The sequence below is a fragment of the Oncorhynchus mykiss genome, chromosome 2 (assembly GCF_057628025.1).
Source record: "Oncorhynchus mykiss isolate SJ-2025 chromosome 2, ASM5762802v1, whole genome shotgun sequence".
NCBI lineage: Eukaryota > Metazoa > Chordata > Actinopteri > Salmoniformes > Salmonidae > Oncorhynchus > Oncorhynchus mykiss.
The window spans coordinates 39,136,700-39,280,878 of NC_143023.1; the positions used below are offsets into that span (position 1 = coordinate 39,136,700).

Below are 144,179 nucleotides of genomic sequence, written 5' to 3' on the forward strand. Positions count from 1 at the left end.
CGTAGGAAGTGCTACCAGATCCATATCTTGTTGGGAAAGGAGGGGGCGATGACGTCAAAGTTGCCAGATCAATGGACATTAGACCAGTGGAAATGGATCCTTTGATCTGGAGTTCAAATTGAAGATTTTTGGTTCCGACTGCCATGTCTTTGTGAGATGCAGTGTGGGTGAACGTATGATCTCTGCATGCCTATTTTCCACCGTAAAGCATGGAGGAGGAGGTGCTATGGTGTGGGGGTGCTTTGCTGGTGACCCTGTCTGTGATTTATTTAGAATTGAAGGTACACTTAAACAGCATGGCTACCACAGCATTCTGTAGCGATACACCATCCCATCTGGTTTGGGATTAGTGGAACAATAATTTGTTTTTCAGCAGGACAATGACCCAACACACTTCCAGGCTATGTAAGGGATATTTTACCAAGAACGAGAGTGATGGAGTGCTGCATCATATGACCTGGCTTCCACAATCCCCTGACCTCAACCAAATTGAGATGGTTTGGAATGTGCTCAGCATATGTGGGAACTCCTTCAAGACTGTTGGAAAAGCATTCCAGGTGAAGCTGGTTGAGAGAATGCCAATAGTGTGCAAAGCTGTCACCAAGGCAAAGGGTGGCTATTTGAAGAATCTCAAATATAAAATGTGTTTGGATTGGTTTAACACTTTTTGGGTTACTACACGATTCCATATGTGTTATTTCATAGTTTTGATGTCTTCACTATTATTCTACAATGAAGAAAATTGTTTAAAAAAATAAAGAAAACCCCTTGAATGAGTAGGTGTTCTTAAACATTTGACCGGTAGTGTACCTCACTGTCTCTCTGTCTCTGTCCTCTCTATATTACTCTCTCTCTCTCTCTCTCTCTCTCTCTCTCTCTCTCTCTCTCTCTCTCTCTCTCTCTCTCTCTCTCTTCCTTTCTCTCTCTCTCTCGCTCTCTGTTAAGGTGTTAGGCAGTAGATTCACTGTCTTGTGTTAATTGAACACAGAGGACATGTTGTTAAATTAACACAATATTTGAGGCCCACTGTTTGTTGGGTTACTTATCGTGGCCCCAGCTGGGAGGGATTTTTCCAATTCCTTATCTAAGACAGAAATTAATAACAGACTTCTTATATCTCCAGTGAATTCCGATATCTCCAAAAAGTTTTTTGAAAATGGGGTCTGGCTGGAATATAATTATTATAATATCAAGTAAAATTGTATTCTAAAGCCTTGTTCATATTGTCAGTTTGAAGTGACTCAAATCAAATTTTTTTGCATATCCGATTCGAATCTGTTATTTTTCCTGCAGTCTGAACACCCACAAGGCACATGGAATCTGATATTTCAAGCAACATTTTAAAGCACCTTCGTAGGTGGATTGAAATCAGATATGTGACTTGTGTCTGAATGGTCAAATCTGATTTATTTGCCCTCAAGTGATTTTTAGACTATCTTGTTGCTTGCTAGCTACTCTGTTGACAGTTTGACAAGAACATGTGGTAGCTAAACTAGCTTGTTAATAGTTTACAAACAAATTAGTGAATGTGGTAGAAAGCTAAACATCTACCTAGCTAGCTAGTTGACTGCTGTGGCTAGCCAAAACGGACTTGTTTTGAAAGTTGGATCATCTTATCCTTTGAGGCTTTAAAGGTGTTCTTACACTATGATTTTGAACATTCAATACGACTGGGAAACATCCATGGCAGGCATTGTTGTCATCTTAGCTTGCTACATAACTTCTGAGGGACAGTAGGCACTAGCACCACCACCACCAATCAGCCTAACACACACTGCCATTACTATGACAACCAGGGTAGCCATGTCAGCTAATAACTGCTGTCTGAACACACACATCCGATTTGGTCACTTGTTTGGACAGTCAGTATTCCAAAACGGATTTGAAAAACATAACTGATTTGAGCATTAAGGCCTGCAGTGTGAACAAGGCTTATGTGTAATGAGCCAAGCCCTGCATAGTGGAGTCACATGCTTCGTTCCCACTGTGTAGCTCCCAGTCTCTTATAGGATTGTAAACACAGTGTATTTCATCACACATCATCAGGTGAACACTTGTAAGGTCTTATTGGTTCCACAGCAAGCAGTGGAGAGACGATGTCAGTGAGGGAGATTAATTACACAAGGTGAGTATTGTATCAGAGGCCAATTACCACCTGAGGAGAGGTGGGCTGCTACCAATTTCCACACGCTTAGAACCATCCACACATGAGCTCTGCGGCTTACAGTGTGCGATGATAAGATATGGAATAGTATTGCTACCCAGAAAGGTGGAGGCAGTGCATCTGGAAATGCTGGAACAAACTCAATCCATCAACAACAACACAGAGGAAAGAGAGCTCCAGTCCAGTTAGGGGCTAACCCAACACGCAACGTACAGCACTCTCAAATATACTAGGATCAGAGAGAGAGACAGAGAGAGAGACAGAGAGAGGGTTTGGTGGGCAATTAATGTAATGTTGATTTCTCTGAACCAAGAATCCCCTCTGCTACGGCAACTGACCTCCCCTGACTCTGATGATCCCGGTTGCCATGGCGACTGGCAAAACAAGTGTGGCAGTCCTGTTTTTTTTCCGAGGGATAGAAACAACCGTCGCCTTGAGCTCCCACGGAACCGTATTGGCAAGAAATCAATAGACTTTTCCCCACATCGCATCGGTCCAGTAGGCTGTAACATATCAATCCATATGTGCACAAACATTTCAGACTAATCCCCTTCTCTGTGCTGAGAGAGACCGGCATATGAAATAAAAGGAGCCCAGTCTTTTTGAACTCCTCTTTTTAAACCAATCTTTGATTTTGATACTTCAAGCTGAACAGTATGTGCCTGCCGTTCTGGAATGGAGTATTTGTGTTCATTTTGTTTAAATTCATTTTCTCATTACTCAGACAAGCCTTTAGCAGTGAGGGGAAGACTGAAGGAACGATGCTCTTGTTCAGCCCAGGGGCCTCAAGAAGCCATAGGGGGTCCCCACTTTGATGGAGGCCTCGGCATCATTAAAGCAGAGACAAGCAATGGGTCAGAAACAGACTACGCTGCAGACGGCTACACTGCATTCACAGAAAGCTGGATGGATAGACAGACGGGCATTCACACACACACACACACACACACACACACACAGAGAGAGAATTTGTATGCTTTCTCCAATATCTCATGAAAGACATGCCAAAAAGCCAGGGTTAAAATTAAGAGTAAGAGAGAAACAGACCGAAATATATAGCTGTGGGTTAACAGAAAGCAGAAATTAATTATGTAACCCATTGGAGTTCGCTTCGAAAGTTCACTGTTCATGAAAAAAATGATGTGAGCTAGCTCTTCCTTTATGGGAATAATAAAAATTATACTGATGTACTTAAGATTTTTAATAGAATGTCTGTGAACATTTAGGGAGACTGGCATATGTTCATATCAGTGAGAAGTGCAGGCTGTCCAAACAGCTGTGTGAAAAACCACCTCTGATCTAAACTACCTCTGGTCCTCAAAGGTCAAACCATATTTCTATAATAGCAGCCTGACGGCCAACTCTAAATCTGGCCATGAAGAAGGGGGAAGATGAGAGGTGGAGAAGATCAAGTTTATAATACGGTATTACACACTAATATTCACGGGTTAGCACCTCCGTCACTCGGGCCGCGTCGTCGCCATTGTTATCAGCGTTCCACAGATGCTGCAGCGTATTGAAGTCTGTCTGATGGTTAAGGCTCAGTCTTTCTGAACGGGAGCTATTGACGGCTTCCTCAACATTACAATAGTGGCCTGGAAATACGATTGACATTGCTAAAGTAGAGGAGTAGAAAACCACTTTGCCCTCGTTATGATGTTGTCACGTTACTTTAGAAAGATGGCAATGTTGCCATGAGTTTGTCAGAAGTAGCTAGCAATGCTAACATTACCGAGCTAAAATGTTGGTGATCTCCCCTCAATCTTATCTAGCTAATTAAAGTTATATTGCATCTAAAGTCATTCTGGCGGCGACTTCACAAAGATGACAACAGCTTGTCCTACTAATTATTTGCCTCCTTTTGAAATGTCATTGTGTTTCCAAGCGACAGTAATGCACTTTAGTCTTCATCAGCACCTATTGAGACGGTATTGATTAGAATGCTCAGATGGGCTAAATAATATTGTGATGAAACGTGCAACCCATGAATAGGGTAGAATATGTGACTTATATTTTGTGTGTGCAAGACTGTGTGTGTGTGTATGTGTGTTTAATTGTGCGTGTGTGTGTGCGTGCGTGCGTGCATCCTGCATGTGTGTTCTGCATGTGTGTTTGAATATGTGTTTGTGTGCCGCCAAGTGTGTGTGGGCGTGCAGTTCTGCGTGTTTGTGTGCGTGTGTGTCCTGAGCGCTCCTGTTGTCAGTAGTGATTTCTGAAGGGTTGTCTGTGTTCCTCGGCCATGATGAGACCGTCTCTCTCTGACATGATCTGTTCTGTTAAGGTCAAGCCCTACAGAATGTCAGAGATGATGACACGCACTCACAGCCTTTATCTAATCCTTCCATTTTCCTTTTTCCTTCTCTGTCTCCCTCTCTCCCTCCCTCCCCTCAGTCACTCAAAGAAACCACAGAAACACACACATCCACCCTCCCCAAGTGTCATGGGTCTTGTGTCTGTGTGCCTGTGTATGTCTGTATTTCTGTCTTGTCTGTCGCTGTGTCTGTCGCTGTGTGTATAACCTATGTTGGGAATCATCCTCATTCAGGGAACCATTTTGTAAGGAAGTTTCCTATCTGTACATTTTTTTTACAAATGAAATGTTTGATGATAATATGGCCATAAAAAGAGTTAAAATGTAAAAAATGACATTTAGTTTTACTTACCCTGTAAGCAGTCTATGGATAAGGTATGACAGCAATCCAAGCATTGGTTAAGTTTCCCTGGCACTTTCCTAGCAGTTTTCAAATGCTAACATTTTAGGATTTATGGCACAAATTGCATACAAATCCTGGTTCCGATATTAGTATTTTAAGCACATCATGTTCAAATCATATGTATCAATCTTTTGAGCTACACAATCAATTTTAGATACTTTTGGATTATTTGGACATGTAGCACGAAAAATTCTAGTATCGGTGCCAGGACATGAATGGGATTTGTGCCACAAATTTAGATTTTTTTCACATTTCACAATAAATTTCACATTTATTTAACCAGGTAGGCAAGTTGAGAACAAGTTCTCATTTACAACTGCGACCTGGCCAAGATAAAGCAAAGCAGTGTGACAAAAACCACAACACAGAGTTATACATGGGATAAACAAACGTACAGTCAATAACGCAATAGAAAAATCTGTATAGCCTCCCGGGTGGAGCAGTGGCTAAGGTGTGCCATCAGAGTTCCTGGGTTCGCGCCCAGACTCTGTCGTAACCGGCCATGACCGGGTGGTCCGTGGGGCGACGCACAATTGGCCTAGCGTCGTCCGGGTTAGGGAGGGTTTGGTCGGTAGGGATGTCCTTATCGCGCACCAGCGACTCCTGTGGCGGGCCGGGCGCAGTGCGCGCTAACCAAGGTTGCCAGGTGCACGGTGTTTCCTCCGACACATTGGTGCGGCTGGCTTCCGGGTTGGATGCGCGCTGTGTTAAGAAGCAGTGCAGCTTGGTTGGGTTGTGTATCGGAGGACGCATGACTTTCAACCTTCGTCTCTCCAGAGCCCGTACGGGAGTTGTAGCGATGAGACAAGATAGTAGCTACTAAAACAATTGGATACCACGAAATTGGGGAGAAAAAGGGGTAAAATTCCAAAGAAAAGAAAAAAAGAAAAGAAAAAAAGAAAAATCTGTATATAGTGTGTGCAAATGAAGTAAAGAGGTAAGGCAATAAATAGGCCATAGTGGCGAAGTAATTACAATTTAGCAATTAACACGAGTGATATATGTGCAGATGAGGATGTGCAAGTAGAAATACTGGTGTGCAAAAGAGCAGAAAAAGCTGATGCTTAAAGTTAGTAAGGGAGATATAAGTCTCCAACTTCAGTGATTTTTGCAATTCGTTCCAGTCATTGGCAGCAGAGAACTGGAAGGTTCTTTGTAAATGACATTGCCAAAGTCAAGGATCGGTAGGATAGTCAGTTTTACGAGGGTATGTTTGGCAGCATGAGTGAAGGAGGCTTTGTTGCGGAATAGGAAGCCGATTCAAGATTTAATTTTGGATTGGAGATGCTTAATATGAGTCTGGAAGGAGAGTTTACAGTCTAGCCAAACACCTAGGTATTTATAGTTGTCCACATATTCTAAGTCAGAACCGTCCAGAGTAGTGATGCTAGTTGGGCGGGCGGGTGCGGGCAGCGATCGGTTGAAGAGCATGCATTTCGTTTTACTAGCATTTAAGAGCAGTTGGAGGACACGGAAGGTGTTCGTTTGGAGGTTTGTTAACACAGTGTCCAAAGAAGGGTCAGATGTATACAGAATGGTGTCGTCTGTGTAGAGGTGGATCAAAAAATCACCCGCAGCAAGAGTGACATCGTTGATATATACAGAGAAAAGAGTCAGCCCGAGAATTGACCCTGTGGCCCCCCCATAGAGACTGCCAGACGTCAGGACAACAGGGCCTCCGATTGTTGTTCGGGGTTGGGGTAGCCAGGTGGAAAGCATGGCCAGCCGTAGAGAAATGCTTGTTGAAATTCTCGATTATCATGGATTTATCGGTGGTGACAGTGTTTCCTAGCCTCAGTGCAGTGGTAAAACAGTGGAAACAGTGCCAAAGCATGGATTACTGTCATACCTTGTCCATAAACTGCTAACAGGTTAAAGAAACCAATGTGTAATTTGGGTAAACTATCCTTTTAAGAGAGTGGGAGACCCGTTTTGGAGGGAACTACTATAGTTTCTCATAGTCAATTTAATTTAGAGGAATTCAGATTCATTGTGATCACTATGTTTGTAAATTAATTAATTGACAAAGAAGCCGTGTATTTTTGTTTCCTTTTCACCTTTTCACAGACGGTATTGGGGATCTTTGAAAGTGAATGTAATTCTATTATTTCTGAACGGAGTCAAATTCATTCAATTAAGCTGCCATAAGAAATAATGTTATTTACACTTCATGAGATTACCAGGACTTAATTTCCAGTTTTTTTTTTAATTGTTTTTTTAAATAATTGACAATCAGCATGTGCGTTTTTAACTAAGCCTTTTATTACGTGCACAGTTGAACATGTCATCAGCTAATCTTTGAGTTTTTTTCCTCCTACGTTTCCCTTTTTTTCCCCACTGTCTCCGTAGTCAACACTTATTAAATTAGAACTTCTCTGCAGCTCAAACGGCAAACCTTTTCAATCAAGCCTTCTGGATGACGGCGAGGTCTCGTCGACATTTGTTGATATCTTGTCCAACAACATGTCATACACACTTCATGAAAGAAATCCTCTGTTTGGAATATTTGACCTGTTTCTTTTGCTAATAAATCTAAACGATGCCTTAAGATGCAAGAAGTCTTCCCTCGTATCTATTCGAGCTGTCATTTTTCTCTCACTTCTGTGACTTGGGCACAGTTTAGCGGGAAAATAACAAAGAAGATGGAGAGATAGTAAGGAACGGAGGAAAATATAAAGAAGAGCAACACTTGACGGTAACTGGTTGAGATTAGCGCCTTAGGGGGTACAGCAGTGGCTGTGATTCGGATACGGCGCCCCCAGCTAAACGCTGAAGGCCGCCTTGCCTAGAGGAACCCACGTTCACCCACAGGCAGTCAAAGATTGTTTTCTTTCTTACCAGCGCTTCCCTCCTTCCTCTCTCCCCCTTTCCCTTCCTCTCTCTCCTCCCCACAGACACCTGTCAAATCCAATGTCAAAACTCCAGAGAAAGGAGAAGACAACGCAAAGAATAAACAAAGGAAACATGCTTTTTAAGACAGCACCCTGCATATAGATCTGTGATGGATCGGATCTTGTAGAAGGCCTATATTTTATATCATCAGCTCTAACCCAATGCATGCCCAATACAAACCCATTGCTCAAGTGCATGTCCCAGCTTTCTCAATGTAGCTTTTATTAATGGGGCTCCGGAGTGGCACAGCGGTCTAAAGCACTGCATCTCAGTGCTAGAGGTGTCACTACAGACCCTGGTTTGATTCCAGGCTGTATCAACACCGGCCGTGATTGGGAGTCCCATAGGGCGGAACACAATTGGCCCAGTGTCGTCCGGATTAGGGTTTGGCCGGGGTAGGCCGTCATTGTAAATAAGAATTTGTTCTTAACTGACTTGTCTAGTTAAATATAGGTAAAAATGGAGACCAATGATGATGGTTTAAAATGATATCACCCTGGATTCTATGCACTTCTTTTCACTTTCTCTCTCTTTCTATCTCTCTCCATCCCTGTCTTTCTCTCTCTCTTTCAGTCTCTATCTCTTTCTCTATTTCACTCACACTCTCTCTCTCTTTCTCTCTCTTTCTTTTTCTCTCTCTCTCTCTTGTCAGGCCATCGCTAACTGAGACTGCTGTTGTACTTTGTCAGAACAATTGCAGGTACACAAACAAAAGTAATGATTCAAATGTATTCATGATTTTTAATCTGTTCTCTAGTTGAAGTCGGACCGCTGGTTTTGACGTGATTGGACGTTTGGACGACCCTTGTGTTAGCCCAGGAGGTGGTGTCGTAGCCAATGGGGGGCAGAGGACAGCACAGAGAGTAATGCCTGTTACACGCCATCAGGTTCAAAATAAACATTTCATCCTTTTCCCCCTTGTTTCACCTGTTATGTTTTTCTCCATTTTAATTCCTTTTATTTGTTTGTTTGTTTGTCGACCTTGCCATGTCAGGTGACCTTCCTGCATCCACAACCGACAAAAAAGAAAACCCTGACGTTTCTGTTGGTCCTTGAGAAAAAAAAAAGCAGAACAAATGCCCTCAGATACATTTACTCAGAAATAAGTGTGCCTTGAACGCCCGTGCCTGTCCAGGTCCTCGGCCACCATTGCCAAAGAAGTGTCAGCGGTGTCTTGACAACTTCAGCGACTGCAGTGTGAGATGTGACCCCTGGCCGGAGAGGGGGGGGCTTTGTCCCCCCAACCACCCTGAATTCTGACAGATGTCATATACCTCCTCCGTGGGCGCCTTCTGTTTCCTGCTCACCTTTCTCCATCCTGCAGCGTTAGGTCTCCTGTCGTCGCCGCGTCAAAGCCTCTCCCAGCACTCGCGCGCGCACACACACACACACACACACACACACACACACATACACACACGTCCCTGCTCAGGTGCTGCAGACACTTAGAGCTACACAAATTAGGGATGGGATGGAAAAACAATAATGGCGAATTAATTTGCCTTGGGTTACAATGACGAGGAAGTCCTGAGGAAAGGGAGGAAAGGCGGGCCTTCGCTGCAGTGCTAGTTCAATTGTTTGCTGTAATAGAGTCCATATTTGTGTCTCTTTTGTCTGACGCTCTGTGTGAATTTCTCTAGAGGCAAGGCTGGCTCACCACGCTCGCTCAAATCTGTTACTCAAAACCTCAGTCTAGGAGAGATGATTATGCTCTTATAGTATTTATTAAAGGATTCCTTTCTGAGGGAGATTGTCTGGTACCTCTCGTACTACCAAGTGTTTGTTCTGATATTGCTCAACTTCCTTGACAGTGACGCCGCTCCTTGACAGACTTGAAGGACTCCCACAGAATGAGATTCTGTCATGTTCCATTGTGTTACACCATTGCCCGAGTACGTCAATGGCCTACCACACGAATAACAGACATGACAAACCATAACGCCTAATGGAATTAGATCTCCATCAGCATGTTGCTTGGCTGCCCCGTAGGGGATTGTGTATCACTGAACCAAATAGACTCTTGGATGGAATATGTACTCTCAATCTGATCATAGGCGGAGATGTTGTTCACTTCTCACTCCAGAACCAAACACTTCTGTGAAAACAGAGGGATTCTGTGAGTGATCCATCAATCAAAGTGACGGCATGGTGGAGTGATGGATATTGTAATTTCCGCGTTATATACAGGAGCAGGGCCGATGGATGGATGGCGATTAACGGACGAGACTGTTTCCGCCGAGCAGTAAGCTCACATCTTTGTCCACAACTTGGCTCCGGTATGGCGAAGAAGGCGAAGAAGAACAAACAAGAAAGAAGAACAAGAAGAACAAGAACAGTAACAAGAAGTAGACAGCTGGTAGCCTATAGAGCACTTTTCATTGGATGTCGCCGTGCTGTGCGCGCTACCTTCTTCAATACCTCATATAAGAAAGTTGAGACAATATGTGAGTCCTGAGGCGATGTAGATGTTGTTAACACAACGACGTCTTCTCTCTTCTGGGACCTACAACAAGTTGTCATTTCTTGACAACCCTCAGCATCCCTGCCTCACCTCATTTTCACACAACCTGTTTGTTTCTCCCATTCTGTCATTGCTATCACCTCCATAATTATCCCTTTGTTTTTACTTCACTTCAAACTTCTTTCACCACGATTTACCACAAAACACCATACACTTCAGGCAACATTTTAGGGCCCATTTTAGCCCCCCCTATTGGTTCCTCAATAGTTTTAAAAGGAACAGGGAGGCAATATCTGAAGAACTTCTGAGTTAGCGTATGATGCTAGCAGCTTTAGCTCCTGCAGTAGCCATCATGCCTGCATGTCCCAGTTCAAAAAAAATAAAAACCTGGTGGTTGTCTGTGCGTTGTTAAATCAACATCTCTCTCTGTCCTTTCACTGTGCCTTCATTCCCCGAAATACTGTAGCTCATGTTAAACGGTTTCACTGTACTAATTGGCTGATGTCAACGCTGACGTGATGGTAAGCAAACAGAAACAGACGCAAGCTCGGTAAACTGATGAGAGGAGAGAGAGAAAAACAAAGAAAAAGAAGAGATGTTAAGAAAAAAAAACATTTCTCTGCTTTGAACGTTCTGCTTTTCTAAATGTAGCTAGCCTACCTGACTCATTGAGTAGGGAGAGACATAATTACTTATGACCTCATCGTTGATGGACTCAGATGGAACCGAGAGAAGGGGTTCCATTGCATTTATGATACAGGCAACGCAGTCCACCTCTTCGCCATTGACCATATAGTTATCATGTGGGGGCTGAATAGTTGTTTTTCATAACGTCCAACACTTTAGCATAAAACCTCTCTTCCTCTCTGTCCTTCTCACTGTCCCGCTTCATCTCTTTCTCCCTCCCTCCCTCCCTCCCTGTCGGAGCTTGTACCCCTGGCCATCTGTCATACCATGTTTATGGTCCCTTTTGCTTTTGTGTCCTGATGACCACTGTCACCGGGAGGTTCCCATTACCGATGCGCCCTGATGAACGATGTCGCCCAGATGCCTCGCTGCTGACACCCCGGTGTCCTTGGCTGCAGTGGCGTTTGGTGGGGACAGAAGGGGGGGGGACAGGGGGACCTGGTGTTTGAGCTAACTGAGGACCTGTCCGTCAATCACAGGGGGCGGGATGGACTGGGTGTTTCGATTTTTACGTCTGCAGTGGAGAGACACCGACCGATGAAATTGTGACGCTGTCGCCCGGCACGGTGTGCTGATAATATCACCCATCCACAGTATGAATACTTACTGCCCTTGACTTTCGCCTGCACACATGACATCTGACACAGTGATCGTAGGCTAGCCTTTCCGGACGGTACAGGTTGCACTGTGTTGTTACCTGGCTCAGGTTTGCTACTTTGTATATTGCCACCAACATCAGATACATTTGTATACGTTTGTTTTCTCTACTACTCGTATCGTATGACCAATATGCATTTGACTGGTGTGTGGTATTGAAATGCAATCTGAACAGTGTTTAATACATATATAGTACGCTTATAGGCACCTGGGTGTTATTCATTCACATTTGAAATAACATGCGGGAGGAATCAATACATTCATTTATAGTATACCGTCACAGGAACATTCGGCCTGTACAAAATGAAACCTCATTTAATCAGTCAGGCCTCCCTTTCCTTTTGGCAACCTCCCCTCCTCTCTCTCTCTCTCTCTCTCTCTCCCGCTCTCGTTTTCTCTCCAACTCTGTGAATGTCTTCACTGGGCAGTGGAGCCGCTGATGAATTCTTAAGCAGATCACACTGATAATTGTATTTCATGACCGTCAGCTGTGCGAAGGCTGTCCTGGAGGGAGGGTGACTGCCAGCGCACTGAGGAGCTATTTGTGTCATCGCCGTGTCTCCCCTGTTACATCCCCCCACTGTAAAACTCCAATCACCAGGGATGTGCTTACTGTCTTCAGCCTCAAATTACTCAATCAGGACACATTTATTGATGACACCTTTATTACAATTAATCAGGGGAACTTGATTAAGAAAGTTATTCCTCCTCCTTAGTGAGACTTGAGTGGCGCGGCCGCACCACTGAGTCATTGTGACCCAGACAGACAGACAGACAGATTGCCAGCAGTACTGATGCATGCACACACACACACTGCTAGCCTACACTCTTCGGAAACAAGGTGCTATCTAGAACCTAAAAGGATTCTTTGGCAGTCCCAATAGAAGAACCCTTTGAAGAACCGTATTGGGTTCCATGTAAAACCCTTTCCTAGAGGGCTCTTCATGGAACCCAAAAAGAGTTCTACCTGGAACCAAAAATGGTTATCCTATGGGGAAACCCTTTTTTTGTAAAAGTGAACCATAAAAAATTTGAGAAGTGCAAAATAATGACATTAGTATGGAAAATGCTCGCAAGAGAAATCTTGAGAAATATAATAATGTGTCCCTGAACAAAGGGGGGGGGGGGTTAAAATCAAAAGTAACAGTCAGTATCTGGTGTGGCCACCAGCTGCAGTAAGTACTGCAGTACTTAATGTACATCTCTTCCTCATGGACTGCACCAGAGTTGCCAGTTATTGCTGTGAGATGTTACCCCACTCTTCCACCAAGGCACCCGCAAGTTCCCGGACATTTCTGGGGGGAATGGCCCTAGCCCTCACCCTCCGATCTAACAGGTCCCAGACATGCTCAATGGGATTGAGATCCGGGCTTTTCGCTGGCCATGGCAGAGCACTGACATTCCTGTCTTGCAGGAAATCATGCACAGAACGCGCAGTATGGCTGGTGGCATTGTCATGCTGGAGGGTCATGTCAGGATGAGCCTGCAGGAAGGGTACCACATGAGGGAGGAGGATGTCTTCCCTGTAACGCACAGCGTTGAGATTGCCTGCAATGACAACAAGCTCAGTCCGATGATGCTGTGACACACCGCCCCAGGCCATGACGGACCCTCCACCTCCAAATCGATCCTGCTCCAGAGTACAGGCCTCAGTGTAATGCTCATTCCTTCGACGATAAACGCGAACCCGACCATCACGCCTGGTGAGACAACCGCGACTTGTCAGTGAAGAGCACTTTTTGCCAGTCCTGTCTGGTCCAGCGACGGTGGGTTTGTGCCCATAGGCGACGTGATGTCTGGTGAGGATCTGCCTTACAACAGGCCTACAAGCCCTCAGTCCAGCCTCTCTCAGCTTATTGCAGACAGTCTGAGCACTGATAGAGGGATTGTGCATTCCTGGTGTAACTTGGGCAGTTGTTGTTGCCATCCTGTACCTGTCCCGCAGGTGTAACGTTCGGATGTACCGATGATGTGCAGGTGTTGTTACACGTGGTCTGCCACTGCGAGGACGGTCAGCTGTCTGTCCTGTCTCTCTGTAGCACTGTCTTAGGTGTCTCACTGTACAGACATGGCAATTTATTGCCCTGGCCACATCTGCAGTCCTCATGCCTCCTTGCAGCACGCCTAAGGCACGTTCACGCAGATGAGCAGGGACCCTGGACATCTTTCTTTTGGTGTTTTTCAGAGTCGGTAGAAAGGCCTCTTTAGTGTCCTAAGTTTTCATAACTGTGACCTTAATTGCCTACCGTCTGTAAGCTGTTAGTGTCTTAACGACCGTTCCGCAGGTGCATGTTCATTAATTGTTTATGGTTCATTGATCAAGCATGGGAAACCGTGTTTAAACCCTTTACAATGAAGATCTGTGAAGTTATTTGGATTTTTACGAATTATCTTTGAAAGACAGGTTCCTGAAAAGGGGCCGTTTCTTTTTTTTGCTGAGTTTATTTCTATGCAATACAACATGAGTAAAAGTAACATATTATTATATATTTTTCATTACATATCGGAAAGTCACCTGTTTTTACCTTAACTTAGTGTTTGGGTGTGCATCGACTAATTAGTTCAGTGAGGTTTTGTAACAGGGGGAGGAGTGATGGTGGTTGAGGGGTCTGAGTGACTCTTAGTAATTGAGAGTGGACCTGAGCCATGACAGAGTCAGTCACTAAGGCACCAGGTTATACCAGACCACACCATCCAAATGATGTCTATGTTAGGTGTGCCAGTATAGGAACATGGATGGCAGAGCCTAAAGTAACACTGAGGTTGATTGAATATATAGAGTACCCAGCTGATCAAATTGATTTGATGTATTACAACACTGGCATTTCACTAAACTGTTGACAGCATTTTCAATTTATTCATTTAATCAACAATTATATGGTTCAATTGAATTGAAAGCAAGGCTGTAAAAAGGTCACAGATCCCATTTTGAGTGTGTATCCGAAATGCACAAAGCACAGATCTCTGGCAAACCAAGTATCACAACTATTCATGACATGCACTTTTGCACATTTATTTTAGATTTGAACTTTTCTCTCACAATTGTTGTGGTTGTTTCACGTTTACCATATAATATTTTCAATCTTACTTTTAGGGTTCAATTAAGGGCTATACTCAGGTTAAAGGTGGATGTAATATACTGTATCTCAAAAAAACATAACTATAGTCTAAGCAATAAAAAAAACAATAACTAATATTCTCAAACTACATTGAGAAACGCGACACTTTTCCAAAACATGTTTGTCACTCCACCAACATTTGTCATGTACCTCAGAAGGTGACTACAACAGGTATGTGTCTATATGGTTTGTTAAGAGCCTGCTAACAGCTACAAGCCAATTAAAGAGAGTGTGTTGTTTTCTCCAGGTTGTCCTGTGCTTTTAATTGGACTGTGAATGCGCACTAATCATGGCTGCTACAGGTGGGCCCCGGAGGACCAGAGTGAGGCCTCGGTTGGTAATTGAAGACAGATACACATTGACAGTCCGTACCTCTATCCAGAGTATGCACGCAATAGTACTCAAGCACGGTAAATTCAAGTGAACATTTGTATCACCTCTCTCACCTTTGTGTGACTAGCGTGTGAGAGCATGCTCTTGCATTACAATGACGCCTTGAACCATACATTTTACGAGCGGTAAGAGCATCTTCCTTAACAATAGCTTTCAGGTTGCTCATAGTCATGTATGCTTGTACAGTGGCACTGTTATGAAACACTTACAATGATGGGTGCAGAGATGGATAATTTCATTTATATATTTAACACGGGTAGAAATCAAAGAGGACCTTAATTTTAAATTTTTATTTTTTACTAAAGATAGTAAGAACCAATCTACAAAAATACACTGTATGCATTACACAGACCACTTCTCTCTTGGAACACATATGGGTGTGTGTGTGTGAGACACACACTGGTGCAGGTTCAAATGGCTTCAGGCTGGTGGGTATGTTTCTGATTTCCTGAGCTGCCTGCCTGGCGAAGGTAGAGGCTTTGCATGCTGGGGTCACACCTGTAACGTATTTCACACCGAGATCTTTTTTGAGTGGCCACCTGGAGGAGGATATTGCATGTTCACAGTGCATGAACACACAGACGTCCCTCCCAGGTGGAAACAGGTGTTTGTTTTTGTGTTCCTAGGCTTGATAGATAACGTATTGTCTTAGAGATGTTTTAATTACCTTTTCTCACTTCTTAAAAAAAGCCACAGAATAACACACCCACATTAACTTGTAAATAGTTTTAGAATTAATATGGAAAATGTAAGATAAGGCATTTCTCCATGATGATTGTATCCCACCTAGTCTCCCATCTACCCTCACCTCTATAGGCGACAACATGATATTTAGCTTAAAAGGGTTCCATATTTAAATGACAAAAAAAAATGAAATTTGTGAATTGGCTTTAAAGAGAATCCAAAACATCAAGTGGAACCTTATCCTCACGGTAACAAACAAAAAAGAAAACTGTAGGCCTACCTCAGAGGGCATTCCACAATACATTCAATATAAGTGGGTTTCTGCTTCTTGTGGGAAAGAGGAATGGTATTTTCAACCCCAAGTTCTGGTTAGCTGGACTAATTTTTTATTATGGTCAGCTTGGGGCATGTGAATGGAAAGATGGATTATATGAACGCTGTTTCGATCAGCTACATACATGCTATAAAATACCAAGCACACCTGATGCTGCATTCAGTTCTGACAAGTATTAACAGATCTTACTAAAACCAAACACAACAAAATGTGATTCTAAAATCAAGAATGTAAGATAAATAATGTAATCTAGATATTAGTGTTAATTACACGTGTTATTACTCCTCAAAATTAGCCATTTTAAAACTTACTCTACACCTACAATACATAGAGAAATGTGCAATATGTTTTGTTGATTTAAGATGACTCATATAATTAATAAATTATCTGTTTATGCATGCTGTACGTACATACGTGTGTGTGGGGGGGGGGGGGGGTGGACTAAACGGGTCAATTGCTCTGGGCATGCTTAGGCCTATATTCCAAAAGAATGACAGAGGTTTAAACTGGTAACACTAAATGTGATCATTATGCAATATTGTCCTCAGCTGTGTAAACAGAGGGTTCAGCTGATATGCTGGTACATTGTCTGGAGTGCTGTAATCATGCGTAAGCTGTGGACAGTCAATGCAGACACGGGTCTAGTTACTGTCAACACAAACGTTAATATGGTTACATTTTAGTTAGCTCTAGTCTTGAGCACAGAGCAAAGAAACAAGTGAGTGTGTGTGTGTGCGAGATAGAATGAGGGAGGCATTTGATCTAGAGGGGTACAGCATTATTTTCTTGAGATAACCTATGTTGTTACACCAGCAATCTTCCCTCTACAAGTATGATCCTCATTTATTGGGACTTTCTATTGAATAAAGTAAAGCTAATCATTAAAACATTAAACAAGGAACTGTTCTCTAACAGAACAACATTTTAGTAACATCTAAATATATTCAGGTGAAATAAAGTGTTCAAAAATATATTAAATTCAGAGTAATGTAGATTGTCACAGTTCGGGTAATTTGCCTTCAACATATTACATTACATTGTTCATTTCAATGTACATACATACATTAGATTCTGTATTTTCATTGTTCCTTTCATTGTACATACATACATTAGATTTGTTTGAGAATTCCAGTGCATTCACATTAAGGCAAATCACAGTTTGCTGTCCAGTGAGGGTGGAGTCACCTCAACCACCACCTTTCCCACGTTTTTCCCAGCATACATGTAGTCCACAGCCCTAAAGACGGACTCCAGTCCCATGAAACGGCCCTCGGGGGCCATGTCGCCACAGTCCACTTCACACACCAGCTTCCCTTTAGCAAACATCTGCATCATGCTTCCCATCGCCTCCTTGTAGTCGGACAGGAAGTGAGGTAGGAAGAACCCCCTCACACTAGCTGACTTCTGGAGCAGCTTCATGGGCAGAGTTCCTCCTTTAACAGTTGGGACTCCTGATGCCGTTTGGTACGCTGAGATGAATCCGATCACGATCAGCCTACCCTCATTGGCCAGATTGTTGACCGCCATGTCAAACATTCTGCCACCTATGGACTCGTAGACTACGTCCAGGCCTTGTGGGTACTCTTTGCGCAGCGTGGTGCTCAGGTCCTCGGACGTGTAGTTGATGGGCCTGTCGCAGCCAATGGTCTTTAAGAAGCCAGCCTTCTCATTGGAGGAGCAGGTGCCCACAACGTGGCAGCCGGCCTGTTTGGCGAACTGCACAGCAAACTGTCCTGTGCCACCAGCAGCGGCCGTCACCAGCACCGTCGCGCCCTTCACCAGGTCGCCAAGCCGCTTCATGGCGATATAGGCCGTGGCACCACTTAACAGCAGGGTGAGGAACTCTGGCTTCACCGCGGGTACGGGTACGGTCTTGATCATGGGTATCACCGTACTCCGCAAAGGCCCCATCGGCAAAGTAGGCCACGGTGTCGCCAATGGTGTAGCGGGCGCTGGCACTCAGGCCGAGTCCGACCACCTCGCCAATGCCCTCAAACCCGGCGTCAAACGGTGGCTTCACCGAAGGGTCGTAGCGGCCTGCTGAGTAGTTGATGTCCGAGGCATTGATTCCAACAAATCTGCATGGAATGGAACAGAGAAGGATAAATATGCGTGAATGACAGTTCAGAATGAGTAACAATTGTTACATAGAATTCAAATCAATTAACGTCGGTATAGGATACTTTAGTGATGTTCTTCCGTCGGAATTCTGATAATAACATGATAATATAGTCGGAATTTTGATAATAATATGATAGTAGCTCATGTTATAATAACATAAGAGGAGCACTTCAGAATGCCTACAGTCATGTCTGCGAAGGTCAAGATTTCACTTCCAATTTCACTTCCATTCTCTAGGAAATATCTGCGACATCGTTCGGGAAGGAAACATTGGTTTGTTTTGGCAATGATTCCATTTGTCTTGGGAATAAACACCCACCTTACACTGACAGGACGAGGTTGGTATCACAAAACACATTGCATGATGTCACGAGTCATTGTCTTGAGAGACACACAAGAACAAACTGCACTTTTAAATCTGGTATATTTCTTTGCAGTGACATGAAAAAATAAATACAACTGTTTTCATCTCAGTTGATGACATGGAGAGAGAAAAAAATCATTGTGTGAAAGAAATGTATAAATAAATAATGTTCTATCCTCCAGAAGAACCCTTGTTGCGACTCATCATTGTGCATGCCATATTTGCATTTTTAGCACTTAAATATAACAGCCCGGTTTAGTTACAAATAAAAGGCTCCAATTAAATATAGGAAAACATCTAGGTTTGACTATACTTTCCAAATTGCTTTTGCAGTCCTTCTGAATTATTCCGTACCAGTAAATATTTGAACCTGAATCTCTCATAATGGACCAACAGTACTGAAACGCCATGCATTAAAGAAGAGCAAGTTCACAGGTCAAAACTCAAATGAACTGGGCTGATATTCTTAAAGATGCTTGATTTAAAAATGTGCAACTTTGAATGCACAATAATCTCGGTCACTGAAACATGATATTAATGCATATCTCAATTTAATCTCAAAATTAGTCAAGCAAATTCAGGTCAATAATGCATAAAAGAAGGCTATATGTGCAATTAAATGACCTTTGACTACAGTAGGCTGTTGTGCAACTGTCTTCCCACCTCAGAGAATTTAACCAAGCAGGCCTTATACAATACAAGGCCGACATTGGCCTAAATGCGGCATCACAGATATTTCTGCTAATTCCCAAGCTCTACATTGAGACCATAGAATTGGCCTTTCTGATGTAGTTATTAACAAATAAATAATAAGCCACATCAAGAAAAAGGGCCTAGTTATTCAGGCACCTAACTTATTTTTTCAGTTGAAGGTGCTTGAGGCCTAGTTGTTAGCTATTCGTCAGCTGTGGTCCTGCTGCTAAATGTTGTAATTTTCCAGGCCAACTCATATGATGGAGATTCATTACAGACAACAAACAAAGAATTGTTAAAAAATAAAGAAAGTATAAGGGCATAGGCCTACATTAAAATATAGAACAATTTGTGATGCCAAACAGTTTCAGGAGGCGGGGGAGGGCAAAGCACATAACCTACCACTGCATCAACAGTTCTTTCATTTTCCCAAGATGAGAGAGATATTATTTCTCCATGGAAAATGGTATTTATAATTCAATGTTCCACATTTTCAAATTATAAATGACATACAAGACAATACAATTGTATTTATTATCTAGGTTACGCATACGAAATTACGCACACAAAACAAACCTGTGAAAAAGTTTTAGGCTACATATGACAATTTCTGCAAATGTTAAAAGCTATTTGATCTTTAGATTATGCTAGTATGTCCTTGGTCTCAACCATAATGCAAGACACTGCCTTTATTTCACTGATCAACTACGCTCTGATAGGCTACACCAGCATTTTAATATCTCTTTGATTTAAATCGTAGTAAATAACCGGTTAGATTAAGTAGCCTACATTCCTCTGTTACAGTAACCTGTTAATGTAATCAACATTTGTATATATCTTGCTTTGAATCAGACAGACATATATTGAGTCTTACGCATTGGTTTTATGCAGCGGAAAATGATGATCCTGCCGCAGCCCCAAATGCCATGCAAAGCTGTTTCTCCATCTCCTCATCTATTCGTGCGAGTCTATCCCCCCCAATGACTTTCTGTTTGCAGGTTCGTGACGTAAGGAGACAGGACAGAGCGAGATGGATTGATAGACAAATGTAGGGGCGGAACTTGGATATATTTCTCACGTATTTTGCTCGCTCCTGAAATGGTCGCAAGTAAGCTACTAATATCGATGGGGATGGATAAGGCTATTCTAACCGAGGTAAGAGACCCTTTCGTAACTTGAAAACAATACCAAATATTTTATCAAAGATATTGGCTCCAAAATGTGCCAAATATTGGAATAGTCTATCCATAGGGTACAGGCTACGCACCCGCGGAAAATGTGAACCTTCTGTATCCAATTTCTAACCAAAACTTACCGATTTCTGACAAGCAAGTCCCCGTCGCCAGGTGTCGGGACTGGAACAGTTTGCAAGGCAACGGCGTCTCTGAAATTCTGGCTGAGCTTCGTTACGACCAGCTTTTTCATGGAGCTCGGTATCGAGGAACCTTTAAAATCCATGAAGTGCGTGGAGTATGACAAATCTATAATGAAGCGGCGCGATACGAAATGAACTCTAGAAAGTGCATCGGTTCCTCTGCACCCCCCGCCGATTACCGAAAACACCCTCTTACCGTTTCTCAACAAGAAAGAGGTGGACATTGCACCAGGGAGGGATTATGTGACAAAGTTCACGGGCACTGGCTGTGCATTGATATCAATATGCTTATCGTTAGCCTATGCTAGGCTTTCTTCACGTAGCAGGGTAGGCCACGCCAATGCAATGATGCATTGCAATTAAAACAATATTACCAGCGCAGTTTTGTCGCATAAGATTGACACGCAATAGCGTGCTTTTGGAATGTTTGCCTTGATGATAACTAGGCTATAGCACGGCGCAATCTTGTAGCAGCTGTCACTGTAGCGGCTTGTATTCTTTGGAGTCCCTCCCCTTCCTGGACATGACACACTTCCTAGTAAAGGTGAAACAAATCAATCGTAGTCTCAAACATATCCTCGACGATTGTACACAAAAATCCAAAGAATTGCCAATACAGCCAGTGCCAACCACAACCATTCAAGGTATTAACAAGCACTGTTAAAAGGCTATTATCTGCAGGATATATTTTCTCCTCAAGCATGCGTAAATTATGGTGCTCTCACATTAGGAAACTTCAGTCCGAATGTTCCAAAAATATGCAAGTCCAAAGCATTGCCATGTTGGGTTTGACATAGGATAGCATATGTCAGGCAAAATAAAGTTGGTGTAAGTTTATTTCATATGATGATGATGATGATGAGCTAATTGTAGTAATATAGCCTAACCTAGTAACAGTTTTGTAATAATTGACTAATTGCCATAACATTCCGCATGAAGTTTGTGGATCAATATTTCAAAGCAACATTTTGATATTAGCCTACTGATGCAAGCATTCCTTTGTCAAGTCATTTCAATTTTAATCAGAGGAAAAACAAGACAATTAAGAAGATTGACAGGTGGGTTCTACTGTCAGGGTGACGCTTGTAGCGCGAGGGGAGGAGTAAAAATGAAGCAGGAAAAGCCACTCGATGCGTCTGTCTATCAGTTGAGACTGTCTGAAACGCTTCTCGATTCCCTGCGTTTTCATTTTTTTCCTCGGAGGAGCAGACGAGACCTCGGTTCACTCCCTGGAGTTTACAGAAGAAAAATTCTCTCCGCGAGGGTGGATGCCTGCACCTTGTTTGTTTCTCTTTAGTCGCAGGCTCCTCACCACTTCAACCACCTGCACATTCCTTGATCGGCGGCTGATAATAATTATTTTCCACGACTAGAAATGTAAGTAGAATCCCTAACTTACCACCCCGGCTCAAACTAGAGAGGGGAGAAAAGTATCCGCTGACGGCGAGGCTTGATCCGACTAGGTGGCGTGGTGACGGACTGACATTAACCATCTAATGCCTGTCTATTTTCTCTCAATTCTGCTTTGTTTCAGATCTGAGCTTGAAGCGCAGCCTTCCACGGAAATACATTTCAAAGGTGTTCGCTCACACTGGACTTATTTGTTTACCATCAGAGTTTATTTATTTTGGAGTGAAGGCGGTACAAAGTAGCCCCAACACCGCCATATAGCCCCCTATGGCAGCAGGGGAGTGACTGAAACTTGGCTTCGATGTCTGCCTCTTTTTCTGACACACAGTGATGAGGAAAGATGTTATTTGATAGACATGTTCTCAGCTGGCGAAATTCGTGCATCGTTTTGATATCACAGAACCCCTTTTTTTTCGTTTGTCCTTTATCTTCAGTCATTTGTTTCTATTCGTAGGCCTAAAGGACATATTTAGTTACATTGTGGCCGTTTCAGGTTGTCTGGCATAAGCCCACAATTACAAAAGAAACAAACCATTCTAATAGAAAAAACTGTTGACAGTTATTTCCCGAAAAAAAAAAAAGGTTCGGGATGGTTTTTCTCCACTGACAGACTAATTGTTTTGATTCCTGCATGAAAAGTACCGTGGAACGTGACGGTCACTATGCCGAGGAGAAAGCAGCAAGAGCCCAGGCGATCAGCAGGTAAGCACCGGCGCGCACACACACATTCATTTTCACCATCGCTTACTAAATGGAGATCAAATGTTGGACTTTTTATTTTTAATTCACTAAAAATGTTTTATTTTTCCCTTTTAAATTTCTCCTGTTATGCATATGTAATAGCCTAAAAATAAGTTTTACCTTCAACACATCTTCATTAGTTGACCATTATTATTTTCTATATTGCCATATGATTTAAGTAGACCACGGTACGTTTGTAGTGACACGATAGGCCTAATGTGTTAACTTGCCAGAAAAGTCGACTACTTTAGGTAGCTAGATAAACGAAACGTTAGAGATAAGAGTTTCTATTGGGGTCCATTGCAGTGTTAAAGAGCGAGTAATAATGAATAATTGACTCCGAAAGAGGGGGAGAAAAAACTGGCCAGAGCCGGTTTTCTTTCTTTTCGGTTTTATTAGAGGATTGCCATCATTGATTTGATGCGTGATTGATCGCCTGTCATGTGGCAGCCTTTGATCTATTCATCCCTGATAAACATCAATACATCTCTCCATGGAGACACGCATGCTCCTTACGAATCTAGCCACTCAAAGGACAACCCCCGGTTGTCTTAAAAAAAGGGAAGGAAAAACGTTTTTAAAAGGAGGGAAATCCTTATCTCTTTATTGTTTTCCAGAGAAAATACTAGAGGGAAGAAAGAGAAAGAAAGGAAATGGAAGAGGGAGGGGGGTGGAAGTGTTTTGAGGATCACAGAAATGACTAAATCCTAATTAATTAGGGTACCTGAACTAGCCTACCAACAGTAGCCCCCCCTGGTCTTGGTTAAAGACACGGAGGTTTGCACTTCTTATCCAAATGCACACCCTCCACTCATCCTACAGAACACTTTACCAATGCAGTCCATGTCTACAGCCACAGGACTGTAGTATTTACTATCTAACAACCACGGATAAACCAGATGTCGAAACACAAGGTTGAGGTCTAGTGATTTGGATTTCGACTCATCTCTTTTTCAAGCCGCTTTAAACAAATGTAAATGAGTGACAGGGATTTCCACCTCTGTGCTAATGAGGTGCAGCCTTTGAAGTTGGGCACTAACAAGTGGAGTGAACAAAAGACAGTTCTAGAATTTTAAAGAGGTTCTGAAATATGAGGTGTAAAGCGGACCGAACAGGAGGGCCCGGGCAGCGAAGACTTTGAACTCGGCAGGTTTATCATTTTAAATAGACGCCAAATGACGGGGAGTCAGTCTGGATTGACTGGGAAGAGTATTCAACTAGTACTTCTCTCTACAGTTCATACGCTTCTGACACACAGTGTTGACTAGCCATCTTATGCTTTATACTCACTGTTGAGTAGCATCTGATTCGTCTCTTGTCTTGTATCACATAAAAAAAGAAAGAAGCTGGGTAGCAGGCTATAGGATCGCATGTAGGCTGTTCCCAACAGAGCAGATCTTACATGAAAACATGCCATCACCTTGACCCCTCAACATGGTCCTATTGATCTGCTTGCCTGTCATTGACCGGCTTATACATTATGGCCTTTAATGGTCAATCACAACTTGGCAGATGGGAGTGTTACCATTCTGTCATGATCATGACCATTTGTTGGAAACAACAGCACCCTCCAACCCTCCCCTTTAACACAAATACAGACACACGCTCAACTAAAGCATGATGGTCCAGTGTTTCAATGCTAGCTAGTAGCTACTGAACCATGCCTGGTACTCTGTAGCCTATAAGGAAATAGAGAGGGAGAGTCGAGGTAGTATCGCCATGGTAGTACCATGGTAATAGAGGTTTAGAGAATGAGCACTCGAGCGATCATCGGGGAAAAGATGTTGTTGTGAGTTATATTTTCACTGAGAGGGTTGACGCCAGGTTCAACCAAAACAAATGTGGCACCCCAGGGGTACAGGACTGGACCTTATAGAGGATGGCTGAACGGAGCACCACGAGGAGACATTTCTGGACACATTTTTTTTGTATTTATTTTTCACTAGTGTCAGGGGTTAGAATAGAGCGACATTTAATATAGGGCCTTTTACGTTCTGTGTGGGTTTGTTTGTGTGTGTGTGAGAACTTTTAACGGTTGTAAATGGGGCCATAGCCGTACAAAAGGCCTTTCCCTGATATACAGTATACGTAGTGTCACGGGAAAACCACAATATCTACTCCTCTGATTTCAGATATCCTGTCATTTAAGGTTAAGATGAGCTACGGTTTGTATCCTACAGAGTATTTAAGGCAGTTGGTAAGAGTGTGTATATGTGTTACTTTATTTGAGGTCTCATTTTGTCCTTGAATATCAGTATCAGTTGATGGTGATGAGGACAGGAGCGATGTAAAAAAAGAAAGAGAGAAGAGTGACGTTGTCTTTCATTAAATTGGAGGGTTGTGTGTCTCAGCCAGTCAGAGCTAGTAGTCTGGGGAGAAAAACATCTCTTTCCCAGGGATAGAGGCTTCTTCATTATCCGAGAGAAAAGATAAGGTTGCTTCTCTGGGCTTCATTAGAGAAGGCCCCTAATTATCTGTAAACCTGATGGATTTGTGACGGGCCCTAACGATTAATGCTGACAAATTCAGTAAGGTGTCAAGTCCGCAGCTGCCTTGATGTAATCAAGTTGATATTATACAGTCCCCATAGCCCCTAGTGCAGTATCAACTCAATTTGCTCGTGCAGGTGACAAATGGACTTTGCTACCTGACTAATCATGTCGGAGGAGACAATGCCTCTTAATGACCTCCCTAATCCTCCGCCTTTAACGACGCAATAAAGGCCAGACGCACCGAACTCAAAATCAGCTGCGTCGTCACATGGAGGCTACACTCCTGTATCAAATGGCGGGGCAATGTTTATGTTTCCCTTTTTATATAGTCTAATAACCGTCATACTCCTGCAATTGTCATTCTTAATATCGCATATGATTGTTACTGTGCGTAAGAAGAAAAAATGGTCGTTTTGAGGGTTTGTGAAGGTTTATAAATGCGGGAAATGTAGCTAAGTTTTCCAGATTTTTTTTGGGGGTGGGGCCTATTTTTATTTTTTTGTACAAAATTTGGTCAGTGTAAAAGGAAATGATAATAGTACGTTAATATGTTTATGCAACAATTCTAGTATGCAAAGTATAGCTTTTATTTGATGGTACATTTGATGGTACATTGTGTAAACGTTTTGAAGCAGCACAGTGAGGGAGAGACACACACACACACACACATACAACACCTTTTCACGTCTTAATGTCTAAACCACGTACAGCCCTAGTCTTAATGTGTGGAAAATGTATCTCTGCCGCTCTTGTGTTTAGGGGCCATTCTAGAAACCTGGTTAAAAAAAAATCTCCCAGTATATTTGGAGTGGGTTAAGAAGACCAGTGCCCTGGGATAAATGGTTTAGCATGCCCCGGGGTCGCTAAGATTACACAACGACCTTTGTGCTCTAACTTGACGATGCTGTTACGTGATATTCTGCCCTCGAAATAATCAGCATGCCGAGATTTATGTGGCCCACTCTTAAATCAACGGCCTGAGGAGGACCGTCTTACACGAGGTGTAATTTTCCATTCTATTTCCCTGTAGTTGTCTGCCAAATATATATTTTGGGAGTAATCTGAAAACGATATTAATCTGGAAGCCCGGAGAACATAAAGATTTGTTTTTGGAGGTGCGTGCAAATGTAGTGGACAATTTAGTCAAGGTCAAGGAAATGTTAAGCGATTTAATGTTTCACACGCTTTCTCTGAAGTCGACCGAGACATCAACGTTTATCGTCGTTAGAATTGTGTGTTTTTGCCCACATCTAACGTTTCTAAGGAAATGTGAATAGGACATTTGTGAGTGCAAAGATATATCTAAATGCCTCTTAATAGGAACGTGTGTGTGCTGTTGTGTGTGTGTTTTGGTGGAATAAATGCTGATGCTAGAGTGCTACAAGAGTAGTCGTTGTAGCACTCTAGTGTCTCCCTTCTGTTGGGCCCTGCATTTAGAGTATGTGAGAGGGCAGTACATTGACACTCTGTTTACCATTTGAGTAACACAAGGACTCCAAGCTAACTAGGACACACAAACGTCACATACTTATCACTAATGTACAGTGATATACAGTAGGGGGGGTTTCTGTGTGTGTGTGTGTGTGTGTGTGTGTGTGTGTGTAACAGTTCCCTGGGTGTGTGTTTGGCGGTCAGGCTCTCTTCTCTCTGCTTCACCAGAGGTTACTTTAATTGGAGCGCCTGTGTCGTTAGCAGGTGGCATCGATTTCTTTCGTCGATAGCCAGTTTTGCTCTTCTGCCACCCTCTGAGACTAATAGTTAAATTTGCATCTGGGAATTGAGCCAGTCAAAGGTCAAACATGCTCAGCTCTTTTTTTTTTTTTTTTTTATGCCTTCAGTCGCCCAACCTCTACTGCCATAGCTGGAGTTGTGTGTGTGTGTGTGTGTGTGTTTAGTAGTCACAGCTATATTTCAGATATAAGGCATATGAGAGTAGGTGACTTTGGGAATAATTTTTGTAAGTGTTTAAGCCATACAACCATACATATATTTTTGTGTACGCATCCAGTACTGTGTGTGTGAAGCTAAGGATACATTTCATATAATGTTTAAGCTCGTCTTATCTTTCTCTTTCTTTCTCATTCTTTCACTAAGCTGCCCTCGGGGCACGAAGCTACCATCAGAAGAGTGTCGCCCTCTCTGCACTGTAGACACACACACACACACACACACACACACACACACACACACACACACACACACACTGTGGCACGGTGGGAGGTCATAATGGGGGTGGCTTAGTATGATGGGAAATCGTATCATTAAAGCAGCCAGATGTGCTTTGTGGCTCGGGAGCAAAATGTCTCTCGGAGTGGTGTTGTGGGACAGAAAAGAAAAGCATGTCAAACATAGAGAAGGCAACCCTCTGGGATTGGATTCACTAGTCCAGTCCTCTCGGTTTGCTTTGTCACCGTCATTATAGTCTAAACTTCTTTTTATTTTATTTTACATGAAAGTGTTGTAGTCATGTTATTTGTATGGACTTTTAACTGGATTGAGAACAAGAGTAAATGCAGCAACAGTAACTGTACTAATAAATATTTAAGTGAGTTTGTGTTTTCTTTTGATGTTAAAGTCACGTTTTGTTACATACGTTTTTCCGTAGATAGTGTTTAATAAGGAGTAGGCTTATTATATTCCGTATAGTAGTTACAGCGGGTCTAGGTGGTTTTTAACAGCAAATTATTGTAAAATTGTTGCCGCTTTTTTCGGTTCATAATTTGAGAGAATAATAACATGAAACTACAATTTTGGATATCAAAAAAATTGTTAAGTAAAGTATTATATTTCCAGTGAGCACATTTGTTATCTTGATCAGTGGTAGTGTTCCTCCTCGAGAGGCTTGGCAGTGCTATGGGATGTCTGTACCAGTCAAATTGAACATGTTTCTGCCATCAATAAAAGATGAGCAATTACAGAATATTTTGTCTAATAAGTATTTGAATTTCTCGGCGCAGAAAAACATGTAGCTTACCCACTCATTACATCAGTTAGCAGGGGACGAGCGCAGAGAACGGGAGGCACGTGCTTTGATGCCAACAAACAAACAGACAAACGAGATGGGCCTACTACAGAGGAGCCGATCCCTACCCAGGGACACCCTCGCGCTCATCCTCCTCCCTCTTTCTGTTTCTCTCACGTCCATCTTATCTCTCTCCCCCTGTCTTTCTTGCTCCCTCCCTCTTCCTAACATGTATCCCTCACACTCCCCCCCCCCCCTATCTTACTAGCTCAAATACCTCTCTCTCATTGTGTCTTCTACTCTTTTCCCAACATCAAAGCTCTCTGAAAACTCTGAATAGGAACATGCGTGTGCTGTTGTGTGTGTGTGTGTGTGTGTGTTTTGATGGAATACATGCTGATACCAAAGGTAGTCGTGTAGCACTGGTGTCTCCCTTCTGTTGGGCCCTGCGTTTAGAGTATGTGAGAGGGCAGTACTCAAACCCCCTTAAGATAGCCTTTAAAAAAATAAAAACTTTTAAAAAAACTTTTTAAACAAAGCAAGTATGTAGATCGGCGGCAAAACGCAGGGGAGCGAAAGAACGAAAGAAAAGGGGGTGAGGAGGAGAGGAAAGAAGAAGAGGGGGTAGCTACTAGCTAGGCGGGCAGCAACAGGGCTGGAGGGGGGCAGTTCCACAGGACAGGAATTAAAGCTGACAGATGAACGGGACGATGGACAAATTCTCCTGCAGCAGATGTGACTGCCGCCATTATCCTGACAGGTGTCAATTAAGAATTACTGCCGGGTGGAGTGGGCCAGGGCGACCCCTCCTCTCTCGCCCAGCTGTCGGCTTGTGAAAGAAATAACACTTTACCCGTGTCACTTTGGTTAGCCCCCCTAGCAGTAGACCCCCGAAAACAAGGGGTGTCGTGGAGTGCGCCAATCGATAAAGTGCTGTATTTGTAATTATTGCGCCCTTCGGTCCGTGGAGGGCTGTGGCGCCCGATGGGTGATGTTAGCCAGAGATAAGGACTTCCCATGATCCTCCTCTTCACCAGACCTCACCAAGGTAGTTGGGAGAGGGGTGTGTTGAGGGATATGTGTCGGGCCGGGTGGCCTCTATCCTGTGTGGAGTACCTGTGAGACCAAAGTCAGTGGCAAACCTTCCCTCTGACAGAGCGACCAAACCTCCTCGCCATCTATTTCATTGACCCCCTCTCCCACTCCACCCCCTCTCTCTATTTCAGGACAGGCTAATCTCACAGTCGCACACATTGTAAAGTGGCTAGCTCTGTTCAATGAGTGAGAAAATGAACACTTGTCATTGGCAGTCGTGGAGGCTTACTTCCTCCCTAAATGATGCTTTAACTCACATCTAACACACACCCCACTGCTCGTCCCAATCCATTTCACTATGGTGTGTGTGTGTGTGTGTGTGTGTGTGTGTGTGTGTGTGTGTGTGTGTGTGTGTGTGTGTGTGTGTGTGTGTGTGTGTGTGTGTGTGTGTGTGTGTGTGTGTGTGTGTGTGTGTGTGTGTGTGTGTGTGTGTGTGTATAGAAAAAAGAAAGTAAAAGAAACAGATTTTCTCCCAACTGTTGGCAGGAGTTTAGTTAGTGAGTGTACAGGAGTTGGATGTTTGAAAGACAGGTAGGGAGGAAGTCATTCTGAGACCCATACTGCTTCCACCACATCATTACTGAGGGCGTTGCTGGGAGTTGTAGGAAATGATGTCATCGGCATGACTGGTAAAATGCCCTCTTCACTGACTATGCTCAGCTCTTGCAGTAGGGGTTGCAGAGAAGTGTGTCGTTTGTCATTGGGATAGTTTAGCTGGAGGTGTGTGTGTGTGCGAAAGAGAGGAGAACATAGATAAAAGTGGGAGCTGAACAGTATGACTGTAGGTACTACATTCTGAATGATTGTTTTTCCAACGGAAATATATTTGATCACATCACAGTCTCATACTCTCATATTGAGAGAGTGAGTATGTATCACATACATATTACATAGTATTATCAAACCAGTTAAACACCTAGTATGGGATATAGAATATTAATATGCTAAAACCATTTATAAACAGCCTTCATGGAATAGACAATCGGTGACAGAAGAGAAGTATTAGAAGAGAGCTGAGAACTCTGGGAATATTCAGTTATGGAGATTTACATGCTCACGTGGGAGTTGTTTCTTAGGAAATTCCTCCCTAGAAATCATTTGCCATTAAAAAAAAATAACTGGGAAAGAGATGATACTATCAGTGTTATTTTTCCATTCTGTTGTATTTGCATATCTCGTTGTTTTAAATAAGGCTTCCCTCCAAGTGAAATGCTAGCTTTTTATAGCCCCTGTGCTTCACCTTTTCCTACTCAGGCCTTCCCCTTCTCTTCCCCCCCCCCCTCTCCCATTTCTCACACTGGCCCCAGACTGCCCCAAGCTATTATCAAACTTGCGTTTTATTCCATATTCCATCCCCATGCAAATCGGATGTGCTCTCCCTTATCACTTCCCCCCCCCCAAACGGTTGTGTGTAATCAAAGTAAGCGGCAGAGCTAAAGGGAAGCAGCGCTTCGCGCCGAGATGGATGGGGGGATTAAATATTAACCGGATGCGGCTGACTTAAGGCAGTGTTTTACATAGCAGCTCACGTCGCGGCGGTCTGCCATGCATTGATCCCCTCGCCCGGCGCCGTTACCCGTTTGGCAGCAGAGTCACATAATTTTTTTTACCATCTTTTCCAGTGGCCAGCCTAGGCAGGGGAGGGTGCGAGGTACAACCCCCCCCCCCCCCCCCCTGCTCTTAAAGGGGTAGGTGAGATGGATGATAGCAATTTGAAATGTTGTTTGTGTATGTGATCATGGAGATTGTTTTATTATTACCACAGTATAACCACTGGGATGATTCATTGAGGCAAACACACAGCGTACGGAGGCTCAGCGAGCAGAGGTACCGGGAACCACAGAAATAGAATTACTAGATGGGATGAAGCCCCTCAAACTAAGGCACTTTGACTCAAATCAGTCTATTTCTATTGCTAGGACTTTCAGCAACGCTGGGCCAATTACAGTGGGGCAAAAAAGTATTTAGTCAGCCACCAATTGTGCAAGTTCTCCCACTTAAAAAGATGAGAGAGGCCGGTAATTTTCATCATAGGTACACTTCAACTATGACAGACAAAATGAGGGAAAGAAATCCGGAAAATCACATTGTAGGATGTTTAATGAATTTATTTGCAAATTATGGTGGAAAATAAGTATTTGGTCATCTACAAACAAGCAAGATTTCTGGCTCTCACAGACCTGTAACTTCTTCTTTAAGAGGCTCCTCTGTCCTCTACTCGTTACCTGTATTAATGGCACCTGTTTGAACTTGTTATCAGTATAAAAGACACCTGTCCACAACCTCAAACAGTCACACTCCAAACTCCACTATGGCCAAGACCAAAGAGCTGTCAAAGGACACCAGAAACAAAATTGTAGACCTGCACCAGGCTGGGAAGACTGAATCTGCAATAGGTAAGCAGTTTGGTTTGAAGAAATCAACTGTGGGAGCAATTATTAGGAAATGGAAGACATACAAGACCACTGATAATCTCCCTCGATCTGGGGCTCCACGCAAGATCTCACCCCGTAGGGTCAAAACGATCACAAGAACGGTGAGCAAAAATCCCAGAACCACACCTAGTGAATGACCTGTAGAGAGCTGGGACCAAAGTAACAAAGCCTACCATCAGTAACACACTACGCCGCCAGGGACTCAAATCCTGCAGTGCCAGACGTGTCCCCCTGCTTAAGCCAGTACATGTCCAGGCCCGTCTGAAGTTTGCTAGAGAGCATTTGGATGATCCAGAAGAAGATTGGGAGAATGTCATATGGTCAGATGAAACCAAAATATAACTTTTTGGTAAAAACTAAACTCGTCGTGTTTGGAGGACAAAGAATGCGTTGCATCCAAATAACACCATACCCACTGAAGCATGGGGGTGGAAACATCATGCTTTGGGGCTGTTTTTCTGCAAAGGGACCAGGACGACTGATCCGTGTAAAGGAAAGAATAAATAGGGCCATGTGTCATGAGATTTTGAGTGAAAACCTCCTTCCATCAGCAAGGGCATTGAAGATGAAACGTGGCTGGGTCTTTCAGCATGACAATGATCCCAAACACACCGCCCGGGCAACGAAGGAGTGGCTTCGTAAGAAGCATTTCAAGGTCCTGGAGTGGCCTAGCCAGTCTCCAGATCTCAACCCCATAGAAAATCTTTACAGGAGGTTGAAAGTCCGTGTTGCCCAGCAACAGCCCCAAAACATCACTGCTCTAGAGGAGATCTGCATGGAGGAATGGGCCAAAATACCAGCAACAGTGTGTGAAAACCTTGTGAAGACTTACAGAAAACGTTTGACCTCTGTCATTGCCAACAAAGGGTATATAACAAAGTATTGAGAAACTTTTGTTATTGACCAAATACTTACTTTCCACCATCATTTGCAAAAAAATTAATTAAAAATTTATTTTGTCTGTCATAGTTGAAGTGTACCTATGATGAAAATTACAGGCCTCTCTCATCTTTTTAAGTGGGAGAACTTGCACAATTGGTGGCTGACTAAATACTTTTTTGCCCCACTGTATGTGTATGAGGTTCTGCTTAGCCTCCCATGATCAACCGAGGAGTCCAACACTGTGGACTGTGTCGTTTCGCGACCTGCCCCTGTACAGTCGCTTATATACGCACTCTGAACTGTGCGACTAGCATACACTGGCCTTTTTGTTTCATTTTTTTCTCTATTTCCTTTCCCCACCACTTCCTCTTCTGTAATTAAAAGTGACCCCCCCCCCCCCCCAAAAAAAAAACTAAACAAAAACAAAATGTTAACAATGGCCTCAGTGTGTTTGTAACCGCAACACACTGGACGTATGAATGACGTTATGCTAGCTAAAGGCAACAGTGTTTGTAGGGTCGGTCAGTGTTGGTGCCTCATGGTAAAACAGACGATATGCGGCGGGTCACACAGGCATGCTATGCTGTTAGCAGTGCTGCTACGGGTGTGTGGGGTCAGTCTCAGTAGCGCGTTGCTCAGGAATTGTGTTTGTGTGCTTAGGCATTGTTTGATGCTCTCTCTTTCTCTCTCTGTGTGTGTGTGTGTGTGTGTCTCTCTCGCTCTCTGTGTGTGTGTGTCTCTCTCGCTCTCTGTGTGTGTGCGCGCGCCTGTGTGTGTGAAGGCCCTCGGGTATTTATAAATGCAGTGTCGGTCATGTGGTGGAGCGTTGCAGCCCCGTAGTCACTGAAGGAGGAGGTCAAACATGGCAAGGGGCTCATCACTCAGCCCTAATGATGCCTTGTTTTTCCGCCCCTCTCCCTGCTAGCACCCAGCCAGAGTGCACATCTGACGGGGTCATCCGTGGGTCACGACCCCCTAGGTGGCCGCCCGGGCCCTCTCACTAGACGACTCTTGTTTTTGTTTGCGCTCTCTCTCTCTGTCTGTCTGTCTGTCTGTCTGTCTGTCTGTCTGTCTGTCTGTCTGTCTGTCTGTCTGTCTGTCTGTCTGTCTGTGTGTGTGTGCTTTAGACTATCTATTCTCTCTCTCTCCCTCCCCCTCAGTCAAAGTAGCTGGTCCCCATAGCAACACATTGTGAACTCTTTTAATGTTGTAGTGGTTCAGTGGACCAATAATGTGTGGAATCCGTGTTGATGAATACCCTGTGTTGGTGCCTGTAATCTGGTCCTCTCCTATTCCTCATTCCTGACATTTCTGACAAGACACTAACTGATCTCTTATCAGTCTCTTCTCACTCTACCTCATCATTCAGGAAGGATGTCAAAGGTTCCCTCTGCATTATCTGGCTGTCTTTTTTTTCAGTAAACCACATGGTTGGATGGAATGTCCTGAACTACTGATCCTGAATCAGTCAATATTTTAAGTTTATTCCCACCCACTTTGTTTTTCTGTACTGGCTTTTGGTCGCATGACGATTGAGAGGGGACACTCAAACATTTCCTCTGTCACAGCTGATTCAAACTATGGGGTTTGTTGGCTGTCAAATGTCCTGAGAACTGATAACAGGTCAGCCGTTAGAGAGGGAGGTAAGTAGGGAAGGAGGGAGGGAGAGAGAGTTGCCTCTCATGCTGCTGTGTGGGCGGCGTACGCAGTCGAAGGGTCAGTGGGGTGCTGTGATAGGCTAATCTAACAGGAAGGGAGGGTCGGCCATGTCTCACAGAGCTCTTAATTGGCTGTGCTCGATTTCTCTACGAAATGTCATCTCATCACCCCCCCCACACACTATTTTGGAGTGTGATCGTCAAACAGATATACAGAGCTATTAGTTATTGCATGCGGTGTATATTCATTCTGTGGGATCATGTTCATCACAGCGTTGTCCTTTTCATAGACAGATGCATGACAGATGACCCAGTAGGGAGACAGTCATCCTGAATAACCGGAATGTGCTCAGGCCCCGCTATGTTCATACCTTGTTTACTTCCTCACTGTCATAAATCTTCCATTCACCTCAGACGCTGCAGTGCCCTTCCTCGAGTTACTAGATTAGTACATCATTATAAGCTGTGTCATTGTGTGAGTGAGAACCAAACCAGGCCCCAAGCTAGCTGTCTCTGAGCATGCCTGTGTCAGGGAAAGAGAGAAGGGAGAAGAGCAGGGGGGGGGGGGGGGGGGGGGGAGGAGGAGAAAAGGAGGCGGCTTACTGGGCTAAAGAACCTAAATCCTCATAAAAAAAAGAACATGCACTCGGCCCAGGACAAGAGAGAGGTAGAGAGAGAGAGAGAGAGAGAGGAGGGAAAGAAGTTGATTTCCTTTTTCAGCAGAGCTATACATCACAGGGCCTCCCAGCTGCAGTGTCACGGGCTGACAGAATGACATGTGTCATTTATCAAAGGGGCCAGGCCGGGGCCTTGGGAAACGTGCACCACAAAGCCTGAGAGAGTTCATTCCAACGCTCCCCCATCCACCCCCCCCCCCCCCCCCCCACCCCACCCTCTACGTCTCCACTCCGCCCCCGCCGTTCTCTCTCTTTCCTCACCCCTTCGCTCTCCTCGCTTCGCCTGGTGCCAAAAAAAGGTCCTGTAATGTTTTCTGTCTTCCCAACACCAACACTGCACTACACACACACACACACACACACACAGGGGTCCTGCCTGTACTCAGCTGTGGAGTGTGTGTGTCTCACTGTAACTCCTCAGGGGGCTGTTGTTGTTCAAGGCTTAGAGCACTGTTACTAGTGCTAAGCATGGTTTGGCCCTGCCTGCGCCCCTTCCTCCCACATCATTCTTCGCTGTAGTCACTAACATACTAGTAACTACTTATGTTACTTTTGGCTTTTTTGTCTCTTGTTCTGGTCTACAACATCGTCTCCCAGTATCTCGTTTTGGTATGTGTTTGTTTATGTCCGTGTGTGTGTGTGTGTGTGTTTCTGTGCGTCCGTGTGTTTACGTCTGTGTGTGTGTTTGTGTGTGTCACTCGTTACCTGCTGTTGCCGGAGTTGTTTGACAGAGTGATTATCTCCTACCCAGGCTGTCATCCCCCAGTGAGGTCCTTGGGGTTAGCAGCACTACCAAACGCCTCACCCCTACCCCCCTTCTACCCCCACCGGACACCCCAACAGGGTTAGAACACCATCACCAGGCGCCTCCTGAATCAATAAACACACTCACCCTGGTGTGGCAGGGACACGGAGCACCAGACAGGGCTTAGGTGTCTCTCTCTCTCTCTCTCTCTCTCTCTCTCTCTCTCTCTCTCTCTCTCTATCTCTATCTCTATCTCTATCTCTATCTCTATCTCTATCTCTATCTCTATCTCTATCTCTATCTCTATCTCTATCTCTATCTCTATCTCTATCTCTATCTCTATCTCTATCTCTATCTCTATCTCTATCTCTCTCTCTCTCTCTCTCTCTCTCTCTCTCGCTCTCTTTCTTTTGTACAGACAGATTGGGGTGTGTGGGAGGGCCTCTGTCAAAATGCTGCACTATATCACAGCGCTACTTTGGTTCTCTGATGCTTTGTTAGTGCAACTTAAGCTATAGCAGATAGTGTTTACAGTAGGGCTAGTACTACATCTGGCCTTGTTGAGTCGCAACCCTCTCTTGTGAGTGATGCTATGGAAGTGTATGGCGACAGGAAGCATATGCTAGGCCAGTTATGTGACAAACCCTTCGCGTAAACGGGCGCACATGCCTTTAAACCGGCGACTGTTCCACATCTTCCAAGTTCTCACACTCGTTGGGTGTCATTTTCAGGGCTTTGATAGTGGCATTTTCTAATCTGTAAAACCCTCCGAAAAAAAAAACTGAAAGCCTAGTTTATGATTCATTGAAGTGTTTGCTCTCACACCGTGGCAAAGCTTGATAACAACCTCAGTCGCGCACCTTATGACTTTGCGTAAATGTAACTTGTGTACCTTTTCATTTTTGGGTGGGAAAGGGAAAGAGATTTTGACTGGTGCAGCTGTAGAAGCAGCGGCTGGGTGGTAGGTGCATCATATTCTATGGTGCTGGAAGGAGGAGAGGAGGAGAGGAGAACCACTAAAAAGGCTGTGTGGACATCTCCGTTTAATAATTAAGTTCAGACTCAGAGCAGCATTAGGTGGCTAACAGACAGAGAGATGGGGGGGGGCTGGCAGCTAGATAGTTAGAACAAGGAATCAATTGGTGGGAGGGGAGAGAAGAAAAGTGAGAGATTCTTTGCTTTTGTCCGTCTGTTAAAAGACGTGCTACATCATCGGGGGGGGAGGGGGGATATTCACTGACGACCCCTCCGACAGGTCAGAGATAGTTCACTCTTGTGATGGGGGAGAAAAAAAATCGATACAGTTATTTATCGGGATATTATTTTTTGACAATATATCGTATCGTTTGGACAATATCACTATTATTTTTGCACTAGTTGGCTGTACAGTACCTGCACCAAAACACCATTATCTTTTTCCTTCATAGCTTGTTCTCCGTCTTTTATTTCCATGACAGTTCAAAACGTTCTCATGGCAGCAGACATTTGTGAGCAATATGTTTGGAACATCCAATTGCAATACAATCTAATTATCGAATCGCAATACGTTTTGAATTGTGAGAATCGTAATACATATCATATTGGCGCCTAAGTGTCGTGATAATATTGCATCGTGAGGTCCCTGGCAATTCCCAGCCCTAGTTCACCGCCCCAATGCATCTTCAGACCCCCCCCCCCCCTGTGTGTACACTTCACAACCACTGAGGTAGAAAGGAAGGAGTCAGTGTCTTGTCTTTGGTCTTCCTCATACTGCGGCCATGTTGCCATCTAGAATGTTCCTGGCTTGCAACTCAAAGACTGAGAACCAGAGAGGAAAAAAATAAGAGCGAGAGAGAAGAGAGAAGGACAAGGTTTTGACTAAGTGAGCTCTGCGTCTTTGCAGCGTGACTACGTTAATGGCTGCTTTGCTTCTCTCCCCCTCGCTCTCTTTTTTTATTTAGTCTCTCTCGCTGCAGATTTGTCTCTCTCTCTCTCTCCTGGTCTCTCTCTCTCTCTCCTGCTCTCTCACTCTCGCCCCCTTGTCTCGGCGGTGGCGGCAGGAACAGCCCTTTTCATTTGTCTTCATAAGCCTAATTTATTTTCCCAGCCAGATGTGAGCTGACAGACATCACTCAGTGGCCCGCCTCCACCGGGGCCCCGCCGTCCCCCCCCCGCCTTAGTCCCCCGCCAGGAGGTCAGGAAAACAGTCACGTCTTCCCTCGGCTCCCCCCTCCCCTCGACACCCCTCGCACTCCCCTGGATCCCCCCCCCATCAGCATTACAGAAGATGGATGTGTCTTTAAAGCAGAGATTGATTGTGGATATCAGAGTTATGGCGCCATTTATCACGACCAATATTATTTAGACGAGAGGGATTGAGCGTGGAGGTGTAACTCGGAGCCCTCCTGGGTAGTAAGAGGGGGGGGGGGGGGGGCAATGTGCGAGGAAGTTGAATAGATTAGAGACAAGCATGTGTCTCAGTTGCTCTGCGCCTTGGTGAGCGAGTATGTGTGTGTATGTTCAAGTGTGTTTATGTGTGTGTGTTTATGAGGCTGTATTTCAGCCTGTGTGTACTTGCAATGTGCTCGTTTGTGTCCATCTAGCTGTGTGTGTGCGTGTGTGCGTGTGTGTGTGTGTGTGTGTGTGTCTTTCCGTGCTGTTGTTGTCTCCTTTAGATGTGTCTCCATTGATCCCCGGCGATGTGATCCTCCTTCGGAGTCTTTTCTCATCGGACGTTTGATTTATGGCTTCATTAGGATCCGTGTGCTGTCTCCCCCTTTTTCCCTTTGTCTGTTTCCTCTCTCCCAGGTCACTCCTCTATGGAAGAGCCAAACCAAAAACCACTCTCTGTGGGGGAGACTGAGAGAAAGAGGCTCGTCAACTAAATCAAGCACCTCAACTCTTATTTTTTTTTACGGCATTAACTTTACCCCAAATGTTTTTGCCTTGTGCCCTGAAAGTACCTACCCCCCCGCCAGAGTTGCACCCGGCATACCCCCCTCTAAGTCCCTCTCGGGTAAAAGCCTTCATTGTGTGTGTCTCGTCTTTTATGGTTCTTGTCTTCTCTCTGGAAAAAGAGGAGGGATGCACTCCACCCGACATTCAAATGCATGCGGTCATGTGGCCAACAGTGCAGGACAAACGCCACAGGGTATAAACCTTGGCACTGAAAAGGAAGTGTGCGTGTTTGTTTGCTCTTGTGCATGTGAGTGTGTGTGTTAGTGTATCTGTGTTAACCTCCACTTTTTGTGTACAGAACATTGGAAACACCTGCTGTTTCCATGAAATAGTGAACCCAGGTGAAAGTTATGATTCCTTATTGATGTCACTTGTTACATCCACTTCAATCAGTGTCGACTTATTTTTTATTTTACCTTTATTTAACTAGGCAAGTCAGTTAAGAACAAATTCTTATTTTCAATGACGGCCTAGGAACAGTGGGTTAACTGCCTGTTCAGGGGCAGAACGACAGATTTGTACCTCGTCAGCTTGGGGTTTTGAACTTGCAACCTTCCAGTTACTCGTGCAGTGCTGTAACCAGTAGGCTACCCTGCCGCCCCAGGGAAGGCGAGGAGCCAGTCAAAGAAGGATTTTTAAGTCATGAGACATGGATTGTGTATGTGTGACATTCGGAGGGTGAATGGGCAAGATAAAATATTTAAATGCCTTTGAACAGGGTATGGTAGTAGGTGCCAGGCGCACCGGTTTGTGTGAAGAACTGCAACGGTGCTGGGTTTTTCACGCTCAACAGTTTCCTGTGTGTATCAAGAATGGTCCACCAGGAGGACATCCAGCCAACTTGACACAACTGTGGGAAGCATTGGAGTCAACATGGGCCAGCATCCCTGTGGAACGCCTGACACCTTGTAGCGTCCACGCCCCGACCAATTGAGGCTGTTCTGAGGGCAAAAGGGGGTGCAACTCAATATTAGGAAGGTGTTCCTAATGTTTTGTGCACTCAGTGTACAGCTCACATTTGAAACATTCCCTTTTCACACTCCTCTCCTATAGCCAGTCGCCTGCCATAACTGACCTTCTTTCCTTCACTAAGAAGGGAACCTAAGTGTATTTTTTTCTCCTGTTTTGAAATCCGCGCAATAATCAGAAGTCAAGTCATGCCGGCATGTAAAAACAGGTAATCACACTTTGTGCGTCTGCTTTTGTCGCCGGCGCGTGATGGAAACGGGTCCAAATACGAGATTAAAAGCTGCCGGTGACTGGCGCTGTTAGCCAGATATGCCATAAACGTGACTATCTCCTATTGCGGATTAGCTCAAATTATACCGGGAGGGAGAGGCAGCCGTGGTTCCTGCCTCGCCTGTTCGTAGGTGGGCATTTGAGGCACTCTTAAGTTGACAGTGTCTGTCTCTGCTTAGTTCACTGAGACAGGTCGTGTGACAGCAGATGCCCGGCACACTGCTTGAAAAATGTGTGTGTGTGAGTGAAAGAGAGAGTTATTAAATGACAGAAAGCATGTGTGTTTCAAAGTGATTGTGTGTGATTGACTGTTTTGTTTCTAGATAACTGCCAAGGAGCGACCCGTTTGAACCTCTGTATCTTTCTGCTGGTCATATTGTTAACTTGTGTAAATCTTATATGATGGGCAACAAGGAAATAAATATAGACTGTTGTTATCAAGTTCTCCTGTGAGTCAGTTCTGGTGAAGTCAGTTAGCCATGGCCTGTGTCTGAAATGGCACCCCATTCCCTATGAAGTAGTGCACTATGTAGGGAATATAGTGCCGTTTGGGATGAGGCAGGACTGGGAGAGATGGAGCAGGTGCTGCATTTGCATGAGCAGGGTCCTGTTCATTAGAGCACTCAGCAGACATTGTTTTGCAACAGAAAATGAGAATGAAAGGTAGTCCCTCCCTGTTTCAGTCCGTTTGCTTCCAGTTGATGCCTTTATGAACAAGACCCAGGTGCTGAATTTTAATATTACAATGCAGTTACAGTGGGAATTCAAACGCTAGGATTTTTCTTTAAAAAACTCCACCAAGTTAAGCCATTTCAAATTGAGGTCCAGCATATTTACCGAATGATTATAATCTCTGCTTTAAAGAGATTCTCAGGTACTTTTGTATGCTTTTTGGCCAGTAGTTCTGAAAGAAGTGCTCACGACCCGAAAGTGACCCCCAAAAAATGGTCTACTATGTCACGTACTGTATGTGCAGATATGTGCACCACGTCATTTCTCCCTCGCTCTCTCGCTCTCTCTCTCTCTCTCTCGCTCTCTCTCGCTCTGCTGTGTGTGCATCTTGCTAGCTGTCACTCAAAGGGCGAGGGGCTGAAGCTCATTGGCTGGAACTCAAATTGCTAGGGGGCTGGTCCACGTGGGGGAAAATGTAGGTGAAATGGCCCTGTACATCTTCCCGTAAAGAGTCACTTTCAAACTAGGGATTTTGTGGCTAATTGAGGTAAGACAGTAATTCTGCTCATAGATTATGCAAGTACTGTATGAACTACAGGCCGAACTATTAAGATTTTTCAAAGCCGATACCGATTATTGGAGGACCAAAAAAAGCCGATACTGATTAATCGGACGATTTATTTTTATTTTATTTATATATATTTGTCATTATTACAATTACAACAATACTGAATTAACACTTTTATTTTAGCTTAATATAATACATAAATAACATCTATTTAGTCTCAAATAAATAATGAAACTTGTTCAATTTGGTTTATATGATGCAAAAACAGTGTTGGAGAAGAAAGTAAAAGTGCAATATGTGCCACGTAAAAAAGCTAACGTTTAAGTTCCTTGCTCAGAACATGAGACCATATGAAAGCTGGTGGTTCCTTTTAACATGACTCTTCAATATTCCCAGTTAAGAAGTTTTAGGTTGTAGTTATTATAGGACCTTTGAGTATTGGATGTACTTATAGGCACTATAGTATTGCCAGCCTAATCTCGGGAGTTGATAGGCTTGAAGTCATAAACAGGGCTGTGCTTCAAGCATTGGGAAGAGCCGCTAGCAAACACAGGAAAGTGCTGTTTGAATGAATGCTTACGAGCCTGCTGCTGCCTACCACCGCTCAGTCAGACTGCTCTATCAAATATCAAATCGTAGACATAATTTTAACATAATAAACACACAGAAATACGAGCCTTAGGTCATTAATATGGTCAAATCCGGTAAATATAATTTCGAAAACAAAACATTTATTCTTTCAGTGAAATACAGAACCGTTCCGTATTTTATCGAACGGGTGGCAACCCTAAGTCTAAATATTGCTTTTACATTGCGCAACCTTCAATGTTATGTTATAATTATGTCAAATTCTGTCAAATTAATGATGGTCTTTGTTAGGAAGAAATGGACTTCACACAGTTCGCAACGAGCCAGGCGGCCCAAACTGCTGCATATACCCTGACTCCGAATGAACTTCTGTTAAATCCTCACCCGTTTGGCGAAGTAGACTGTGATTCAACGCAAAGATTATATGCAACGCAGGACAAGCTAGTTACACTAGTAATATCATCAACCATGTGTAGTGCAATGTAATCAGCCATAATCGGCGTCCAAAAATGCCAATTACCGATTGTTACGAAAACTTGAAATCGGCCCTACTTTAATCGGCCATGCCGATCGGTCAACCTCTAGTGTGAACTACACGTTGAGAAATCCAGCCCAAAGCAAGAGGTTTAAAAAAAGATTTACTACTCGCCAAAGTTCTGGAGCATGTCTTTTAAGTGTTTGTACTTTCAAGTCAATACACCCAAGTCAGAGATGGGTTTTCTTATCCGATATCCACTCCTCCGGAATGTTGGAGCCCCAACATGCAAATACAGCCTGTTTTGAACTCCCTACTTCGCAGAGCCGGAGTGATTTGCGACGGTGACATGTCCTTTAATGTTATGCAGTAAAAGTTGGAGGGGATTTATCAGCGAGACCCCTGTTTCCCTCGCGCTGAACGCTCTCCTGGGGTCACATGGTGGCAGGTAGTTACAGCCTCACCGTAGTTATTTACCGTCACCACACTTTTGATTTATGGCCTGCATCCCCCCTCCTACTTCTCTCTCTCGCTCTCTCTCTCTCTCTCTCTCACTCCTCACACTCCTCTTCGTTTTTCTGTCCCTTCTGTCTTCACTCTCTTCTCTCCTCCTCTCATCCTGTAATAATTGCATTTTGGGACGTACACATGACGTGTTTGGTTCAGTCCAACCAGCAGCGGTGGAGTAGAGGTGAGAGTGAGTTACTCAGTAACGACCTCTTTTGCTCAGTAGTGCTCAGTGTGACACAGTCGCACAGTAGTTTTATGGCTGGGACTGTGGGCTCTTATTGTGTTATCCCCCACCTCCTACTGCACATATGTTTCCCCATGAACGACCGTAGGCCTACATGTCCAACCCTGTCGCTATGTTGATGGATTACATCTCTCAAACAGAGACAGGGAGAGAGGGAGGGAGAGAGGGAGAGAGACGGGTGGTGTAGATGTAGTGAAGGACATGGCAGCTTTGACGCCGGCCAAAAAGACTGTGCTGAACACCTGTTCATGTCTCCTTCGCCCCTTCAACTTCCCCATTACCTGTCAATCTATCACACGCAGAACCAGATCAAATATCTGGAACGGGGGGGGGGGGGGGGTGCAGTGGGAGAGAGGGAGGGATGAGTGAAGTAGGAGGGAGAGAGAAGGGACAGTTTGTACGACTAGTAAAAAAGGCTGAACCTTTTTAGTGAGTAAACTGTGCTTTGGGCAGTTCTCCGTGAAATGTTTATGTTTTTTAAACTTGCTTTGGACTTTTGGTCACCATTTCTCCTCAATCCAGTTGTCTTCTTGTTTTTTTTTCTCAGTGTTCTGGGCTGCTCTGTCTGGCCTTTGATTGGCGCCTGTGTATTGATGTGAATCTCTGACAGACAAGCGCCTCTGCAGGGAGGCGGGGAATGGGGTGTCGGATTACAGCGACAAGGCTGCTGCCTCTGTGTTCCTGTGTTTTGGTGTGTGTGTTTGGGTGGAGGAGGGGGGGGTCTGAGCTCATCAAGGTGCATTAGTGCATGCATGACCAGTTCCACCCCTCCTTTATTATCCTTCTCTCTCTCTCTCTCTCTCTCTCTCTCTCTCTCTCTCTCTCTCTCTCTCTCTCTCTCTCTCTCTCTCTCTCTCTCTCCTTTAGTGTCTGAGCTCTTGTGATTTACGGTAATTATCCATCGTTGGGGTCATCTATCAAGCTCGCCGTTGCTAGGCGATGGAGACAGCTGCGGCTGGCTGGGTCGTTTTCTGGGCCGCGCTGTTGTCTTGTCGAGGTGGAGGGGGGGGGGGGGGGGGGGTTCTCAGGTGAAGTTGGGCTTGCTGGATTGTCGGGCTGGGCCTGACACAGAGATTTAAAGTCACAGGTTCCTTTGTGGCGAGAGAGAGGAAGGGGTATTGATGTTGAAAGGGGGCAGGTGGAATTCGAGGGAAGTGTTCAAGGGGAGGAGGGGGGGGGGGGGACTGGGGCAGCTTAAAAGGCACAGGTGACGTCTGTGCCAGTGTGTGGTGGTGGTGGGAGGGGGGGTACGTTTTAAAAAGGGCAGATGGACGTTTGGGGCCTTGCGAGAGAGCGGATGTTTTAGGGGCCGTGAAAATTAGGGCGGAGGGAGAGAGAAAGGATTTTATAACTGTCGGCAGGTGCGACTCGGAGCCTTATGGCCGTTCGGGCCTGTGAGTTGTGTTAGCCCTCAACCCCAATGTTATTTCGATGGCACTCACTATGCTAATAGGAAGGTACGTAGACTAGGTTAACTGTGGCTGGACCGTTGAACTTTTCATAAAGTGGCAACTACATCATGACAGTGTTGTTGTTAGTTTGACACATAGATGCGGTCCCTTTACCGAAACAGCACATACATGCACACACAATCCTGCCCTCTCCACCCCTCCCTTTACCCAGAACTAATTACAAGTGGTTAGTGTTTGTCATCGCGTTGTGGGGTGGGAGATTAAGAACACCTCTCTGTTCATTTGTAATCAGTTGTTTGTTAATTAGCTAACCTGTTGTAAGTGGCCTTAAGGGCCGCTGTGTAATTAGCTAAGCTGCTGGAAGCGGCGAGTGTGTGTTGACATTGACCTGAAGCGTCCACTCGACCGTCCCAGCCACTGTCATGTCTGTCCCCCTGTCGTCCGTTGTCATGGTCACCCTGGACAAGGAGGCGGGGCCCCCAATCAATTATTATACCCTCAGCCCATTGTGTTTGGTCAGGGAACACACACACACATAATGCACACACTGCCGGGTAATACACACACATATATATACACACACACACACATCAGCCATGTCCGGGCACACACACACACGCACAGGCACTAACACGCCACACCCCTGGTACCTGTACCCACTACCTCACCAGCCTACTACTTTCCAAGCATTCCTGGAGAAGTACCAACAAAAAAAATACAAAACACGCACACACACACCCATTCTTTTGAACATTACATTTTCATATAAAAGAGCATCCCACCTAAAATGAACAGCATCTGTGTTGGAGCGGTTTTTTAACTCACTTCAAAGGCACTTGTTTACTCTCCTGCCTCCTGACATTGTCTCTGGTAATTAAACGGACGTGTTGAAATTGATGGTTTAATTATACAGGGCTTGTTATGCAGAGGAGACGACGGGGGTGAGCTGATATGCCCAATCAAAATAAATACATTCCATATTGTTTTAATGAACCTCTGTGTGCGTGCATCGCTTCAGTTCAGCTACTCAGGTTGGACTGTGTGTGTGTGTGTGTGTGTGTGTTTGCATGCACGCCTATGCGTGCATGAACCCACATGTTTTGCCCCTCTCCTAACAAGCTAGTAACATGCTCAGTGTGTGTGTGTGTGTGTTTGCATGCACGCCTATACGTGCATGAACCCACATGTTTTGCCCCCTCTCCTAACAAGCTAGTAACATGCTCAGTGTGTGTGTGTGGGTGAGAATGAAAATGTTATTTTTTTAAAAGCGAGATGAATTGCGATCGATCCCTGCTGGTTCACTCTATTGATCCCACGGCGCGTTCAGCCCAGCTGTGCTACACCAAGTGCATTCACTCAACTCAGCCGCTCAAAACATCCACTCGTTTTTACACCCCCCACCCCTCTTTACAATCAGACAGGAGAACCAACAAACATGTTGCTAAATACATGTCTGGGTGTGTGGGTTAGTGTACAAGAATGCATGGTGCAGAAATTAGGTGTGTGTGTCTGTGTGTCTGTGTGTGGTGCTTCCGTTTTATTTATAGAGCCAGGTCTATTAATATCCGACTCAAAGATAATTTCAGAGAAACAAGCCAAGAATACACACACACACACACACACACCCTACCTCTTGTATCTACACACATACAGTACATGTACACCTCCCCTTCCTCTCATTCAATATGTCTAAACCTTCATACAGAACAGTGCTACCTGTCTGCCAGGCAGTAGTTTTCTTCTCGATGTCCTCTAGATTTGTCATGTAAGAGCTGTTACGGCCCAACACTATTTCCCATCGTAATCTCACATTTGAATCTCAAGAATAATAATTGTAATTTGTGCTGTATTTTGTGCCGTAGTGAAGTCAGGGAATAGGAAAAGAATCCGGAAGACATTCCGCTGACATGACTTCAGCTAACAAAAATATTAAAGGTTAGAGACCACATTACAGTAACTCTAACTGTGCCTTGCGAGTTGTGTGTAGATCAGCTGTCAACCCCCACCAACTTTGTGGACACACACAATCGATACCCATTCAAAATCCCATTTTCATTAACCCCTAACCTTAGCCCTAACCTTAACCTCAAAACCCTAACTCCTAACCTTTAACCCCTAACCCTAATTTTAACAGCTCCCCGCACCTCTCTGATTCAGATGGGTTTGATTTAAATGCAGAAGACACGTTTCAGTTGAATGCATTCAGTTGTGCAACAGACTAGGTATCCCCTTTACCTAACCCTAACACTAATTCTAACCCAACCCTAAATCCCTGACAAATGGCCTTTTTCCTTGTGGGGACTGGTCCACTCTGCTCCGGTCTGAGGTTTTCTCAAATGAGTGGAGATAAATCGGTACGGTGAGCTGGAATGGCGCAGCAGTTATTTAAGGCTCTGTAGGTGCTTGGCCATATGCTGTATTCTTCCACTCGGGAGGGGCTGACGTCGGTGGTTGGACCAGTGTGGGGAGGGAGGGAGGGATGGAGGGGGGGGGGGCTGACGTCGGTGGTTGGACCAGTGTGGGGAGGGAGGGGGGGGGGGGGGGGGGGGGGGGCTGGCGTCGGTGGTTGGACCAGTGTGGGTGGGGAGGGAGGGGGGGGGGGGGCTGGCGTCGGTGGTTGGACCAGTGTGGGGAGGGAGGGAGGGGTTGACGTCGGTGGTTGGACCAGTGTGGGGAGGGAGGGAGGGGCTGACGTTGGTGGTTGGACCAGTGTGGGGAGGGAGGGAGGGGTTGACGTCGGTGGTTGGACCAGTGTGGGGAGGGAGGGGGGGGGGGGGGGGGGCTGGCGTCGGTGGTTGGACCAGTGTGGGGAGGGAGGGGGGGGGGGCTGGCGTCGGTGGTTGGACCAGTGTGGGGAGGGAGGGAGGGGTTGACGTCGGTGGTTGGACCAGTGTGGGGAGGGAGGGAGGGGCTGACGTTGGTGGTTGGACCAGTGTGGGGAGGGAGGGAGGGGTTGACGTCGGTGGTTGGACCAGTGTGGGGAGGGAGGGAGGGGCTGACGTCGGTGGTTGGACCAGTGTGGGGAGGGAGGGAGGGGCTGACGTCGGTGGTTGGACCAGTGTAGGGAGGGAGGGAGGGGCTGACGTCGGTGGTTGGACCAGTGTGGGGAGGGAGGGAGAGGCTGACGTCGGTGGTTGGACCAGTGTGGGGAGGGAGAGCAGGGAAGGGAGGATAGGGTAGGGAAAGGAAAGGAGGAGGTGGAAAGTGGTGGGGGTGGCAGTGAGGGGAATTATTTGAGGACCTATATCACTCACATCTCCAGACTAGATATTAGGACTTAGGAAGATGATGCAAGGGAAACAAATCATGTATTACAGAAATTGATAATTATCCTATATATTTCGATTTCTCTATATTTTGCAAAAACTTTTTACCTCTTAATTTAGGTGAGATGGTCCGTCTGGTGGTGCTAAACCCCAGACACTTACAGTAGGTATCCATTTTTTTCTTACACATCTATAGTGCATGTAGCCTACTCTATACGGTCCTGTAAACAATCAACTGTATCATGGAGAGTGGGAAGTGGAGGGTGGCAGGCCCAGATTCCGGTCTGCTGTTGTGTACCTCTGTGCCTACAAAAAGGTGCACTCTAAAGAGTGTACCGTCCGGTGACGGAGATGAGGGGAGGGCCTCGGTGGGCAGACCGACACGCAGGCAGGCCACTGCTCTCTCACATGAGTTGCTCCAGAGGAATCCACAACCCAGCATGCTCTCCGTCTGCTCTCCATCTCTCTGACACGGCGGGCCGGCAGCAGACATTACCATAATTGGGTTTTCTACATGACGGGACAGAATAAATAATAATGTCATTTTATTTACAACCGCCTCCCCTCTTGTCCCGATCCGAGGAGCTATCTCCCCCCCCCCCTCCTCATCCCCTACACACACACTCATCCCTCTCTCTCTGGCTGGCGCGAGTCGTCTCGTCGGGCCGCCACGGCGCGTAGGTCAAGCGATGGCTTTTTGATCAGCTCCTGTCCAAAGCTATCAGGGCTGAGAGGACCGTAATGGAGGAGCGGGGTGACAAACAGAATGTAGGGGAAGGAATAAGACTGCCAGTTTCCCATTAGAGCGTGGGCTAAATGGCCCCTGGCCCCCACCTCCCTCCCAGCTCCCCATACCCCCACTAGCCCACTCCAACACCAGCCTAAATCACATGAGTGAAGGGGGCCAGGATTGGACATTAGTGGTGCAAATGACTGCAGTGATTGCACCCCTCTTCCCAAAATCACATCAGATAAATAGAGAAATGTGTGTAAGGAAATAGGAGGGGTGTTGGGGAATGGGGGTCGGATGGCAGAGTAACCGACTGGTCTCCTCCCCCGTTCTCTCCCTCCCTCTCTCCCTCCCTCCCTCTCTCTCCCTCCCTCTCTCCCTCCCTCTCTCCCTCCCTCTCTCCCTCTCTCTCTCCCTCTCTCTCTCCCTCTCTCTCTCCCTCTCTCTCTCCCTCCCTCTCTCTCTCCCTCTCTCTCTCCCTCTCTCTCTCCCCCTCCCTCTCTCCCTCCCTCTCTCCCTCTCTCTCTCTCTCCCTCTCTCTCTCCCTCCCTCTCTCTCTCTCTCCCTCTCTCCCTCTCGTTTCATCGCCTTTCTGCTTTTCTTATCTGTTTTGTTTGACACAGAGATCAATTAATTTAACAACTAGCAGATTTCGGAAAGACAACAAAAACACAAAATGGAAGGGCCAGACCAAGATGCCAAAGCTTGAGAAGAAATGATATGACGCTGAGCCTACTCTCTGCTAAAGCGCTGATACACATGTGATTCCATTTCAGTTGTTATCATTCCCCAAATCAAATGAAACAGACGTGTGTGTGTGTGTGTGTGTGTGTGTGTGTGTGTGTGTGTGTTACACCTCCAGCCCTAACATTATGTTGAGACAGTACAGAGTGAAAAGGAACACAGTCATCCCAGACCCATTAATCATAACACCATCTAGACCCCCGTGTCTCTCTGTCGGTCTACTCTCCAACAAGACTACACTCATCTGAAACCCCCTAACGTGAGATGAAACTAGGGTTTACTTTGTTTGGTAACAATTAAACAGAAACTAGGGTTTACTTTGTCTGGTAACAGTTAAACAGAAACTAGGGTTTACTTTGTTTGGTAACAGTTAAACAGAAACTAGGGTTTGGTAACAGTTAAACAGAAACAAGGGTTTACTTTGTTTGGTAACAGTTAAACAGAAACTAGGGTTTACTTTGTTTGGTAACAGTTAAACAGAAACTAGGGTTTACTTTGTTTGGTAACAGTTAAACAGAAACTAGGGTTTGGTAACAGTTAAACAGAAACTAGGGTTTACTTTGTTTGGTAACAGTTAAACAGAAACTAGGGTTTACTTTGTTTGGTAACAGTTAAACAGAAACTAGGGTTTGGTAACAGTTAAACAGAAACTAGGGTTTACTTTGTTTGGTAACAATTAAACAGAAACTAGGGTTTACTTTGTTTGGTAACAGTTAAACAGAAACTAGGGTTTACTTTGTTTGGTAACAGTTAAACAGAAACAAGGGTTTACTTTGTTTGGTAACAGTTAAACAGAAACTAGGGTTTACTTTGTCTGGTAACAGTTAAACAGAAACTAGGGTTTACTTTGTCTGGTAACAGTTAAACAGAAACTAGGGTTTACTTTGTTTGGTAACAGTTAAACAGAAACTAGGGTTTACTTTGTTTGGTAACAGTTAAACAGAAACTAGGGTTTACTTTGTTTGGTAACAGTTAAACAGAAACTAGGGTTTACTTTGTCTGGTAACAGTTAAACAGAAACTAGGGTTTACTTTGTTTGGTAACAGTTAAACAGAAACTAGGGTTTACTTTGTTTGGTAACAGTTAAACAGAAACTAGGGTTTACTTTGTCTGGTAACAGTTAAACAGAAACTAGGGTTTACTTTGTCTGGTAACAGTTAAACAGAAACTAGGGTTTACTTTGTTTGGTAACAGTTAAACAGAAACTAGGGTTTACTTTGTTTGGTAACAGTTAAACAGAAACTAGGGTTTACTTTGTCTGGTAACAGTTAAACAGAAACTAGGGTTTACTTTGTTTTGGTAACAGTTAAACAGAAACTAGGGTTTGGTAACAGTTAAACAGAAACTAGGGTTTGGTAACAGTTAAACAGAAACAAGGGTTTACTTTGTTTGGTAACAGTTAAACAGAAACTAGGGTTTACTTTGTTTGGTAACAGTTAAACAGAAACAAGGGTTTACTTTGTCTGGTAACAGTTAAACAGAAACTAGGGTTTACTTTGTTTGGTAACAGTTAAACAGAAACAAGGGTTTACTTTGTTTGGTAACAGTTAAACAGAAACTAGGGTTTACTTTGTTTGGTAACAGTTAAACAGAAACTAGGGTTTACTTTGTTTGGTAACAGTTAAACAGAAACTAGGGTTTACTTTGTTTGGTAACAGTTAAACAGAAACAAGGGTTTACTTTGTTTGGTAACAGTTAAACAGAAACTAGGGTTTACTTTGTCTGGTAACAGTTAAACAGAAACTAGGGTTTACTTTGTTTGGTAACAGTTAAACAGAAACTAGGGTTTACTTTGTTTGGTAACAGTTAAACAGAAACTAGGGTTTACTTTGTTTGGTAACAGTTAAACAGAAACTAGGGTTTACTTTGTTTGGTAACAGTTAAACAGAAACTAGGGTTTACTTTGTTTTGGTAACAGTTAAACAGAAACTAGGGTTTACTTTGTTTTGGTAACAGTTAAACAGAAACAAGGGTTTACTTTGTTTGGTAACAGTTAAACAGAAACTAGGGTTTACTTTGTTTGGTAACAGTTAAACAGAAACTAGGGTTTACTTTGTTTTGGTAACAGTTAAACAGAAACTAGGGTTTACTTTGTTTTGGTAACAGTTAAACAGAAACTAGGGTTTACTTTGTTTGGTAACAGTTAAACAGAAACTAGGGTTTACTTTGTTTTGGTAACAGTTAAACAGAAACTAGGGTTTACTTTGTCTGGTAACAGTTAAACAGAAACTAGGGTTTACTTTGTTTGGTAACAGTTAAACAGAAACTAGGGTTTACTTTGTCTGGTAACAGTTAAACAGAAACTAGGGTTTACTTTGTTTGGTAACAGTTAAACAGAAACTAGGGTTTACTTTGTTTTGGTAACAGTTAAACAGAAACTAGGGTTTACTTTGTCTGGTAACAGTTAAACAGAAACTAGGGTTTACTTTGTTTGGTAACAGTTAAACAGAAACTAGGGTTTACTTTGTTTTGGTAACAGTTAAACAGAAACTAGGGTTTACTTTGTTTTGGTAACAGTTAAACAGAAACTAGGGTTTACTTTGTCTGGTAACAGTTAAACAGAAACTAGGGTTTACTTTGTTTTGGTAACAGTTAAACAGAAACTAGGGTTTACTTTGTTTTGGTAACAGTTAAACAGAAACTAGGGTTTACTTTGTTTTGGTAACAGTTAAACAGAAACTAGGGTTTACTTTGTTTGGTAACAATTAAACAGAAACTAGGGTTTACTTTGTTTGGTAACAGTTAAACAGAAACTAGGGTTTACTTTGTTTTGGTAACAGTTAAACAGAAACTAGGGTTTACTTTGTTTGGTAACAGTTAAACAGAAACTAGGGTTTACTTTGTCTGGTAACAGTTAAACAGAAACTAGGGTTTACTTTGTTTGGTAACAGTTAAACAGAAACTAGGGTTTACTTTGTCTGGTAACAGTTAAACAGAAACTAGGGTTTACTTTGTCTGGTAACAGTTAAACAGAAACTAGGGTTTACTTTGTCTGGTAACAGTTAAACAGAAACTAGGGTTTACTTTGTCTGGTAACAGTTAAACAGAAACTAGGGTTTACTTTGTTTTGGTAACAGTTAAACAGAAACTAGGGTTTACTTTGTTTTGGTAACAGTTAAACAGAAACTAGGGTTTACTTTGTTTTGGTAACAGTTAAACAGAAACTAGGGTTTACTTTGTCTGGTAACAGTTAAACAGAAACTAGGGTTTACTTTGTTTGGTAACAGTTAAACAGAAACTAGGGTTTACTTTGTTTGGTAACAGTTAAACAGAAACTAGGGTTTACTTTGTTTGGTAACAGTTAAACAGAAACTAGGGTTTACTTTGTTTTGGTAACAGTTACTGATAGTGTAGTTTGTTGCACATAATATAGATGGACTGTCCACTAACACCTTTTTTTCAAAAACATTGTAGATCGTCCATGGTGTTGCTAATGTTTAGTATGTATGCGTGTGTGGTGCCCAGAAATGGCGTGGCGTTTAGTGTGTGTGTGTGTGTGTTGCGGTGACATGGCGTGGCTTGATCCCGGACGTTTGTGACAGCACAGGACTCGGGACACATCCTGGCCGCGCCACCACCTGTCCCTTTGACGGCGAGGCGTCCTGGAGCAGAAGTGACAGGCGCCTTTACGGCCGTGCAGATGGCCCCGCTCACAGCCATCACCCGCTCGGCAAGCTAAACCACCGGGGACAGCACGCCAAACCCCTCCCCTTCGCTCCCGTCTCCCCTCATATGTGTGTCTAGGTTTAGGACACTTTGAGTCGTTGTGTTCGATCGGGTTTCATGAATGACTGAACGGATATGGCTGTCCTATTTCCGTTTAGTTGTTTTTTTTAGGGAGGAGGAGGAGTTGTTGTCTGATTGCGATTTAATCACACAGTCAAAATATATAGATTTTTTTCGCAATTCTCTACCTAGGCCTAATTTTTAGATGGGTTTCATCATAAGATCCCATATTTATGGTTTCTGAAGCCTTCCACTTTCCAACCTGTGATTTTACAGATGTTTTAAGCCGTTCTTTTGTCGGCAGGCTTTGATTTCCCTCTCTTTGTTGTTTCCATGACAACACGAGGGGATAAGCATTGATTGACAGTTATCGTCAAAGGGTTTCCTTCACGTCCTGTCGTTCACCATTCCCTGCCCCTCCCCCTCCCTGCCTTCGGCCTGTACTTTGCCATTCACTCACAGATATTGTTCCTCCGTTCCATTCCCCCTTTCGTTCCGTAGATTTGCGGGGCTGCCAAAATGCCGTTTTTGGCGCCGATGTTGTGGACATAGTTCTTCACATGGGTTCACTGGAACTGATCAGAGGCTAGTGACGACTGAATCGCCTGTTTTACTGTATGATTTCATCGTCCTCTTTCTTTTCAAGCACAAGTTGGCCGTTGGCGAGGGGAAGGCTGGCATAATACCGGGGAAACGTCTTACAGTTAGAGTTTGTACAGTAGATAGCTAATGCTAATCTGCTGTGTTAGGGATTTTCAGAGTTTTAGGAACTGTCTCAGCTTCTGTCTGTCAGTGGGATTGAAACACAGCCAGGCTCTCCTGTGCTGCGCTCACTTCCCTCCAAATCCTGTCAGGAATCAAGAGAATGAGCAGAATACAGTCTGTGGCTCGTTTTGGAGAGAAGGGCATATCAGTCATAGACAGAAAATGCAAACCTATAGACAACGGTAGGTCCTTTATGTTCGAAAGCTACCGCGTTAAAACGTACATGTATGAGAACAGACACACACCAATGCAGGCACACACACACAAACACGCACGTGCACACGCGCACGCACACACTTCCGTATGCAGCTGCTCGCCTTTTTTCCCCCTCCCATCTCCTCTCAGGCAGCAGTAAATGGTGCCAGTGTACATATATCAGGTATTATGTCCACTTAGATTATGATATGACAGGTTAGCGTGCTGTTTGAAGCTGACAGCACATCTGTTTCATCAGGAGAGACTGATGCTGGCATCTAGGACACACATCTCACCACGGAGGAAGGAGATAAAGGGAAAACTGAGGGGGCCGTCTTTCCTGTCTCCCCTCCCTTGCTCCGTCTCTCCCTCTCTCCACCTCTTATTTACTCTGCCCCCCCCCACCTCTCCCTGGCTTTAATGCTCACCAACTCTCTCCTGCCTCTCCTACGTTCTATTTTCTCACCGACACACTCACAATATTTCCCATATTCTTTCCCTCGCTCTCTCTCCCTTGCTCTCTCTCTCTCTTTCCCTTGCTCTCTCTCTCTCTTTCCCTTGCTCTCTCTCTCTCTCTCCCTTGCTCTCTCTCTCTTTCCCTTGCTCGCTCTCTCTCTCTCTTTCTCTCTCCCTTGCTCTCTCTCTTTCTCTCTCCCTTGCTCTCTCTCTCCATCTCTCTCTTTCCCTTGCTCTCTCTGTCTCTCTTGTACCTGTTACATTATGCTGTCTATCCTGTACGTTCTTTAGTTTCATCCCGTGTTTTTGATGCTAAGTTGTTTACACACGGTATGTGTCGAGGAAAAGAATACAGAACACAATGTATAGTATGACTCATATCCACTTCCACCTCTCAATAAGCTGTCTAACATAACAGAGACAGTCAAGGAGTGTCACTCCCCTATTTGACATTGTAGAGATGACTTGACAGTACTGTCTGGTATTTAATATCATTTTATTTATTAACTCCGCGAGAGTGGCCTTTGGCACATGAGTGTGGGTGAAGGAGATGCTGCAACATCCCAGAATGATTGTTTTGTTTCCCTCCCTCCTGATCGGTTGCGTAAGCTCACCACGTGAATGACTAAATAAAGTGAAGTTCACTGTCTGTGTGGGGGGGGGGGGGGTAGAGATAAGGCATGGGGGAGAAGGAAAGGAGGAGAGTCAAGCAGCTGGCTAACAAGGCCAAGCAGTTAGCGATATCCTAGGGAACAGCAGGCATGGGCAACGAAATAGGGAGTTAAGAAAGACTCACTGACACTCAAAGACATACACGTGAGCACACACACACACACACAGATAAAAGCCGATATTTCCTGCCACAGACTATTCATCACTCTGTTTTGTCAGTGGTCCTGTTAGTGAATTGTAAGTCTTTTATTTCACTTTGCTGACCTCCTTTTTCCCTTTTCTCTACCGCTCTCTCTTCCAGCTTACTCACCAGAGGACGAGTTTAAGGCTGGAGCAGTCGATGAGGAACACCTGCAGGATGACGGGCTGTCACTGAACGGGGAGGACACTGCGTACCTTTGCAACGAGGAAGAGGATGGAGGACAGCCGCCCAGCTACCGGGCCTCTCCACTCAGTAATGGCACCAACCCAGACGCTGGCTACGGCTCCCCGCTCAGCGATGCCAGTGACCGGCTCACAGACTACAAGAGCACCTCCTCCAGGGATGGCCATGAGAGGGAGGAAGCCCCCCTCCCTTCTGGACTGAACAATGGCCTCTCACTGAGGGACAGCCTGGCTCAGATGAAAGCTGTCTATGCAAACCTGATCTCAGATGCCTCCTGGTCCAGCATTGCCATGGACATCATGAAAGCCACGCCTGCTACTGCTGGCGCCATCCCCACCGCCACCAGCCCCACCACTACCACCACACACAACAACAACCACAGTGAGAACAGCAATGCTAGCAGCCACCACCACAATGGGAGAAGAAGTACGGCCACCGCCAACCACCAAACAAGCAGTGGCAGTGGCAGCTCTAACGGCACCGTGGCTACCTCCATCAGTAGCAACAGTGGCACCAGCAGTGGCGGTGGCAGTGCTAGTAACGGTGGGGCTGTGGCCTATGACTGGCACCAGGCAGCCTTGGCTAAGACCTTCCAGCATACCCCTTACCAACTGCTGCCTGAGCCCAGCCTGTTCAGCACGGTACAGCTCTACCGCCAGAACAACAAGCTCTACGGCTCAGTCTTCACCGGCGCCAGCAAGTTCCGCTGCAAAGACTGCAGCGGCGCCTACGACACGCTGGTGGGGCTCACGGTCCACATGAACGAGTCGGGCCACTACCGTGACGACAACAAGGACAAGGAGGAAGAGCGGGGCAAGCGCTGGTCCAAGCCCCGCAAGCGCTCCCTGATGGAGATGGAGGGCAAAGAGGACGCTCAGAAGGTGCTCAAGTGCATGTACTGCGGCCACTCCTTTGAGTCTCTGCAGGACCTGAGCGTCCACATGATCAAGACCAAGCATTACCAGAAAGTGCCCCTCAAAGAACCAGTGCCAGCCCTGGTCACTAAACCGATGCCCTCTGCCAAAAAAAGAGCCCTCCAGGACGCCCTAGTATCCCCATGCTCCCCAGACTCTGTCCATGGTAGCGGTGGCCACATGCCCCAAGGGGACGTTGGGAAAGACCCCAAGTCCACGACAAACCCCTATGTCACACCCAACAACCGCTACGGCTATCAGAACGGTGCCAGCTACACTTGGCAGTTTGAGGCTCGCAAGGCCCAGATCCTGAAGTGTATGGAGTGCGGGAGCTCCCACGATACACTGCAGCAGCTGACTGCCCACATGATGGTCACAGGCCACTTCCTCAAGGTCACCAACTCCGCCTCAAAAAAGGGCAAGCAGCTAGTGTTTGACTCAGTGGTGGAGGAGAAGATCCAATCCATCCCTCTGCCACCCACCACCACCAGGCTTCCCGTCCCCAGCGTCAAATCTCAGCCTGTCTCCCCTGCACTCTCCTGCGGCTCTGACGAAAAGAGAGAACCGGAAGACGAGAGGATGGAGGCAAGTGAACCCAGGGAGAAAAAGATCAAAGAGGAGAAGGAAGAGCCAGGTGAGAAGACTGAGGTGAACGCTGGGTCGTATAAATATCTGACAGAGGAGGACCTGGAGGAGGCTCCTAAAGGAGGTTTGGACATCCTCAAGTCCCTGGAGAACACTGTGTCCAGTGCCATCAGCAAGGCCCAGACGGGCACGCCCCAGTGGGGTGGTGGCTACCCCAGCATCCACGCTGCTTACCAGCTCCAGGGCCACATGAAACATGCAGCACTGCACTCCTCGGTCCAGAGTGTGCAGATCCAGCCGGTGTTCAACAGCGGGCTCCGCGGCCTGGTGAACCAGGACTCAGGCTCAGTGAGCCACTCCCCCAGGAGCCCTGCATCTCCGCCCTCTCTCAGGAGCAATGTTACTGCCATGGAAGAGCTGGTGGAGAAGGTCACAAGGAAAGCTGTTGCTGCTGCTGTGAAGAAAGAGAAAGAGGAGAAGATGGTCAGCTTGGACCGCCACAGGCATTCATCCTCCATCAAGTCGCCGTCTCCTGTACTGAAAGAGCAGAGGGACCACCAATCAGGGCCCAATGACCTCACTGTCGGGAAGCCCCTCGTGAGGAACAGCAGCCCTGGAAATTTAGAGTCGGAGCTGGTCTGCAAAAAGGAGCCCAAAGAGAGCCTGGTAGACAACCACCACAGCCATTCAAAGAACGGCCCAGAGACTCGCCAGTCACCCATCACCAACGGCACCAACAGCTTGGGCATCATCACCGATCACTCACCAGAGAGGCCTTTCATCAACCCCCTCAGCGCACTTCAGTCAATCATGAACAACCACCTGGGCAAGGCATCCAAGCCCGTCAGCCCCGCGGGCGACCCGCTGGCCATGCTCTACAAGATCAGCAACAGCGTGATGGAGAAACCGGCCTTCAACCAGACTCAAGCCAAGCAAGCCGAGCCCATCAACCGCTACTATCAGTACGAGAACAACGACCAGCCTATGGACCTGAGGAAGTCCAAAAACAGCAACAGCAACAACAGCAACAGCAACAGCAGCACTGGCATCAACAGTAACAGCAGCATAAATGGTAACAAACCCATAATGTCAAGCCTGTCTCTGTCTGACATTTCTTCTCCTCTGAGAGAGAATGCTTTGATGGACATCTCAGACATGGTGAAGAACCTTACAGGCAGGCTGACACCCAAGTCCTCCGCCCCGTCATCCATCTCCGAGAAGTCGGACGCAGACGGCAGTGCGTTCGAGGATGCTCTGGAGGACCTCTCCCCGGTCCAGAAGAGGAAAGGGCGGCAGTCCAACTGGAACCCCCAGCACCTCCTCATCCTCCAGGCTCAGTTCTGCTCTAGCCTGCGGGAGACCCCGGAGGGCCGCTACGCCATGACGGACCTCGGCCCCCAAGAGCGGGTTCACATCTGCAAGTTCACAGGCCTCTCCATGACCACCATCTCTCACTGGCTGGCCAACGTCAAGTACCAGCTCCGGCGGACTGGCGGGACCAAGTTCCTGAAGAACATGGACTCCTGCCAGCCTGTGTTCCTCTGCGGTGACTGTGCCTCGCAGTTCAGGACTGCGTCCGCCTACATCGGCCACCTGGAGTCTCACCTGGGCTTCAGCTTGAAGGACCTGTCCAAGCTGTCCAATGAGCACCTACGGGAGCAGCAGGCTGCCTCCAAGGTGATCACAGACAAAATTACTTTTGGCAGCACCCTGGCATCCCTGACCTCACCAGACGACGACACTGGCTCAGTTTACCAGTGCAGGCTTTGCAATCGGACATTCGTCAGCAAGCACGCAGTCAAACTGCACCTCAGCAAGACCCATGGCAAGTCACCAGAAGATCACCTGGTGTTCGTCACTGCTCTTGAGAAACTGGAGAAGTAGTAGAGAGGTCTGGAGCTGAGGGAAGAGACAGATAAACAGACAGAAAGACGGCTGTGTAACTGACCAGAATTTCATTGCACTAAGATAACATTGTTCACAGTTACTGCACTGGGCCGAACTGAGCCGCCAGAAATCAGTCTTATTTTATGTTGTGATACTGCCTGACTGGACCATGTTTTATTTGATTTTCTTTTGCCAAGCTTTTTTTAACACTTATTTTGTAATGTATTTATATGCTATTTGTCTGATCTGTGCATGTATTTTAGTGAACCAAGGTTAAATACAAGTTTTTTTTAAAAAATCTTTTCATGACAAAAAAAAACTACTACTGTTTCAATGGTGACTAAAGTGGCGACCAGAAAATGAATTAGGGGGAAAAGAAAACTGTACAATACTTGATATGAAGAAGTTGAAAATTCATTGTTCACACCAAAAGAATGGAAGAACCCCTTGAAAGACTGACGTAGCACCTTATAGACGTTTTAACATTTTATTTGTAAAGAGAACATGTTTTAAGATATTCTGCATTTTGTCCAAAATCTGTTTTAATTTGAAAGATCAATTATTTTCTTCTCTCGGTTCTTGTCACACTGCAACATCTTTGCTAAAGAATGGCCTGCTCAGAAATCTGTCAGTGTATGACAAAACGAAACAGATAATGTAAACATTCAGAGTAATTGAAATGCTGCTTCTGGTTACATATCAGTCAGTGAAAATGAATGGCCGTACAGTATGCAAGTTTGCTCAAACTTTTTTTTTTTTAATGTGAAGTATCACTTATAGTAATTTTCCAATTGTATGGTTTGTTACAAGCTCCTTTAAAAAATAAAAAAATTGGCGCTTTGAATTCAAGCATTTTAAAAGAACAGTCCTTTACATGTAAATGACTCACAGTGAAATGTCATACTCCATAAGACATATCTTGCCATTTGCAATAGCTCAACATTCTTTGTACTTAAAAGGTGTGTGCATTCTTTAACTTTTATATCGTCATTTTATATAAAATAAAATAAAAAAAATAAAAAAAATGTGTATATAGATATATACTGTAGATTCACAAAAATGTCATTTTTTAAGAAATAAGAATATAGCTTCTTTGGCTTGGTTTACAGAAATGATTTGAATTATACTTGCATCCAATTTGATGCATGATATGGTGTGAAAAAGAATTAAGCGATGCACAATGACTATACATTTCAATGTTTTATCGATGATATTGTAAAAAAAAAAAAGAATTATTTCTAGCACCGATTAGTTTGTTTTCATTTAGTTTTTTTTTCTCAATTGTAAAATAAATCTCAACGCAGTTCTTGTTAACAGTCATGGATTTGTGATTGTGTGTTTGTTATGCATGGAAGTACATAGACACAGTGAAAAGACTGGGGCTCACTTCGATAATTCTCTGTGGTTACTGTTCTCTGGTGAAGAAAATAAATAACACACTTATAAGTTCTCCGATGAAATACTGTAACTAAATACTCACCGTGCACAACATTTCTGTGTTTTACAAGGTTATATAAGGTGCAACATTATATTATAACATATGATATATTACGTGTAGGGTACACACAAAAGAACATTAGCTTTCCTTCTTCATTGATACACATAAAGATGTAAAAAAAGATAAAAGTCTATAAAGAAAACCTAGTGTCATGCCACGGACTGATGACTGCGAATCATCATATAATGATGATGATGAGGGTGATGATAAGCTGTAAGGGGGTTTATTGTGCTGTGAGCCCCATGCTAGGCTTGTGACTGGCCTTTGGAGTGTCTGCACTGAAAGAATCAGTGTTGTCTTCATGATGGGAATGAATGTGCTTGTGCCTGTCTTCCTGGAAACGAGTCCGATGGGTGTCTGTTCCATTTGATCCAGACTGCTGACGGTCGACACAATAAATAACAACAATTAAGATGTCACGCAATGAGTATTTTGGACTGAAACGATACTATTATATGAGTTTCTCTTGATAATGTCACCCAGCCAACTTTTACAAGAGTTAAGACAATAGATCAGGGACAGAAAGATGAATCATAGTATTAACCCACTGGGCACACACTGGTTGAATCGACGTTGTCTCCATGTAATTTCAATGAAACGTTCCCAGTGGGAGGTGACCTTTGTTTGACCTTTGCTGTAGATTAACAGTCTCACATAAGATGCGTTCCTCAAGCAGCTGTAGAGAAATGGCACCATCAACAATTTGGTCTCAGATTTCCGACTGGGTACTAACTAACAGTGTAATGACTTGCAGTCCTCATTCTCAAAACGTGTTGTATTGGCAGAGTGCGCTGTGCCTGTCACACACACACACACACACACACACACACACACACACACATTAGTAAGTAGTCTTTGTGAAAATTATACACATTTTTTTATCCAGCTGCACCTTAGTATGTGCTACATGGATTCGTTGACAAAGGAAACACAGAGAGTGAAGATTAACCGGAATGAGGATGCAGTTTCTCCAGGAAGGGGTGTTGGGGAGTTGGGTTATAAAACAAACAGAGCAGATAAACAAGGAACACTTTGAGGAGATACTGTTCAATGCACACAAGAAATGAAAAAAGGGGGAAACCTTGTAGGTTTGTCGGTTTAATACCCTACAGCTAAACCTGTCATTCTGCTCTGCCGTCAGATCGCTGTCTGTTGAGCAGATAGAGACTCTATCCCTGCTTTGTTAGAGATCAGCACACTGTTTCCTGTACGCATTCTATGTAAATTACATGCGATAATCGCAGTTCAGGACACAATGCTGGTTCCCGAGGTGCAAACGGAAACCGAGGGTAGATAAACACAGTCTGGGCAGATTTGCATAGCTTTTGTGTTTTGGGCGCGCAGAAACGTGCGCCCTGAGGATTCGTAGGGATTTCCTCTAGGTTTTGTATTAGTAAATGCCGAATTCCTCCCAGGGATCGGACCATTATGTGCAGGAGCAGCAGACAGAGGTGGGTGTCGAGGAGGGGCACAGACAGAATAACTAAGTATTACCTGGGCTTGTGACAGTATGTGGAGGTGAGCATATCAACTTCTCTGCCGCTCCTACTGTAACAAAATTATGAAAGAAGAACAATCGCTACACACAATAACCTAATATAGCCCACAGAATAGGGAAATGCTCCCTAATTGCGAAGGTGTATGTGACATTAGTCACTCCTAAGCTCTATCAGATCTCAATAGGTCAAATGGTTGAGGAAGTGTGTGTGTTGCCATGTTTTCGTATCCAGTAGGACTTTGCATCTGATCCCTCACAGGAGCATTAAATCCCCTTCAAGGTGTATTATAAAACTAAGCTCTGCCTCTGGGTTTGTATTCTGCACATTGCATACACACACACACACACACACACACACACACACACTCATACTCACACCTCTATGCCTACAGTTGTAGGATAAGAAAACAAGTGCCTTTTTGGTCCTTGTGTCTATGGACTGTCTTACCTGTGAAAATGTTGCGGTTACCGGCAGGCAGAAAGATCAGAGTTACTCCCCCTTAAACAAAGACAAGCTGTAGCAGAGGATCCTACCACCGGTCGATTAAAGCCTTGAACTCTGTGTGCTCCAACATACGTTTTAATACCCCCCCCCCAAAATACCACAAATCCAGCAAAACAATGCCTGACAGTATCAGCACAACAAAACCAACACAGACAAAAGGCAACTTTGTATCACATCTGAAAGCAACACGGGACAATCTGTTTGTCTCCTGATATGAGCAGCTATTGTCAACGCTGCATTTGGAAGTTATCCACGTGTGTTTGTGTAATGTGCAAGATGGCTAAACAATGTGGTTTCCTTTTCTCGTTCCACTGTCAAATTTTATGTTGATCTGACATTTGCTTCACCTGCTTCAATTTGAATAGAGCGCACCACAGAAATAGTTTGTTCAAGATGATGATATTCAATTTCACTCTGTAATTTCACTCTTTAAGTTTCCGTGTAGAGCCCATGTTTTCTGTGCTGCTGATCAGTCTTCTGCATCATTGATTCACCCTGAACACTCTCCCTGGAGTTTCATGGTGTTGTAACTCAATGGAGTCCGTCATGTTGCAGTCACACTGCTTCCTTCAGCTGGATGTAATTGATATCTGCAGGTTGCCACTGAGGCGCCCTTGTAAAATTCCATATTAGTGTCAGAAATAGTGCAGTTGTTTTAGATGGCCGGCCAGGGGCCTTTTATCAAAGCAAGGTTATGTTGGCGTCGGAGGGAGATGTGACAAAGTTGTCTTTGCAGGATGATGGTGGCTGACAAATGCAGCTATAACGGATGTTGGAGATAATCTTTGTCTGCCACGTCTTTAGTTATGATCTCTTAGGCTGCCTGGATGAGGACTGCAGGTGTATATCGCCAAGCCCCTTCATCCATCACATGCCCAGACAAAATGCTGAAGATTAAATGTTTCTCCATCTTGGGGATGAGGGATGTGGTTTTATTAAACATCCTCCCCTCCTCTAAAATCTCTCCATACTGCCCGACTGCAGGTTACTTTCTCCTAAGAAGGGAAGTTGTTGTGTTGTTTTCTTCTCAATGGCTTACAAGCAATTTCTGGATCCATGTTGAAACGCACAGTGTGTCTATAGCAGAACACTAAATGATCAAATGCTCAAATACGTTTGATAATTTTCTTGCCTTAGACCACTTTTTGCAACATTCGAAATACAAATGTCATCAGCGAATACAATATTCACTGTCACGTGTTTGTTTCACAAAATATGTACATGTTGTTTTCATCAGAAGAGAAATGGGTGCAATTGTGTTAATTCTTTCTGGCAATCAGTAAATACTAACTGCACAAAATTCTAAATCGCCCCATCAGTGGTCGGTACCATTTACTAAGATGAGGGAGGGGGATTTCTTTTGAATGAGCATGGCCTTATTCCTAGCACAGCATATTGGACAACTGTCTTTCATATTCCATTCACCCAGTTCAATGTAACATCGATAGGTTTAGGCTACTACATGACACTCAGATTTCCACCGTACCCATCATGAGGTTCCTACAACCTAGACAAAGATGAAAGTTTACAAAGTAGATGCAAAGATCGAGAGAAATTTGAGTAGTCAAGGTGACCGACATTGACGTGTTCAGTACCGCCTTGCACACTCTTGCCTGCATCTAGCTAGTTGATCTAGGGTGTAATCATTAGCTCAACTGTTGCAAACGAGAGTTTCTATTGGACAAATTCAGGTACACTATAAGGTACCAGTCAAAAGTTTGGACACACCTACTTGGACACACCTAACTACTTTTTCTTTATTTTTACTATTTTCTACATTGTAGAATAATAGTGAAGACATCAAAACTATAACATAACACATATGGAATCAAGTAGTAACCATAAAAGTGTTAAACAAATCAAAATATATTTTTGAAATTAGATTCTTCAAAGTAGCCACCCTTTGCCTTGATTACAGCTTTGCACACTCTTGGCATTCTCTCAACCAGCTTCGCCTGGAATGCTTTTCCAAAGGTCTTGAAGGAGTTCCCACATATGGTGAGAACTTGTTGGCTGCTTTCCCTTCACTCTGCAATCCAACTCATCCCAAACCATCTCAATTGGGTTGAGGTCGGGTGGTTGTGGAGGCCAGGTCATTTGATGCAGCATTCCATGACTCTTCTTTTTGGTCAAATAGCTTTTACACAGCCTGGAGGTGTGTTGGCTCATTGTCCTGCTGAAAAACAAATGATAGTCCCACTAAGCGCAAACCAGGTGGGATAGCATATCGCTGCAGAATGCTGTGGTAGCCATGCTGGTGAAGTATGCCTTGGATTCTAAATAAATCACAGTGTCACCAACAAAGCACCCCACTCCATCACACCTCCTCCTCCATGCTTCATGGTGGGAACCACAAGTGCAGAGATCATCCGTTCATCTACTCTGCGTCTCACAAAGACAGGGCAGTTGGATCCAAAAATCACAAATTTGGACTCATCAGACGGAAGGCCTGATTTCCACTGGTCTAATGTCCATTGCTTGTGTATCTTGGCCCAAGCAAGTCTCTTCTTCTTATTGGTGTCCTTTAGTAGTAGTTTCTTTGCAGCAATTCGACAATGAAGGCCGGATTCATGCTGTCTCCTCTCAACATTTGATGTTGAGATGTGTCTGTTACTTGAACTCTGTGAAGCATTTATTTGGGCTGTAATTTCTGGTAAATCTAATGAATTTATTATCCTCTGCAGCAGAGGTAATGCTGGGTCTTCCTTTTCTGTGGTGGTCCTCATGAGAGCCAGTTTCATCAATTTTCCGAATTGACTGACCTTCATGTCTTAAAGTAATGATTGACTGTCATTTCTCTTTGCTTATTTGAGCTGTTTTTGCTATAATATGGACTTGGTATTTTACCAAATAGGGCTATCTTCTGTATACCACCCCAACCTTGTAACAACAAAACTGATTGGCTCAAATGCATTAAGAAGGAAAGAAATTACACAAATTCACTTTTAACATGGCACACCTGTTAATTGAAATGATTTCCAGGTGACTACCTCATGAAGCTAGTTGAGAGAATGCCAAGAGTGTGCAAAATTGTCATCAAGGCAAAGGGTGATTTTTTTTTGTGTGTATTTTCACCCCTTTTTTTCTCCCCAATTTCGTGGTATCCAATTGGTAGTTACAGTCTTGTCTCATCCTGCAACTCCCGTACGGACTCGGGAGAGGCGAAGGTCGAGAGCCATGCGTCCTCCGAAACACAACCCAACCGAGCCGCACTGCTTCTTGACACAATGCCCATCAAAACCGGAAGCCAGCCGCACCAATATGTAGGAGGAATCACTGTACATCTGGCGACTGTATCAGTGTGCACTGCGCCCATGCCCGCCACAGGAGTTGCTAGCGCGCGATGAGACAAGGATATCCCTGCCGGCCAAACCCTCCCCTAACCCGGACGACGCTGGGCCAATTGTGCGCTGCCCCATGGGCCTCCCGGTCACCGCCGGCTGCGACAGAGCCTGGACTCGAACCCAGAATCTCTAGTGGCACAGCTAGCACTGCGATGCAGTGCCTTAGACCACTGTGTAAAGGGTGGCTACTTTGAAGAATCTCAAATATAAAATATATTTTGATTTGTTTAACACTTTTTTGGTTACTACAGGATTCCATGTGTTATTTCATAGTTTTGATGTTTTCACTATTATTCTACAATGTAGAAAATAGTAAAAGAAATAAAGGAAAACCCTGGAATGAGTAGCTGTGTCCAAACTTTTGACTGCTACTGTATATACAAATGTATGTGGACACGCCTTCAAATTGTGGATTCGGCTATTTCAGCCGCACCCGTTGCTGACAGGTGTTTAAAATGGAGCACACAGCCACGCAATCTCCATAGAGAAACATTGGCAATAGAATAGCCTTACTGAAGAGATCAGTGACTTTCAACATGGCACTGTCATAGGATGCCACTCTTCCAACTGTAAGTGCTGTTGTGAAGTAGAACGTCTAGGAGCAACAATGGCTCAGCTGCGAAGTGGTAGGCCACACAAGCTAACAGAATAGTGAAGAGCGTAGCGCGTAAAAATCATCTGTCCTCGGTTGCAACACTCACTACCGAGTTCCAAACTGTCTCTGGAAGCAACGTCAGCACAATAACTGTTCGTCGGGAGCTTAATGAAATGGGTTTCCATGGCCGAGCAGCCATACACAAGCCTAAGGTCACCATGCGCAATGCCAAGTGTCGGCTGGAGTTGTGTAAGGCTCGCTGCCATTGGACTCTGGAGTAGTGGAAACACGTTCTCTGGAGTGATGAATCATGCTTCACCATCTGGAAGTCCGACGGACAAATCTGGGTTTGGCGGATGCCAGGAGAATTCTACCTGCCCCAATGCATAGTGCCAACTGTAAAGTTTGGTGGAGGAGGAATAATGGTCTGGGGCTATTTTTCATGGTTCTTGCTAGGCCCCTTAGTTCGTGTGAATGGAAATATTAACGCTACAGCATGCAATGACATTCTAGACAATTCTGTGCTTCCAACTTTGTTGCAACATTTTGGGGAAGGCCCATTCCTGTTTCAGGATGACAATGCCCCTGTGCACAAAGCGAGGTTCATACAGAAATGGTTTATCGAGATCGGTGTGGAAAAACTTGATTGGCCGGCACAGAGCCCTGACCACCACCCCATAGAACTCCTAATCGCCCAACAACAGTGCCGACCTCACTAATGCTTTTGTGGCTGAATGGAAGCAAGCCCCCGCAGCAATGTTCTAACATATAGTGAAAAGCTTTCCCCGAAGAGTGGAGGCTGTTATATCAGCAAACAGGAGACTTTGAAGTGTTGGATAACCATAACCAGCTATATAACATAGCATCCCTTTCTGTTTTACCCAGGTGTTTGAGTAGGCTAAACTAGCTAGCTGTGTTCGCTAGCTAAGTATGTGAAGGGAAAGTGGTAGTAAAAATACAATGAAATATATCTCTCTCTTTCTCTCTCACTCTCCCACTTCACCTTCCTTTAAAAAAAAAAAAATTCAAAACTTTCTCTTAGAGTCAACTACTCACTACATGTTATGCACTGCTAGATAGCCGTAGGTCATGCTTTCAGTACTAGATTAATTATCTAATCCTTTGATTGGGTGGACAATATGTCAGTTCATGCTGCAAGAGCTCTGATAGGTTGGAGGACGTCCTCTGGAAGTTATCATAATTACTGTGGAAGTTTGTGGAAGGTGGAGAGAACCACAAGCCTTCTAGGTTTTGTATTGAAGTCAATGTACCCAGAGGAGGATGGAAAGTATCTGTTCTCAGGCTATACCATGGTGCTACCCTACAGAGAGCTGTTGAGGCTACTGTAGACCTTTGCAAAATTGTGTGTTTTAATCAATTATTTGATGATGTGAATACATTTAGAATGGTTTTATCTAAAAAGGATAACTTTTTTCATGTTTAACTATTTTTATTTTTAGTGTCATACTATGTACAATATATGGAACGATCTAAGCAATAGGGACTGTCTAATTGTTATGCTTTTTCACAATTTTGTAGAAATGCAGAGATGCAGTGTTCATTTCACCAACAAAAATAGTGACTCAAATATTCGTCAAACACCTATTTTTCAGTGGCAATTGAGGAGACTATAACTGACTAAATAATAGACCCAGAAAAAAACTATAACTAAACGTTGTAGTTGACTAAAACGCGAAGATACAAAATGATCTCACTAACCACGTTTCCATCCACACGTTTTATGAGTAAAGTCATACCCTATATATATATATGACAGCTGTGATGGAAACAGGTAGTTTCGGGACAATTGTATAAATGCCGACAGATACTGTAATTTGTTCATTCAACATGGTGGGATATTTTGCTGTGGGTAAAATGAATTGGTATGATATGGTGTGTGGACTCGAAAACCATGCAGTTTATTAGGCTATCGATGGTTTAACTTCACAGGGAGGTTTATTAAGTGCATGGTGACATTGATGCTCCATTCCAATAAATATCGAGGTTCTTATTCTGGTGACATGATTATCGATGCCTGACTGCGGTTTGACAAATACAAATATTCTCAATACTTATCCATAATAATCTCATCATGTAGACTAGCCTATCAACACAGTCTACCCGTACTGTATCTGCGAGCTGTTGGCTAGTGCGCATGTGCCAAGATCAGTACATTATTTTTTTTTAAACACGTTGTGTGTACTATGTTATCACACATTTATTTTTATCAGCAACAAGTCCGTTGGGTGGAAAAACACCACTGGTGGGAAAATGTGCATATTTTCTATATTCGGAATGTAGAATATTCGCATGGAACTCATGGATTGGATGGAAACCTAGTTTGTGACTAAAATCTGACTAGTAACTGGACTGGACAAGAGTTTTTGGAGAGTGGAGAGATTGAGAGCTTTTCAGCGACAAGCACGATTCATCTGAGCAGTACAAATGCACAGCGCAGTTGTATTCAGCAGTGGGAAGGACTCGCCACATACAGCCTGCATTAGCTGGTGAGCTGCCGGGAGGAAGGCTTCGCTCCAACTCCGCCTTGATTATACACATTGCACAGGGGACTCTCTTTCTTCCCTGTAGCTAACCAGTCACCACCGACCATATAGTTGGCTACCCTTCTCGCAGGCAACTCTCTTGAGTACCTGTAGCTAACCAGTCACCACCAGCCTTCTACAGTAGTGAACTATCCATTGCCTGGATAAGAAACAACAGCTGCTTGACGAAATGAAAACAACAGCAGCATTGAGTGTAATAGTAAAACAACAGTCTAGCTCTGTTTCTCTCTCCCTTGAGAGTATAAAAGGTAGGCTGTCTTTGAATGTGTAGTCTCCCTCCCACTTTTCCCAATGCATTTCATAGCCAGGTTGTAGTCAAGTCTCCCTGCCCTTTTTTCAGAAAAATGGCTTGATTCTAACCCTTAGTTCAAATGATGTGACCCACAACACCAGCGCTACATTTATTTCTTTCTATGGCTAACAACCGGGGGTGCATTCAGCAGGATGCAACGTTTTGGAACGTTCAGATATAAATATGCTAGGTAGAACCAACATGCCTCTCTGACATGTTGAATAAGGAATAGCGTTGGATCTGTTCACTGGAATTTCTATCAGCAACGTTTGAGAACGTTTTGCAATTGAATGTGGCCTTTGTAACATTACCAGTAGCCTATATGCAAACATTTGGTGGCACAGAAAGAATGGAAAAGGGATAGCAAACAATTTATTGATTAAATTCCTCTTGCAACTACACTATATCTGACTAAGTGAAGAACTTTATTTTGAGTTAATGTGGACCCATTGACTCAGACTTGGACCAGGACTTGAGCACTGGGACTCGTGACTTGACTCGGACTTGAGCCAGGGGACTTGGGACTCGATTCGGACTGGAGGTTTAGTGACTCGACTACATCACTGGGCGAAACAGTCATTAGCTCCCGCTCAAAGTCATTAGCCCCTGTTCCGCAGCATCTGTGGAACTTTGATAACAATGGCAATGACACGACCGAGTGACGGAGGGTGGAACCTCTACTACTTTTCCAACACTTTGTAGCACCATCTGGTGATTGTGCTATGCTCTCTCTCTCTCTCAATCTCTCTCTCTCTGTGCTTGTGTGTGTCTTGTTTGTATTTAATTACCAATATCTATTTATTCTGATTTAGGAACTTCCATGGTCAGATAATTATTCTATATGTTTGTCATATTTCTGCTGTTGGGAAGAGAATAGAGTGTTATGCAGAAAAGTGTTGGTAGGACAAAGCTATGTATGTTTGTAAGTCAGTGATTTATATTTACTATAGGTTAATGAGGCAATACAAATGTGATGTTGTCACGTTCTCTGGAATAATTATCGGACCAAGCTGCAGCGTGATATGGTTTCCACATATTATTTATTAGAAACGCACAAAACAACAAGGAAAGAACGAAACAAACAACGAACCGTAACTAAGAGGTGTAATATACACTAACTCAAAACAATATCCCACAAAACACAGGTGGTAGAAAAATGCTACTTAAATATGATCCCCAATTAGAGACAACGATAGCCAGTTGCCTCTAATTGGGAATCATACAAAACACCAGCATAGAAAAACTAAACTAGAACCCCACGTAGAAAATAATAACTAGAAAACCCCCCCAGTCATGCCCTGACCTACTCTACCATAGAAAATAAGGGCTCTCTATGGTAAGGACGTGACAGATGGGACTCAAATGGGACTAAAATGAAAGGGCATTTAGTTGACTAAAATCATTATTCAAAAATCATTATTCAAATGACAAAAATGTGATTAAGACCTAATTATATTTTAGTCAAAATCACTAGACTAAATCTAAAAAGAGATGCAGCGAATAATGTTTGGTTACTTCTAAGTAACTTTTTGGTTACTCCAAACAGTAAATTATCTCAAACATTGTGACCTTTCATTATAGAGAACATGATCTACTGGGACTACCTTTCTGTTTTTAAATGTTTTAATTTCACCTTTATTTAACCAGGTAAGCGAGTTGAGAACAAGTTCTCATTTACAACTGCAACCTGGCCAAGATAAAGCAAAGCAGTGCGACAAAAACAACAACGCAGAGTTACACATGGGATAAACAAACGTACAGTCAATAACACAATAGAAAAATCTGTATACAATGTGTGTAAATAAAGTAAGGAGGTAAGGCAATAAATAGGCCAATAGTGACAAAATAATTACAATTTAACAATTTACACTAGAGTGATAGATTTGCTGAAGATGAATGTGCAAGTAGAAAAACTGGTGTGCAAAAGAGCAGAATAACAAAAACAAATATGGGGATGAGGAAGGTAGTTGGTTGGATGGGCTATTTACAGATGGGCTGTGTACAGCTGCAGCATCGGTAAGCTGCTCTGACAGCTGACACTTAAAGTTAGTGAGGGAGAAATGTCTCCAACTTCAGTGATTTTTGCAGTCATTCCAGTCATTCCAGTCATTGGCAGCAGAGAACTGGAAGGAAAGGCGGCCAAATAAGTGTTGGCTTTGGGGATGACCAGTGAAATATACCTGCTGGAGCGCGTGCTACAGGTGGGCGTTGCTATGGTGACCAGTGAGCTGAGATAAGGCAGAGCTTTACCTAGCAAAGACTTATAGATGACCTGGAGCCAGTGACTTTGGCGTCAAATATGTAGCGAGGACCAGCCAACGAAAGCATACAGATCGCAGTGGTGGGTAGTATAGGGGGCTTTGGTGACAAAACGGATGGCACTGTGATAGACTGCATCCAATTTGCTGAGTAGAGTGTTGGAGGCTATTTTGTAAATGACATCGCTGAAGTCAAGGATCAGTAGGATAGTCAGTTTTACAAGGGTATGTTTGGCAGCATGAGTGAAGGAGGCTTTGTTGCGAAATAGGAAGCCGATTCTAGATTTAACTTTGGGTTGGAGATGCTTACCGTAATGTGAGTTTGGAGAGTTTACAGTCTAGCCAGGTATTTATAGTTGTCCACATATTCTAAGTCAGAACCATCCAGAGTAATGATGCTAGTCGGGCGGGTGGGTGTGGGCAGCGGTCGGTTGAAGAGCATGCATTTCGTTTTACTAGCATTTAAGAGCAGTTGGAGGCCATGGAAGGAGTGTTGTCTGCTTAGACTCAAGAGATAAGTATGGTTGCATTAATATTTCTGTAGGCAGTCGTGTTCTTGTGATGACTGTATTTAGTCTAGGTAGCCATTTGATGAGATGTTCATGAGTCTTATGGCTTGGGGGTAGAAACTGTTTAGTAGCCTCTTGGACCTACACTTGGTGCTCCGGTACTGCTTGCCGTGTGGTAGCGGAGAGAATAGTTTATGACTCGGGTGGCTGGAGTCTTGGACAATTTTTAGGGCTTTCCTCTGACACCGCCTGATATAGAGGTCCTGGATGGCAGGAAGCTTAGCTTCGGTGATGTACTGGGCCGTACGCACTACACTCTGTAGTACCTTGCGGTCGGAAGCCGAGCAGTTGTCATACAAGGCAATGATGCAACCCATCAGGATGCTCTCGATGGTGAAGCTGTAGAACCTTTTGAGGATCTGAGGACCCATGCCAAATCTTTTCAGTATCCTGAGGGGGAATAGGTTTTGTCGTGCCCTCTTCATGACTGTCTTGGTGTGCGTGGACCATGTTAGTTTGTTGGTGATGTGGATGCCAAGGAACTTGAAGCTCTCAACTTGATCCACTACAGCCCCGTCGATGAGAATAGGGGCATGCTCGATCCTCCTTTTCCTGTAGTCCACAATCATATCCTTTGTCTTGATCACGTTGAGGGAGAGGTTGTTGTTCTTGCACCACATGGTCAGGTCTCTGACCTCCTCCCTATAGGCTGTCTCGTCATTGTCGGTGATACCACTGTTGTGTCATCGGCAAACTTAATGATGGTGTTAGAGTCGTACCTGGCCATGCAGTCATGAGTGAACAGGGAGTACAGGAGGGGAATGAGCACGCACCCCTGAGGGGCCCTCGTGTTGAGGATCAGCATGGCGGATGTGTTGTTACCTACCCTTATCACCTGGGGGCGGCCTGTCTGGTATTCCATGATCCAGTTGCAGAGGGATTGGTGTGGGTCTAGGGTTTCTGGGATAATGGTGTTGATGTGAGCCATGACCAGCCTTTCAAAGCACTTCATGGCTACAGAGGTGAGTGCTACGGGTCGGTAGTCATTTAGGCATGTTCCTTAGTGTTCTTGGGCACAGGGACTATGGTGGTCTGCTTGAAACATGTTGGTATAACAGACTCAGACAGGGAGAGGTTGAAAATGTCAGTGAAGACACTTGCCAGTTAGTCAGTGCATGATCCGAGTACACGTCCTGGTAATCCATCTGGCCCTGCGGCCTTGTGAATGTTAAACTGTTTAAAGGTCTTACTCACATCGGCTGCGGAGAGCATGATCACACATTCGTCTGGAACAGCTGATGCTCTCATGTATGTTTCAGAGTTACTTGCCTCGAAGCGAGCATAGAAGCTATTTAGCTCGTCTGGTAGGCTCGTGTCACTGGGCAGCTCTCGGCTGTGCTTCCCTTTGTAGTCTGTAATAGTTTGCAAGCCCTGCCACATCCAATGAGTGTCGGAGCCGTTGTAGTCCTGTATTGGTTAGAGTCCTGCTCCTTGAAAGCGGCAGCTCTACCTGTTAGCTCAGTGCGGATGTTGCCTGTAATCCATGGCATCTGGTTGTGGTATGTATGTACAGTCACTGTGGGGACGACGTCATCGATGCACTAATTCTTGAAGCCAGTGACTGATGTGATGTAGTCCTCAATGCCATCGGAAGAATCCCAGAACATAGTCTGTGCTAGCAAAACAGACCTGTAGTTTAGCACCTGCTTCATCTGACCACTTTTTTATTGACCAAGTCTCTGGTGCTTCCTGCTTTAGTTTTTGCTTGTAAACAGGAATCAGGAGGATTGAATTATGGTCAGATTTGCCAAATGGAGGGTGAGTGAGAGCTTTGTAAGCGTCTCTGTGTGTGGAGTAAAGGTGGTCCCAAGTTTTTTTCCCTCTGGTTGCACATTTAACATGCTGATAGAAATTAGTTAAACTGATTTAAGTTTCTCTGCATTGAAGTCCCCGGTGAGCGTTTGGATGAGCGTTTTCCTGTTTGCTTTAGGCGGTATACAGCTCATTGAGTGTGGTCTTAGTGCCAGCATCGGTTTGTGGTGGTATGTAGACAGCTAAGAAAAATACAGATGAAAACTCTGTAGTGTGGTCTATAGCTTATCATGATATACTCTACCTCAGGCAAGCAAAACCGTGAGACTTCCTTAGATATTGTGCACCAACTGTTGTTTTCTAATACACATTGACCCTTGTCTTACCAGAGGCTGCTGTTCTATCCTGCCGATAGAGTGTTTAACCCACCAGCTGTATGTTATTAATGTCATCATTCATTCATGACTCGGTGAAACATAAGATACTACAGTTTTTAATGTCCCGTTTGTTTGTTATACGTGCTTTTAGTTCATCCCGTTTATTCTCCAGCGATTGTACGTTGGCTAACAGTAGGGATGGCAAAGGCAGATTAGCAGCACATCGTCTGATTCTCATAAGGCTCCCCGATCTCCTTCCGTGAAATCTCTTTCTCCTCTCTCCAAACAATGCGACAAACAAACAAAATAGCACGGTTGATTAAGAGCCAATGAAACAGCAGCCATCCCCCCATAATTTTGACCGTTTTGATTTAGTTAAATGTGACCTCAATTCGGATTTATGTAGCAACATTTGAAATTGTTTTTTACATTGGATAAAAGTAGAGTCTCAGAGCTACAAAATGGTCTATCATACACTGCAGTTGATGAACAATGGGAAAGTAATTCTTCTTTGGAAGTTGATAAACGTGTAACCCCACTTTTGAGAAAAGGGCCCTTGAATGTTTTGGTACACCTACTGGATAGCTCTTCTTTGTTTACACATATTCTGCATCTCATCTCATCTCTTTAAGGATTCACATGTGAGGCCATGTGTTGAACACAATAAGTAAGGTAGTGTAGTAAACAACCAAAGATTTCAAGACTAAAAGTGGTAAAAGTAGTAGCCTCCAGATAAAAAATAAACTTAATCTAGTCCTTGGCCTATATCTTAATCTGACTTTGAAAGTGTCTAGATACAAATGTTGTATAAATATTATTTATATTTATTAGATGATGCTTACCCAGACAATACTATAAACACCCCCCATCCAAATCTAGCTAAGTGGAGGGGTCACTATTGTCTAGACATGTACGCATGTTCATGAAGTACAATAGATGGCTGTAATCACCCCCAGACACACCTAGCTAACTTGATGGGTCATGTAATCATTCTCTTACAAGTGGAGTCTTTTGTTTAGACATGCAGCTAGCTAGCAATGAACCATAATCCCAAACCTTAGCTACAGTACAAACAGATTGTCATAGTTAGTTACCATGCAGGAAATGCTGGAGTATGAATCTGAAGGTAGCTAATGCTAACCAACTAGGTCCAATGTTAGATAGTTAGCTAACATTAGGCTACAACTAGCAATGCAAATGGATTTCTGAGATACGAATAATGTTGCTACACAGATCATACACGTAATGTTAGCTAGCAAGTCAGCAACAATAGCTAACGTTTGCTAGCTAGCGAACAGTATGCATTAACTTGCAATGAAAATGACTTTCTGACAAAATTAGAAACATATGATATCTGAAAATGTTGCTAGTCTCTTACCCATATGCATGGATGAACGCTTCATGGCAGCTGGTCTTTTCCATTTGGTTTGTAGCTAATTACAGCTTGTTTGGCCCGTTGTTGTGTCAAATCACTACGGTTTACACTGCCGTGTGCAGAAAGTCGTCCATCACAACTTTTTCCCACTGCTAAATTCTGGGCAGCAATGTTGTTGAGAGCAGTAGCAGCACTTTTGCAGATCTCCTTGGCTAATGGTATATCTTTTTTTTTAAAAGCTGCGGTAGCAAGGATTATTTACTCATACTGAGCAGCTCATGTTATAGACAGAAGTGTGCTATATGGCAGACCAATCCAAACTGATCTCTCAGCATTTCCAGCCCAGCCATTATCTCAGCCAATTAAGCTCGTAATTTAACAATTTTATTCATATTTACAGATGGCATATCATTTTTCTATGAAGTCACATTAAAGTTCACATGTTCCAGAAGGCTTTTCTGCCTCAAAAAATACAAATGCTGATTTAAAAAAAGTAGTGTTAAGTAGTGACATGGGGCACACACCTAGCTTCTTGAAACGGGTCACAAATATAGAATAAATAACCAAATATAATTTCAGTGATCTTTTTATGGTAATAAATAGGGGACACATTGTCAAAACCCAAATGTATAAAACATATACAGTAAATCTTTAATTATGTTTTTCCCATTATCTGTTGTGGGTGTATGATTTAGTCATTGACCTCTTGAGAGGTCTCTGAATATGAGATACACCATGTCCCTGTCGCTTCCTATTTTATATCAGAGAGGTCAATGTAGAAAATGACTCGAAACCAATTTGTGTTACCAAAAATACCATTGAGAAAACACTACGCTTGCTGTTATGTTTGATATGCACAGAGACACTTATCCATCCATTCACTCCGCCACCCCGCGAATAGAGAAGTGCTCCAGGAATATCCACTGCTGCCGCTGCATCAGTGAGATATGATGCTGGTTAATTTTGATCATTGACATTTCCTTTTTCATGCATTCCCGAAAACAACGGCTTCCCTTCCATTAAGGAATTATTCAAATGACCTTCAACAATGCATGTTTTCCTGCAGTTTGTTGTGGGAATATGAGAACGCATACTGACATCTCAATTACTTATGCAAGGCTCAGACTAGGCCCAGTGGAGGCAATCACCATGTGTACAGTCCTCAGTCACTCCGAATCAAAGAGGAGCCCGGACAGACACACATAATTCAGACAAGTCAGACAGGATTTGCATACAAAGACAAAAAGCAAAAAATGAGAGACAGAGCATTAATAAAAAATGCAGCCATCTTGAGTGGGAAGTCAAGGTAGAGTGTGTGTGTGTGTGTGTGTGTATGTGTGTGTGTGTGTGTGTGTGCGCGTGCGTGCGTGCACATGCACGTGTGTCTGTGTGTACACACGTCTGTGTGTGAGAGAGAAGGTTTGAATTGTTCAAAAAAGGGGATAATGTGTCATGTTGTATATGTGGAGTTCCTCAGCCATCACTAGCCCCTAGCTCGCAGTGGACCAGACAGTCCGTCTTTATCCCCCAAAACAGAGGGTCCTTCCCGCCTGGAAGTGACACGTTGTCTAACGTGTGCTGATGGGGGTGGAGGGATCGGGTGGGGTGTGGTGGGAGGCTACCCGGAGTCACGTCATTAGCCCGTTCGGAGGGAGACGCAGGGCCTCCCTGACACATGTCACGGACAGCAAGCCCAAGCCCACGTATGAACCTGACACGCTGCACATAATTTATCCTGTGACACGATCTGCATGCCGAGTTGTTGATCTGTTGTGTTTGGTTTGGACATGGGCGCTGGCAGGGAAGACAGAGGGGGTTATTATGCAGGTGGCGGTGGGGGGGAGTGGGGGTGAGGTCGGTGGTGGAGGTTAGAGGGGGGTGAGGTGGAGGAGGTGGCAGGAGGGCATCTCCGTACTGTAGCTACACCACACTGAAGGGGCGACACATTTGTCATGTCCAGTAAAAAGCGACATACACAAACAAGCACAGCCACATATAATACACACACACACACACACACACACACACACACACATGTACAGACAAACACACATGGGAATATACAGTCACCTTCAAAATGATTGGCACCCATGATAAAGATTAGCAAAAAAACACAGGATAAAATAAATAACACAAATGAAATTATCGTGTTGTATACTAATACAACAACATACTCAGATATAGAGCTCTTGTTTAACAAGTAAAATACAATTCTGAAAAAGATAGGTATCAAAATTCTTGGCACCCTAAAGATTCTTATAAATAAAATCAAACAAAATAAAATCTGCATTAACATTCAACTTTTTAAAGTTATTCTCAGTTTAAAAAATGTATTGTGGCCTTCCATGGCTTCCTGTTTCATTGAGGTATAAAAATTAAGTAATGTGCATATAAATTCATTTTGTCATCAATCACCATGGGGAAAGGCAAAGAACTCACAAATTAAAGAAACAAATGGTTGTTGACCTACGTATATCAGGCAAAGGGTACAAATCATTTTGTTACTGCATGTATATATATATATACTACATGACCAAAAGTATGTGGACACGTGCTCTTTGAACATCTCATTCCAAAATCATGGGCATTAAAACGAAGTAGGTCCTTCCTTTGCTGCTATAACAGCCTCCACACTTCTGGGAAGGCTTTCCACTAGATGTTGGAACATTGCTGCGGGGACTTGATTCCATTCAGCCCTGATGTTGGGCGATTAGGCTTGGCTCACAGTCGGCGTTCCAATTCATCCCAAAGGTGTTTGATGAGGTTGAGGTCAGGGCTCTGTGCAGGCCAGTCAAGTTATATAACTGAGACAAGCCTGGGTCTCAAAATGTAATCCCTGCAAATTATGAGGGCCTACGATTAAAATGATAGCCTTCTACAGTACATGTCATGTTTATGTGACAGCAGGTTCATTCGACCTTATTCATGGTTTCATCGTGCGTAAAGGTGGTGGAATTGTACGGGAATTAAGTCAAGAATACGTCTTTCTGTAGACTCACCTCTGCCACACCTTCTTAAATCTCCACGCCAAACAAATAGTGGGTGAATAGCATGCTATTCTCAAGCCCACATTTAAGGTTAGAATACTTGTAGAGAGAAAAGTGCATAAAAATGGAAGTTAAGCGCGCTTAACTTGGGTCAGAATTACCCCATAGAGCACTGCATTTCAATGGTCATCATCTGCTTTGAGCACCTTCTGAATGTCTTGATATAAAATGAATACACCCCTTGCTGTAATAACACCTCAGTCTATTCCATTCCATTCCCCTCCAAATCTATTTCACTCTATTTCATCTCTGCTCCAGTGACTGACTGAAGTGTTTATTCAGACATCACTGTGTGTATGTAAGCATTTTTTCCATTATGGCTGTACTCAACAACCCCCCCCCCCCTTCAAGTCCCCCCTCCCGCACCATCATGTTTACATGAATTATGCATATGAGCAGTCTCGTTAGAGAAACCCCTCCCATGTCACACGGCTAATCCTTGTCGTTGCCCCAATAACCAGATTAGAGGGAGTGGGGAGGGGAGGTTGGGTTAGATAGGGACCCCGGGGCCGGTTTGGTCAGACCCAGGCCCTGGATGTATAGAGATGTGGGGATGTGGGGGCCTCGAGGCCTAGAATAAGAAGGCCACAGTCCTAGCACCTGTCCACTGCTGTTAGCATGTTAGCATAGATTATAGCAGCTAATAGGAAATGTGACCCTCCATTTGCTGGTCTGAACTAACAGTATGGAGGGTATTTTATAAGCCTTAACACTTCGGTCTGTTTTAAGGCTTAACTATAATTTGCGGTCAATTTCAATGATAAGGACATTGTTTGGAATTCGACTTGTAATTTCAGGTTACTTCCTGAATCGACTGAATTGAAATGGGATTGAGCCCAACCCTGGTAGCTACAGACATAACATAAAGAAATAACTCACGTTACCAAGATGTTTTTACAAACATAACTTTGGACAGTATTTTTTGGAACAGAAAGTACATTAAAACAGTTTCCACAGGTGGGGAGACGACGACACATTGGGAAAGTGACGACTGTGACAGGAATGGTCAGTTTCGTGAGCGCAACCATGGTGGTTTAGAGTCTATTAATTTTATAGCGCCACTTGGGATTATCCATCTGTTTAAAGGTTGACTGCCTTCTCACTTGTGAAACGCGCGTTTTTAACACAGTGGCACTGTTCCATGACAAGCCGTCTTGTCCCTGACGCGTCGATAAAGTTTGTATTTGTCTGAACAAACAAGGAACAGAGTTTAAACGGCATCGGAGCAAATTAGACGATTCTGATGGTCCCTATAAGGCCATCGCTCTCTTCAGAGCCATGTTGATATCCTACTCCTCACGGCGACATTATAAATAACCATGCCTGGTAACAGATCTGCTGCCTGTCTGTGCATGGCCAGACAATCCACTTAATGGCCACGTTGATGGGGGCCTCATCACCAGAGTGATGGAAGGAGGGGAGCTGCTAGCGTCTGGAGTTTGATTTAATGGACTGCTTGTCACATCCCTGTCACTTTTACTGGATAATTCTACTTCACCCTGTCAGGTGTGTGTGTGTGTGTGTATGTGTGTGTGTGTGAGGGTGGGGGTAGCTAGCAATGATGAAAGTAACCCTACCTAGCTTTACTGGAATGGCAGAATCTTGTAATACACTGTAATTAATTGAACAGACACATTTTTACCAGTATTATCACCTGACAATTCCCAGAGAGGCAGAGACAATGGTTCCCATGGTGAGTACGCCTGACCACAAAACTCGCCTTCGGCCCAGTAAGTCTGCGGGAACTCAGAGAAGCGCACTATTTAAGGAATACTGGGGCATTCCGGACGCAGCCAATGTGACTGCTCCAACATTATACTTGTTTCTCCTCCCTCCCTATGTACAGCCAGCCACAGAGTGCCACAGAGAGCCACAGAGTGCCACAGAGAGCCACAGAGAGCCACAGAGTGCCACAGACACCGATGAAGGTGTTTAGAAACACATGCCAAAAAGGCCCTTCTGCCACCCTCACTCTCACGTCGCGACAATGATAGGCTGTCATCACACAGCGATCAGCAATGTCACCCACAACATGAGCACACACACACATGTACACACATCCACACACACCAACGACCCACGGCTGTGAAAATCCGCACCAGCCTGACAACAGTGACAACCAAGACAACCCTGTCACTTCAGTTATTTTTACACCAGGCCTGACAACACATCAAAAATCCCTCTCGTAAGGGAAACAATATGAGACCACTGCATCAAGCATCAGGCCCATTAAACGCTATGTACGTGTCACACAGAGTATCTTATTGTGCATTATCTGACATACCCAATTAAGTTAGATGTGTGGTCTTACTTATGTTACTGTAATGGTACTGGTAGAGTACTGAGTGTGGGAATATGGCAATAATACTGTGGTCCAGGTGGAAACAACAACATCACTACACCCTGGAAAGCGATCCCTGTGGGATGATCAGTTTGCATGGTTTGGGATGGACTATTGATTCATCCATGCTCAGACTGTGTGTCTGTCTGTGTGTGTGTGCATGCGCGTGTGTGTGTGAATGCGTGCCCTGCATGTTTGTGTGTGTGTGGTGTGGTCTCAGGCTTGGCAGGCGAGGGGTTAAGTCTCTGGCCGCTGTCAGCGCTTTGTGATGTGCTTGATTGGCGGCCTCCGGCACTGAGATCAGTGGCCGCGTGCCGTGTGATGTGTGCCGTCTCGGCCAGCATGTGATGTGCAGTGCAGTTTGTCCTTGGCGTCACACTAGGAAGCCTTGGAAAGATTGTTGGCTGTCACTCAAAGGGGACGTGGCAGCTCAAACATCGACACCTGGGTTTTTCTCTTCATAGATCTCCCATCTTCTTCATTTGATGCTGTCCTCTTCTTCAGAAAAATAAGATATTAAAATGAGACATGAACATACAAAGCCTAAAAACATCTGCAGTGCTTTCAGAAAGTATTCACACCCTTTGACATTTTCCACATTTTGTTGCGTTACAGCCTGAATTTAAGTTCGATTAAATTGAGTTGTTTTAATCACTGGCTCACACATTACCCCATAATGTCAATGTGGAGTTATTTAAAAAAATATATATTTACAAATTTATTAAAAATTAAAAGCTGAAGTGTCTTGAGTCAATAAATATTCAACCCCTTCGTTATGGCAAGCCTAAGTAAGTTCAGGAGTAAAAATGATAAGTTGCATGGATTCACTCTGTGAAATAATAGTTTAACATGATTTTCTAATGACTACCTCATCTCTGTACCCCACACACACACAATTATCTGTACGGTCCCCCAGTTGAGCAGTGAATTTCAAACGCAGATTCTGTCACACCCTGATTTGGTTCACCTGTCCTTGTGATTGTCTCCACCCCCTCCAGGTGTCGCGTATTATCCCTGGTGTATATATCCTTGTGTTTCCTGTCTCTCTGTGCCAGTTTGTCTTGTTTGCCAAGTCAACCAGCGGTTTTCCTTGCTCCTATTTTTTTTTTCCCCCCCCCAGTCTCTGTTTGTTTCTTGTCCTCCCGGTTTCGACCCTTGCCTGTCCTGACTCCGAACCCGCCTGTCTGACTGCTACCAGCCTACCTATCCCCTTGTACTGTTTTGAACTCGAATCTGGTTTCTGACCCCTGCCTGCCCTGACCTCGAGACTGCCTATTGTCTGGTACTGTTTGGACTCAGACCTGGTTTATGAACTCTCGCCTGTCCCCGACCTGCCTTTGCCTGCTCCCTTTGTTATAATAAATATCGGAGCTCTATATATCTGAGCTATATCGGAGCTCTACCTATCTGCCTCCTGTGTCTGCATTTGGGTCTTGTTTTTGTGCCCTTATATATTGTGAGAAAAGGGTAGATGGATAAAAATAATTTTTAAAAGACATTGAATATCCCTTTGAGCATGGTTGAAGTTATTAATTACACTTCGGATGGTGCATCAATACACCCAGTCACTACAAAGATACAGGCGTCCTTCTTAACTCAGTTGCCTGAGAGGAAGCAAACCACTCAGGGATTTCACCATGAGGCCAATTGTAAGGGATCAGAGGACCAATATGCGGCGTGGTAAGTGTCCATGGTTCTTTTAATACGTAAATGTACACATGAACAACTGAATACAAGAAACGTGAAAACCCAAAACAGTCCTATCTGGTGCAAACACACAGTGAAACCCAGGCTACCTAAGTATGATTCTCAATCAGAGACAACTAATGACACCTGCCTCTGATTGAGAACCATACTAGGCCGAAACATAGAAATACCCAAAACCTAGAAAAACAAACATAGACTGCCCACCCAACTCACGCCCTGACCATACTAAATAAATACAAAACAAAGGAAATAAAGGTCAGAACGTGACACCAATGGTGACTTTAAAACAGTTACAGAGTTTAATGGCTGTGATAGGAGAAAACTAAGGATGGATAAACAACATTGTAGTTACTCCACAATACTAACCTAAACGACAGAGTTAAAATACAGAATCCTGTACAGAATAAAACTTTTCCAAAACATGCATCCTGTTTGCAACAAGGCACTAAAGTAATGCTGCAAAAAATGTGGCAAAGCAATTCAGTTTTTGTCCTGAATACAAAGTGTTATGTTTGGGGCAAATCCAATACAACACATTACTGATTACCACTCTCCATATTTTTAATCACAGTGGTGGCTGCATCATGTTATAGGTATGCTTGTAATCATTAAGGACTGGGGAGTTTTTCAGGATACAAAAGGAATGGAACTAAGCACAGGCAAAATCGTAGAGGAATACCTGGTTCGGTCTGCTCTCCTCTGTACACTGGGAGATTAATTTACCTTTCAGCAGGACAATAACCTAAAACACAAGGCAAAATCTACACTGGAGTTGCTTACCAAGAAGACAGTGAATGTTTCTGAGTGGCCGAGTTACAGTTTTGATTTAAATCTCCTTGAAAATCCATGGCAAGACTTTAAAATAGTGGTCTAGCAATAATCAACAACCAATTTGATAGAGCTTGAAAGATTTTGAAAATAATATTGGGCAAATATTGTACAATCCAGGTGTTCAAAGCTCCTAGAGACTTACCCAGAAAGACTCACAGCTCTATTTGCAGCCAAAGGTTATTCTAACACGTATTGTCTCGGGGGTGTGAATACTCACAGTATGTACATTACATATGTCTGTTTTCATTTTCAATACATCTTTCAAACATTTCTAAAAACCTGTTTTTATTTTGTCATTATGGAGTGCTGTGTGTAGATGGATGAGAACAAAAAGGATTCAGTCTATTTAGAATCCAGGCTGTAACACAACAACGTGGAACAAGTCAAGGGGTGTGAATACTTTCTGAAGGCGCTGTCCAACTCAACGATTTACATCATATGTTTTCTACACCAGGTCCAATTTTGTGAGAGGAAAGTCAGTGCTCAGTCAGTCTAATGGCTAAAACGGAGAGAACGTAACGTTGTCAAGAAACATGTTGACAATAAACATATTGTTGACAATAAACACATTATTGTCAATAAACATATTGATTCACCACACATAAAGACGAGTGTAGGCCGTATGCAAGGTGAGAAAACAGAAATGCTAATCGCTAGCTACTGGGCCACACTCCAGGGAAAACGATGCCCTTGCTGTTAGCCTCTTGTTAGCCATGACAGAATGGGATTAAACACAGTGTGTAAAATGTTACAGTTCAGAACAGCCCTTTGTACATTTTGTGACAAAATAGTCAAATTAAGTCTTTGCCCCATGCAACTCTCCCTCTTCCCCCGCCTCTTCCCTCTTTGTTTTTAGCCTGGAGCTAGTTAGCGGGGAGAGGCGTCACAGGCAGCCAGCGGAGGTCAGCTACGCCTGCAGGCATGACGGCCTTCACATCTGCGGCCTCTCATCTGGCCATTTAACACAACATAGAGGGACTGGATGGATACAGCGACAAGGAAGTAACACTACAACAACACACTAAACCACAATTAGCAGAACAAAATCTCACAAGAATAATGGCATTGCTTAGTATTAAGCTATTGACCCCTACATGGTTGAATGCCTGCTTGGGAGAAATGTAAATTGAAGTGATGTATGTACAAAATTATAGGAATAGACATATATTCATATTTTTATGGTCATAGCTCTTTAAGCAACTGCTCAATACAGTATTCAATCTATGTGGCTTGCTTCTATAACTGAAAACAAAGGAAGATCCTAATCAACATCATTTTTTTCTTGGAGATTGTCACCATTGTCATCTTTAACTAAAATGTTTCAACGGAGGATATTTCCATATCATCATGGTGGCATCTATTCTCTGTCTAACTGTCTCTAGAGGTTCTTGAAGTGTTTATCCAGCAGAACTGACAGAGAGAAGGCTTTAATTAGCAAGCCTTTATATTGCATAACATACTGTACTGTCTGTCTGAACGCTAGTTAGTTATATTCATTCCCTGATGTTTTTGAAGGACCAGTTCGAGAGAGAGCAGCTCCTCATTTACGCCACATAAATAAAAACACTTTAGATAAAGCACACACACACACACACACACACACACACACACATGCAATAGGATACAAGTGTCTACCTAATTGTTATTATTGTTATGAACACACACACACGCACGCATGCTCGCACACACACGCACGCACGCACACACACACGCACGCACACACACACACACACACACGCAATAGGATACAAGTGTCTACCTAATTATTGTTATTATTATTATTATTATTATTATGAACACACACACACACACACAAATATGTCAACCACGAGGGTCATTTAACCACGTAATATTTCAACTTGTATCTTAATGACTTTGATATTATTCATAGGGTAAACCCGGGCCTCGTCTCGCTCCATTTTGACGTCAGTCAACTTGACATCATGTAAATACTCTTTCAAGCTTGGATTTCAATATTTTTTCCCCTCCAATAATTTGCGAGTTCTCCTCAGTGTTAATGATGAAGGGTTTAATTCATCATAACAGTATTCACACAACCTCTAATTAGCGCCAACACTCGTACAACAATGGTGCTGTTATCTCAACATGCAAATGAGCTCTCAGTCTGTTGCGTGTGCTAATTTTATGAAATGGGCGATAACTAACGGCTGAGTTAATCTCCTCTGCATTTAACCCCGGTTTACTTTTTAATCCGCCATCCATAACAAACAAACAACAACCAATAATCCTATTACCAGCTTGATGATTCTCTTTTTATTTTTTGTATTTTTTTGTATTTTTCATTGAATTTAATCTCAATTAGAGGCAGAAAAACCTAGACAGACTGACTGCACTTGACAGGAAGTACTTTTCCCTCTCTTTCTCAGTTAGATGGATAAGCTGTGGATAAGTCTCAGTCTCTTTTGTACCCTCTGAGTGGGTACACATGGCTGTTCCTGTTGCGATTCAGTGTGAGTGAAGCAGCAACACATGTACACACACATACAAGGACACACATGCACCCACACACGCACAGACATGGCTGCGCGCACGCACACACACCAACATGTACATGTGCATGTGCATTCAGTGTGAGTGAAGCAGCAACACATGTACACACACATACAAGGACACACATGCACCCACACACGCACAGACATGGCTGCGCGCACGCACACACACCTCCCTCCCTGTGCTGAGGGAGTCTGACACGCTGGCCTAGGTTCACTGACCTTGTCTGTATTGACAGCTCCTGCTATTAAGGGTCAAGGCGGTTAGGGGTCCCTGTGGTTAAATTACTGAGAGATGAATGCTGCATGCTTCACTGTGTGTCACTCTCTGTCTCTCTCTGTGTGCATCTCTCTGGATCACTCTACCTATTTATGGGCTTGTGTGTGTGACTGAGTAAATGTGTTAGGGTTTATCACAGTGTAATTTGACAATGTGGCTGTGGCAATTTTTCTTCATGTTTGACATTATAACCCGTTACAGTTGATGAGAGTTAGTTTGACTGTTTGACTGTTTTTATTTGATTTTACTGTTTGTCTAAGAGATTACATTTTATATTAGTGCATGTTTACAACAGATTCAAGTGAGAAAAACGAACAACGACAAAGCATCTTCAATACAATTGAGATTGACTGCTTAGTGTGTGGTCATGTGTTCCCTTTCAAAAAAATAAAAATAAACACGTCAAATCTCATTTTCACATCTGAAATCGCTATTTTCTTTTCACATGTTGAGTTTCAATTTCACATGTGAAACCAGATTTTCACATGATTTCAATTTTGAGTTCACACGTAAACACCACCTTTTCACATGGTAGTGGCATAGCATGTTTTGACCTCACATGTGAATTGCAGTTTCACATATTAAAAACGTTCACGTGTGAAACTGCATACAGTATCTAATTTTCACATGTGAAGCCACGTATTTCACATGTGAAACTGCAATTCACATCACGTGAAAATCTCATGTTCTATTCCCTATAGAAAGATGGTGTTAACATGTTGCAGTTACAATGTTTCCAGTGGTGGAATTAGGGTGACCACATCTAAAAAGCCCGAATGCAGGACAAGGGAACGATTTTGCGGGACATTTGCGTAACAGTGGGTAGAATAGGTTTTTGCGGGGCAAGTTTATTGAATCACGTTAAAATGGCAGCATCGTTCTGCTGTAGGAAGGTCACTGCCTGTTAAAGGGGCAATCCTTAGTTTCTACATCCATATCAATTAATGATATGTACCCATTGATTCTTGAAGAATATAACGTATACAGTGCATTGCGAAAGTATTCGGCCCCCTTGAACTTTGAGACTTTTGCCACATTTCAGGCTTCAAACATAAAGATATAAAACTGTATTTTTTTGTGAAGAATCAACAACAAGTGGGACACAATCATGAAGTGGAACGACATTTATTGGATATTTCAAACTTTTTTAACAAATCAAAAACTGAAAAATTGGGCGTGCAAAATTATTCAGCCCCTTTACTTTCAGTGCAGCAAACTCTCTCCAGAAGTTCAGTGACGATCTCTGAATTATCCAATGTTGACCTAAATGACTAATGATGATAAATACAATCCACCTGTGTGTAATCAAGTCTCCGTATAAATGCACCTGCACTGTGATAGTCTCAGAGGTCCGTTAAAAGCGCAGAGAGCATCATGAAGAACAAGGAACACACCAGGCAGGTCCGAGATACTGTTGTGAAGAAGTTTAAAGCCGGATTTGGATACAAAAAGATTTCCCAAGCTTTAAACATCCCAAGGAGCACTGTGCAAGCGATAATATTGAAATGGAAGGAGTAAAAGACCACTGCAAATCTACCAAGACCTGGCCGTCCCTCTAAACTTTCAGCTCATACAAGGAGAAGACTGATCAGAGATGCAGCCAAGAGGCCCATGATCACTCTGGATGAACTGCAGAGATCTACAGCTGAGGTGGGAGACTCTGTCCATAGGACAACAATCAGTCGTATATTGCACAAATCTGGCCTTTATGGAAGAGTGGCAAGAAGAAAGCCATTTCTTAAAGATATCCATAAAAAGTGTCGTTTAAAGTTTGCCACAAGCCACCTGGGAGACACACCAAACATGTGGAAGAAGGTGCTCTGGTCAGATGAAACCAAAATTGAACTTTTTTGGCAACAATGCAAAACGTTATGTTTGGTGTAAAAGCGACACAGCTGAACACACCATCCCCACTGTCAAACATGATGGTGGCAGCATCATGGTTTGGGCCTGCTTTTCTTCAGCAGGGACAGGGAAGATGGTTAAAATTGATGGGAAGATGGATGGAGCCAAATACAGGACCATTCTGGAAGAAAATATGATGGAGTCTGCAAAAGACCTGAGACTGGGATGGAGATTTGTCTTCCAACAAGACAATGATCCAAAACATAAAGCTAAATCTACAATGGAATGGTTCAAAAATAAACATATCCAGGTGTTAGAATGGCCAAGTCAAAGTCCAGACCTGAATCCAATCGAGAATCTGTGGAAAGAACTGAAAACTGCTGTTCACAAATGCTCTCCATCCAACCTCACTGAGCTCGAGCTGTTTTGCAAGGAGGAATGGGAAAAAATTTCAGTCTCTCGACGTGCAAAACTGATAGAGACATACCCCAAGCGACTTACAGCTGTAATCGCAGCAAAAGGTGGCGCTACAAAGTATTAACTTAAGGGGGCTGAATAATTTTGCACGTCCAATTTTTCAGTTTTTGATTTGTTAAAAAAGTTTGAAATATCCAATAAATGTCGTTCCACTTCATGATTGTGTCCCACTTGTTGTTGATTCTTCACAAAAAAAATACAGTTTTATATCTTTATGTTTGAAGCCTGAAATGTGGCAAAAGGTCGCAAAGTTCAAGGGGGCCGAATACTTTCGCAAGGCACTGTAAATGTCTCATGATTTTGGTTCAACTGTCACCCCATCAGAACACCAAATATAAGCTTGTTTAACTCCACTGTTTGTGAACAAATGAAATGCAAATAACCACTGCATAGCCTAAAAACATGGTTAAAACCATCCTTTTGATATCAGGGAGGGTCAGTCCTTGCATCCACAGCGTTTCACTTGAGAGTGGTTGCATGTCTCCTGCCCCATCCCTCAGCCTTTTACTGAAACTGTGGCAGGGAGAACACTTTGTTAATAATTCAATGAAGGTCTGCCGCTTTAAGCGCCTTAAAGAGAGTAATAGTGTTATTATATGATGCAATCCTCTAGTGAGTGAGTTACTTTTGTGCCATTAATATCAACCAAAAGTTTTGAAGTCAAGAGCAACATTCTAAGTATTGCCTACAAATATGATGTTGAAAGCAAAACATAAACCCCAAAGTATTGATAGCAAAACAGAATATTGCAAGGAAATCATTTTGAAATGCAAGAACAAATGAATTGTAAATGGATGCAAAAAAAAATTTTTTCATTTTATTTATGCAATTTTCCCTAGCTTTGGTTATGTTACCCTGGCCTTTGCTGCCTCATTTTATGTTGCAAGTTGTGGCACATTCATTCCAGCAAAATACCACCCTGCATCCCACTGCTGGTTTGTCTCTGAAGCTAAGCAGGGTCTGTCCTGTTTGGTCCCTGGATGGAAGACCAGGATGTAGCTAGAAGTGGTGAAAAAATAAGCATGTGAAACAAGTGTCTGAAAGCCATGTGATTTCTTTGTACGGGTGGGGTTGTCTCAGAGTATCGCTGACTGTGAGTGTGTGTTGTGACAAGTCATTTTCATTGACCCCATCCGAAAGTACACTAGCCCTCTTTTACGTACACACACCCCCACCCCATACACCAGATCTGCCACCACAATTAAGGTCTGAATTAGCGTCACTGAGCATCGTTACCTGTTGAGATGATACGACATGCTGCTAGTCTGTCTGGCTAACTAGGTCAGACTGCACAATTACCGGGCATTTGGAGGGCTCGGGGGGGGGGGGGGGGGGGGGGTTGTGGCGTTTTCAGGGAATGGTGGTGAGTGGGGGGCTTATAGGGGGGGATATGGTGGATTTAGGGTGTGTGATATGGCTTTAGACACATCTCCTATCAAGCCCAGGAGCCATTCTCCTAAAGATGAAATGACGTCTCACAATTAGCATCATGTCCCAACTTGTCTGCTGCTTTTAGCTGTCACACTGTATTTGTGGTGAGGCTGGCCAATTACAGAAGAGATGGGGGAGGGGCTTTACAATGAAATGAATAGACACTCATGTAGTCTGTCACATCCCATCAGTTATTACTTAGTGTCTGGAGGAATGTAGCTAACAAACTGTTGATGACATGGCACTCAAAGTCATCTGGACGAACCACAGGAAACAATTTCAGATGTAGGTAATATCAGTTGTTGGTTAAATTAATTCCACATATTGGTTTAATGTCACTTTAGGTATATGTAAACCTGACGTTTTATTTGATTTAACTAAGCAAGTCAGAACAAATTCTTATTTACAATGACGGCCTACCCCGGCCCTACCCTAACCCGGATGACGCTTGGCCAATTGTGTGCCGCCCTATGGGACTCCCAATCGCGGCTGGTTGTGATACAGCCTGGAATTGAACAAGGGTCTGTGGCGACGCCTCTAGCGCTGAGATGCAGTTCCTTAGACCACTGTGCCACTTGGGAGCCCTCGCCTCTCTTCGTTTTGTTTTTGAATTCTCGATCCCAGCACAATATGATGATACATTATGTCAAAGATGAACCACATCAACAGTTTTACTTTTGTTACCCTTCAAAATATAACCTGAAAACTAATTTGTTGTCTCTTTGTTGCCATACAATTTCACAATTGTACACATTTCTCTGCCTTTGTAATTCAACATTCAACATTTCAAATAGTTGTAATTCAACATTTCAAATAGCTTCCACCTATGCCTGCACCTACACTTCTCCTACTCGTGTTATCCTTATTTGTGTGTCAAACCATCTCTCCCTCTCCATCACTTTTCCGTCCCATATTCAAGTAAGCAATCTGCCTGTCAAAGCACCAAATAAACCCCAAATGTAGGTCTTTGGGTTGGAGGTCTATCTATCTATCCAACATGGCTTTTAATCCATCACTATACGATTCCTCTGCTCTCTATCATAAATCTCTTGCTGTCCTGCCTTATATATAATGTATTTGCAAAGAGAAGAAATAGAGGTGACAGAGTCAGTAGTTACTATGATCAAACATCGTACCTGGAGGCTAACTGGGAATCAGGGCCCCTCTGACAGGGCCTACAGGGAACGAGTGTATGAGAGGGAGGGATAGAGGGCGGGAGGGAGGTATGGCGCGGGGAGGGAAAGGGGGATGGATAGAGGGAGTGGGGGGGGGGAGGGGAGAGAGAGAGGGAGAGACAGAGGGCGGTAGAGGGTGGCTATAAGGGGTAATGGATTGCTGGGTGTGTGTATAAATCACTATTGTACAGGCTAATCTCTCTCACTCACTGGCAGGGTAAATACTTTGCTTATAGATCCAACACGCCTCACTCTCTGCAGCTTGTTGGGCACGCTCAGTAGGCACAAGGCCTCTCCGAGACACTACACCTGCTCCTTTAAATCATCCCTCATTCATTCTCTCATTTTTTTTCACTCCATCCTTTCCACAGAGAAGTGGATGAGGCTCTTGGTAACAGATAGGGCTGAGACAGACTGTGTACTTTCCCTCCCTCTCTCTCTCTCTCTCTCTCTCTCTCTCTCTCTCTCTCGCTGTCTGTATATTGATGGATACCCTGTCCATCACTAAATATTTTTCATTGTGCATATTACTATAGAGAGGTCCCTGGCAGTATATTTCAAATACCTGCTTTTCCTGTAACTTGGCTCCAGCTTGGCTGCATTTGGATGTCCCTCTCCCCACCCCATCATTGTAACAAGACATCCCTCTCCTCTTCCCTCCCTCCCTCCCTCCCTCCCTCCCTCCCTCCCTCCCTCCCTCCCTCCCTCCCTCCCTCCCTCCCTCCCTCCCTCCCTCCCTCCCTCCCTCCCTCCCTCCCTCCCTCCCTCCCTCCCTCCCTCTGTAATCTGGCCCTGTCTCTAAATGTGGAGGTGCTGCTGCTCGTGCTTGATTGAAACAAACGGCTGCTGATTGCTGATCAGCCAGCTGTAAAGCCTGGCAAGGATATGAGCTAATGAAAAAAATGGACCTGATTTGAGAGGCACAGAGCGTCGCTCGCCCCTGCTGCCCCCCCCCCCCCCCCCCCCCCCCACACACACACACACACTGCCCATCATTGTCAGTCTGCCTTCCCCAAGAGCGAAGGGAAGGGAGGCAGTGTGACTGTGTTGCTAGTGCTGGCTAGACTCGACACATGGAGACAGAGCGAGGGAAGCTACCACTGTCTAGCTGGTTGTAATGGCAGTGTCTGTGTAAGGGCTGACTGGGGACGTGGCATGGAGGAATGAGCCCATGAGGACATTATAGGGTCAATCATTGTGGCTGTGAGGCCTTTCTATCCTGCCTGTAGAACTCTGGGTGAAAGAGGCCCTATGAATAAACTGTCAAGTCATTCACTTAGCTTAGCTGTAGTGGTTTATCAAACAACTATTTGGCAGAGATAACATTATACGTTGCTTTTATTAATTGGTTGGTGTCAGACCTACTGTGTTGTATATTATCCTTGTTACAGCTCATTGCTGGCATTACCATATTGCAATTGTCGCTCTATTGCTAATTAAATGTTTAGCAGGATATTTAACCAAAATGTGAGTCCTCGTAACGTCTTCACATGTTGTAGAGGCTTTGATAGTCTTGCCGATGCTCCCTTTCAGTTCCACTACACATACACACAGATGCCCACTGGCCCCTCATCTAGCAGGGTCAGCACTAAGGTGGGCATAGGCAGCAAATCATAATCCAATGGCCGTGTGTGCACACAATTAGCTATGAGATAGCCACGCGGATAACATGGCTGCATTAGGCTAGTGCATAATAATACAAAAACACTTTTTAAAAATGAGCCTCATTATTAGAGCAGAGAGAGGAGCGCGAAGAAGCCGATGATTCTCCTTTTACCTCCACTCTTCCCTCTTTTAATTTGACAGCCGCAGTAAATGAAGAAAGTGGTGATATTTAAGACCTTAATATCTTTCTGATCATTTATGAGAGCCCGGCTATAATTGTTAGCCTGGTTAATGAGTCTACAAGTGAGAGTGGTGCGCCAGCCGGCCCCTAAGACGAAGGCCTGAGTGCAATTACCTTAAACCCCTCAAGTGTACTGGTGTCTGGAGAGGACATTAGAGGGAGAGAGAGAGAGAGAGAGAGAGAGGATACTAAATAATACTGAATGCGTGCATAAATGTGTTTGGATATTTATGTGCTTATACTGTTTATCCACTTTGCATCTTTACCAAATGTCTCTGTGTGTGTATATATGTCTATGTGAACAGTGTGTGTGCACATCCGTGTGTGAAACAGGGTAATAGTGGAATGACACCTCTTCCGTTCCTTTATTGAACAGCTCATGTGGGTGTCCCTCCATGCCTGCCTCGTGTGTATATCTAAGCCAGGCAATTTAAGAACACATTAGACTTTGTGAAACCGCGGGCCGGGGCCTGACAACCCTCCAAACACTAAATAAATCACCTTTTTATTGTGTAGGAAGCTGGGTAGCTCTGCTGCACATGAGAGCTCTCACATTTTTTTTTAAAGAGAACACATTTCAACACCCGCTTTCACTGTCGCCCTCCTCGTGTGTGGCTGGAGAAAACATGTTTCCAGACACATTTGGAATCTTAAACGGACATTTTAACACCGAACCCCTCAGACTGTGGTCTCCACAGGGTCAGAGGCATATATATATCTGTGCGAGGGTTTGGCATTCTTTCTGTAGATTGCGAAACCATTGACGATATGATAACTACTATACTGTCTTGCCTATTGAGAGAGATTTGAGTGCGGTATAAGATGTGTTAGAATATAAAAGAAAATTGTTTTTTTTTTCATTTTATTTTGCCTTATAAAAGTAAGAGTAACAGTTGGTGGTGTTGAATGGCTGTAGGACCTGCCGCCCACCACCGACACAGAGGAGTGTGACACAGCCTGACCTCCTGTCCGCATGTCTGTCCGTGTGGAGGCTGGCTGAAGGCAGAGGAGAAAACAAGGAGGCAAAGACCAAGCGTTGTTTATAATACACCAAGAACCATCTGCTTTGGCCAGTGAACCACGCAAATGTAAAGCACAAGGCATCTAACTCGTTTCTGCTGATATGGGAATCAAACCCAAATACTGAGTGTACAAAACCATTTCCATGACATTGACTGACCGGGTGAATCCAGGCAAACGCTATGATCTCTTAATGATGTAATTTGTCAAATCCACTTCAATCAGTGTAGTTGTAGGGGAGACAGGTTAAAGAAGGATTTTTAAGCCTTGAGACAATTGAGACATGGATTGTGTATGTGTGAAATTCGGAAGTTGAATGGGACTAGACAAAAGGTAAGTGCCTATGAACAGGGTATGGTAGTAGCCAGGCGCACCGGTTTGAGTGTGTCAAGAACTGCAACGCTGCTGTGTTTTTCACACTCAACAGTTTCCTGTGTATCAAGAATGGTCCACCTACCCAATGGACATCCAGCCAACTTGACACAACTGCAAGGAGCATTGGAGTCAACATGGGCCAGCAACCCTGTGGAACACTTTCAACACCTTGTTTTTTTAAAATTAGCTAGGCAAGTCAGTTAAGAACAACTTCTTATGAATAATGACGACCTAAGAATAGTGGGTTAACTGCCTTGTTCAGGGGCAGAACGACAGATTTTTACCTTGTCAGCTCGGGGATTCAATCTAGCAACCTTTCGGTTACTGGTCCAATGCTCTTAACCACTGGGCTACCTGCCACCCCTTGTAGAGTCCATACCCAGACGAATTGAGGCTGTTCTGTGTGCAAAAGGGGGTGCAACTCAACTTTGTACAACTCAGTATATAGTGGGGCAAAAAAGTATTCAGTCAGCCACCAATTGTGCAAGTTCTCCCACTTAAAAAGATGAGAGAGGCCTGTAATTTTCATCATAGGTACACTTCAACTATGACAGACAAAATGAGAAAAAAAATCCAGAAAATCACATTGTAGGATTTTTTATGATTTTTTTGCAAATTATGGTGGAAAATAAGAATTTGGTCAATAACAAAAGTTTATCTCGATACTTTGTTATATACCCTTTGTTGGCAATGACAGAGGTCAAACGTGTTCTGTAAGTCTTCACAAGGTTTTCAGACACTGTTGCTGGTATTTTGGCCCATTCCTCCATGCAGATCTCCTCTAGAGCAGTGATGTTTTGGGGCTGTTGCTGGGCAACACGGACTTTCAACTCCCTCCAAAGATTTTCTATGGGGTTGAGATCTGGAGTCTGGCTAGGCCACTCCAGGACCTTGAAATGCTTCTTACGAAGCCACTCCTTTGTTGCCTGGGCAGTGTGTTTGGGATCATTGTCATGCTGAAAGACCCAGCCACGTTTCATCTTCAATGCCCTTGCTGATGGAAGGAGGTTTTCACTCAAAATCTCACGATACAGGGCCCCATTCATTCTTTCCTTTACACGGATCAGTCGTCCTGGTCCCTTTGCAGAAAAACAGCCCCAAAGCATGATGTTTCCAGCCCCATTCTTCACAGTAGGTATGGTGTTCTTTGGATGCAACTCAGCATTCTTTGTCCTCCAAACACGACGAGTTGAGTTTTTACCAAAAAGTTATATTTTGGTTTCATCTGACCATATGACATTCTCCCAATCTTCTTCTGGATCATCCAAATGCTCTCTAGCAAACTTCAGACGGGCCTGGACATGTACTGGCTTAAGCAGGGGGACACGTCTGGCACTGCAGGATTTGAGTCCCTGGCGGCGTAGTGTGTTACTGATGGTAGGCTTTGTTACTTTGGTCTCAGCTCTCTGCAGGTCATTCACTAGGTCCCCCCGTGTGGTTCTGGGATTTTTGCTCACCGTTCTTGTGATCATTTTGACCATACGGGGTGAGATCTTGCGTGAAGCCCCAGATCGAGGGAGATTATCAGTGGTCTTGTATGTCTTCCATTTCCCAATAATTGCTCCCACAGTTGATTTCTTCAAACCAAGTTGCTTACCTATTGCAGATTCAGTCTTCCCAGCCTGGTGCAGGTCTACAATTTTGTTTCTGGTGTCCTTTGACAGCTCATTGGTCTTGGCCATAGTGGAGTTTGGAGTGTGACTGTTTGAGGTTGTGGACAGGTGTCTTTTATACTGATAACAAGTTCAAACAGGTGCCATTAATACAGGTAACGAGTGGAGGACAGAGGAGCGTCTTAAAGAAGACGTTACAGGTCTGTGAGAGCCAGAAATCTTGCTTGTTTGTAGGTGACCAAATACTTATTTTCCACCATAATTTGCAAATAAATTCATTAAAAATCCTACAATGTGATTTTCTGGATTTTTTTTCTAATTTTGTCTGTCATAGTTGAAGTGTACCTATGATGAAAATTACAGGCCTCTCATCTTTTTAAGTGGGAGAACATGCCCAATTGGTGGCTGACTAAATACTTTTTTGCCCCATTGTATATTTGTTCTGGTTAATTTACTACGACACAATTGGAATCGAGGCGTGGAGAGTATAAAATAAAATAAAAATGAAGCAGATGTAACATGAAATTAAACATTTAAAATATATGGAACGATGAAACTATTATAAATGTGTTAATGTATGCACTTGACCAAGGATACGTTTAACACACTTTATTGTGAGACGATAATTACCCATTAAACTGCAGGCCTTTAAGGCTGCAGGTATGGTGGTTGGAGGCGTGTCCATCCCTCAATTAGGCCCATTGTTGGAGGAGAACCCAGCGTTGTTTGCTCCTTTCCCCCCTCCATATACCAAACTGCTTTAGTGGAAAATAGACATGGAATAGTTTAGAGCCATCTGTTGGATTATCGACTGTATACCTGGGATTTCATTGGGATTACCTTTTTTAGTATTTTTATGCAAGTTTTTTTCCTTCAGATTATAGAGCCATATTTTGTTAACAAGCAAACGGCACGTTCGAGTGATGCGAGCGCATCCCGGTACCAACGAGCTCTGTAGCAGGATAGCTAACGCTAAAGTGGGGACCTTGACAAACTCAACAGTGAGTGAGTGATGACCGTGAAAACACACAAGACTGATGCCTATAGCTATGTTCAACAGGTCGATTATTCTTCTGCCTTTATCTAGCTCTATTTGTGATATTTTATCTTTGCCTCACTGGCTTGCTAGCTAACCAATCCTCTGATCTGCGATGTTGGAGACACTAACCATCTGATCCACTGCTATGTAAACAAAGGCTTTCAGGTCCTAAACGTTTCATGACGTGGCCCGGGAAATGGGTCTATACTTCCTTGGATTTGAACATGGGACTTCCTTTCAAAGACTGAACTAGAGGTTCTGGAAGGACTACGGTGTTCATTTTACATGTTGGATTTGATGTATTGTATCATTCTTTTGGTGCTTATGTTGAACCCCTCTCTTTTATTCCAGGTAAGGTTGTGGGTTATGCAAGCTTGTCACAAAGAGGAATAGTAGGGTGAAAAGAGAGAAAAATCAGCACAGATGAGGATGAGAGGAGGAAGACACAACTTGACTTTGTCTGCCTGGACCGGTGGTCCTCCACTATTCTCCCTCTCATCCCTCTGTCGTCGTGGAAGAGCCCAAACTAGACGAGCCATGATTTACCATCTGAGGGAGGAGGTGATCTGCACAGCAGATGTTTTAGACGTTCTGACCATTTTTCTCTTGAGCTGGGAGGGCAGAAAGGGGGTTCTAATTAGAATTTAGGGAGTGAATTTGCAGAGTTGCGTTTAAGCCACCGTTGATCCTTCCTGAGGCCTGTGTTTGTTAGGAATGTGTTGGCAAGGACAAGCAAATATATGTAACCTAATTAATTTAGTACACACTGAGACACGGACGTATGCGCACACACATACACACACACACAGAACAATGCCTTCCATCTCCCCTTGCCCCACCCTCTCTGAGCAGGACCGTTTCTACTTCCTGTTTACTAATAGAAAATTAGCAACATTAATTTCCCTCTTTCCCCTCTGGCCTGTTTATCATTAACTTGGTCATTTGGTCATTTAAACATATTTCGACCCGAACAACAACCTTTTTCCCTCACCCTTAAACACCAATTCATACACCATACAGCTTAACAGAGCAAGTGGTCAATTGGTCTTCTACTTTGTGCTCAGTCCTTTTCGATGGCTGTGGAGTGGGGCTTTTGTTTGTCGAAATGTGAGGAGAGAGCACTTTGGAGCAACTCCACAGACGGTTGTAGCTAGCTGTGTCACAACGGAGGTTTTAGAGGAGGCACTACACACACACACACACACACACACACACACACACACACACACACACACTGACAGGCAGCCATGTTGAGCTGGCAGCTCTACAACACAAAGCATTTATCTGTCAGTGGTCAAGCCTGACTGAACCCCCTCTACATTAGAGTCACACACACAAACACATGCGCAAGTGAACACGCACGCACACACAAAACACACACACACTGAAAAATAGCTAAAATCTGCTTTTTTCCAGAAATTAGCCATCTGTGCTACCCATGAGTGACAATGTTCATATTCCAGGAGATGATGAGCATCCCGTCTGCACACGCAAGCACGCACACAAACACACAAGAATGTGCAGGTAGGGTAATGGTAGGGTAATGGTGTTAAGTGAACCACAAGCAGATTCATTTTGTACTGACTATGACTAGCCACACACACACACACACATTTAAACTCACCACAAATACACACACATATGCAACATTCCTTTAGGACAAAGATGGCTGGTGGTTAATGAATCCTTTTTTTTAACCACCATTAGATTGAAAAATGAGCTGTGTTAGACCATGCATACCCCCCCCCCCCCTTTTTTAAGTTTAAATTTCGATGAATGGCTTTCATCAACAAACTGCATCTCATTAGGAGGGATGATGTGCCGTATGTTGATCATCATCATCTGCGAGTGGACTGATGAGCGATGAATGTCATCACTAATGGAGCCGCGACATCCCCCTTATCCTCAACCAGCTAGCGCTACGCTAACGCTAATTACACAATATGCAGCAGCTAGCCAGCCACCCGCCCCCAACATACGGACCGCATCCACCAAGTCAACGGCAGAGCCCAGACAGCCAATGAATATTCACCACTCGCTCTCAGATCACGCCGCCACTCAGCGCACGGCGTCGCAGGTGCCTCTTTTTCACAGGTGACAGAAGGACGCCGAGGTGGCTTCTTTTTTTCTCTTTTTTTTCTCTCGGCGAGATCGCACCTCATGCTAACCCGCAAATTACGTTGAGGCGGGGTAACAATAGTAAACGACTCCTTTGTCCTCGCACCGCGTTGGCTGGGGCTGCTGATGCTGTGCTTTGCCTGGAGTTCTCTTGGCAAGTACACAAAAAAGGGAACACTCTAAGGAAAATGCCCATTACTTCAAAAACATGCTCCAGAATTCAGGGTCACTTGCCATTACTTTTGGTTAAGTAAACCAGGTGTATGGTGTCCATTTTAGGACATCATTCATGTGTGTTTTTTTTTTTTTTAAATGTGCAGTTAACCATTTTCATGTTCATGAGCAATTAATGGCATGTTTTTCAGAGTATTCTGTAAAATATATCATACGGTATCTTCTCCAAGGCTACAAGAAATCGTAGCCCGTCCCTGTCCCTGTCCCTGTCTTCTCTGACGTGAGGCAGCTGGCTACTCTAGTGGTGTTTTCCCCCTCTGAAGACGCCAACTCTGGAGAGTGTAAAGAGTCTGTGTACTTCTCTCTGAGTTTTTCAGAGATTTATGAGTAGGTCAAACCGAAGAGAGTATACTCAGGGAGAGTTTGGGCTGAGATTTTACAATGTGCTGGTTGGGTCATAATTCAAAGTCCATGCTCACATATATCACATTTGGAATTACACAGATTATGAGAGAGAACAGATTTATCATATACAGGTAGAATACACACACACACACACACACACACACACACACACACACACACACACACACACACACACACACATATATATATAGGAGTGCACACGCAAACAACACACACACACACACACACTGCATTCCATATGGTTTTTCAGATAGATGTAGCCTTTTCACCCTTTTTGTTACACACACTGTACTACATTATATACTGTGTGTTCGTGGTTTAGTCTACGGCAACCTATTCCTCCATTTTATAGGAGAGTGCACCGAGTGCGATGAGGAGGAGGAGGAGGAGGATGATGATGTACAGTATACATCATGTCAGCAGAACAGGGAACGAGATTGAGATCTTCCATCGCCAAAATAACACATCAATAATCATTTGTATTCTGTTCATTGGGATTATTCAGCATTTGTTGACAAAAAAAAACATTTGGACAAATCATGAATTATTATTAGTTTGAAATAAGTTGATGTGGAGGGTGATGCAGAATTGAACGAGCCATACAGTACGTTCAGATGTGATCCAGTCCACTGACATCCCTTTTATGAGTCTATCTTGGTTTGAACTTTACTTTTCTATTTTCTATGATTTACTCTTTGGAGTGTGTTAAATGTTTCATGGGCCATGGTGGAGGCCACTCTCCTGCAGCTTATTCGCCTCTGAACACACAAACCCATCTATTTCTGTTCCTGTTTGTTAAATATTAATCACACATTCCCACTGTCTCATCCACTGTGTGTGTGTGTATACTGTACATGTACTTTTCATAGTGTGTGCGTGTGTGCACGTGTAATTAAGTGTGTGTGTGTGTTCCCTGGGTGTATTGGTAAGGGTAATGGTGTGGAACTCCCCACTAAGACCCCACTCATTCTTGGACATTTTTCCTACCTTCGGTCCCTCTTATGGTGGTGACCACATTTTATATTGCATGCAGTCTTCACCAAACTACTCAACTCATACAGGCACACATATCGGTCAAATAGATTCATCCACTCGCGTGGATCAACCCTTTTACCAAATTCCGCCCTCAAGAAAAGTGCTAGAGTAGGTGCCCTTTACGTTGAAACTTCTCCCACACAAAAGACACGAGGGAGGGAGCGAAATAATCCAAAGGAGAGAAGGGAACCTCTGGGTGATTTGTAGTGCTGTTTTGTGTCTGAATTCTTAAACAACACACAAGACAGTTACTGAGAGCATGTGTCCTAAGGCAAAGACAGTCTTGTATTTAATCTTGACCCTGTTGGATCACTCCACCACCCTTCAAGATTAATATTCAAAGCCTTTAATTAAAAGCCCCCCCCCCCTCCCCATCCTCTCTAGAAGAGGGATAAACAAATCTAGCTCGTGTTTGTTCCCTCCTGGCCTATCGTATACCATTTTTTAATTTTTATGATTTCACTTAAACTTAGAAAAGTGCAAGATGGCAAGACGACACAGCGGAACATGACACAAAAAGAGGAACACAAGTCCTAGCTGAAGGGTTGCGAGGGGTCTGCCCTGTATCTCTGAGTCGCAGTTAATTACAAAAAGCATGAATGTTTTATTAACCCCTTATCAGTAATTAATCACGCGCTTTGATGTGAAGTTCAGCTTACAAAAGCACAGAGGGAAAATGATCTTGCAGTCATTAGCCGCCGCCGACGCGTGCAGACCTTCCTTACTGTAGTTAGTACACGGGACAGCCCCTTCAGCCACTAAACATTTGTTATGACAGCACTGTTTGCGTTCTACTCCCAAATGCCACTGTACTGCACCTTCCAAGTCCCACAAGAGTCTCTTTGCCACAAGAGGCGGTTTGCGTTTCCAAACATGAGAGCTATAGCGTATTGTGCACAAGTGTCCTTTGCCATTTCATTCTGACAATTCACTGGAAAGGCCCAAGTTGGTGAGCTTGTGATTTTATGTATGTTTTAACATTGCTGTAAACCTTCTATCCCAGGTCGCAGGTACTTTACATTCTACGGTCTTGCTCCAGCACTGTGTCTATTGCCAGTTTTGTGTACAGTTTCCCGAGCTGAGATGTGATTATGGGTAAAAAATAAGCCCCTAGCCACCAGTTTGACCAACCGCTCTGTCCTCTCTTTGTCTGTCGGAGGTGAGTTAGGTGTCAGGGGGTGAGGGAGAGGTCAGGGAGAGGGTGTTGTGGGCAGGGTTTGAGGGTGACTGTTAGGTCAGTATACTCTGTAGACTGTAGAGTGTGTTCTGTAGGGGGTTGTGGGGTGAGAGGCAGGTCAGGTTGGCTGTGTACACTGTGGAGGGTGTGGGGATGGGGTCATTACATGGATGAGGTCATTACATTCGGACTCAGGACCACCTCCATTGGACAGCCTTATAGTCTACTCTTTGAATATGACAACAGAGTGGCATTGTTAGCATATGGGCATTTCCATGTAAAAGGACCCATGAGAGCCAACATGTGAAGTTCATAGGAGCATATCAAGTTGGATGTAAAAAAATAAAATAAAATAAAATTGGATGTCAAATGAAAGCTAAGAGTCTACATTGTCGGGAAATGAAAGCATATATATATTTTTCAACCATTTTCCATCTTAAAAATGAGGTAAATTAACAGATTTCATAGCTGACACACCATTCTTTCACCATTCTTTCTGCAGACATCTTTAAATCTTAATTCAGAGTCGATATTTAACAACATTTTTGGAAAATGTGGTTGCATAAAAACCTGAGGGAGATTTTACCGTAATTCTGTTACCAAAGTTTGCATCTGCACAGTTCTTCCACTAAATTAGTTTTTGTAAGTCCTTGGGCATAAAGTTGTATGGTTGGTTAAAATATGAAATCAATGGTTTTTCTTTGACTCATTTTTTCCCCTTTAAAAATGTATGCCAAAGTGGAATTCTATTATCATGGAATTGCCCCTATGTAATGCTAACTACTTTTCTTAACCAACCACACACACACACACACACACACACGCACGCACGCACACGCACACACAGACACAACATGTCCCTTCACCTCTGTTAATCAGTAAGTGCTTGATGGATTGCCATACATTATTAGCACAGAGAGACACTGAACCCTCAGTCAACCTCCCCTCTTCTCCTCTCCTTCCTCAATTCCTCCCTCCTCTCCCACCCAACCAACCCTGTCCTCCATTCCTCAGAACATTCCGACTGGAGGCCGTGTTACCATTGTTGATGTTTTTGTTGTTATTGTTCCTGCCTCTGTTGATTTAAATGAGGAAATCCTTTAACTCGGCAGAAAAAAATGTTGTGCATGTTGTTTTATTATTAAAGAGGTAGAAGAGACACCCCAGCAATCTTGTGCTAGTTAATGAGAAGTAGAGTATAGTGCTTCAGGGAGTTCAATAACACAACACACAGAACCCCCTCCTGTGTGGAACACAATACATTAGTGCTCTCCATTCTAATCTGAGGACATTTTATATTTCCCTTTTTCTTGTTGTCACCATAGGAGTCTTTTCTGAGAAGTTACTGTATATTTATAGGGTGTGAAGGGTTTTAGGTTAAAGAGAGTCGTGTGTGTGTGTGTGTGTGTGTCAGAATATGATCTACAGTGCCTTCAGAAAGTATTCTTATCCCTTATTCCACATTTTGTTGTTACAGCCTGAATTCACTACATCTTGATTGGAGAGCACCTGTGGCACATTCAATTGTTTGGACATGATTTCTAAAGAAACAGACCTGTCTTTATAAGGTCCCACAGTTGACAGTGCATGTCAGAGTGGAAACTATACCATGAAGTCTGAGGAACTGTCCGTAGATCTCAGAGAGAACTGTGATGAGGTATATGTGGAAGGGTATAAAACAATTTCTGGAGTGTTGAAAGTTTCCAAGAGCACAGTGGTCTCCATCATTGGGAAATTGAAAAATGATGGAACTACCTTGACTCTGCCTAGAGCTGTCCGTCTGACCAAACTAAGCAACCTGGCAAGAAGGACCTTGGTCAAGGAAGTGACCAAGAACCCAATGACCGCTCTGACAGAACTACAAAGTTCTTTGGCTGAGATGGGAGAACCTGTCAGAAGGACAACAGTCTCTACAGCACTTCACCAATCTGGGCTTTATGGGAGAGCGGCCAGATGGAAGCCACTCTTGAGAAAAAGGCACATGACAGCACGCCTGGAGTTTGAAAAAAGCATGTGTAAGACTCTGAGATCATAAAATGTTCTGTGGTCTGATGGTCTGTATGCCAATTACTATGTCTAGAGAAAACCAGGCACATCTCATCACATGAAGCATGGTGGTGGCGGCATCATGCTATGGGGATGTGTTTGTCTGGGAGACTGGTAAGAATAGAAGAAACAATGAATGGAGCCAAATCCTTGATGAGAACCTGCTTCAGAGTGCAAACAACCTCAGACTGGGGCAAAGATGTATGTTTCAACAGGGCAATGATCCCAAGCATGCAGCCAAAAACAATGCTGGAATGGCTTCAGAACAAAAATGGGAAAGTCCTTCAGTGACGCAGCGGTCTAATGTGCTGCATCTCAGTGCAAGAGGCTTCACTACAGTCCCTGGTTTGTATCCAGGCTGTATCACAACCGGCTGTGATTGGGAGTCCCATAGGCACACAGTTGGCCCAGCGTCGTCTGGGTTTGGCCGGGGTAGGCTGTCATTGTAAATAAGAATTTGTTCTTAACTGACTTGCCTAGTTAAATAAAGGTTAAAAAAAGAAACAAAAAAGATTGCTGTTCATCACCGCTGCCCATCTAACTTAACAGCACTTAAGAAAATCCCCATATCCAGATGTAAAAAGCTGATACAGACATACCCAAGACAACTCAAAGCTGATACAGACATAGCCAAGACGACTCAAAGCTGATACAGACATAGCCAAGACGACTCAAAGCTGATACAGACATACCCAAGACGACTCAAAGCTGATACAGACATACATACCAAGACGACTCAAAGCTGATACAGACATAGCCAAGACGACTCAAAGCTGATACAGACATAGCCAAGACGACTCAAAGCTGATACAGACATACCCAAGACTACTCAAAGCTGATACAGACATACCCAAGACGACTCAAAGCTGATACAGACATACCCAAGACGAATCAAAGCTGATACAGACATAGCCAAGATGACTCAAAGCTGTAATCGCCGCTAAAGGTGCCACTACAAAGTATTGAGTGTGAATACTTATGTCAATTAGATACTTCTGTATTTCATTTTCAACAAATTTGCAAAAATGTCTAAACACCTTTTCACTTTGTCATTATAAGGTATTGTGTGTAGATGGGTGAGATTTGAAAAAAAAAAGATATGATCCATTTTGAATTCAGGCTGTAACACAACCAAATGTGGAACAAGTCAAGAGGTATGAATACTTTCTGAAGGTACTGCATCACTGTACATTTACCTAGTAGGTTTGGATCGTCTAAAACTATTCATTTAATGCAACCGTATACAAGTATATTACTACTGTATGATTGTCATAATTTCCCATCATTGAAAGAGCCCCATACTTCTCAAACAGATTCTATCATTTGAGCCTGATATCCATGGTGTGCAAGATGTTTTTGTACAGTACGCAGCGTCTGTGGGTCTCATGGTCGGGACACTGTCAGTGTGTGTGTGTGTGTGTCACGTGTGTGTGTGTGTTATTCAGAGCGACATGTCTGTGTGTACCTCCTCCTACACTCATACTGTTTCCCTATATAGACACGTGCCGAATGGAGAATCACATATTATGCATGCGCACACAGCAGAGTTAGGCCTATTAGCTATCAATGGGCAAATGAACAGACAACAAGAAGGGTGTATTTGTTTCTGTTGATATGCTGTAGTTAACCAGACACAACACAGTATCGGAATCTATTGTAAGGTAGATCCAAATTGTCGTGAGTAATAGAATATTGATCAAGGAAGAATGTCAGCTTCTCCCTCTCTCTGTGTCTCTTTCTTCCTTTGTGAACACACACACACACACACACACACACACACACACACACATGCACACACACACGCACACTTTCTCTCGCACCAAGCATCATTCTCGTTCCACTGGAACATTATCAGTGGTTCACAGAGGCAAGGGTCAGACACAAGGCCTCTCTCTCACCCTTGACCCTGCCATGACCTCCTGACCTCAGATTCGTCAAAGCTGTGCTGCTGTTGGGTTCATGGGGTCAGCCGCTGTTCAAAGTCACACAGAAGCACTGGGAATGCACCCTCTGTACTAAACCCTTCTTCCCCTGCCTAGATAGTGTGTATTAGCCTGCATCTAATAAGGACTGCATTTTTAAAAAACCTTTTACAGGTCACCTGATCACATGATCTCTGTACTGGAATATTTAAAGAGGTACCAGGGAATCTGAGAGTAGCTGTCGTTTATCTATGAACTGTACATTTGAATGTGAACATGCAATCGTAGTAATGATGAGCAGTTGTTTTGCCCTGCTGCTCTCTTGTTTGGAGGGATGTCTGTTGTTTTGGAGAAGCATCTCTCTATCTCTTTATCATTCATTACAGTAATCGTAAACACACACACACTCAAACACACTCACACACAATTGGTATTTCCCCCCGTGTTTCAGGGTGACAAATCAACTGATATCCCCCCTCGACCCTTTGACCGCTCAGGCCTTCTGGGTAATGATGATACTGATGAGAGCCATGTTGCCCAGCAGCCATCTGGACTTCCTGTCATAGCTCTGTGATTGAGAAGGAGACCGACCACCGGCCATGCATTGATTTCCACAACAAGTCTCCCCTACAGGGCTCCATCCAGTATGGCCATTCAGCACTGTTCACAGTGACCTCTGAACTCTCTCAGGGAGGCTTCGGGAGGTCACTGGGTTCACTGTCATCGCCCCCCCCCCCTCTCCCTTAGCCTAACCCTAAAGTTCCCCATCACCCTCAGAGCTGATACTGTCTGGGATGTGATGAATCCACTATAGACACCTGATAGTCAGAGCTTTGAGGTTACGTAAGGAGAATGATGTAGATCTACGTCCCTGTTGCTCAATGCATAGAGTTGTGTCCTCTACTCTTCTGTGACACTCCGGACCATCCAGTCACACCAGCACAGTTATGGCCATACGGTGATCCATTTCATCCGGTGGGCTCCCCGTGTGATTGATAGCTATTGTAGAGTTAAATACCTGCTGTCACCTGCAAGAGAGCAGTGGCTTTGAGTCTCATCCCATCAGGTCCTCATTATCCTCGGGGACACAGAGGACTCTCAAAAACACACCATCGCGATGAATGAAAGCTCAGGGGTGGAGAGTGAGAGTAGAGTCAGTCACTCCAGACTGAAAACATATTTAGGGCCCCACATTGGGCCTAAAACAGTGTTAGACATACAGTAGGGGTGTAGTAGAAAATCTGTACTGTCATATGGATGAGTTGAAAGAAAGTCATCAAATCTCCATTGAGAATTCCAGCCAGCTGTCTTGATTAACACGTTCAGCACTGAATCAACTCCATGGAGAGGGAGAGGCACATCCAGCCACGGGCTGGATCTGCAGCTTTGACACTTTTTTATTTTTGCTAATTTCACTTGTTTATTGTCATGGTAATGAAGTCGCAGTGTCGGTGGCATCTGGAGCGATCAAGATTTTTTGGCCTGGATCCATCACAAATGTATGTAAGAGCTACTACTCACCCCCTCCCCCCACCCCCCTCATCACTGTCAGTGATCATGACACCCCAAATGTTTATTTTATTTTTATTGAGCAATTATTGTGCATTGCTCGAATTCGTGACGGAGAAGGAAACATTTTCATCAACTTCCCTTCAGACATGTGGTCCTGTGATCAATAAATCCGTAAAGATGATCTAAGGATTCTGCCTGTTCTAAGTGAAGTGATTTCAACGCTGCGCGTGAGAGTCAGTCTGCACCAGAGACGAGCTTAAATCGTCAACGTGTTGAGGAAAAAAACGAATTAACAAAGTAAATACCAAATCGCTTGTTAGAGGAACTTTTCTGTTCTTTTCTCTTGCTCACTTGCTTTTGAGCCAATCCATCACAGAACACCTATCTCCATGGGGCTCTGTGGGAATAGCAGGAGTGCTCCTACCATGTGTGAGACAGAGGTCTGTTTCGACACAATCAATCCCACACAACACCGATATGAGGGAGATGCACCATCTGTGGATGTATTGCTCTTCACATTGCCTAAAAGTTCAAATGTACCCAACAAGCAAACAGACTGAAGTGTGAATGCTGAAGTGGCACCTAAGTATGGACTGTGTCTGTATGTTATTCTTCATCTCTCTGCCTCTCTCTCTCTGTCCCTATCTCTTTCTCCATCCCTCTTTCCGTGTCCCCTCCCTCCCTCCCTCCCTCCCTCATCGTCTCTCTCTTTCTCCATCCCTCTCTCCATATCCCTCCCGCTCTCACTCTCTCTCTCTCCATATCTATCCTTCCCTTCCCTCTCTCCATATCCACACCCGCCCCCCTTCTCTCTCTCTCTCTCTGGATCTGGCTGTAGCTCAGCAGCCATTAGCTTTACAAATCCAGCCTTTGATCTGTTTTTGGGTTGGTGCCTGTGTGTGTGTGTGTGGGGTGGGTGGGGGGGTGGGGGGTGGGGGGGGGGGTGGAGTTTCAGGGTAGTGTGAAGATGGTAAAGAGGTGTGTATGTGGCGTGCGGTGAGTGAGAGCACCTGGGTGTAGACGAGTGTGTCTGTGGAGTAGCAGGGTGTACTGCAGGGCGTTGGTAGCCACTGCAGCAGATGAGAGCAGTGAGAGTGTCCGTCCACGCTCACCAAGGTACAAAGAGGGAGTCCGTCAGATTTCAGGGAGAAGCAGATATGATTATGTCAGTTCATTTGCATTTGTACTGAGTGAATAAGCTGCCTAATGGTTTAAATATAACTCACTTACTTCTCACTCAAAACTCCCATCTCTGCCCTGTTCGTCGCCCGCCCATCAACCCCCATCCACTTATCTCACCCTCCACAGCCTCTCTCTCTTCCACTCACTCTTCCTCGCTCCATAACATCACCCAATATTTCCCCTCTTCCCTGTCCCAGCAAGCGCTGAGATTACTACATTATTGAATGAATCCCTTTCACTTCTCACTTAGCCCTTGTTTGATTCCAAATAGCTGCTTGTGATGACTGTTGTCGTACGAGTTCAGATTGTACAAAGCTCATTATTAGATGACAGAGGATGAGACTACAGACTAAAACAGACTGGTGGCAGTCCCCCCCCCCCCCCCCCCCCCCCAGACCGCCCAGCCTGTCTCTTCTCCTGAGTCTCTCCTTTTCCTCCTCCCAGTTTTATCCGTTTTATGTCTCTTCTATTCTTCACTCCTCCCCCTACATCTTTCCTCTCCTTTCTCCTTTCTCCTTTTCTCTATCTCCCTCTTCTGTCCTTCTCCCTGTTTTCTCCTGAGGGATAATGATAAGGTTTTCCTTTTCCACTGTGGAGCTGCTGGGAGAATTCACCTGTTTCTGCTTCATCCTTCCTCCACTGCATTGCGTGGGGATTTATGGAGCCGGCTTCCCATTGAACCAAACCATTTTTCTTCCAGTTTAGTTTACCAGCATTCTTTATTCCCCGCAGATTTAAGGAAACTGGGAAAAAAAGGCAACATTTTAAGGGCTATGGCCTCCTAATTTCTCTTACGGTGGAAGCCAAACAGCCGAAATCGGTCCCGTTCTGCAAAAGGCTGCTGGTGTGTAGATGGATAGACGTGATGTAAATGCAGGGTAATTGTAGTAGTTTGTCTTGTTTCCCGGGTCTTTCACTCGAGTATATTTGAAGTTTCAAACGGGTCTCTACGTCAAATCTGGAAATAATTGAATGTCTAAATGTAGAATCATAGAAATGTAATTGTATCAGAGATACAAGATAATAAGTGTTCTTGTTAATTCTGTGGGTCTACTAGATATACGTGGGCCCAGATATATGTGGACAGTTGTCCCTTACGTAGGGCAGTAAATGGAGATTGAAATCTAGATGGAAAGGGAGAGCCCAATTTTTCCCCTCTCTTCCCTTCCTTAAGATTCCTTTAGAGACTCCCTGATCATACAACTCTAGTATCAGCAAGTGTGTTCAAGCTGTACTGGTACTCACTGACGAGAATCATGCAGTGGGGAAACTGATTTTTCTCAGGACAAGTGCATCTCATTGAAAGTTGTTGCAAATGTCAACGAATGGGTTAGTGCGTGTTGTAATGTCTCGTTATAGGTACAACTGAAAAGACGACGTGATCCAACTGCACCGTTTGTTGCAAATCAACGTGATCATTGGTGTTTCTCATGGATCTGTCGTTCTCTTGACATTTTGGCTGACGTTCTTGTCCTGAGCGACAAAGTGTATACGTTTTCATTCACCCTAGACCCCCTCCAATTCCCATACCGTCCCAACAGATCCACAGACGACGCAATCACACTGCACACTGCCCTAACCCATCTGGACGAGAGGAATATCTATGTAAGAATGCTGTTCATCGACTACAGCTCAACATTTGACACCATAGTACCCTCCAAACTCGTCATTAAGCTTGAGACCCTGGGTCTCGACCTCGCCCTGTGCAACTGGGTCCTTGACTTTCAGACGGGCCGCCCCCAGGTGGTGAGGGTAGGAAACAACATCTCCACCCCGCTGATCCTCAACACTGGGGCCCCACAAGGGTGCGTTCTCAGCCCTCTCCTGTACTCCCTGTTCACCCATGACTGCGTGGCCCTGCACGCCTCCAACTCAATCATCAAGTTTGCAGACGACACTACAGTGGTAGGCTTGATTACCAACAACGACGGGACGGCCTACAGGGAGGAGGTGAGGGCCCTCGGAGTGTGGTGTCAGAAAAATAACCTCACACTCAACGTCAACAAAACAAAGGACGTGATCGTGGACTTCAGGAAACAGCAGAGGGTGCACCCCCCTATCCACATCGACGGGACAGTAGTGGAGAAGGTGGAAAGTTTTAAGTTCCTCGGCGTACACATCACAGACAAACTGAAATGGTCCACCCACACAGACAGCGTGGTGAAGAAGGCTCAATAACGCCTCTTCAACCTCAGGAGGCTGAAGTAAATTCGGCTTGTCACCACAAACACTCACAAACTTTTGCAGATGCACAATCGAGAACATCTAGTCGGGCTGTATCACCGCCTGGTACGGCAACTGCTCCGCCCACAACCGCAAGGCTCTCCAGAAGGTAGTGAGGTCTGGACAACAACCACCAAGCCACTGCCTGTTCACCCCGCTATCATCCAGAAGTCGAGGTCAGTACAGGTGCATCAAAGCTGGGACCGAGAGACTGAAAAACAGCTTCTATCTCAAGGCCATCAGACTGTTAAACAGCCACCACTAACATTGAGTGGCTGCTGCCAACATACCGACTCAAATCTCTAGCCACTTAAATAATTAGAAATTGGATGTAATAAATGTATCACTAGTCACTTTAAACAATGCCACTTTATATCATGTTTACATACCCTACATTACTCATTTCATATGTACATACTGTGCTCTATACCATCTACTGCATTTTGCCTATGCCGCTCGGCCATCGCTCATCCATATATTTATATGTACATATTCTCATTCATTCCTTTACACTTGTGTGTATAAGGTAGTTGTTGTGAAATTGTTAGATTACTTGTTAGATATTACTGCATGGTTGGAACTAGAAGCACAAGCATTTCGCTACACTCGCATTAACATCTGCTAACAATGTGTATGTGACAAATACATTTGATTTGATTTGAACTCTTTTCAGTTCCATGCAGAACACTCTGGGGAAAGGGTTCTACATGGAACCCAATAGGATTCTACCTGGAGCCAAAAGGGTTCTACTGGGAATCAGAATTGTTTCTTCAAAGGGTTCTCCTCTGGAGACAGCCGAAGAATCCTTTTTGGTTCTAGGTAGCAACTTTTCTTTTTCTAAGAGTGTAGAACCTAGTGGGTGCCAAGTTGTTATGACCAAACTTCTCAACAGATAACCTGTGAAATGAGCTCAGCCTCAACCATCTTCCATCTCTGGTGCTCAGAGGTAGAACATGCATTAAAGTACAACCCCCCCCCCCCCCCCCCCCATCTCTCTGACCGCATGTGTGTATTTAGTATTTCCGTACTCTGAAACATTCCCTAAAGGCTGTCATCGTAGAGTCTACATCCCGCCTCCCTTGCTGCGCGACCTAACAAGGATCCACATCTGCATGTAGGGGGGGCGGCAGTTGTGGAGAGGAGAGGGGTTCTTGTTGGTTTTTTGTTTTTTGAAAATCTTTTGAGATCTTCCCGCGGTGGGATAAGATATGAAAGGCTGGCGAGAGGTTTTCCTGCGTAGCCGTTAGCATCTCACCACCTCTCTCGGCTCCGACTGTGACCCCAGCCCCGGGTGTGTGTGTTTTGATTCCCTTTGTACATGCTCTCACTTTCTCTTCTCTCCTTCTTCTCTGAAATGAACGAAAGCAGCCCCAGAAATATATCGCCCCTGGTTTGTTGTTGCACATCGATGTCTTTATTCATTTTTTTCTCGCTCTTTTTATTTCTTCCTTCATTTTTTTATTTTTTTTTCCCAAGTCCCTTTACGATCAATATCGGTTTGGTGTGTTTTGAAGCCTCGCGGGCCAATGAAAACTGAGCTACTGGATTTTGAAGTTGGAATTCTGAAGTTGTTTAGCAGTGAAGATAATGGTTGAAAATAGGATCGTTTGGGAAATGTTATGTAAAAGTCTAAATATGTTTCCCCAATTTCAGTTAAATATTAAATAAAACAACACAGGTTCATTTGAAGTAACTGAGATTTTTGTTGGGTCTGTCTGGTTGTGGGAGTCTGTTTGTTTTCATACATATTCAATGCCAGACATGACAATCACAGAGAATCTATTTCGATCATCCTAAATGTCTTTCAAGAGAATCATGGTGAATCATAAAACAATTGAAATTGAAATGAGCCTCTTCTAAGCTCCACGATGCCCTCTTCCACCACTCCTCCCCCCAAAACTAAGATGTCCTCCACTAAGGGTAGGTCAGTTCAGAGCATGAAGGCAGTACTACTGTCCAGTTCTACTGGCGACCTATGACCTACATGTCTGGCTAAGACCGCTGGCGTCACGACTGGATGTCAATCACACCATCAGCTGTTGTTGAAACGGCGTGACTCCTGGTTGGAGTGGGTTGATAAAAAGAACAGTGAGCCTCACTCCACCTCTATTCTCCCCTCCCTCCCTCTTTCTCCCTCCATCCTCTCCTCCCAAATACCTGCACCTGCTCCGCTGCTTTTACTATCAGCTGGTCGGGTCCTACCACGCCTGACGAGCACCATCTTTGTCTGTCTGTCTGTCTGTCTGCAAACTGGCAGGCAGGCGGGCGGGCGGGCGGGCGGGCGGGCGGGCGGGCGTTGTGTGAACAAGGGGATGTAAAGAGCAGAGCAGGGCGAACTGAGCCGACTGTTTAATCTTTTATCCCCTCCGTCCTCTGTCCGACTGGCCATAAAGAAGCAAACAGGCCGCATCAGAGAGGGCACATATAAGCGTGTGTGTATCTGTGTCCGTGTGTGACAATGCTTTACGCCCCTCTTTCTATTCATTACAATGCTGTTTACAGCCCTTTGACAAACTGCTATAGCACACTAGTGGGGAAATGGAAAGTGAAGTTTACTTACAAGATCGTTCCAGTGTCATACAGTAGTAATACATTATCAATTTAGTCTGTCGGCTTCATTATCTTGTTATCATACAGTAGATACTTGTAATTATATAATCAATTGATTTTAGAGGAGCCTAAAAATGACATTTTAGAGTGTGTGACGTTTTGCTAAGACGTGACTGATGAGGGGTAATGCGAGAACGAGAGAGGGAGGGGGAAGAGAGAGAGGGAAAAATAGGGAGCGAGAGATATTTAGGCATCATTGCTTTCCCTCCAGGTGTCTTTGGCCTGCATGATTTCATCTGCGGGCCATAATAAACTTCCTTAATGAAATAAGTAATTAACATATTATAATTGTGCTGTGGATGATTTTGACAGAGATCATTTTCCATATCTAATGCTATGCTAATTTAATCTGTTCCCCTCCTCTGCCCGACACGACCCTTCTGTGATTAAGTTTCATGGCATCTCACTTTCTGTTTCCTCACCTCTCCATAGCTTTCTCCTCTCAGTCTCACCCCCCCTCCTTCTCTCTTTCTCTCCCACTGTCGCTCTCTCTCTCTCCCTCCAACCCTCCTCCCTCCCTCTGGTTGTGATGGATTGACTCTTCGTCTGTAGTTCAGGGCCTTGTTGTCGTCGTTTTGCTTGGAGGAGAGACGTGCACAGATGGCAAGGGACTGGAGGCCAGGGTGGAGGCTCTCCTCTCCTCTGTCTGTATGTGTGGTCTGTGCTCGTCTGCATGGGAAATTAGTACAGGGAGGAAGGGAGGGAGGGGAATCACGGCACTGATTGAAATATAGCTGTGCTGGGCCCAGTCATCATGAAGAAATAGAAGAGGCCCCACTTCTGGCCCAGTGTCTCAGCACAGCAACTATCCCTCAGTGGATTGGGCAGAGGAAAGGGAGAGGGAGGGGGTCGAATGATATCATTCAGCTGTGGCTTGATCGCTCCGATGTGGGACCAGCCCTATCTCTCTCCTTCTTACCCACCCTGCCCCTCTCACAGTGGAGGGAGACAAACACTGGGGTCTCTCTTTCTCCCTCTCCCCCTTTCCCTCATCCACCTCTCTCCCCCTTCTGCCTCTAATTTTCTCTCTCTCTCTCCTGTAACCCCCGTTCCTTCTTTCCCTCTTCCCTCTCTCTCTCTCTCTCTCTCTCTCTCTCTCTCTCTGTCACCCATGAAACGATTCGCATGGTGTTCCCGTCATAACCTGCTGCTCCAGCCCCAGCGTTCCTCCCTCCTGGGAATACCGCCAGGGGAATATCCCACCCCACACCCCCTGTGCATCGACCGAGCACCAGGCTGAGACTGGGAGATGGGACGGAAGACAATACAAATAGACAGGGCTTCTCCCAGATACTAACACTGCTAAAGTACCTCCCTGTTGTTCACAGACAGAGACAGTGTGGGAACAGTCTAGTCTGTCTACTGTTCTTCCTGTGGGTTTCTCTAGATTACTGTAATAAACAAGCTAGCTTTGCACGGTCACTTCCAAAGATAATATTAGCACTCTGGTGAAACCACAATGCGTGTACAGCAAAGTTAACTACATGATATATTGAGTATTTATTCCAATTGCTCGATTGGAATAAGATTTGAATAAATGAATGCACTTTTCTGTGAATTACATTCTTCAGCACATCGGTCTTAGACAGTCCAGTGACTGAAGGCTTCTTTTTGATACTATAGTTCAGTTGCGTGTGAGAAAAATGTATGATCCAAAAGTATTTTAGGTGTTGTGTGTTTGAATACATGGAACTATATAGGAAAGAAAAACACAAAACAGAGCGAAGGAGCGGTGAATTATACATAACCAGTATTTTGTAAAACAATTTCCACTATTTTAAGTAGAGCACACAGAACAACTGAGCTGTATAAATATTGTAGGATGGAGAGGCTTCATCATCCCTGGCAGGTTTGTGTGTGTGTGTGTGTGTGTGTGTGTGTGTGTGTGTGTGTGTGTGTGCGCATTTGGATAATTGAATTAAAGACTTTGTGTCCATTTCACCTTAGATAAAATCCAATGTATCCCCCTTTAACTGTTGCTTAGAAATCAATGGCTTTTGACTTCACCGTGTTTAAAAGGGCATTGTTAATTCCGTAGTAAAATACCCGTTCGCATATGCAGTCATAATTGATAATGAATGAATCATTTCTACGCTAAATGGAGTGTTAAAATATATATTTTTTTTATAATATCGACTGTATGTACAGTGAGGGAAAAAAGTATTTGATCCCCTGCTGATTTTGTACGTTTGCCCACTGACAAAGAAATGATCAGTCTATAATTTTAATGGTAGATTTATTTGAACAGTGAGAGACAAAATAACAACAACAAAAATCCAGAAAAACGCATTTCAAAAATGTTATAAATTGATTTGCATTTTAATGAGGGAAATACGTATTTGACCCCCTCTCAATCAGAAAGATTTCTGGCTCCCAGGTGTCTTTTATACAGGTAACGAGCTGAGATTAGGAGCACACTCTTAAAGGGAGTGCTCCTAATCTCAGTTTGTTACCTGTATAAAAGACACCTGTCCACAGAAGCAATCAGTTAGATTCCAAACTCTCCACCATGGCCAAGACCAAAGAGCTCTCCAAGGATGTCAGGGACAAGATTGTAGACCAACACAAGGCTGGAATGGGCTACAAGACCATCGCCAAGCAGCTTGGTGAGAAGGTGACAACAGTTGGTGCGATTATTCGCAAGTGGAAGAAATACAAAAGAACTGTCAATCTCCCTTGGCTTGGGGCTCCATGCAAGATCTCACCTCGTGGAATTGCAATGATCATGAGAATGGTGAGGAATCAGCCCAGAACTACACGGGAGGATCTTGTCAATGATCTCAAGGCAGCTGGGACCATTGTCACCAAGAAAACAATTGGTGACACTAAAGTATCTCATGTTACTGTGGGTTCACAACACACAAGAGTTAACAAGAGAGAGAGAGAGCCTCAATGGATGAGGGACGTGAAGGTCTGAAATCCTGCAGCGCCCGCAAGGTCCCCCTGCTCAAGAAAGCACATATACATGCCCGTCTGAAGTTTGCCAATGAACATTTGAATGATTCAGAGGACAACTGGGTGAAAGTGTTGTGGTCAGATGAGACCAAAATGGAGCTCTTTGGCATCAACTCAACTTTCCGTGTTTGGAGGTGAAGGAATGCTGCCTATGACCCCAAGAACACCATCCACACCGTCAAACATGGAGGTGGAAACATTATGCTTTGGGGGTGTTTTTCTGCTAAGGGGACAGGACAACTTCACCGCATCAAAGGGACGATGGACGAGGCCATGTACCGTCAAATCTTGGGTGAGAACCTCCTTCACTCAGCCAGGGCATTGAAAATGGGTCGTGGATGGGTATTCCAGCATGACAATGACCCAAAACACACGGCCAAGGCAATAAAGGAGTGGCTCAAGAAGAAGCACATTAAGGTCCTGGAGTGGCCTAGCCAAGGTCATTGTCATGACCTTAATGTGCAAACCTGGTGGCCAACTACAAGAAACGTCTGACCTCTGTGATTGCCAACAAGGGTTTTGCCACCAAGTACTAAGTCATGTTTTGCAGAGGGGTCAAATACTTATTGCCCTCATTAAAATGCAAATCAATTTATAACATTTTTGAAATGCGTTTTTCTGGATTGTTTTGTTGTTATTCTGTCTCTCACTGTTCAAATAAACCTACCATTACAATTATAGACGGAACATTTCTTTGTCAGTGGGCAAACGTACAAAATCAGCAGGGGATCAAATCATTTTTTCCCTCACTGTATCTGTTTCATCGAAATGGTGCTTTTATTTATCTTTCAGAATCATACGACAGGTGAGATGCAATGATGCGCTCCTGTGCCTCTGTGTGTAGAAGAGAAAGGTTAGGGTGAGTCAAACAAGAGGATGGGTAGTATGAAACAGCAGAGATGTTGAACGTACAGGACGTCTAGTACCGTAGGATGAGTGGCAGGACACATGCCACCACATAATGAGATGTCACCCCTCCAAGTCTCTCTGCTCTGGAGTTCAGTGGATGCTAAAGGGTACAGTACACACACACACACACACACACACACACACACAATCTAGTGACACACTCCCATTACAACTACAGCCAATAGATGCATGTGGAGGCCAGAGAGTCACTGTATGATGGGTACAGTCGTGTTATGCCGTTTGAAACATGGAAGTTGTGTCACGCGTCCGTTGCCCATATTAGGACAAACGCGTGTCCTTCAGCAGTTGACCGTACCTCATTACGAATGTCTTCTAATTATTCTCGGTGGGATGTTTCAAGAACGTAGACTTGTTGCGAGCGCAGAAATAGCCTGTCTAGTTGAAGGACCATTTTTCTTTTCTATGGATGGTTCACGTGGAGCACATATTATCCCCCTTTTGAAATATCTGTCTGACCCATGGGTGACCTTTTGCGAATAGCAAAGTGCAGGAATAAAAACAGTTGCGGCGAGGCTGGATCGATCGGGCCCTCTCTACAGCTCCCTCTCCCCCGTTCTCAGACAGACACGGGAGTCATTGGGAGCAGACGGTAATCGAAGGCTGTCACCGCAGTGTCTAGCAGGAGAAGATTATCCAGCATGTCACTAACGCTCCTGCTTTCTTTCCCTTTTTTCCCCCTCCTATTCTCCATTCCTTTTTCCTTTTTCTCTCTGTTTCTCTCTCTCTCTCTCTCTCTCCTCTCTTCCCCCCCCTCTTTCTTTCACCAGGTTGTAAAGATAGGAGAAATCTCAAGGCCCAATCAGCAGAATAAGACAGAGTCCCAAGGCTAATGGAATGCATGTAGATATGTTGTCTTTGTGTCTGAATGTATGAGCAAAGGAAATTAATGTGAGGCTCACCCAGTCAGATTTAATTTCTTGCCCTGGCTTTTGCCCTGCAGAAAAACTAACTGACTGCTGCAGACTCAGCTGGCTGAATGGCTGACACACAAATACACAAACACATGAATGCACACACACACACATATGCACACACACATATGCACACACGCACGCACGCACACACACACGCACGCACGCATACACATACAGTACCAGTCAAAAGTTTGGGCACACCTACTCATTCAAGGGTTTTTCTTTTTTAAGTGTTCTACTTTGCAGAATAGTAGTGAAGACATCAAAACTATGAAATAGCACATATGGAATCATGTAGTAACCAAAGAAGTGTTAAATCAAAACATATTTTATATTTGAAATTCTTCAAAGTAGCACCCTTTGCCTTGATGACAGCTTTGCACACTCTTGGCATTCTCTCAACCAGCTTCATGAGGTAGTCACTTGGAATGAATGAACAGGTGTGCCATGTTAAAAGTTCATTTGTGTAATTTCTTTCCTTCTTAATGCATTTGAGCCAATCAGTTGTGTTGTAACAAGGTACGGTTGATATACAGAAGATAGCCCTATTTGGTAAAAGACCAAGTCCATCTTATGGCAAGAACAGCTCAAATAAGCAAAGAGAAATGACAGTCCATCATTACTTTAAGACATGAAGGTCAGTCGCATAAACCATCAAGCGCTATGATGAAACTGGCTCTGATGAGAACTGCTACAGGAAAGGAAGACCCAGAGTTACCTCTGCTGCAGAGGATAAGTTTATTACAGTTACCAGCCTCAGAAATTGCATCCCAAATAAATGCTTCACAGAGTTCAAGTAACAGTCACATCTCAACATCAACTGTTTGGAGGAGACTGTGTGAATCAGGCCTTCATGGTCAAATTGATGCAAAGAAACCACTACTAAAGGACATGAATAATAAGAAGAGACTTGTTTGGGCCAAGAAACACGAGCAATGAACATTATACCGGTGGAAATCTGTCCTTTGGTCTAATTTGAGATTTTTGGTTCCAACCGCCGTGTCTTTGTTAGACCCAGAGTAGGTGAATGGATGATTTCCACATGTGTGGTTCCCACTATGAAGCATGGAGGAGGAGGTGTGATGGTGTGGGGGTGCTTTGCTGGTGATACTCTGAGTGATATATTTAGAATTCAAGGCACACTTGACCAGCATGGCTACCACAGCATTCTGCAGCGATAAGCCATGCCATCTGGTTTGTGCTTAGTGGGACTATCATGTTTTTCAACAGGACAATGACCCAAAACCCACCTCCACGCTGTGTAAGGGCTTTTTGACCAAGAATGAAAGTGAGTGCTGCATCAGATGACCTGGCCTCCACAATCACTCGACCTTCCAGGTGAAGCTGGTTGAGAGAATGCCAAGCATGTGCAAAGCTGTCATCTGGGAAAAAGTTGGCTACTTTGAAGAATCTAAAATCTAAAATAAGTTATTGTATATATTATTCTACAATGTAGAAAATAGTAAAAATAAAGTAGAACCCTTGAATGAGTAATGGTGTCCAAACCTTTGACTGGTAGTGTACATATGAATACACACACACACTTACGCACACGCAAACACAGGCACATGCAAACAGAGGCACACGCACAAGAATGCACACATACACACACACACACACACACACACACACACACACACACACATACGCATACACACGTATGAACCCAGGCCCACACGCGCGCAAGCCCTCACAAAAACACATCCGCGAGCATCAAACACATACACACACACACACGCTTCGAGAGGCCTCTCTCGCTGAGTGACAGGTGTACATGGACGGTACAATGGTTGCCAATATGACTAGAGACCATGGTAACAATGGCTCGTCTCCAGGGAAACGCTTAGCCTTGCGCGCGTCCGTCAGACATGAAAGAGACAATTTCAGGTGGTAGAAAATGGAACTGGGATAAAAAAGGAAACATTTGGGGTTCTGTGGCACTCAACATCGCCGGCGGCAACAGCTTTGATGGGAAAATGGATTCTGATCCTTGATTATATACACCACAATCTGAAACAGCCAGAACATGGAAGGGACTCAAATTAAATGGTGAGCAGTGAAGATACACTCACCAGGACCATTAAGGATGCCATTTTCATCGCTCCTCTCAGCACGAGACCAATTTGTCCTATCTGGTGACGACTTCTCCCAAAACCAGGCAATGTAGAATATATCTAAAACAATTCAGTGATCAAGGTCTCTCACAGTAAGCAGGTGCTAGGATCAGCCCTTTTATGGTACAGCCCAGTACTGACTCTGTAACAGCAAACATACCCTGCCAATATAACTGCAGTATTTTGTTGTTGGTGTATTTTCACCATCCAGACTCCATTGTTTGTGAGTGTGTGTGTGTGTGTGTGTACAGCGCTCCATTGTGTGCGCGTGTGTGCATGTGTGTATGTGTGTGTTATCCTTGGGCCCTGGCCATGTCAATCAGCCCCCTGCAGAGCAACTGCCCTTCACACTTCTGTTTATCTACTGCTGCTGAGGACTGGGACACCAGATAAGAGTACATCACACACACAGACACACAGACAGAGACACACACACACACACACACACACACACACACACACAAAAAAAACAGAGCTGTAATGCCATTTTATCCTGCAGTTTAATTGACATGCATGTCTCATCTCTCTAAGAGGTCTGATCCTCTCCCTTCTCATGTTCTGATGGAACTCTGCCATCATTTAAGCTTGTGAGTGCAGTGGTTGTACTGTACCTGTTTCACTTCAATTAGTCACCCATTTGAATTCAAATGTCACATCCTAACACCAACTGAATGGCTCTGTCACAACCTGCAAGCTAATCGAGGAAGAGAATGAGGAAGTGAAAGAGAGGAGCAGCAGTGTACCTGTGAGCTGCACATGTCCAGGAGGGTCTTGGGGACAATTGAAATGGCTGAATGAAGCGTTGTGATAAGTCAGCCAGCTAGCCCACCTCGCCTGTGTGTGTGTCCTGTATGATGGGAATATATTCAGCAGCCTTGCCCCCTGGCACCACACGACGCTCAGCACAAACACAAATAACTCGCTACTGACAAAGCCATGGATGCACAGATATGCATGCATTATCACACACACGTTTCGGAGAGTGTGTGTGTGTGTGTGTGTGTGTGCGTGTGCATGTGTGTGTTTGTGCGCGAAGGCGTGTGTGGTCTTGCAGTATACTACAAAGATGCCAATCTCTTTTGCTTGTCTTTTCCCCTAAGTCCCAATTTCTCTACTGCCTGCAGTCAGAGATGGAGAGGTGGAGGGAGAGAGGTAGAGAGAGATAGGTAGAGAGAGAGAGAGAGGAAAAGGTTGACACTATCAGCGTTATAAGGGCCACCAGGTCATTGTCACGTGTCACTCAGAGTAACACTACCTCTGATAAACCCAAGTAATCCCCTCCGTCACCACGGCGATAGGTGTGTGGGCCCTGGATGCCAGCATCCTGACGAGGCACGAAATGAACCCCCCCTACACTCGCCCCGATAAACATCTAAAACGGTTTCTGGTCCCCAGGGGCTAATGGAGAGACTGGGAGCTATCGAAATATCAAATGCACGTGACAGCTTACAAGGACCCAGGTCTGTCAAACACTCGCCTTCAGAGTGTGATTTAACTTCCCGTGCCTAGCCCGCCCTGGCGGCTGAGAAATTGATGTTTTGGGTCCCCCCCGTCTTTTGCACTGAAGTAATACTTTAATGGACATATTTATTTAGACAAACAGAGACACCGGGCACAGGTTTTAATTAGGTAAACAGCTCGTTGGGTGGAATTGATGGCGATCCACTAATGAAGGTCGTCGCAGGCTAATAGCTCTGCTTCCCTATGTCTTATGGAGCTGAAATCTCATGAAATAGAGTGAATTCAGCCATCTTTCCTCTCCCCCTTCTGTCATTTTTTTCCTTTATCACTGTTTTCTCTCTCTTTTACCCCATCCTCTCTCTCGCTTGCTGCCTTCTCAACCTCTCTCTCTCTCTCTCTCTCTCTCTCTCTCTCTCTCTCTCTCTCTCTCTCTCTCTCTCTCTCTAACACATCCACGCGCGCGCATTGACGGACATACAGGCACACACACTCACACAAACAAATTCAGTTTCGCTCTGTTTTCTGTCTCCTGAGTGTGGGTTAATGTGTGGATGTGTACCAATTCCCTCCCCCACATCCCCTCTTCCCATGGGCCTCCAGATAGCCTGTTTCACTGCATCCCAACATACAGTGACAGGGGCTGGCGCAGGATTTGAGGATATTTTCCAAATATCCCCTATGTCCCTCTGTTTGGCATTAAGACTGTACAATACTTTGGGTAGTAGGCTACAGTAAGTCTAACCAGACATGTTATCTTGGGTATCTGTTGTGTGCTTTATGCCATGACTAATAGTGTTTCTGGATGGACATTGAAGCACTCCTGTATCCTCACACACACACACACACACATACATACATACATACATACATACATACCCTACACTGCACTCAGTCTGAGAGGAACACAACAGCAGTAGGTATCATAAATCATAGTGATAAATCATAATCATAACTCAGGCCTGTGCCACTGACAGCAGCCAGAAGACATGGCCCCCTTAGACGACAGACGGGCAGCTAGTTACAAACGTCCCCTTCACGTGTCTCCCGGAGAAGACACCTGACACGGTGCCACGACCGCTCCTCTGTCCTTCTGTCCTTCAGACGCACGGGCAAGGACTCCCAACACACACCGTCCATGACAGAGAGAGAGAGCAACTGAGACGTCGACAGGCCCGGCCCAGGATAGAGTCATCTGTTAGAGAGAGGGGGAGTGAGAGGAAGGAAGGAAGGAAGGAAGGGAGGGAGGGAGGGAGGGAGGGAGGGAGGGAGAGGGAGGGAGGGAGGGAGGGAGGGAGAGGGAGGGGAGAGAGAGAGAGAGAGAGAGAGAGAGAGAGAGAGAGAGAGAGAGAGAGAGAGAGAGAGAGAGAGAGAGAGAGAGAGAGAGAGAGAGAGAGAGAGAGAGAGAGAGAGAGAGAGAGAGAGAGAGAGAGAGAGAGAGAGAGAGAGAGAGAGAGAGAGAGAGAGAGAGAGAGAGAGAGAGAGAGACATCCTCGTCCCGATTCTCAGCGTGTGGCAGAAAGCAGCCCATTTCATGTTTCCAATGCAGTGGACATGACTAGAAACAACATACCCTTCAAATACCTCATCTACCTCCCCTCGCCCCCTTAGCAACCACCTCTAATCTTCCACCACATTGCCAAAATAAAGGGAGAGGAAGGGGGGTGTCGTCACACAACAAAACCACAACACCTCTCCCAGTGGACAGACAGACAGACAGATTTCTTTCATCACATTCCCAGTGGGTCAGAAGTTTACATACACTCAATTAGTATTTGGTAGAGATGCCTTTAAATTGTTTAACTTGGGTCAAACGTTTTGCGTAGCCTTCCACAAGCTTCCCACAATAAGTTGGGTGAATTCTGGCCCATTCCTCCTGACAGAGCTAGTGTAACTGAGTCAGGTTTGTAGGCCTCCTTTTTTGCACACACTTTTTCAGTTCTGCCCACAAAGTTTCTGTAGGATTGAGGTTAGGGCTTTGTGATGGCCACTCCAATACCTCGACTTTGTTGTCCTTAAGCCATTTTCCCACAATTTTGGAAGTATGTTTGGGGTCAACGTCCATTTGAAAGCCACATTTGCGACCAAGCTTTAACTTCCTGACTGATGTCTTGAGATGTTGCTTCAAATATCCACATAATTTTCTATCTATTTTGTGAAGTGCACCAGTCCCTCCAGCAGCAAAGCACCCCCACAACATGATGCTGCCACCCCCGTGCTTCATGGTTGGGATGGTGTACTTTGGCTTGCAAGCCTCCACAGACAGACAGACAGACATTGTCTCTGTGTGAAGATCGTGGATGCTGGAAGCACCATAGAAATAGATTCTGTAGCCACCCGGACTCAAGCACGAGAGGCCTGCTGCGCTTCACCAGTGCTGAATGATCCTAATCAGTGAGAGGAGAGGACTATTTGAATATATTTCTGGTACAGAGGAATACGGTGTAGAACAGGACAACAGAGGCACATGTCTACAACACAGAGCCATTGGGATCAGAAGTGAGTGAGTAGTGCGGCTTTTGACAGGAACCTCTTACCTTCTGTCTCACACACCTCAGATAGACAGAGAGAAACAGAGTGGGATGGGATATGGAGGGAGATAACAAAACAGGGAGTGTAACACCCAGAGAGAGAGACTGTGTGAGGTGAGGAAAGAAAGACCTCGGGGAAAGCATGGAATAGAAAAAAAGAGAGTGAGAGTATTCAAGAGGGGCTGCTATAAGGATGGAGAAAGAGCCAATTTAGGAAGAGAGGGAGGGGAAAGAGGGAGAGATAAGGAGGGAGGGAGCTTGGCACTGAGCTGGTTAGTGGAGGGTTTATCATTCTCAGTAGCCAATCAAACGTTGGCCCTCCTGAACAGAGAGAGAAGAAGAGCTGGCGAATCATCCTGGGGGGTTTTCTCTCTCCCTTTCCCTCTCTCCCTCGCTCCCTCTCTCTTTCCCCCTCTGGCTCCTACCCTCCCTCTTTCCTTCCTGCGGTGTATGAGTGCTATCCATCTGTCAGCTGTCAGTGCCAGTGAGAGATATACAGATCTGTCACTTCTCGTCAGGCCGCGTTTTGGGAGGCCCTTTTGCAGCTGCCGCGCTGCAAATACTCTCCCTATGGCAGCCAGGACCCGAGTGAAGCTATTAGAACACACGCACTAGGGCGCGCACCAACTCACCCGGGTATGACGAACGCACCCGGGTACGCACGGACAGACACACACACAAGCATACACACTGTGGATAAGCTGACAAAATGGACAGGAAGTGCCAATAAAACCGTGTGTGTATTTTGGGCCCAGTGCAGATTGTGCGTTTATGTTCTAGCGCAATGGCATCTCATCAAAGTCGGTGGGTTTTTTTTGTGGGGGGGGGGGGGGGGGCAGACGGGTATAGACAGGAGGGGTGCGGTGTGAAGGGGTGCAGCGAAGAGCGAAGCAGAGGGGGGGCTTCAGGAGCAATTAGACGATTGCAGGCCTCGGATGACACTGCTCACAGACTGAGTAGCGCACAAGTAGACTCCTATTACAGAACAAGAGAAAGGGGAGGTCTACACGTGTCTTTACGTCTATCTGTATGTCCATATGTATAATGTTTACTAGATTTGATAGTTTGCCTGCTGGATCTATGTGGGTTTTGGCTCATGGTCATGGACGCTGTTTCTGGGCGGAAAGAAACACGACCCGGGCCAATTAACGCAACATCGTGTCAGCCTGTTTGGTAATCCTGATACGGTGTCGATCCCACGCGTGCAGCTCGGGAGAGAGAGAAAGGGCTACTGTGTATCTATAAAGAGAGACTTATAAAGAGAGAGACAGAGGCAGTGTCGAGATCGAGAGCAAGAGATACGTAGGGAGAGAGAGAGAGAAGAGTAGAGAGAGTGAGAGAGAGAGAGATACGTAGGAGAGAGATGAGTAGGGAGAGTGAGAGAGAGAGATACGTAGGAGAGAGACGAGTAGGGAGAGTGAGAGGAATTGCTGAGATCTCTGGAGAGACAGATAAATCCATGTCATCCAGCAGAGGACATTGTGTATGCGACGTGTGAGATGTTAACATTCCCCGCAATCCCAGGCACTCCGCGGGGACAAGAGAGGAGCAAGGCATGCTGGGGGATCTGTTGAGATGATCAAACGTGCCAGGAACTCACTAGGCTGGCCTCGGTATTCTCTAGCACACAGAGAGGGGCAGACCACCAGATGCGTTACATTCACTTTACACCATACCTCTGTAGACAAAGGCCTAGATTCATAAAATGGTTATCCACTGCTTATGAATTTGGTGGGTATGTGTTTAATGAACGTGTCCTTATTGGTACCCTTCACATAAAGTGTTACCAATAAAGTGTTACTTTATTTGTGTCTCACTTTCCCGTGTTAATGCGTCTTTTCTTACGGTGTTGCATTAGCACGCTTACAGTAAACTGAGAAACATACACGCGTGCCTGCACAGACAGACACACCCCTCCTCCACCTCTCCAAGCCATCACTGGCAGCAATTCAGTGACGCCTGTGACTGCCAGTACTGCGGATCTGCTCCTGGAGCGAGCACAGGGTTGATTACCCTGATGTATGCATACCGAGACACTTGACAATCTCTCAGCATTTACATATGCAGCCTCAGCACTCCGCGCTACTTCTGATCTGAGGGGTGTGTGTGTGTGTGTGTGTGTGTGTGTCTGATCTTTTCAAGAGTGTGTGTGAGTCTGCATAAGGCGAGTGGGAGAAGAAGAGGAGAGAAATGGCAGCTCTCGCTCGCTAAACGTAAAACAAACAAACTTTAATCCGAGGCTGAGCCCTGCTCTTCAAAGCCGAGACGAAAGTAGAGACAGAAGCTCCTCACCTAGGGGCGCGTAGCGCAGTAAACACACAAACATGAGCATTTACAGAGATCATCTTATTCACTCTTTTGTCAACACATACCACTCACAACCAACATACGTCTGGGGATACGGCGACAGAGCTGTTCAAAACTTACAAAAGCAGCAGTTTGACTGATGTTGTCCTTTTCAAATAAAAATCATCATACCGACAAAAACTCTGATTCAAAGCCGAGGCATCTTTTTGTTTTCCGTTCGACAACATGAGGGAGACGATCACGAGATGAGAAGACAAGACAACGAGACAGCAGGTCTGGGGAGTTGTGCGGTGTGTCGATCCTTTGGCTTCTTCTTCACAGGGAAAGTAGGCCTGGCTGATCATCGTTAGAGCTAAAAAGACACTCACAACTTGACATGTTTATTTAATGGCTGCTCGCGGCACCGACAGCAAGCTGCTCCTATCTCTCACCGTAACGTGTTGATCTACCGTGTGTTTACATTCCTTTGTGCGTGCGCGTGTGTGTGTGTGTGTGTGTGTGTGTTTTTTTTAAAGTATGTGCAGGGTTGTCTGATTGTAGTCTGATTACCAAAAAACTGTAAGTGTAATCAGTTATGTTACTTGCAAAAATATTGCAATCGTATTAAAGATACTTTTGAAAAACGAGATGATTACTTTTTGGATTACTTTTACATTCAGAAAGAATGTTTGCGAAAAATACATTAGGACACCTTTCTATTTGTTCCACCGGAGTGAGAGACCATTATGATAACACACCAACTGCATTTGAAATATCATTTTTGTCTTTGTCTAATGCCTCTTAAGGGGATAGTAATCCAAAAGTAACTGAAAGTAATTTGATTACCTTACTGAGGTTGGGTAATCTAAAAGTGACTGATTACAATTTTAAACAGGTAACTAGTAACTGTAATGGATTACATTTAGAAACTAACCCACCCAAACCTGTGTATGTGTGTAGAAGTGTCCGGGGTACGGGTTCTTGTGAGTGTGCACAGTGTATCCATGTGTGTGTACCACCCATGTCGGTTCATATGATTTTATGCAGAGCCATGCATGAAAATATGCATGTTTAGATTCCATTGTCGTCCAACCTCAGTAATCTCTTTATTCATACTGGGCATTGAGCGCCCTCGTAAATACTTATAATAGTCAGCATCACACAGCACAACAATACAAGATATGCCAGTCATTCTGGAATGAGCAACGCCACAGAGTTTGTTAGTAACTCAGTGAAGCGAGAGAAGAATTCACACAGAGAGAGAGATGTTGAGAGAGAGAGAGAGAGAGAGAACGAGCAGAAGAGTGAGTGAGAGAATGATAGAAAAGAAGAGAACAGAAGAGTGAGAGACTGCAGGGCGGATTCACCAACGCATTTCATTTTTTGTTTGTTTGCGCGTGTAAACGCAGTTTTAATGAAATATTAATGTCTCCCATCCAAAATGCTTGGTAAAGGATCCACTGTCTTTGATTTTTCCATCTGTAGCACCTGAGGTAGGCATTTAGTATGCTGCGCTGTCAGGAGAGAGGTACCAGCAGAGAGCTCCATGTGTCGAGCTGTCACTAGCCTGACACACCTTTGCTTCTGCTGCAGTCTGGAAACTTGTCTCTCTGTCTCTTTCCCTCCCTCTCCTTCCCTCTCTCTCTCGATCTCCCTCCTCTGACACTAACTAAAATGATTCTAAAAACCATTCTATTCATTTTATTAGCAATACAGTGACATAAATGTTGAAAGTGGTCGAAAAAAAGAGTGAAGGAGAGAAAATGCTACGTGTAGATACGCATGCGTATTGTTTTCTCGGACCACGGTAGCACAATTTGCAGGAACATAAGGTTGAAGACTTGGCATTGATCATACTGTACATGTCTGTGCTCTGCTGTAGGCTTCGATTGACATTGAGCTGAGGTCTTGTATCCCATGTAGGCCCACTGACAAATCAGATCCTCTGATCCAGTCCCTATCTCACTATCCATGCTAATCCAACCTGACTACGACCTGGAAAAGGATAGCGAGTGCTCGACGAGTTTGCGGTTTGGTTTTGAAGGCCTCACGTGGCTCGCGGCGAGAAGCAGCATTGACTTTGACACACATCATGGTCCGTCTCGGCGCCGTAATGGCAGATCTGGCTCGTAGTGGGAAGGTGTCAATCAAACGTCTTCTCATTACAAGGTAATGTATCCCACAGTGCTATTTGAGTGGTCAGCTGGACATCCACAATGCATCCTGTCAGAAAGACTAGTTAATTATAGCGTCTTGTTCTATGTTAGGCTTGGGCGTGTCAGCGGGAATAGAAACTCATGATGTATAACACTCATTTATAATAAGGAGATGCACATTTCAATCTTGTGACTCCACCGTGAGGCAAGGAACAAACAACCCACGGGGAAATTGTGTGTGTGTGTGTATACTGTGTATATATATGCGTGTGTGTGCGCACACATTTGTGTTTGCACTCTCTCTAATATGTTTGTGTGTTCGCAACGGGGGAACAGACTATTTCCCAAACCCCACCCCTACCTTTCCGACCATACAAAGGGAGCATTAGAAAATAGAAGGAAAAACAGCAGAGTCTGTTTGCCTGTGAAAGTATGGGATGTCATAAAAGAGCAGGGTTGGGATTTGTTGGTGTCACTCAATAAATCAGTGGGAGTTTAATTACCGGGCCGGTGTGGAGGAGCCGTGACAGGAACTAGGTCTGTGAGTTAGCGTTCCTCCTGGGCCGGACCCTACCAAAAACCTGACAGGGCAGGGTTTCACTCACACTCACACACACAGGAATGTACCAATATTCAGCCGGGGGTGGGTGCTCACAGGACTGCAGCTCCCTCACAGGCCCCCCCCCCCCCCCCCCCCTTTATGAACTCTGGTTGGGAGAATTTTCGAAGCTAATCTCTGCCACATAGTCCACTGCACACTGACTCTGTTAACCCCATGCCCCATAATCCTGTAACGAGAGAGAGGAGGGAGAGGAGGGAAGAGTGGGGAGAGAGAACAGAGAGAGAGAGAGGAGGGAGGGGAGGGAAGAGTGGGGAGAGAGAACAGAGAGAGAGAGATAGAGAGAAGATGGAGCAGACAGACAGAGAGAGAAGGGGGTAGAGAGAACAGAGAGAGAGAGAGAGAGATAGATAGAGAGAGAGAGAGGGGGGAGGGAAGAGTGGGGAGAGAGAACAGAGAGAGAGAGATGGAGAGAAGATGGAGCAGACAGACAGAGAGAGAGAAGGGGGTAGAGAGAACAGACAGAGAGAGAGAGAGAGAGAGAGAGAGGATGGAGCAGACAGACAGAGAGAGAAGGGGGTAGAGAGAACAGAGAGAGAGAGAGAGATAGAGAGAGAAGATGGAGCAGAGAGAGAGAGAGAGAGAGAGAAGATGGAGCAGACAGACAGCGAGAGAGAAGGGGGTAGACGGGAGAGAGGAAAAGAGCGTGACAGAGTGAGAGAACAGAGGAAAGGGGCAGCAGAAAGAGAGATGCCGTGAGAGTGAAATGGAGACTAAGAGAAATTTAAAGACACAGAGCGAGCAGGGAAGTGCATGTAATACTAGGTAGGTGGCTGGGCTCCACTTTGGAGTAACAACGTTTCATTTTCAGGGCTCTACAGCCATGACTGAGTCATAGTTGAGGCTCAAGCACGGCCTTGTGTTTTACATGTTGTGTCTCAGAGGAGGCTGGTGGGAGGAGCTATTGGAGGATGGGCTCATTGTAATGGCTGGAATGGAATTAAATGTACAAAGTCAAATGTGTGGTTTCAATATGTTGAATGTGTTTGACACCGTTCCATGTATTCCATTCCAGCCAATACAGTGAGCCCGTCCTCCTGTAGCTCCTCCCACCAGCCTCCTCCGGCGTGTTTATCGTGGCCCTCTCCAGGCGGGTTGCTGACTGACTGAGAGGCACTTCACTCATAGACAGGCAGCGCTATGTGGTGTTTTACGTTCTCCGTTTAGGCCCCAAAATGGATGAAGAGGGTCAGAGTCCCAGCCGCCAGTTCACATGGAAATCAGGTGATCTATTTCAAACAGAAGAAAGCAGATCATTCACGCACATGCACACACTTCCATACTGCCCATACCATGCACATTTATGCACGAACGCATGCATGCACACACATGCACAAGAACACTTCTACGTGCACACATGTACAGTTGGAAGTCGGAAGTTTACATGCACTTAGGTTGGAGTCATTAAAACTCGTTTTTCAACCACCACAAATTTCTTGTGAACAAACTATAGTTTTGGCAAGTCGATTAGGACATCTACTTTGTGCATGACACAAGTCATTTTTCCAACAAGTGTTTACAGACAGATTATTTCACTTATAATTCACTGTATCACAATTCCAGTGGGTCAGAAGTTTACATACACTAAGTTCACTGTGCCTTTAAACAGCTTGGAAAATTCCAGAAAACGATGTCATGGCTTTAGAAGCTTCTGATAGGCGAATTGACATCATTTGAGTCAATTGGAGGTGTACCTGTGGATATATTTCAAGGCCTACCTTCAAACTCAGTGCTCTTTGCTTGACATCATGGGAAAATCAAAAGAAATCAGCCAAGACCTCAGAAAAAGAATTGTAGACGTCCACAAGTCGTTTTTCTCCCAGAACAAGAGCAAAGGATATTGTGAAGATGCTGGAGGAAACAGGTACAAAAGTATCTATATCCACAGTAAAATGAGTCCTATATCGACAACCTGAAAGGTCGCTCTGCAAGGAAGAAGCCACTGCTCCAAAACCACCATAAAAAAACAGACTACGCTTTGCAACTAGACATGGGGACAAATATCGTACTTTTTGGAGGATTGTTATGTTTGGAGGAAAAAGGGGGAGGCTTGCAAGCCAAAGAACACCATCCCAACCGTGAAGCACGGGATTGGCAGCATCATGTTGTGGGGGATGCTTTGCTGCAGGAGGGACTGGTGCACTTCACAAAATAGATGGCATCATGCGGGAGGGAAATTATGTGGATATATTGAAGCAACATGTCAAGACATCAGTTAGGAAGTTAAAGCTTGGTCGCAAATAGGTCTTCCAAATGGACAATGACCCCAAGCATACTTCCAAAGTTGTGGCAAAATGGCTTAAGGACAACAAAGTCATGGTATTGGAGTGGCCATCACAAAGCCCTGACCTCAATCCTATAGAAAATGTGTGGGCAGAACTGAAAAAGCGTGTGCGAGCAAGGAGGCCTACAAATCTAACCCCAGCTCTGTCAGGAGGAATGGGCCAAATTTCACCCAACATTTTGTGGGACGCTTGTGGATGGCTACCCAAAACCTTTGACCCAAGTTAAACAATTTAAAGGCAATGCTACCAAATACTAATTGAGTGTTTGTAAACTTCTGACCCACTGGGAATATGATGAAATAAATCACTCTCTACTATTATTCTGACATTTCACATTCTTAAAATAAAGTGGTGATCCTAACTGACCTAAGACAGGGAATTTTTACTAGGATTAAATGTCAGGAATTGTGAAAAACTGAGTTTAAATGTGTTTGGCTAACATGTATGTAAACTTCCAACCTCAACTGTATATGCACGCACACACTAACACACATTTACATGCTAGCATTATGTTCCCTCCAAGAGATCATAACAATAGATGTGTTTATGTTCATACACATTTGTCCTAGGAAATGTAAATAAATAGATACCAATTCCTCTTGTACCTCTCCTTTTTACATTCTCTTACAACTGTTCAAAACTTTTCCGAAGAGAGTAATTAATTCCTGGCACTCCACTTTGTGAGCTTGTAAGGCCACCGAAATAACGAGCGAAAAACTAAATTCAAAATCCCTTGCAGAAAAAGAAAGACATATGCCAATCTGTTCCTGCATTCTGCTAGACATGTGCACTATCTCATTGGCTGAGAGAATATATATATATTTTTATAGCCCCATCCCTTGTGCTGCTGCAGCCCGAGGCACAACACAACACAGTCAAAGGAGAGACCACCCCCTCTCATCTCCTCTGTGTGTGTGTGTGTGTGTGTGTGTGTGTGTGTGTGTGTGTGTGTGTGTGTGTGCGTGTGTGTGTGTGCATGCGTACGTGCGCGCGCGCGTGTGCTTGTGATGTATGTGTGTGTGCTTGTGATGTATGTGTGTGTGAGCGTGTGTGTGTTAGAGCGCCCCCTAACCCTCCACCCTCACTACTCCACACGTGCCCTACATAGCAGTCCCAAGGAGGGTATAATAAACACCACGCAGGTCCTCTCACTAAAGACTACGCTGTTCCCCGAAGAGCTCTCGTTACGAATGGTGCCGCAAACACAACCGCTCTTCTTTCCACTGCTATCGTTTTTTTCACCAGCGAGCAGTTGTTCTGCAAACAACCCCAGAATGACAGCATGTTGATGCTATATTAGTAAAAGATGAAGAGAAATCGGGAACGAGAGGGAGAGCGGAGGAGAAAGCGAGAGGGAGAGAGGATAGAGAAAGGGACAGAAGAGTGTAAAAATGAGCCAGATGGTAGATTTGGCTAGGCCGCTGTCATTCAGTTTATGTAAAGCCTGTCTGGAGAGAGTACAGACCCCGAAGCATCTCTCACATATTGAATAGTCACTTCACGCTTAAGAAGCAAAGTGAGAGGCTCTGAGGCTCTGATCAATACTGGAAACCTATTGTTATCATTTTGGAATGATTGATTTCTGATGTTATTTCCATGAAAACATTATGGTGGGGAACAGTGGAAAACGCCTGTGAGGCACAGAAAAAAGGACACACTGACGACCAAGGTTATTATAGTTTTGTGTGTTTGTATTTGTTTTTATTTCTATTCGGTTAGTTTTCAGACTTGATTTGCTAGTTTTTGTTTAGTTTTAGTTGTATAAAAAGATGTATATTTTGTTTTAGTATCATTCAGTTCCAGTTGTAGTTTTAGTGTCAGGGACAGAAAGCATGCATTGGAGGCTAGGAACAATTCATGTTGTATTGGTTTTCTCTGGGGGGGGGGGGGGGGGGGGGGGGGGATTTGTTGCTTCTTGCAACTGGGTGGCACCACTGAAAAATAATAAGAACTGGAGACTGCGTCTCTAAAATGTCCTACCGTTGTTTTCAAGGCAATCTACTCACTTTCACAAGCACCGATTCATGAATCGTCTATATCCAGGTTGCATCCGGGTTTATACGGACCAACATCAACATCAGCAAAACTGTAGGAGCAGTCAAAACCGTGCTTCTAGACTGGAGCCCTGGCCCATTGGGTGGCAGTGGTCATGTGTCAGGTCATAGGTTAAGTTAGGTTTAAATTATAAACTCAACCTTAATGTGACTTGGAAATGGAATAGCTCTGATACAAAAGATACGGTGGAAGGAAACTCTCTCTCGCCCATGTTTACACCAATCCAATGCTTTTTAACTTTAGTAGTACACGTAAGAAGAATTAAGTTAGCATCCTATATGTTTTTTCCCCTGTTAGTTAGTGATAGATATTTAAAGTAATGCACAAGCTAGGCCTATTTTAAACAGTGCCATCTCCTGGCTGCATTTACTCTCCAGATTCAGATTCTAGTTTCTTTATTTCTATGTTGGTGTGGTTCCCAATCAGAGGCAGTTGTCTATCGTTGTCTCTGATTGGGGATCATATATAAGTTGTCCTTTTTCTTTTGGGTTTTGTGGGTAGTTGTTTTCTGTTTAGTGCCTGCACCTGACAGGACTGTTTTGGTTTCCCCTCTTTGTTATTTTGTTAGTGTTTGAGTAATACAGTTATCATGAACACTTACCACGCTGCGCTTTGGTCCACTCATTCCGACAAGAGCCGTGACAAAAAGCTTGGAAACCCAATGTTTAGGTTTTCATTTTAGTTCTGTCAGTTTTGGAATCAAAGATAATAGTTTCAGTATAGTTTTTGTTTTTCAATCGGGTTTGTTAATTATTTTATTTCAGTTTACTAAATAGTTTTTTTAATGATTAGTTTCAGTTTTAGTTTACTTAACCTTGCTGACGACACACGCATGCTTACACGCGTCATGCACACACGCACACGTACACACACACACACGTACACACGCACAGGTACACACGCACACGTACACACACACGCCCACGCACACAGTGCCCCCAAACGGACCTATTTGTGAGCGATTGTGACCTGCGATTGCCGATCAGTGCAAATTTGTAAAGCGATGAAGCGTGCAGGAGATGCCTGTCAAAGAGGAGGTTAGGAGATTACACACCCTACAGTAGAAAAAGGGGGAGGGGGGAGAGTAGGGGGAATGGGAGGGGGAGTGAGAGACTGTTCATTTCTGATTGTTATTTCACTTTTGTTGATTTCATTCATTCTACTAACATGTTTCCCATACCGATAAATCCCTTTGACGTGAATTGAATTGAGAGAGAGAGAGAGAGAGATGGAGAAAGTGAGAGAGAGAGAGAGAGAGAGAGAGAGAGAGAGAGAGAGAGAACTGTAGGGAGGGAGGAAAGGACAGCGGGACATTGGTAGAGCTCTGCCATGGAAGGTGAACCTCACCAGAGAGTTTGATTTAACGTTGTATGCCTGCTTACTAAACTCAGAGATTTAAAAATGGACCTCTATTCAACAATTCATGTTTTTATTCCTCCTTCACTCTCACTTCTCTCTCATTTCACACAGGCTGCTGGAGATGCCTTAATTGTGCAGCCTTTCACTTGCTCTTGATAAGTCTTTGATATTTCATGCTTCACTAATTGTAGTCGCTGCAGTACATCTATCTTTTTTTCAATTTCCCGATAATTAGCCTCTAACTCTTTCATCTGTCTTTTCAAGTGCACTAAATCCCGTTCTTTAATGAAAGTTACACTGCGCCTAACAAGGTCGAAGGGTGGGGGGGAAAACATGCTGCGGCTATCGCCCGTGGGCTTCCTGGCCGTGTCCTTGGGTTTCTGAACGTGAAAATATTCAACCACAAGAACACAGGAGCCGCTTAATAAGAACATGCTTCAGAACGACTCCTGGTTAGTAGATGGGGGGGGGGAAATGCGAGGCGAGTTAGCGATGATGCTTGAACCTGCAGCTATGTAATAAAAAGATCAAAACCTCATATGTCTTCCAGCTACTGTACTGCAACTGTGACAACCCCAACAGACTGCAGTCATATCAGATGGGGGTTAGATTTAAACATCACTGAGAACGATGACTATTGAAAACCACGACAGCATCATCCGTATGTGGAGGCTTATTCTCTACCTCTGCTGACATTGAGATATTTTGCACACACTGTGGGTTTCCTGAAGGTAGAACAAGCCCTAGTAAAAGAGAATTGGGTAACACTTCCAATGAGTTAACTCCTATGCTGTACATGCATAGATGATGAGCTGTTATATCTAGTAGGGTATTCTTTGTTACTGATAATTGTTTGTTGAGAAGCCATTACAACACTATGGGATGTTACTGTACAAAGGTGTCATGTTATAGATGTGCGCCCCCCCCCTCCCCCCCCCAAAGAAAAAAACAACAACATGAAAAAAAAAACACAAAGACAGTGAGAGGAGAAAGGGAGAAAAGCACAGTTTCAAGAGGGCGTCACGTCTTAATGACCTCATTGCTCTTGCAGTGATGTGAGTTATTTCACACTAGGACATTTTCAAGTGAATGGGAGGGGGGTGAGGTAGGGGGGTAGTGGAACTGCTAACTGGGGTTCAAAGCAGTGAGATTTGGGGTGGGAGGGGCCATGGTTAACGGGGTCATTTAGATTGGATGGGAGATCGATACAGAGAGGTGGAGAGGAGCTGGGATGTGTGATTGTTCTGCAGATTAGGGGGAGAGAGAGAAACAGACAGACAGACAGCGGAGGGTGGACCATAGTGGCACATACCCCAGAGTTCAAGCAAATTCCAAGGAAGTATTTAAGATTTTTAAACTCTGCCACGTTTCAGCATCATAACCTTCACCGTGGATTACACGGTATTTCATGTTCGTATTCCCGTGAAAGTGGAAGCAAAGCAAACTACACTACATGACCAACAGTATGCTCGACCTGCTCGTCGAACATTTCATTCCAAAATAATGGGCATTAATATGGAGTTGATCCTCCTTTGCTGCTATAACAGCCTCCACTCTTCTGGGAAGGCTTTGCACTAGTTGGAACATTGTTGCGGGGACTTGCTTCCATTCAGCCACAAGAGCATTAGTACCCAGAGGAGGACGGAAAATAGCTGTCCTCCAGCTACACCATGGTCCTACCCTAGAGAGTGCTGTTGAGGCTACTTTAGACCTTCATGGCATTGCAAGACAGTGTGCTTACGATATGTGTATATATGTAGTATAGTTGAATCTAAAAAGGATAACTTTTTAAACGTTTCCCTATGTTTATGAAATTAACTGAGTAGGATGGTTCTCCCTTCATCTTCTGAGGAGCGTGTGTGTGTGTGTGTGTGTGTGTGTGAACTTGGGGGTGTATTTGGTGCTGTTTCTGAGGCCTTGTCTGTAGTAAGTCCAGGATGAGCAGAGGGATTTGATTCTCATCCTTGCTCTCCTTCTCTCTGTGTGTGTGTGTGTGGAGGGGGGCCGGTGCGTGTGGGTGCGTGTGCAGGCCCAGTCTTGGCCGATGTGCCACCCTAGTAGGGCCCCCTCAAAAATGCTGCTGTTATTGTGCGTGTGCGTGTGTCTATATACTGTATGCATGTTTGTGTGTGTGCACGCCTGCCTGCAAATGTCTGTGCGTGTGCGCTCGTACATGGTTGAGTGTGTATATACTGTATTTAGTTTCGTTGTCCTTATGGCTGTGCTGGGATGTGGGAAGCGTATCAGATAGCGAGCCTTTTGGGCTGCGGCCAGCGCCGCTTGTTCATCACGTCTCCGGGGCATCTGGGAAGGCAGGCTGGGGAGGACAGGTGTTACGCCTATGAGCAAATCAAACGCCAATCAGCTGCTCAGATCTAAAGCCAATCAGATTCCTCAGTGATCCAAAATTGCTTATTGCTACTCATAAGCCAATCACAGAGTCTGTAGTTGTCTGCATGTCTTTCAGTCGTCCATTTTTTTTTGTGAACCGTGGTATTTTGTTTTATTATTTTGTTGTCACATATGTTGTTTTTACGCTGAACATAAATATGAACCCAACGTGCAACAAAGTTACAGTTCATGTAAGAAAATCCATCAATTTTAAAAAGATGACTTAGGCCCTAACATATGGATTTCACATGACTGGGAATACAGATACTGTGGCTTGCGAAAGTATTCACCACCCTTGGCATTTTGTAGCCTTACTACCTGGAATTAAAATGTATTTTTGGGGGGGTTTGTATCACTTGATTTACACAACATGCCTACCACTTTGAAGATGCTAAATGTTTTTTTGTGTGTGAAACAAACAAGAAATAAGACAGAACAACCTGAAAACTTGAGCGTGCATAACTATTCACCCCCCCAAAGTCAATACTTTGCAGAGCGACCTTTTGCAGAAATTACAGCTGCAAGTCTCTTGGGGTATGTCTCTATAAGCTTGGCACATCTAGCCACTGAGATTTTTGCCCATTCTTCAAGGCAAAACTACTCCAGCTCCTTCAAGTTGGATGGGTTCCGCTGGTGTACAGCAATCTTTAAGTCATACCACAGATCCTCAATTGGATTGAGGTCTGGGCTTTGACTAGGCCATTCCAAGACATTTAAATGTTTCCCCTTAATCCACTCGAGTGTTGCTTTAGCAGTATGCTTTAGCGTCATTGTCCTGCTGGAAGGTGAACCTCCGTCCCAGTCTCAAATCTCTGGAAGACTGAAACAGGTTTCCCTTAAGAATTTCCCTGTATTTAGCGCCATCCGTCATTCTTTCAATTCTGATGAGTTTCCCCAGTCCCTGCCGATGAAAAACATCCCACAGCATGTTGCTGCCACCACCATGCTTCACTGTGGATGGTGTTCTCAGGTGATGGGAGGTGATGGGTTTGTTCCAGACATAGCATTTTCCTTGATGGCCAAAAAGCTCCAATTTAGTCCAGAGTACCATGTTTGGGGAGTCTCCCACATGCCTCTTGGCGAACACCAAACGTGTTTGCTTATTTTGTTCTTTAAGCAATGGCTTTTTTCTGGCCACTCTTCAGTAAAGCCCAGCTCTGTGGAGTGCACGGCTGTGGAGTGTACGGCCTATGGACAGATACTCCAATCACCACTGTGGAGCTTTGCAGCTCCTTCAGGGTTATCTTTGGTCTCTTTGTTGCCTTTGATTAATGCCCTCCTTGCCTGGTCCATGAGTTTTGGTGGGAGGCCCTCTCTTGGCAGGTTTGTTGTGGTGCCATATTCTTTCCATTTTTTAATAATGGATTTTATGGTGCTCTGTGGGATGTTCAAAGTTTTGGATATTTTTTTATAACCCAACCCTGATCTGTACTTCTCCATAACTTTGTCGCTGACTTGTTTGGAGAGCTCCTTGGTCTACATGGTGCCGCTTGCTTGGTGGTTCCCCTTGCTTAGTGGTGTTGCAGACCCTGGGGCCTTTCAGAACAGGTGAATATATACTCAGATCATGTGACAGATCATGTGACAGTTAGATTGCACAGAGGCAGACTTTATTTAACTAATTATGTGACTTCTGAAGGTAATTGGTTGCACCAGATCTAATTTAGGGACTCCATAGCAAAGGGGGTGAATGCATATGCACGCACAACTTTTCAGAGATATTATTGTTTGAATTTTTTGAAACAAGTTATTTTTCTTCATTTCAGTTCACCAATTTGGACTATTTTGTGTATGTCCATTACATGAAATCCAAATAAAAATTCATTTAAATGACAGGTTGTAATGCAACAAAATAGGAAAAAATGGCAAGGGGGATGAATACTTATGCATGGCACTGTATGCATGGATCAGAAAACCAGTCAGTATCTGGTGTGACCACCATTTACCTCATGCAGCGCGACACATCTCTTTCGCATAGAGTTGATCAGGCTGTTGATTGTGGCCTGCGGAATGTTGTTCCATTCCTCTTCAATGGCTGTGTGGAGTTGCTGGATATTTGCGGGAACTGGAACACGCTGTCGTACATGTTGATCCAGAGCATCCCAAGCGTGCTCAACGAGTGACATGTCTGATGAGTATCCAGGCCATGGAAGAGCTGGGACATTTTCAGCTTTCAGGAATTGTGTACAGATCCTTGCAACATGGGAGAGCTGGGACATTTTCAGCTTTCAGGAATTGTGTACAGATCCTTGCGACATGGGAGAGCTGGGACATTTTCAGCTTTCAGGAATTGTGTACAGATCCTTGCGACATGGGTCTGTGCATTATCATGGTGAAACATGAAGTGATGGCGGTGGATGAATGGCACGACAATGGGCCTCAGGATCTCTTCACGGTATCTCTGTGCATTCAAATTGACATTGATAAAAGTTAATTGTGTTCGTTGTCCGTAACTTATGCCTGCCCATACCATAACTCCTCCACCACCATGGGGCCCTCTGTTCACAACGTTGACATCAGCAAACCGCTCGCCCACTCGACGCAATACATGCTGTCTGCCATCTGCCCGGTACAGTTGAAACCGGGATTCAGCCGTGAAGAGCACAATTCTCCAGCATGCCAGTTGCCCTCTGAAGTCGGTTACGACAAGAAACTACCATTAGGCCAAGACCCTGGTGAGGACGATGAGCACACAGATGAGCTTGCCTGAGACGATTTCTGACAGAAAACATCAGCTGTCTGGGTGGCTGGTCTCGGACGATCCCTCAAGTGAAGAAGCCGGATGTGGAGGTCCTGGGCTGGCGTGGTTACACGGTTGTGTTGTGTGACAGAGCTGCACATTTTAGTGGCCTTTTATTGTCCCCAGCACAAGGTGCAGCTGTGTAATGATCATGCTGGTTAATCAGTTTCTTGATATGCCAAACCTGTCAGGTGGATGTATTATCTTGGCAAGGGAGAAAGGCTCACTAACAGGGATGTAAAATACATTTGTGCACAAAACTTGAGAGAAATAAGCTTTTTGTGCTTCTTTTATTTCAGCTCATGAAACAATGGGACCTACACTTTACATGTTACGTTTATCATTTTGTTCAGTTTACATACCTTGTCTTAGGCATACAGTTGATGTCAAAAGCTCTGCTGCCACAGTGTTTACAGACCATTCCATTGCCGTCAGATTTTCTCTGTCAGCCTTAGGATTCGCACCGGCGACGACACTTGAGGCTTCCTTGACGAAAAACATAAAAATGACCACACTGCTAAGATTGGGCCTAACTGGCAATAGCAGATGATAGTCATGATGGATTTGACAACCAGGAATTTATTGTGACTTCCTTATCTCTCAGTGGCAGTCTTTCCACAGGTGAACAGTACTGGGGAAGCCTTGATTAATGAAATGTCAGGATGTATTCTCCCAGTGACATATTTATAGTATTTCAAAACCTCTTAGACCATTTAGAAACATGACATGGAGCACAGCATAGATGTGTGAGGGCAGCCTTCTACAACTACATTGCTCATGTGACAATGTGTGCTTCTTTGCTTTTCACAATACACGATTACTTGCTTTTATTGATTAGACATTGAAGTAATATGTCCTTACTGGTGACACATAATCTGTATGCCAGTTAAGGTGACTACAACAGGTTAAATATCACTAATTTGACGTATTCTAATGAGACCATGTTGTTTTTCAATTAACACTGTGTTGGAGACCAGTCCTCAGCTAAATATTAGACAACACATTGTATAACAGTAGTTTATTTTCACCGTAGTTTATTTACAATATAATTTCAACAGACATGGAAATGAATGGGACATGAATGTCTTACTCTAAGATCAATGGAATGCCACTACTCAGAGGTCGTAGAGTAGTGAATCAGCCACCAACTTTGTCCCTCAGTGCCCCCCAGCAGGCAAGGCAAAACTAATCACAGTCACCGACCATTACCCTGCCCACCTGGAAGCAAACAGTAATTTATATATACAGTATACTAGATGACTAATAGGGGGCGCTGTGTTGAAGCCACTGTGCCGCCATCTTGGCACTCCCCCACCGTTGTAAAAAATAATTTGGAAGCTATAGAAATGCATGTATGAATGTCTACATTCATTTTTTTGCCACTTGTATTCTATTATAGACAACTTAAAGCATACTTTAAATTATATTATGTGAGCTAAAATAAAAAATGTAAATATATATGAATGTTTTCCTTAAAGTATATATTTTGTGATGACTAATGTTACTTTCCCCACTACATACATGTAATTAAATAGATGTCATTTTGTCATTGAAATACTGTAGAATTCTATTCACTCCAATGGAGAACCGGTAGCTTCAAAGCCTCTCATTGGCCAGTACATACTGTAGCATCAGCAATCCAGGATTTATATACATCATTGGAAGCAACTCGCTCAGTCAGATAATTAAATGTTGCAATTTTGTCCCAAAATGAGACAGGGTTGTATTTACATAGTAAGTCGAAAGAGTCATTAAATGACCCTTTGTACCATCTTTATATCAGTAGGCCTATATCCTACTGTTCTTCATCTTTAAGTATGTTGTGAAATGTGAAGGGTGTTGATTAGGATCGGTGTGTGTTGAAAGTCTGCAGGCATCTCAAAGACGTGAACAGAACAGGGCAGAAATATTGAAACTGGCCACCAGTTATACGTCTAAACTACGAAATTGTGTTATCCATTTCCTCTGTAATTGCAACCTAACTTGCATGTCCATCTTCTTAATAGCATTAACTTCCTTATGGTCTGAGAGTCTGCGTCTCTACCTACCATGGGTCACATGTCTACTTGAACTGTAAAACAAGAAATACTGCCCTTGCGTTGGTCTTTTTCCGTATAAAACAGTCTAAGTCGGGCTAATTTGTTTTATCTCTCAAGGGGAGAAAATATCTGCCTCCTCAAAGTTTCAGAGTATGTAATTTGGTGTAGAACAGTACCACTTTAGGCGTTCTCCATGAGTTAAATTAAATCGAACCCTGAGGGGTTGTGTTGTAAGGGTTTTAAGTAATGTTTATTGATGTTTATTCTCAGAGGGAGCTGTGGAAAAAAATGCTTTTCAACTTTGCTGCATTTTCCCTTGGTCCATGTGAAAGATGAAACTGTTGTGAAGTTGCTGCCTTTCTTAGGATGGAGGGAATGCCTCTGGTTAACTCCAATGCAACGTGAATGTGAAGAATAGACGTTGGGCAATGGAGACGTAATAATTAATGATGGTGGAAGTGGACAACATAGATTGATCATTCATGCATTCGGTCTGCACTCTCCCTCTACTTGGATATCATATCTGATCATTTACATTTTTTTGAAGGGCATTTAAACCAGGGTTGAAATTGAAGGCAGTTAATTCAGGAGGAACTGAAATTCCAATACAGTCATTTTAAAAATGACATATATTTTCAATGAATTCTCAATAAGAATTAGAAGCTATTTATTTCAAACGCTTTTCCATTGTTGAATTCAAAGCGCTTCGCAAATTGACTGCCTTCAATTTGTATTGAAGACAACCCGGATTTTAACATTGCATATAAAGGATTGTATTGTAATTGAACCAATAATCTTTTGTTGTTTTACAACGGATGCTTGAATAATAAACCCAAAATATCTCTGAAGTCTCGCCTCACCAGCTTTCAGTGTCATTCAGTGTCATTCAGCACCACTATCTACATTTCTAGCTTGTCTTTTCTCCCAGTTTCGGTAAAAAAAATAGCTAGGCGTCTGAACTAAACTGCAATACTGCTCCTACTGGAATCACCTTCTCTTAGTGTTTCTCTTTGTTTCCACTCTAGTGGTTGGTAGACTGACACAGCTCCCTAGTTCCAGGGATGGGTAGTTATAATCCTGACTTGCCCCTCTGCCAACCTGTCACCATGTCTCACCTGTCTGTCGCTAACTCTCACAACTCCCCACGCATCAGCCAGAGGTGCACATGCACACACACACACACACACACACACACACACACACACACACACGCATGTATGCACGCACAAACACTGCAGCCTTTACCTAATTAAAAGAGCAAAACATCAGCCAAAATAAGTCGTTGTTGCTACGACAACTACAGGACAATTCTCTTCCATTTTCTTCCATCTCTTTACCTTCTTCTCCATTCCTTCCCCTCTTCATTTAATTTCTATCTTTCTCATCCTCCTATTTCTCTCCTCTGTCAGTGTAGAGTGAATGGACTGGTTGAGAACTATGGGCTCCCTGGTAATAGGATACACAGTGGCTCTCCCTTGGGCTTGTTATCATAGGCTAGTCAACCAGTCAACCACGCTGCACCACCATGACCATAAGGGCTCGCTGTGTTGAGACACTCTCGTTCACAACTCTCTCTCTGAGTCGTGACAGAATGGGCTTCAGGAACAAAATGGTTTGTGTCGAATCCCTTTTGCCTGGTTATTGTGTTGTATGTACAGTACACCCATTAATATCAGTTCATTCTGAATTGTAGCTATTAATTTAGTCAAATGCTGTTCAGTACAACTGATATCAATCTATTCATTCTATTTCTATGAATATTGCATTTTAAGGGTTAAGAAATGCAGCGCTAGTCTGGGTTGCACAGGGGCCCATGGTTCAGTGAAACGCCGCCTAACCTCCAATAGACTAAACTAAACCTTATGATATAGAAACCCCTTGGAAAGGGCTTATGCTAATAGACAGCTGTGGTTGTGTGGGGTAAATCTCCTAATGACCTGGAGTTACATTAATTAGAGCGCCTCGTCAACATCTGTGCAGGTAGTCATGGTGACGGGGCTGCTGTTGCCTGTCGTTGACACCTGACAGCTCAG

The 144,179-nt window shown here is 44.3% G+C and overlaps 1 protein-coding gene and 1 pseudogene across 3 annotated transcripts; one reads left to right on the forward strand and one right to left on the reverse strand.

Moving 5' to 3' along the window:
- Window positions 1-15,366: 15,366 nt before the first annotated feature.
- On the reverse strand, window positions 15,367-21,166 carry LOC110489623 (prostaglandin reductase 3-like; annotated as a pseudogene). The gene is made up of 2 exons (XR_016486579.1): window positions 20,599-21,166; window positions 15,367-18,183 (listed from the first exon to the last, which is right to left on the reverse strand). The product of XR_016486579.1 is annotated as a prostaglandin reductase 3-like (transcript).
- LOC110489609 (teashirt homolog 1) lies at window positions 20,311-60,045 on the forward strand. 2 transcript variants are annotated; one of them, XM_090199416.1, is made up of 3 exons: window positions 20,311-20,438; window positions 22,193-22,770; window positions 55,256-60,045. In XM_090199416.1, the coding sequence occupies exons 2-3, from the start codon at window positions 22,731-22,733 to the stop codon at window positions 58,720-58,722; spliced, it is 3,507 nt and encodes a 1,168-aa protein (XP_090055542.1). In that variant the 5' UTR covers window positions 20,311-20,438; window positions 22,193-22,730; the 3' UTR covers window positions 58,723-60,045. The 2 variants fall into 2 exon arrangements, with proteins under 2 accessions (XP_090055542.1, XP_021418020.3); XM_021562345.3 differs by lacking the exon at window positions 20,311-20,438 and adding an exon at window positions 21,507-22,035.
- Window positions 60,046-144,179: the final 84,134 nt, after the last annotated feature.

Coding starts and splice junctions, on each gene's coding strand:
- LOC110489609 (XM_090199416.1), top strand. CDS start 22,731: ATGCCGAGGAGAAAGCAGCAAGAGCCCAGGCGATCAGCAG. Junction 22,771..55,255: donor AGAGCCCAGGCGATCAGCAG/GTAAGCACCGGC, acceptor TCTCTCTTCCAG/CTTACTCACCAGAGGACGAG.